This window comes from Haliotis rufescens, unplaced genomic scaffold (genome assembly GCF_023055435.1).
Source record: "Haliotis rufescens isolate VD_foot unplaced genomic scaffold, xgHalRufe1.0.p SCAF_71, whole genome shotgun sequence".
NCBI lineage: Eukaryota > Metazoa > Mollusca > Gastropoda > Lepetellida > Haliotidae > Haliotis > Haliotis rufescens.
In genome coordinates, this window is record NW_025964363.1 from 502570 (window position 1) to 614150 (window position 111581).

At 41.7% G+C, this 111581-nt stretch overlaps 5 protein-coding genes across 8 annotated transcripts in view; all 5 read right to left on the minus strand.

Annotated features, from left to right (window-relative positions):
- Positions 1–3138: 3138 nt before the first annotated feature.
- LOC124111544 (kelch-like protein 24) lies at positions 3139–27043 on the minus strand. Its single transcript, XM_046471289.2, has 2 exons — positions 26753–27043; positions 3139–7760 (listed from the first exon to the last, which is right to left on the minus strand). Exon 2 carries the CDS (start codon positions 7686–7688, stop codon positions 5940–5942), a length of 1749 nt encoding a protein of 582 aa, XP_046327245.2. The 5' UTR covers positions 7689–7760; positions 26753–27043; the 3' UTR covers positions 3139–5939.
- LOC125376719 (metacaspase-2-like) lies at positions 16622–19665 on the minus strand. The gene is made up of 2 exons (XM_048388441.1): positions 19588–19665; positions 16622–17882 (listed from the first exon to the last, which is right to left on the minus strand). The coding sequence occupies exons 1-2, from the start codon at positions 19663–19665 to the stop codon at positions 16770–16772; spliced, it is 1191 nt and encodes a 396-aa protein (XP_048244398.1). The 3' UTR covers positions 16622–16769.
- Positions 27044–32045: 5002 nt separating the features above from the next.
- LOC124111547 (universal stress protein YxiE-like) lies at positions 32046–73097 on the minus strand. 2 transcript variants are annotated; one of them, XM_046471291.2, is made up of 5 exons: positions 72748–73097; positions 66908–66994; positions 58401–58427; positions 34257–34348; positions 32046–33931 (listed from the first exon to the last, which is right to left on the minus strand). In XM_046471291.2, the coding sequence occupies exons 1-5, from the start codon at positions 72839–72841 to the stop codon at positions 33725–33727; spliced, it is 507 nt and encodes a 168-aa protein (XP_046327247.2). In that variant the 5' UTR covers positions 72842–73097; the 3' UTR covers positions 32046–33724. The 2 variants fall into 2 exon arrangements, with proteins under 2 accessions (XP_046327247.2, XP_046327248.2); XM_046471292.2 differs by lacking the exon at positions 58401–58427 and having other exon boundaries at positions 72748–73050.
- Positions 73098–77412: 4315 nt separating this feature from the next.
- LOC124111548 lies at positions 77413–106692 on the minus strand. Of its 2 annotated transcripts, XR_006857457.2 has the most exons (8): positions 106234–106692; positions 94850–94972; positions 91532–91692; positions 89874–90677; positions 86609–88117; positions 82649–82940; positions 79478–81429; positions 77413–79418 (listed from the first exon to the last, which is right to left on the minus strand). XR_006857457.2 is itself a non-coding variant. In XM_046471293.2 (7 exons), exons 1-7 carry the CDS (start codon positions 106523–106525, stop codon positions 80321–80323), a joined length of 4290 nt encoding a protein of 1429 aa, XP_046327249.2. In that variant the 5' UTR covers positions 106526–106692; the 3' UTR covers positions 77413–80320. The 2 variants fall into 2 exon arrangements, 1 of the variants encoding a protein (XP_046327249.2); XM_046471293.2 differs by having other exon boundaries at positions 77413–81429.
- A 4028-nt stretch (positions 106693–110720) lies between these two features.
- Positions 110721–111581, minus strand: part of LOC124111522 — a 5360-nt gene continuing 4499 nt past the window's right edge. For both annotated transcript variants that reach the window (XM_048388461.1, XM_046471258.2), the window contains exon 6: positions 110721–110885. In XM_048388461.1, the coding sequence (XP_048244418.1) occupies positions 110773–110885 (113 nt within the window). In that variant the 3' untranslated portion in view covers positions 110721–110772. The remainder of the gene's footprint in view (positions 110886–111581) is intronic.

Here is a 111581-nt window from a genome sequence, read left to right on the forward strand (position 1 = left end):
TGAACTTGTGCGCCATCACATTCTCGTGCTTGGGACTTATGATTTAAATTATTGATGTTATTACCGAATACCGTAGGTGCTTGGAACAAATTATGGTTACCACCGTTAATTAAAATCCTTCTTTGGACATTAATGATTAAAAATTACCTTCTCTGATACATTTGTCCGTTGTATATCATATATGGGATTAATTTTTAAAAATGTGAAGTTTTTAATTTGACTCAGTATATAAATTTGTCAATGAAAGAGAATGACCAGCCTAGATATTCTGCCTTTCTTATTCCACTTGGCGTAAAAGGCAAATAGCTGTGGAAATTACATGAATGGACCACTAAAATCAGGTATGACACCAGGTGTTCGCAAAAAGGGTAAGCATGTTCTGTCCGACCGGTAGCACCCGCCATTCACACAATTTGTATAATCAAGTAAATATTTAATGCCTGACGAGAGGCGGTCGGGTAGCCTCGTGGTTAAAGCGTTCGCTCGTCACGCCGAAGACCGGGTTCGATTCCCGACATGGGTACAATGTGTGAAAGCCATTTCTGGTGTCCCCCGCCGTGATTTTGCTGGACTATTGCTATAAGCGGCGTAAAACAATACTCACTCACTATTGCGTGACGCAGCACAGCAGAACTCCCGCCGCGCGACGTCAGCCTGTAAACAAACCAGACAAACACACGAATAAAACAGCAGCATCAACATCAAAATCAACACTAACATGAAGACAAATCAAGTTGCGAAAAATAAGTTTAAGATTCTTCGGAGGTAAAGTTGTATGAGGGTATTTGGGAACAGAATGGGACTGGGTTTTGCCCTCTTGGTGGAATCTTCTGCCACTTCATCTAAGAACAGCATCCTCTTAATCATGATCAGCTTTCAAATTAGCACTCGTAACTTCTCTCTTTCGCCATTCATAAAAACACTACCAGCCGCTCCATGCACGTAGACTGGTAGACGGGAGTAGGAGCTTCCAACATACCTAGGTGTGGAGATCAGCGCCTTATATATGTACATATTAAAACTTTGGAAATGTGAAAATTAGATTTATTTTCATATGCCTATCAATGATATGAGGCATTCTGCACGAGCTATAGAGCAAATACTGGTATAGAGACGGTCATGTCACCCGGGGTGTAAGAATCAGACCCGTATCTCACCCCCTGCCGGGCTCATATGGCTTATCAATGCATTTTGAATGGGCTCTTGATATTAGCCAGGGTGGTAAGAAATTAGAGTTACGTCCCTTAGTGCGTCGTCTGCTCGGCATGCATTCCCGTGAATTTGTAACACGCCCCACACATTGTACTATAGGCCTTTGGCCTCATAAGTACCATGAATAAAGATTGATTGATTGCATTCCCGTGACAATGTCATCCAAACAAGGTGAAAATGTTATGAGATAAGAAGTTTGTATGTCAAACCTCAACCTCCATACCAGCTACCCGGCCTTCGGCCTCCCCGCTGATATGGGGGTCTCGAGATGATATGGGGGTCCCTAGATGAAAACCTATGATTGTGGGTTCGAGCCCCGATTATATTTCTAGGTTTGTCAGCACCATACCCGTGCTCGTGAATTTCACCGAAGTGGTAAACGTCTGAGACCTGCGACCCTAAAAGAGCCAACCAGTCTAGATCGTTCACAAGTTTTAATACGCTGTAAGCATACCAATATAACATTGTGAGCACAAGGGCACTAGTGTTTGTGAAGTGGCCCAGTTAAGTATGAAATGAATTAAGTTAACTTGATTGTTTTCCTGAAAGGAAATTATTATTAAATCAAGGATTAAGAGTTAAATTAACAATTAACGTTCTGCCGGTCTACCTGTAGCTAGACTTGCTAAATATCCACAAACAATAACAATAATCCCATCTATTTTTCTTGATTTCAACCTTGGAGCAAGGCTACTTGCTGTGTAACTACTGCATTAAATTCTGATAAAAAAGTCCTAGGTTGTCAAGTTTGCAGCTTGAACTTTGATGGACGGCCCCGAGAAAGTTCTAAGAAGTGGTTTAGCTAATTAATATTCTGTGTTTCATATCTTGATCGCGGGTGAGTTTGATATCAGCTACTTATAAAGCCTCTCTCTGCCACTGGCATAGTTGCTGTGATATAGGCGAGCGTTCATCAAGTGGTAGGTGTGTTGTGTCTGTACTATGACGGATATATACATTTATCAATGAAAGGCTACAGTAAATATGTTGACACCGATAATCTCCAACAACGCCTGAGTCAATTGCACGTTTTGTACAAATCTAATTGCGACCGACTGTTGAAGCAAAGACAAAATAGCAAACACTGTAAGCCTTTTTGAACGAAACATTTAAAGAACATCAGATAGAAAATAATAAGGGTATTCGTGCATGCGTGTATGTGTGTGTGCATGCGTACGTGCGTAGTGTTAGCCCACTGAGATACCATGAATACCCCACTCAGTTTTAGCTAGCCTCTTAATGCCGAGCGCCAGGCACGGTAACAACAAGTACCAAATCGGACAGACGTTCTACCCCTAGACCACGGAGGCGGTCGTTTACAGAAATGACGTGGAATGACATGATCCCATATGTAACAACTCGTTATAAGTTGATACGTTCATGCATCTCTTAAATACACCAGCTATTTTTTAATTCTGCAATACCGTTTCATCCATGTATCTTGACCAACTGCTTCCTTGACCGTTTTATATGGACGACGTTATTGCTCTTTTTGTTATTTTACGCCGCACTCTGCAATATTCCAGCTATATGACAGTAGTCTGTAAATAATCGAGTCTGAACCAGACAATCCAGTGATTGACATATTGTGCATCGATCCATGCAATTGGAATACGACGACATGCATCAACCGAGTTAGCGAGCCTGCCCCCCAAATTTCCCCCCTTGTATTGAGTTGTCTGCATATTAATGTTTATACCTAGCTGCATCCATTGACTAAAATAGTCTGGCACAACCTTCGGGTGCTTTCTGTACATCTTTGATCCTTACTGTATTTTTAATCTGTATTTTTGTGCCAAGAAGAATGTTGCCTGCATAAAATGTTTGGGCAAAAAGTGAGACTTAAATAAACAACTCTCCCGCTCTCTCCCATAAAACATTGTAAGATCTGGTATAAATCAAGCAAAGCTAGAGGAAGAAGAAGAGGAGGAGGAAGAATGTCTTTATTCATAAGCGCGACGAGCACACTGTGGAAGATGCACTTTACAAGATCAATTATTATTAATAACACATATCATTCAAGTCTTACAACCGAGCACAATAATGAACATGTTTATTTGAACTAGGAAACATAGTAGAACCCCGGTCATACGGAACCTCAACTGTCGGAAACCTTCGCGATTACCATCTGGTTGCAGTGGGGGCTCGATGACCTGTATGACCTCCGCCTGAACAAGGCGGCCATCATTGAGTTCGTGAGTACGTCTCTTTTAGCAATTGTCCTGCCACACCTCGGTTGGAACGGAACCACAATAAATGGTTTGTCTTCGAACATTGCCGTTGTACAAAGCGATCTTAGCGCTAAGATGATCGTTACTCCCATACCTTAACATAGACTTATAGCAGTCGTACCGCTTTGGTCGTTCGTTTTGTACAACGGCACCCTGGTGGAGAGCGAAGTGTTCCAAGTGACAGTTTCCGGAAGATCAGGGTTCCACTTTACAGGGTAATCTTACAAATGCTGTATCTTCACATTATTTAAAAACAATTAAGGCATTTATTAAAAGTATCCAGAAAGCAACAACACGTCAATATCCCAAACTGACTAATCTATGTCTAATGAACGTAATGATTACAGAGCCTCTCTGGATATGAATAAACATTCACTGGTATATCACACCGAATTTCTCGTATATCAACAAGCATGCGTACATTTCCTCCTCCTTGTTTTGTTTTCAACGACTGAAACAATGTAAAATCGTAAATAAAGTAGACTCTGTCAAAAATACAAAACTGTAACACATTGTCCGCGTCATGTATGAATGTGTCGATCTGAGCATGCGTGAACACAACAGACAGTTCCGCCATACTGGACACAGAATGTAAAGATGGGTAGCTTCATGGAGGACTAAACCAATAAAACACCTTTCACTGCGTTTGTAAAAGGATATAGACCCGGTTTATCCACTCTTGTCAAACTTGTGAAGCGGTTTTGCGGATGTTACTTTGAACAGTATTTCAGTCACATCTATAAAGTCGTAACGACGTCACAAGATGTAGACAAGGTACAAGTAGTCAAAGGCGCAGCGATTTGTTACAAGTTGCGCCCCCTTACTCCCAGGATCTGCTAATCATGGGTTCGAATCTCATGTTCACTCCGATTGTGATCTTATCAGCGCTATAGGATTTGAACGAAGTGAGAAATGCGTTAACAATTTGCTTACTACTGAACTGCACCCCATCCCCCATCCACCCCTACAACTTTCTGACATCCTGTGACATAACTGAAATACTGTTTAAAGCGGCGTCAAACACACCCTGGTAGCGTCTCGTCCATTTGAATGGACACTCTTTAACCATATGAAAAGAAGTACAAGGTGCCGCATGGCATACATTAATGATGTATAACTGACAATAACGCTCGTGTCTGTTTTCTGGTTGGCTGCAATACAAGTCAAACGCTTAAAATATTATTGTTCATCCTGAGAAAGAGATATCCAGCGTTTGCCAGATATGATTTAACAACCTTAATTAGACCTTACACCTGCTTCATGTGAAAATGGACTTTCTTTCTGGCCCCAGGCAAAAAGGAATAAGAGACCCTTACAATCGACTGGGTATCATTGTAATCGCTCCATCCCTCATTCTAACCTCATTGTTGACAGCAAGGTACATCCTACATACAGGACACGGTGCAGTATGCGCTGTTAATTATATACAACCGATCCTCTTTAATCCAGACTTTGAAATGATATCTGAAATGTAATGCGTCTGAATTAAAGAGGTTCTGTTCTACACAATTTTACAAACACAGCAATAGGCATATGTGACCAACCATGAGTTAGTAAGTTAAAATTTAACGTCGCATCGGTATTATTGCAGCCATACAGCGACGAGAACAAGTTGATATACAGGTCAACCATGAGAAAAGGACCTTATGGATCAAAATCACATTTTAACTTTTCATTGTTTTTCAAAACAAACTACAGCATCTTCGGAACACAAAAGTGCAATGCACAAGCTTCTATTCGTATTTATTACAGATAAAACATGACATCACACATGGCGATCATCACGGAAGTAAGTTGACGTCAAAGGTCTTCATGACGTCATAGCACAATTGTATCCTAGTACCCATAAGGTCCCAATTTTCCTGGAGTTTCATATATAAGGTTCTGCTTGTTCAAAAGGATCCAAGTATTACGATGCAGTGCACGTACAAGCTGTGTAAATTGTTCTTTAACATTTAACACATGATTTGCAACGAACGAAAAAAAGTGGTGATTTTCTAATCTGTGCAAAGTATGATAATAACTAAGGCACAAATACACTTGAGTGTATATTTAGCAAGCACATGCTCTGTATTCTCGATTCTCCTGCCGACTGTTCCAATATTTTCCAACAGACGCGTTTGACGCCGTAATCTGTCAGACTACAATGTCTTGCATATTGCGAACACTCTCTAAACCTACAAGCATTAGCTTGGGCGTTATCTACTCTCGTTTGTGTCTACTGTCGGGATTGAAAAAAACACTCTTCATCACTCTTACGGGCATCACCCATTCCAATAAATTTCAGCTTTGATGTGGCATAATCAGCGTCTATGCAAGTTCATATGCATACAATTAGTATTTTCTTAAAGAAACACAACATATCACAAACGTTGATAATGCGTAGGACTTTCGTCAGTACCTGTAGAACGTACTGCAGACATATATGGATTCTCCATACTAAATAAACGTGAAAGTTTATAATTTAATGACACCAGGTCGTTGTGGAATCTTTTCTCAGCCATATGTAGCGTCTTCCTCCACCAAGAACCTTTTATCAATGGTTATTTTGGCACAGCTATCCAAAAGCCGAGCAGATGGAATTCTGTCGGACATGTTGAGAGAGGTCCTGTTCCTGATGTCAAACTTCATCATAGCGTCGCACAGGGGTCTGTTCGGGCCGTCATTAACCTCTTGACCTCCAAGTAGCACAAGCGACCCCTGGCGATGAATTAACCCGAAGTGCACACGTTCAAACGTCTTGATGACGCCTATGTTCTCGATGACGTTGTCGTCAAAGAAACGTATAACTTTCCCATCAAACAGAACCACATAGGCAATCCCATCACTCACCACAGCTCGGGACAATTTACACGCGATAGGGAGCTGAGCAACAATGGAGGTCTTTCTTGTCCGCGTGTCATAGCACTGAATACTCGCCGTATCCGACTTGTCGTTTTTCTCACCACCGAAGAGGAAGATCTTCTCCCCTAACACGGCAGCCGACACAGAGCTGACAGCTATCTGAAGCTCGCCAGCATCTTCCCAGTCCCCGCTGTCGATGTCGTACTCCTCCACCGTCTTCTGAACCCGCTCCCCCTCCCCAAGTTCACTGTTGTAGCCCCCCAGAACGTACAGCTTGTTCCCCACAGACACCATAGCGTGGCGCCTCCGTCCTCGATGGAGCTTGGCAGACAGGTGGGTCCACTTGTTTTTCTTGGAATGGTACCTCAGCAGGGCGCTCTGCCAGAGTCCTCCTCCTGTGACGAAGATGTCATTGTCGAAGACGCAGGATGCAAACTCAATACCAGGGTCGAATGGGAGAACTGCAAGATGGTACCACAGCCGGGAGCTGAAGCTGTAGGCCAGAACATTCGTTGAGCGGACGTAAGGCGGTCTGGGCGTCTCGCCCCCTGACAGCACCACCAGGACATCCTCCATGTCAGAGGGGTTCCGGTGGCACATGATAGACGAGCTGTAGTCATGGCGACGGGCAGGCAACAAGTGAAAGTTCTTGGCGCTATCTATGGCCTGGATGCATTGTTCGTTTCTCCGCACAAAGTCTGATTTCTTGATGTTGATAAGATACTCTGGCTGGGCTAGAGGCAGACGGAGGTATGTGAAAATGTCCCCGACAAAGTTTGCCCTCTTGGCCTCGTCATGTTCCACCCAGCGGAGCACGGCGTCACACAAAAACTCCTCACTTGGGCACTTCAGGTCATCGTCCTTCACAAGAGCCATAATCTCCTCTGGCTCCAGATTCTGGATTTCTTCATTAGATGTAAGCTCCTCGAAATGTTCAAGAATGAATGCCCAGGCAGCCTTCCGTAAGTTTTTACAATCGTGCGCGCTTGCTACTCTCCACCGTAACAAACAATTGTCAACTGAGATCTTCTTGCTGAGGAAATCCTCACATCGTTTCTGTAGTATCTCCATTTGAAGGATTGATGCGGCCTTCAACATATTTTCCGCGTTGCTTTCCTGTACGACGTCGTAGCCTTGGTAGATGTACATCAGGATGGAGGAGAAGACGTCCGACTCGATGCCCTCCATTTTGACAACACCGGAAACACTTTCGCGCATGCCCGAGGAAAACATGGCGTCGAAATAAGGCGACATGGCAATCAGAATGGCCTTGTGGCATTTGAAGGTCTTTTTGTCGATGATGACCTCGACGTCCGCGTGTTTCTCGTCCGAAAGCAGTCGACCTAGCCCCAGAGTGAGCGTGTCGAAATACTGCTGTCGCCATGACGTGGCTGCATGCATCACGAGAAGGCTTGTTACGTCATCCACTGTGACGTCATGTCATGAGTCATGGCCTTTTAGCACCTAGGTCCCCTGTAATGATAAAATTACAGATACTGAATTGTGAATACTGGGCAATAAAAAGGCTTTAACGCCTTATACTTCATTCGAGTGATAACGATAAAACATGTATTAGCTGCCTACTGAGTCAGAGAGTCGTGTTTTACGCGGCTCTGAGCAATATCCTAGCAAACGTAGGTCCGGGGATATCAGCAATGTGTCTTATACACTGTATCAATGTAGGCAATCCGACCCGGATTTTCTGATCCAGACTCGATTATTTACAGACCGCCGTCATATAGCTGGAATATTGCTGAGTGCGGCGTTAAGCAACAAACAAACAAAGGCAAAGACGTTGACCCATCACTGTACACGGACACCTTCAAGCCAGCGGCTGGCATATCTACAACGTGGTATACGAATACACACGCTCTATGAGCTGGACGAGTCTCCTAGCGACGCTGAAGCAACACACCCACTTGTACTTCCTTGTGTGACAAGTTACTTACGAAACGAAGCAGTCAGACCAACTAAACTCGGTTCAGTGCGTACACAGATTCAACAGAACACGACAGGTCACTCATTACAGACAACTTCATGTTCTGTTTATTGCAACAACTGTTTGGAGTAATCGAATCGAGATATCTTAGGTACTATATACAGTTTGTTTGTTTGTTTGTTTACTTGTTGTTTTACGCCGCAATCAGCAATATTCCCGCTATATGACGTCTGTAAATAATCGAGTCTGGAGCAGACAATCCAGTGATTGACATCGTGAGGATCGATCCACGCAATAGGGATCGATGACATGCATCAACCAAATCAGCGAGCCTGACCACCCAATCCCGTTAGTCGCCTCTTACGACAAACATAGTCGCCTTTTACGGCAAACATGGGTTGCTGAAGACTTATTCTACCCCGGATCTTCACGGGTCACTATATATCGAGTCACCAGATATTGACACAAGACAATCCATACTGGTAGGATGAAGTGTGGTAAATACAACCCCGAGCAGGAAATGATACAGAACTGACATACATGATCCAATGTGTCGGCGTCTGTCTACTACACACACTGCTAACACTGGCGACTGAGGATGTCAGTGACTTGACAAAACTGACAATGTCACGAATGGCGCAGCTAGATGTTCTATCTTATGTGTTGTCTCCCAATATCCTAGGGACAGTCGGAGGTACAAGAAAGGTACGGAGGAATTAGTCGTATCGGAAGTACTCAGATGAATCCCTTGAAATAGGCCAAATTACTAAGATGATATATAAGGGTCTCAAACGTTCTGCCACACTTCGGTCAGCTTAGATGTATGTGCGTGGACTTCCTTTTCGGTTACTCTTTCAAACTCTTCCCCCAAAGACATTTCTTTGTTCGTATAGAGATTACTGCCCAGGGCGATGACGATGACGTGCATCAACCAAGTCAGAGAGCCTGACCACTCGATCCCGTTAGTTGCCTCTTACGCCAAGCACAGTCGCCTTTTGCGGCAAGCGTGGGTTGTTGAAGACCTATTATACCCGGATCTTCACGGGTCCTGTTTTATGTATTGACATAAAAGCGGTACTTGAAGCCTGTAACACTAGCGCATACTGCTGATCACCATCAAACAGGCTAGCGACATTATCATATCACTTAAAGTACAGCATGGACCCTGCAATGAATACGCGCACCCTCAGTCTTCAGCCACTAGGCACACGTGACGTAATTCAACACCGCCAGGGTGAAGTCCACACCGAATTGCGAGGAAACATCGACGAGCTTGTCGTGGGTAATTCTCCTTTGTGTCGGAATATGTCAAGCCTTTCAAATTGCCCGATTGAACACGGACTTGAAACTCTGTACCAATGGAAGAGTTGGGTCCATGCGTGCTCGCGTGTGGAGATGTAAAGCTATTGTCCAGTTGTATCATTTAAAGACTGTGTAATATATCCCCATAATGAGCAATACAAGATTCCCTTTGTTCGTTTTATCACACGTTTAATACGTTTCACAAGGAACATTTTCCTGTAAGAAACCAATTCTCTTTATTCTTTATATCACATGTTACATGTTCAGTACGTTACACATGAGACAGTAAGAAAATTTCCCTTCGTTTGTTATACTGAATGGTCAATACGTTACACATCTTCCTGTTAGCAAACAATACTCTTTGTATTTTTTATCACATATCACATGTTTAATACGCTACAAAAGGGACATCTTCCTGTGTATTATTTTGGTGTAGAGTTTGTGTTACATTTGCCCATATCAAGTAAGGTCAAAGTCCTTCGCGAAAGGACTTGTGACGGGTTACACAAACTTCTGGATATCCTTCTTTCCTCTGTATGAACCGTTTGACTGACTGACTAACTCTGGATAAGGTTTGGACACATGCTTAACCAGAGTGCTGCTTGGATGGGGTTGCCCGCCAAGGCACGCTAAATACAATGTATGTTCCTAATACAGGATCTTTACCATCCCAAAACACACTCGCGTGACAACCTCAATGATCGTGAGCACTACAGTATCTGGGACGGACGACGGTCAATCGACCATGACACAAGTTTACTGACCCTTTGAAATAAATGCGACAAAACCTAACCACAAGCATGGGGAACATCGATATTATATTTATTTATAAATGCACTGTAAAGTACGACACACACACACACACACACACACACACACACACACACACACACACACACATATATACCTATAATAGCGGATCAAGTTCTCATTTCGAGAGCTGAAAGTATGCATAGCAACCCACCTAATTGAACTTCCCGTTCCCCAGACATGCACAGTCAGGTGTAGAAAGCGTGCCTATATATCACGCTACCAGCTCATTCAACAGACATCACCCCGCTTTACGATATCGAAGACCCTTACACTATTCAGGCAGAACTGCACTGTGCACAACACGAAGTAAACCAACACTTTGTGAGGTACTGGGCGCTACCCGACACGCCCGTAACCATATCATGAGGTCACAATGACCTCGGTGTGTTTTCTACCTGCTGACCTCGATCTATTCGACGTTGAGACTGCATTATCCGAGTGGCTTGACTATGACAAGGAGTTAGTTGGACGCCGCCTTAACGGCTGGATCGCGCGAGTGAGTTTACCTGAAGTATTTCAGTTTTTGTGGGACGAAAGCCGGAAGTGACACAGATTTTAGACGTTTACCATTTGAAAGAAACCTATGAGTATGTGTATTATTCTACAAACCAAGCATCGTAGTCAGGGCGAAGGTCGGATTCGAGCCCACGACCATCGGAACCCGGTTCTCCTAAGGGACGCAACTCTGAACGGCGAATGGAGTAGCCTAGGGGATAAAGTGTTCGCTCGTCACGCCTTAGGCCAGAGTTCGATTCCCTACATGGGTACAATGTGTGAAACCCATTTCTGGTGTCCCCCGCAGTGATATTGTTGGAATATTGCTGAAAGCGGCGCAGAACCATACTCACTCACGAGCTGGTCGAGTATACATATCAACGAAAAAGTCAACGTCCCAAGACCAAACATAACTGCCGAGCAGTATCTATCTGTGGGCTTTTAAAGTTCATCTGATTTCATCTCATTTTCGTCTTTCTATGTTTGTTCGTTTTGAAAGTGCCAGTTTCATTTACTGTTATCTGAAGGAATATTTTTAGGTGACAAAATGGGTAACGTAACATTCACAACACAAGGTGACTCAAACGTTTATACTACATCGCGAACTTTTGGTGAATACGATAACCACAAACACGATTACATCTTAGATTAGTCCTAAACATAATGTGAACATTTCCTTTCAAAAGTCAAACCTCGAACAATAGTTATTATAATAGTTGCAATGTGAACATCTTATACACTTCCTCATGAAAAGGACACATAGTAGGGTGTACTCTTTTCCTTATGACTTCAATACAAATTAAACCGATCATAAATTAACACCAACTAACGCTTGCTACACTTGCTTTTCGCTTCCCTAATAAATCTCATTAACGACAGCTATTGCCTGAGTGCCATGAGAAGTGCATGTATCAATTAGCCTGTGAAGCATTAATCAATGTCTAAAATGTAATTAACTGCATAATTCGTCAAGGGGTCATTGCACAGACAAGCGATGGTGACTTTAAATCAAAGAGAAGCGGGGATGCACACACGCAGACAGTCACCTCTGTCTTATCGGACATCACATCAAGACGTGTCCGCAAATGACAAGTTGCAGATCAGTTGCAGTTTCGGCAGATAACCAAGAATGACTATTCTCTGGCATTGCCGTTTTAACATATTTTTTTTTTCATTCTCGTTGTTTGTTTGTTGTTTAACGTCATACTCAGCGATATTCCAGCTATATGACGGAGGTCTGTAAATAATCGAGTCTGAACAAGACAATCCAGTGATTGACATTATGAGCATCGATCCACGCAATTGGAATACGGTGACGTGCATCCACCAAGTCAGCGAGCCTGACCACCCGATCCCGTTAGTCGCCTCTTACGATTAGCATAGTCGCCTTTTACGGCAAGCATGGGTTGCTGAAGACCTTTTCTAACCCGGATCTTCACGGGTGTGTTTTCGTTGAGTGCCATTGCAGTTGATATATACTACAAGTATATTAAACAAGGAATCTTGTGTCTAGCGAAACGGCGTGTGTTACTTTTTTCTAATATCAAATACATACATATAAAAAGAAATTGATTTCATTTTTAACTACAATTAATCACTGAAATACCAGTGTTAAATAAGACAGTCCTCAGGTCTACATGGCCACACATCACAAAATCAGTATGAAGATAACACAGTCCTCAGACCGACACGTCCACACATGACAACACCAGTATGAAGATAACACAATCCTCAGACCGACACGTCCACACATGACAACACCAGTATGAAGATAACACAGTCCTCAGACCGACACGTCCACACACGGCAACACCAGTATGAAGATAACACAGTCCTCAGACCGACACGTCCACACACGACAACACCAGTATGAAGATAACACAGTCCTCAGACCGACACGTCCACACATGACAACACCAGTATGAAGATAACACAGTCCTCAGACCGACACGTCCACACACGGCAACACCAGTATGAAGATAACACAGTCCTCAGACCGACACGTCCACACATGACAACACCAGCATGAAGAAAACACAGTCCTCAGACCGACACGTCCACACATGACAACACCAGTATGAAGATAACACAGTCCTCAGACCGACACGTCCACACATGACAACACCAGTATGAAGATAACACAGTCCTCAGACCGACACGTCCACACATGACAACACCAGTATGAAGATAACACAGTCCACACGTCCACACATGACAACACCAGTATGAAGATAACATGGTCCTCAGACCGACACGTCCACACATGACAACACCAGCATGAAGATAACACAGTCCTCAGACCGACACGTCCACACATGACATCATCAGTATGAAGATAACACAGTCCTCAGACCGACACGTCCACACATGACAACACCAGTATGAAGAAAACACAGTCCTCAGACCGACACGTCCACACATGACAACACCAGTATGAAGATAACACAGTCCACACGTCCACACATGACAACACCAGTATGAAGATAACATGGTCCTCAGACCGACACGTCCACACATGACAACACCAGTATGAAGATAACACAGTCCTCAGACCGACACGTCCACACATGACAACACCAGTATGAAGAAAACACAGTCCTCAGACCGACACGTCCACACATAACAACACCAGTATGAAGATAACACAGTCCTCAGACCGACACGTCCACACATAACAACACCAGTATGAAGATAACACAGTCCTCAGACCGACACGTCCACACATGACAACACCAGTATGAAGATAACACAGTCCTCAGACCGACACGTCCACACATGACAACACCAGCATGAAGATAACACAGTCCTCAGACCGACACGTCCACACATGACAACACCAGTATGAAGATAACACAGTCCTCAGACCGACACGTCCACACATGACAACACCAGCATGAAGATAACACAGTCCTCAGACCGACACGTCCACACATGACAACACCAGCATGAAGATAACACAGTCCTCAGACCGACACGTCCACACATAACAACACCAGTATGAAGATAACACAGTCCTCAGACCGACACGTCCACACATAACAACACCAGTATGAAGATAACACAGTCCTCAGACCGACACGTCCACACATGACAACACCAGTATGAAGATAACCCAGTCCTCAGACCGACACGTCCACACATGACAACACCAGTATGAAGATAACACAGTCCTCAGACCGACACGTCCACACATAACAACACCAGTATGAAGATAACACAGTCCTCAGACCGACACGTCCACACATCACAATACTAGTATTAACATAACATGGTCCTAAGGACGTCTGTGTTGTTGTGCATGCGAATGTGCAGCTCGCGGCAACACATAGCTTCGTATTCAGTATTCTGGTACAATGGTTTCAGTTGTCTCACTACAGTGATACAGTGACTGATACATATTGAGTGTAGTTGTCGACACGGGCCGGCGGGGTAGTCTAGTGCCGAAAGTGTCGTTCCTCTCAGGTCCAGTTAGTCTGTCTTACAGACCCTGATACAAATATATATCAAATACAGCCCATGCAAGTCTATAATGTTTGGCAAGTCTAGATCACTGCAGTATCAGAAAATCTGAAAATGAAGAGAGTCACTGGGCTCCTTTTTATTATATTTGTTTTAAGATAACTGAACAACTGTTTTTTTATGTACGATATGTTCATTTCAGAGACTAGATGTTAGTCTAAGGTCCAGTGTGATGACCTACATAGGTACAACGTGTGGAGCCGATCCTGATGCCATCCCCGCTTGATACAGCAAGAATAATGCTTAAGTCATTATAAGAAAGACAATTTGTGGATGTCAACTTCTTTATTATGAGGAACACAACGTTTCGGAGTATATACTTACTCCTTTATCAGGTAAATGATACATTCAAGAGATGAAGGAGTAAGCATATACTCCGAAACCTTGTGTTCCTCATAATAAAGAAGTTGACAGCCACAAATTCTTTTCCTTATGTTTATCACTTCTAAATGCCTTTCAAAGACTGAAGTCATCATACTTCACTAAATATAGAACATAATATCGGTATTCGCATATAATAATACGGAATTGATTATAAAATGAAAACTACTGAAAGAAAGTTGTCCGAAGTTGCAAGCATTTTCACATACTTCCGGGGGCTGATTGCTGATGATTTACATATCCTGTGATATTATCATAGGCGCAGTATTCATCTGGCGCGGAAACACATGAACCGTGCGTTTTAATGGCGTGACTACGGAATATGTTAGGTGCTGTCTATTGAATAACTTTGACATCAATATTCTAATATAATGTAACATTCAACATGGTGGCGAACTTGAAAACATTCATTGCCGTTTATCTGCATTGTGTAGTGATTGTTAGCAGACTGGGGAATACATGATTCAATCATGGGTCGGTGCACCGTGATAAATAATACTCTCCACTCTGTATCGATATTCAGACGACGAATAACACAATGTTTGTCCACGTATCATGATCTACAAAATGACACTGGTCAACCACTGGGTTTGTCAGTACGATGTACATGATTCAGTGTGACTATGTGGGTGTGTTGTGGCACAGCAGCATTTGGGTAGCCGAGTTGATCATGCCGGAGACTGGGTTCGATTCCCCACATGGGTACAACGCATGAAAACTGTTTAGCGGGCCCCGTCGTGGTACTGTAAGAATAGTGCTTTCCATTCAGTTTATTCCTATATAACTGTAAGGCTACAGGCCCATAGTACAGAATACATGACAATGTGGAAGCGGTTAGACATGTTACAAGGATTCATTTCTTAATAACATGGCATGGTATATACATAGAGATAGAGTTCGTATAGCCGTTTTGCTCACATGTGATATTAGGGAAATAAACTTGTATTTATTATTTGTATTCCTTAAATTATCATATTTACAACATACAAGTAAAAAAGCGCAATTCATCTTCGACCTCACTTAAAGAACATTGTCTGAATAATCTTAAACATTTTGGTATTTCTTTAGCCTGCCAACTTCAACCATTAACTTGTGTGAGCTGCATCTAAATTGTGTTATTAATATTCTGCATTTACTTAAAATTTTCTGAGCATATTTGCATTTTAAAATATCTATAATATTCGCATTTGCTAGAAACATTTACAGTAGATCTCCATGTGTGAAAGTACATGTCAAAAAGCGTCTGCCTTATTTTCGACATGAACATGGCATGATTCTCTAAGAAACATTGGTTGTCCCAAATGTAACCATACCAACATTTATACAGTAGACATTTAACATTGTATGCCCAATTTTGATCTCCATATTTTCATACAATAGTATAGTGCAGAAACGGCGACAAACATAACTCACTCACTCTTAAAATGGCATAGTTTTGGAAAAAACGTGTCTGTTACTTTCGCTATTATATCGAAACGAGAAGACACTGTCACCGGTTTCGCCTTTGGGAAACTTAATAAAATGTTTACGAAATTTCAAAATAAGGTCCGATGTGTATAATGACATATTTATCATTGTACTATTCAAAACTGTTTCCTATACCATCCAATCACGTGCAGGTGAACTAGTAATTGTGCTTTTCACAACTGAAGTTATTTCGGAAAGGTTGAAAATAAAATTGCAGAGTATATTTCCGAAACTCTAACCTATAGGATTTCCCTAACGAGTACGTCCTTGACGTGTAGCCAAGTTTCCAGAAGAAATATTAAATTGTTCATGGGTAATATTCCGGAAATATAGCATGACAGAGGGACGGAACCCGTTTCTGTTTCCCGTTACACTTCATTCTGGCGGGTGTCAACCAGAATACATCCACGTACGGCCAACTAACATCTCGTGATAAGCATTGTATGGCGATCCGTATCACGATACATATCGTACCGTGACAGTACTTTATTTCATCCATATTCCAAACAAGACGTAATCTTCTATGCGTATTATGCCTTACAGAGAATTGATCAACTATTTTTCCGCTACAGATAATGTAATCTAAGGTTACCACCACCAGCAAATTGAAAATTCGTAACCGAATTCATGAGCAGGCTTGTACAGCTAAAGGAACATGAAACGCTTGTACCAGTCACACTTGGGAATGTTTCCTCGTCCAAATCATTCTGCTCAGGCACACAGCGCCGCTTCGTGCTATTTTGTGTTATTTGTAATTTTGTGTTGCGTGTACTGTGTTGAAAAGTGTTGCGTGTACTGTGTTGTGAAGTGTTGTTTTGCATGTACTGTGTTGTGAAGTGTTGCGTGTACTGTGTTGTGAAGTGTTGCGTGTACTGTGTTGTGAAGTGTTGCGTGTACTGTGTTGAAAAGTGTTGCGTGTACAGCGTTGTGAAGTGTTGTTTCGCGTGTACTGTGTTGAAAAGTGTTGCGTGTACTGTGTTGTGAAGTGTTGCGTGTACTGTGTTGTGAAGTGTTGCGTGTACTGTGTTGAAAAGTGTTGCGTGTACTGTGTTGTGAAGTGTTGCGTGTACTGTGTTGAAAAGTGTTGCGTGTACTGTGTTGTGAAGTGTTGTTTTGCGTGTACTGTATTGAAAAGTGTTGCGTGTACTGTGTTGTGAAGTGTTGCGTGTACTGTGTTGTGAAGTGTTGCGTGTACTGTGTTGAAAAGTGTTGCGTGTACTTTGTTGTGAAGTGTTGCGTGTACTGTGTTGAAAAGTGTTGCGTGTACAGCGTTGTGAAGTGTTGTTTTGCGTGTACTGTGTTGAAAAGTGTTGCGTGTACTGTGTTGTGAAGTGTTGCGTGTACTGTGTTGTGAAGTGTTGCGTGTACTGTGTTGAAAAGTGTTGCGTGTACTGTGTTGTGAAGTGTTGCGTGTACTGTGTTGAAAAGTGTTGCGTGTACTGCGTTGTGAAGTGTTGCGTGTACTGCGTTGTGAAGTGTTGCGTGTACTGTGTTGAAAAGTGTTGCGTGTACTGCGTTGTGAAGTGTTGCGTGTAATGTATTGTGAAGTGTTGCGTGTACTGCGTTGTGAAGTGTTGCGTGTACTGTGTTGTGAAGTGTTGCGTGTACTGTGTTGAAAAGTGTTGCGTGTACTGCGTTGTGAAGTGTTGCGTGTACTGTGTTGTGAAGTGTCGCGTGTACTGTGTTGAAAAGTGTTGCGTGTACTGTGTTGTGAAGTGTTGCGTGTACTGTGTTGAAAAGTGTTGCGTGTACTGCGTTGTGAAGTGTTGCGTGTACTGTATTGTGAAGTGTTGCGTGTACTGTGTTGAAAAGTGTTGCGTGTACTGTGTTGTGTTGCGTGTAGTGTTGTGAGGCGTTATGCGTGTACTGTGTTGGAAAGTGTTGCTTTGCGTGTACTGTGGTGCGTGTACTGTGTTGTGTTGCGTGTAGTGTGTTGTGTTGTATGTACTGTGTTGTGTTGCGTGTAGTGTGTTGTGTTGTATGTACTGTGTTGTTATGCGTGTACTGTATTGTGTTGCGTGTACTGTGTTGTGTAGCGTGTACTGTGTTGTTATGCGTGTAGTGTGTCGTGTTGTGTGTACTGTGTTGTGTAGCGTGTACTGTGTTGTGTTGCGTGAACTGTGTTGTGTTGCGTGTAGTGTGTACTGTGTTGTTATGCGTGTACTGTGTTGTGTTGCGTGTAGTGTGTACTGTGTTGTTATGCGTGTACTGTGTTGTGTTGCGTGAACTGTGTTGTGTTGCGTGTAGTGTGTACTGTGTTGTTATGCGTGTACTGTGTTGTTATGCGTGTAGTGTGTCGTGTTGTGTGTACTGTGTTGTGTAGTGTGTACTGTGTTGTTATGCGTGTAGTGTGTTGTGTTGAGTGTAGTGTTGTGTTGCGTGTACTGTGTTGTTATGCGTGTAGTGTGTCGTGTTGCGTGTACTGTGTTGTGTAGCGTGTACTGTGTTGTGTAGCGTGTAGTGTGTTGTGTTGCGTGTACTGTGTTGTGTAGCGTGTAGTGTTGTTATGCGTGTAGTGTGTTGTGTTGAGTGTAGTGTTGTGTAGCGTGTACTGTGTTGTTATGCGTGTAGTGTGTTGTGTTGAGTGTAGTGTTGTGTTGTGTGTACTGTGTTGTGTTGCGTGTACTGTGTTGTGTAGCGTGTACTGTGTTGTTATGCGTGTAGTGTGTTGTGTTGCGTGTACTGTGTTGTGTAGCGTGTACTGTGTTGTTATGCGTGTAGTGTGTTGTGTTGCGTGTACTGTGTTGTGTAGCGTGTACTGTGGTGCGTGTAGTGTGTTGTGTTGAGTGTAGTGTTGTGTTGTGTGTACTGTGTTGTGTTGCGTGTACTGTGTTGTGTTGTGTTGCGTGTACTGTGTTGTGTTGAGTGTAGTGTTGTGTTGTGTGTACTGTGTTGTGTTGCGTGTACTGTGTTTTGTTGCGTGTACTGTGTTGTGTTGCGTGTACTGTGTTTTGTTGCGTGTACTGTGTTGTGTTGCGTGTACTGTGTTGTGTTGCGTGTACAGTGTTGTCACCACGTCTCCTAGTTTACTATCAGCAGAGCAACATGGCCGCGTTGTTATCTCGACCGGCCTCTACCCCACACCAAGGGAATACATGACATCTCGTGACAGAGTTGCGCCGCCCTCGTCAGGTGCCAGATACACCACGCACTGGCTGCATACACATGAACACGTGTGTTGTTTGTTTGTTGTTTAACGCCGCACTCAGCAATATTCCAGCTATATAACGGCGGTATTTAAATAATCGAGCCCGGATCAAAATTTCCAGTGAATGATATCATGAGCATCGATCTACGAGATTGGGATACGATGACATGCATCAACCAAGTCAGCGTGCCTGATCAGCCGATCCCGTAAGCAAGCATGGGTTGCTGAAGACCTACTCTAACCCTGATCTTCACGGGGAACATGTAATTAGTGTACGAGCTCGATACAGTTCCTCTGATAACATCTGTCACCATTTTGAGTTTGTTTTAACGAATCCATTTACCATTGACGTCATCTGCACGCCCCTAAACAGATAATGTCCTGTCTTCTTATCGACTTGTTGTTGAGTGTTTCTGATATTCCCTAGCCATGCCGTTGGCAAGCCTGGAGGTTACAGCCTTTCCTCGCGATGCTTGTTCTTGGTTTTATTACACACAGGGGTACAATATGTGAACCCGATTTTGGTGTCCTTTGGTAATATTTGAAAACACCCACGCTTAAACACACATACAGTACAAAACAAAACGCAGGACGCAATAAAATGTACCCCTCGCGATCCTGCTACAACGATTTTAACTTACAGATATATTTTAACCTGCTGTTGTGAAAGAATTAAAACAAATTCAAAATTGATAGAAAAAACTGAGCCGAGGTTAGCTATGCAACGTGACTTTCATTGACTCGGAAAAAAACGGACTAACGACGCGGAACAAGGAATTATCTGTCCCGTGTGAGATAACGTTAAAAGTCCCTCCTCAAAGATAGGAACATAAAAAGTTGAATTCACACTGAACAGACACTGCATAATTCTTCGTAGGATGTTTTCTAAATGAAACATTTATCCCTGTGGAGATTACAGACGAGAAGGTTAATCGTGTAAACTGTAGAGAGGGATTCGCAGTGAGTGAGTGGAAATTAACAATGCTTTTTCAACTACAAAGCGACTAACACATGCCCGTAATCATATGTTTGTTTGTTTTTTGTTTAACGCCACACCCAGAAATATTTAAGTTGTTTGACGACGGTCTGTAAATAATCGAGTCTGGACTAGACAGTCCAGTGATTGACATCATGAGCATCGATCCGCGCAATTGGGATACGATGACGTGCAGCGAGCCTGACCACCCGATCCCGTTTGTCGCCTCTTACGACAAGCATAGTCGCCTTTAAGGCAAGCATGGGTTGATCGGACGAGGTAGACATAGCCAGTCTTACAGAGAAGGATAGAGACGGATACGAGTTGGTCGCGTACAAGTGGCGTTGTGATCTATATTGGCGAGTCCCTACTGGGCATTTCAATTGAGTAATGGAGACGGGAAATTGATACTCGTAGGGGAAGCGAGTGATAAAACTACTCCATTATACTTCCTGGGTTAATATGCTTTGTCCATGTAATAATACCACTGGAAATGTCAAAGTACAGACAATTCATTGAAAGTGGTGTATTTGTACGACTGCTCAGATCGCCACGTTACAAATAACACACATATAATACATGGTGGTTCGGTGGAATAAGAGCGCTTTTGTGAACTAATGATTATCTGTCCTGACGGGGAGGTTTTCCTGGAACGTTAAAAGGGCATCAGCATGCTAAGTGGTTGGTGTTGCATATTCAGAATATGGACAGACACGAGCCTTGAACTAGACACGCTACCATGCTTGTAGATCAGAGCGGAACCAAATGGCATGCTTCCCATGCATTGATTATAACTTTCGTCCTAGCTCCCCAGTAGTGATGATACTAGATGTTCGCAAAAGGTTGGGCGTCGCCTGCGCTACCGGTGGCACAAAAGCGACAAAAACCCTTTCCATATTCACAAGAAATCTCGATTGTATGACTCCCGGCTAAAGCATGAGTATGTGATATGAATAGCGATCATACCAGGTGTTCGCGAGAAGGTGAGCGTATCCTGCCATGTCACAAACACATGCCAAGGCAAGTCAAGTTTTACCTAAAAAACACGGGAACATATGGTACAAGTCAAAATAGGGAATAACACCTTAGATCATTATTGCCATTGATGTGTCAAATGTGGAAATGTCCTCCAGTGTCTACCATAAAAGCTCTTGAAAGCTTCACTGAGGCCTTGAATGTTGTAACCTTGATCAAACAACTTCTGAGCAAAGCTCGTATGACGCTATTTGAAATCTTGGAAAAAAGAGCATGCGCGATTGTACTTCAAAAGCTGTGAAACGTAAACACCAAACACATTATAGGATAGATATAATAGGATAGATATAATAGGATAGATAGGCTTGTGTAGATCTCAGTGCATGTCTTTATATTCATGTCAACAATCACAGTACAAACATGGATTGATCCCTCGTCAGGTGGGTCTGTGCTTATATGTTTTACAGTTCAAACATGCACACAGTGCATATACTAGTATAAGGCAATTTCACAAAACATGTACTTTCAAGACAATTATTATTTCAAATCAAACAGTTTCTTAGTGAATTTAGAAATACATCTTTCAAATATTTTTTTAAAATAAATATTTGAATATAAAATACAACTAATATTATTGTACCGATCGGAAATACCGGGAACTTAAATCACCACAGTATCGAGAAAGTTCATATGATATTCTGTAAATTCGTTCTTGGCGTTGGCTGCCAGTCACAACCAAAGGCAATCGTAGCAGCATGCGGGAGATACCATTATATGTAACTTAGCACAGTTGTATCACAGTCAATACGCTTGCTCAGTCAACCACATACACAATATTCTAAGCGACCATTTTTTACTCAACGACATGATATTTGTAGCGACAGAAATTGGACCACTGGTGTAAGGAAATGTCTTTTCTTCATATGGGTTTTCATACGCATGGATAGTCCTGGGACGTGGGAAACGCAGCTGCATTTCTAAATATGTTTAGAAATAAATGTAAAGGTGTATGTTGATAAGATTGGTCAAATGATGACACTTTCAAATCTCTATGTACACACTCGACAGACAGAATTCCAGTCATGTACTAAGGAACTTGACCATCCATACATGTACGTAGATGCCTAACTAAGTTAGTTAAATATGATTGATCAGGGGGGAATGAACAGGACAGGGACATTGCACCAGACAAAATTAGATTTCAGAACACGCACCTGCTATTGTGAGGTTGACGTGTGTTATTCAGGTGCAACACAAGCCTTTGCATAACCCATGCTATGATTTCATATATAGGTGGGTAGGTAGTATGGTTAGTGTGTGTGTGTGTGTGTGTGTGTGTGTGTGTGTGTGTGTGTGTGTGTGTGTGTGTGTGTGTGTGTGTTGTTTTTGTTGTTGTTGTTTTTGTTTGTTTGTTTTTTTGGGGGGGAGTGAATGCAATTTTGATTGGGTTGGTAGGTTGGTGTGTGTGTGTTGGGGGGGGGGGGGGGGGGGGGTTAAGTGTGTGGGCAGCTAGGTGACAGACTGCATTTGTCTGTATGTCAATGTATGGACGACAAAATTAAATGGCGATTTTTGGTTATGTATGTTTGCTGGTGTCAGATCATGGTAGATAATATATTGGTCTAGACACCTCGATATATACAGAAATGTCATTTTATATTTTGATGATTCATGGTACTTCGCAGCAACACGCTCAGGATCTATCAGGTGAAGTCCCCTGTGGGCGGTGCATCCAGCCTGGTGCTGTCAGTGCCTCCACCACACAAACCTATGTAGGTGAAGTCTCTGTATGCATTCTCTTTCAAAGACACCACCATACACACACACAGGCATGCACGTTTGTACGGGACTGCGCGTATTTAAGCCACCTCGTTATTAGCATAAGGGTTTTAAAAACAGAAAAAATAAAATGCCTTTAAGCCTATGGGTTCCAATAAAATTGAAAATTGATTGATCTCCTATACCAGATATTCTTCAACCTGTAGTGTAGCACGCTTCTCTGTGGCAATTGTTCATCAATATTGCACCTTAAGGGCAGGTTTCCACATTCACAAGGCACGCTGGACCCTTAATGATGTGATATTCTGGACATTCAGTGTCACATTTAAACGTATATTGCAAACACGCATTGGTGTGTTACTTATTTGACAGGTATCAATTCAATTTTGAAAGTTTTCTTGACTCATAATGTATAGCGAGGTTTCACCTGCTGAACTGTGCATACACACTAACAGTGAGCAGCACGAATGTAAACACGGCACATATCTGTGCAACAACGGCGTACAGCTGGCCCATGCCCACACGTGGCTGTAAGTGAGTTCATACAACAAGAAGTTGGACGGCCAGTGCTAGATCCGCCTTCAGTACACTTTGTGCCCTAGATTAGGCGTCTTCTGTGTTATCACGTGACACTCCGTCCAGAGATGCATTACTATCCCCACATCCTCATAGGAAGTGAGTGCATTTGGTTTAACGACGACTTGAACATCATTTCAGTTACATCATAGTTTATTTATAACTATGAGTCTGAATTTGTGTTTAAGGAAAACGCCTGCAACAATGTCATGTTTGTGGAAGGCAATTTCTTTTTCTTTTTCAACAGTCTAAAGCATTTTCGGAACAATTTATTTTTTTCGATAAAATCCCTGGCTATGAAAATCCAACGGTCGGTCTCTAAGACGTTTACCACTTTGGTGAAACCTACCAGCACGGGTATGGTGCTGACAAACCTCATTTGTCAATAGTATCATTATATACATATATCATTGGGAGACTTGACGTGCATGATAGAACACCGAAATTGTTTTGTCTATGACAATAATTGATTAAATTGAGCAAACAGTAATCACTGAGGTAGATTTACAGATCATGTACAAGTACACAGCATTGTACATACGTACATTGATTAGGGATATAGGTAGAGTTGAAGTGAGACTACGCTCCATAGTTTAGTGCGGAAATCCAGTAATTAGTAATTAGTGCTAAGTCTGGCACTCACGGATATCTGTGTAATTTAGTGCAACTGCTAGATAACACATAATAAATATACTGATATACACCACAAAATCTGAGTTCGACATAAGTGGGTTTAGTATGATCTGAATCAAACTTACTCGGACTGTCCACAGGCCCTGACGTGAACACCCTTTACAAATCTCTCACTTCCGATTTAGCAATATCGCCTCAGAATTTTCAAATCGACCTCAAAAGATATCTGTGCGCGTTTAAATAAGTGTTTACGTGCCCGCGAAGGAGCATGCGAACTAAAATTAGTCAAACATGACTCATAATTATCGTATAGCAGCATATATCGTATACCGTATAGCAGCAAAGACAAACGCATTTGCAAATTTAATGACGTTATTTTCCGAGTGGCGTTCTGTATCACAAACCGTCGTTACAACGTATTGTTTTATCGATCCGACGATATGCAGTTACCCGTGAAGATCCGGGTTAGAACAGGTCTTCAACAACCAATGCTTGCTACAAATGGTGACTATGATTTTTGTAAGAGGCGACGAAAACGGGTGGTCAGACTCACTGACTTGGTTGATGCATGTAATCGAATCCCAATTACGTGGATCGATGCTCATATTGACAATCACAGGATGGTCTGGTCCAGACTCGATTATTTACAGACTGCCGTCAGATAGCTAGAACATTGCTGATTGCTGCGTTCAACAACAAACAAATGATATGCAGTTAATAATAAAACGTCAGGAAGCAATAAGCCATCAATAGATATAAATAACATCCCAATGAACATTTTTCAGTTTTCTTTCACGAGCTATCATATTCCCAGATTATATCCGTCAATATTTCATTCTAAAACTGACTTTAAGGGAAATAAATCATTTATCGGGTTTATTCCCGAAACTGCAAAACATATGACGTGACAAAACTGCAGGTGATACTTTCAGCACGGGCTATTTTCATCGAACAATTCCTGTCAAAATATAATCATCATCATAATACTGTCAGAAGTTAATTGAAAAAGAAATGGGATAAGAATGTGAAAAACACTATTGAATGGAAATCTTCCGGGCTTTACTTCCATGAGAAAACCAGTGAAATTGATTGATAAATTCGGATTTTAAAATGTTTATGAACATTAGGTGTTATTGAATATTTAATACATAGAACGCCGGAAACCCTATGATCGCGATCCCAGTTCGCCCCGATTATGTTTCCAGTTTTGTCAGCACCATACCCGTGCTCGTGGGCTTCACCAAAGTTGTAAACATCTGAGACCTGCACCACTTCCGACTTTACTTCTACATTAAACTGACACGCCGTGATCTAACTGGAATATTGTTACAAGTGGCTTAACTTCAGTAACCCATGCTTGCCGAAAAGGCGAACTATGCTTGTCGAAAGAGGCGACTAACGGAATCGGGTGGTCAGGCCCGCTGAGTTAGTTGATGCATGTCACCGTACCCCAACTGCGTGGATTGATGCTCCTGGTGTCAATCTGGACTGTCTGGTCCAGACTCGATTATTTACAAACTGCCGTCATATAGCTGGAAATGTGTTGTGTGTGGCGTTAAACAAACAAACAAACAAACAAATAAAAGCGGCGTTAAACTCACTCACTTATTATTTGACTAATTCTCAAGTTGCAAGTGTCATAGGTGTAGTCCAGAGGTTAATGCGCTCGCTTGTCACGTCGAAGTCAAGAGTTCGATTCCCTGGGTATAAAGTTTGAAATAATTCTTGGCGTGCCATCAGTGACACCTGTCACACAATTTTTTGCTAAAGGAGGCGTAAAACACGACTATTCACACATAATCGATCTCTACATCACTACATGTTAGAAAACTTCAATCATGCAACCTAATTAGTTGGGCAATGTATGATAAACTGCATGAATATCTAACAGTAGATAGCAGTTTACTGTTACACATGACCAACGGACTCAGCGCTCCTTTGTGAGTCGTTATTCAGCCAACTTCCGGGTTATGCCACTTTCGACACGCACACGTTTTCCTCCATAACGACACGCACGAGGACAGAATGTCTGCCTAACAATACACAAACTTGTGTAAACTATATCTTCCTCATAAGAAATCAGCCAAGCAGAACGCAATGTCGTCTGCTACCCTGATAAAGCCTTCGATTGGCGTTTCAAAATTGATACGTAGATATATAGTATCTATTGGCTTTCAAACACGACTGTCAGAGCTATGGTGATGAATAATGGCTTCATACGCAGACATTTATAGAATATTTATCAATCAGATTATAGATTGACGTATGCCACCACTCGGTTGTCACGCCTCGGGGGAAATATCTTAATCAGAAGCGAGCTTCAGTCAGCGAAGCTGTACAGTGTCGTGTCATGATGGGTTTTGAGGACGGTGCTCGCGTCTTGTCTGCTCACAAGGATGGCCTTACAGACATCCATACATTTACATTAAACACAACATGTGCCATGTAAGGGTAGTACTTACCTGGGCAGGCTATCTAAGCAGTTGTCTATAAACGGGGACACCTGTGTTTCATGTTGCCGCTCAGCTAATCATTCACCTGTCCGCTCCCCACGCTTGCTCTTGTTGACATGACACACTCGGTAGGTCACGTGATTGCCGGAGTTGGCCGAGTGCAACCGGTTGGCCAACTCGTCGGGCAGATGTATATATCACTGTTAGACGATGTACTGTCCGTTTAGGCTGACCGCTTCGCTGATCGTTAACTATTTTATGATACACATGCCAAATCGTAGTAATTCCAGTTTTGAAAAAAACCCTCGATAGCTCGATCCCGTTAATCTTGAAACTTGGAATAGCGGGGGATTGTATGCAGCCACCTTGGCGCTCACGCAGGGGTAGCCATTGAACGATGACGAAGGGGTATACCAGGAAATGGCGGTTAACACGTTCGCTCTTCTCGGCGTGTACATTGAATCGTTTGTCTCGTCCCCGACCGTGTTGGAGATGAACAAAAATAACAACAATTGCTAATATTCCATATTCCGGAAACTTTTTAATCTGGAATATCACCGTCCGGATTTATGTAATTTCGCTGTATTTTGTCTACTTGTAAAGGGCAATGCATTAGACATACAATATCGAAACAATGACATAAGTCCATATTTTATAGACGTTTTACTTTTACGTCATGTGTTGACGGTTGTAGCGCATTAATTTATACGAAATTAAAAACGATCTTATTTGATTTGTTCTTATTATGTTACCTTATGACCTATATATTAATATCATTTTCAGACAATGTATATGCCTTACTGAAAGTAAATTGTATTTTGGGATTTCCCCTGATTTCATGAACAATTTCGGTTTCCGCGTTACAACAATAATGCCTCGGCTTGGGCTGGGACTAAAACAACAGTGTATGATCAACACATCAACTGGGGCGATGGGGGAAAGACCATAAAAAAATACTCGCACTTAAAACTGTCACGAAGTTGCGTGATATATGGCCTCCCGTGTTTCCCCCTTGAGTGACATGCGCTCTACCTCTCACTCATACATGTAGAACATACTTTATCATGGTCACCGTAGTTCATATATGTTCTAGTTGTTTCTTTTACTGCTGCTACAACAACAACAACAACAACAACTACTACTACTACTACTCCTTAGCTGCTGCTGTCGCCGCTGCTGCTGCTTCTGCTACAACTTCAACTACTACTACTGCTGCTGCTGCTGCTGCAACAACAACAACAACTGCTACTACTACTACTACTGCTTCTGCTACAACTACAACTGTAACTACTACTACTACTACTACTACTACTACTACTACTACTACAACTATCACTGCTTCTGCTACAACTACCACTGCTACTACTACTACTACTACTACTACAACTATCACTGCTTCTGCTACAACTACCACTGTAACTACTACTACTACTACTACAACTATCACTGCTTCTGCTACTACTACTACTGCTACTACTACTACTACTGCTGCTGCTACAACTACTACTTCTGCTACTACTACTACTACTACTACTACTACTGCTACAACTGCTAATACTACTTCTGCTACTACTACTACTTTTGCTGCTACTACCACTGCTGCTATTACCACTACTACTACTGTTTCTCCTACAACTACCACTGCTACTACTACTACCACTACTACTGCTGCTACTACTACTACTACCACTACTACTGCTGCTACTGCTACTACTGCTACTACTACTACTGCTACTGCTACTACTATTACTGCTACTACAACTACTGCTACTACTATTACTACTATTACTGCTACTACTACTGCTACTACTACTTCTACTACAACTACCACTGTTTCTGCTACAATTAACACTGCTACTTCTACTACTGCTGCTACTACTACTACTACTTTTGCTGCTACTACCACTACTGCTATCATTGCTACTACTACTACTACTACTTCGACCACTGCTGCTGCTACTACTACTACTACTACTACTGCTTCTGCTACAACTACCACTGCTACTACTCGTACTACTGCTGCTACAACTGCTACTACTACTTTTGCTGCTACTACCACTACTGTTATCATCGCTACTACTACTACTGCTGCTGCTACTACTATATACTGACCGCCTCCGTGGTCTAGTGGTAGAGCGACCGCCCGGAGAACGGAAGGTCCGGGGTTCGATCCCCGGCCGCGTCATACCAAAAGACGTTAAAAGATGTTATCCTGTCTGGCGCTCGGCATTAAGGGGCTAAAACAAGGACTGGTCGGCTCGGAGTCAGTATACTGTGTCTGAGTGGGATATTCATGTTAAACTGCGGCATGGTATCTCAGTGAGCTAGCACTATAAATCGGCATCAGTCCGGACTAGTACAAGCAGTCACACAAACACACACACACACGATCTTGGACGCGACGTTAAACCCCATTTAACCTCACCTCACTTCTATTACTAGTACTAATACTACTACTACCATTACTACTACAGCTTTTTAACTTCTTTCTCAAACTCATTAAAATCAAACTGTTTCCTGCTAAACGGCACCTGGCAAGTCTGCATTACGATCTGAGGACCCCGCCATAGACCTACCATCAGCCAATCAGCTCCCAGACTTCTATATTCTCGGCACGAGTGAGTGAAGCATTCAGGCCAACATATCTAATTTCTATATCTCTAAAACGAACCAAAAATAATACCTTCCGAATGTAAATAACCATTCTGTTTTTGTGGATACATCATTTGTGAGATCAATCGAAAGTTTACTTTTTCAAAATCGAAATTCCGAATCGACATGAACCTACACATCCTTTTTTTAGATTGGGCGGTCAAAGGGTTCATTTGACGCGACATCTAATGTGTGTATAGCAGATTGGAGCACATACCACCTTAGACTGTCATACAGACCCTGAAACAAATATATCCAATAGAGTCCAAGCATGTCAATAATATCTAGCAAGTCTAGATTACTGTAGTTTAAATGAAGAAAGTCCTTTGGCTCCTTTTCATTCTATTTCATTATTGTAATTTGACAAGTGTTTTTTTTGTGTGTAAATTATGTTCATTTCAGAGACTAGATGTTAGTTTAATACCACCTTTTATTTTACAGTTAATCAGCGTTGCCGACGATTGTATACACGACTTGACAAATCAGACATTTGACGTCAGGGAATTGTGCGCTTGGATGTATACTGTAAACCATCTGTATCTGGCTTGAGCTCTGTTACATAAACTATGACTTGACTTTACTTGATTTGGTCAATGCTTCAACGACGCGCGTGAGTTGACGGATGAACTACTACTACTACTACTGCATGCCGCCTCTGTGGTCTTGTGGGAGAGCGGAAGGTCCGGGGTTCGATCCCCGGCCGCATCATACCAAAAGACGTTAAAAGATGGTACTTGTTGTTACCCTGTCTGGCGCTCGACATTAAGGGGCTAAAACAAGGACTGGTTGGCTCGGAGTCAGTATACTGTGTCTGAGTGGGGTATTCATGTTAAACTGCGGCATGGTATCTCAGTGAGCTAGCACTATAAATCGGCATCAGTCCGGACTAGTCACAAGCAGCCACACACACACACGTGCATGCACGTCGCTATATAAGTGCAATAATCTTGGACGCGACGTTAAACCCAATTTCACCTCACCTCACTACTACTGCATACGGTGGATACACGGGTCCTTCCTCAACATCCCAGCTCAGCTTGCTCCTCCGGGATGTTAGGTCTACAGTGTAACGCAAGGAATTGAAACCGAAACTGTATCTTGATAATACAATATTATGTAGTTAGCCAGGATATGAAAACGTTTTGACTTTCAAAGTATTCTTCGAAAACTGTTTTCGTCTCCTCAAAATTCAAACTGAAACTGTGGATCTGTAAGAGTGAATAGGATTAGCCATTCACATTAAAGATTAAAATGAAAAATGCAGCAAAGAGGGTTTGGGTGATCCTGGCACAGTCCGGCTGGTTAGGCTCATCATCAGCTCAGGGCCCTTGCCCCCTCTACACGCAGCCCAGACAGCGAATGGGACTCCTAGTCAAACCCACCCAGAACGTTTCGGAGAATGTGAAGACTCCCCAACACAGCAGCCTTCTGCAATACCCAGATTGCCAGAAGGGCTGTATTCCTGGCAGCAAACCCGGGTACTCTCCCGATGTCAGTCAACAGATTGGGAGGTACCAAACCTAAGGCACCGAGAACAATGTGGAGTCGGACAACTTGGTACTTGGGATGCAAGCTTGACATTTCTAAAGCGAGGTCTGCATATTTGCCATGTTTTTCCTCAATCTTGCCAATCACATTACTGTCAAAAGGAACAGAAAATTTAATGATATAAATGATTTTATTGGATTTATCAAAAAGGCCAAGATCAGGTTTGTTGGCCTGGATATGTCTGATGTAAACGGACCTATTCCATAGGATTTTGTATTTATCATTTTCCATGAGGCCCTCTACATATTCCGGGTCGTACCATGGATGGACCTCTGTGTCAAAACCATAAGCATGGCGAAGACGGTAATAAAATGATCTAGCTACACTATCATGTCGTTTAAGATACTGTGTTTGTGCCAAAGCTGGGCATCCACTGACAATGTGTTGGACAGTCTCATTAAATTCATTACATAATCTACATTTCATATTTACATTTTGATGCAAAATCACACATTAACGGTTTCGAGTTGGAAGTGACTGGTCCTTAGCAGCAAACAGAAAGCCTTCTGTTTCACTTTTCAGGCCAGCCGACTTCATCCAAGCAAAGGACTCTGCAGGATTGCTGATCTTCTCAACACACTGCACATAAACTCGATGCAGTGGTTGTTCAGATAGCCTCTCCTTTAAAAACTGAGTCTGGGCCGACTTGATATGGCACTTCGATTAGTTGACAGTCACGTCAGTACCGTCCAGCAGTACAGAACCATCAACAAAATCAACACCGACATTGAGATTATGTCCCACATTCGATTGGTTGACACTCATTATTATTATTATTATTATTATTATTATTATAATTATTATTATTATTAACGCGCCACACTATTGCACACCTGTCTGTGATGTATTACTTGAAGAGGGCTATAATATCGCATACCACTTCTTAGGAGCTGCAATGCGCTGTGATGAGTTGCCAGGATCTAATGATCCGGGGTTCGAATCCCACATTCGCCCTGATTATGATCCTTTGTCTGTCAGCACCACACCCATGCTCGTGGGGTAAAGGGGTAAAACACGTGGTGACATAACTGATACACCCGTCAAATCAGCGTTCAACCCAAATCACCAACGACCCAGCTGAATAAACAACAACAACAATACATCGCAGGGTATGAAGTTTTATACCTAGAACGTGACTAAATACAAAACAAATAGTTACACAGCTAGGTCAACACTTGATTCAGATAGACAGGTTTGTACACGAGGGAGCTGCCTTAAAGGGGGACTTCGCTCCAGGATTTTTCCCATGCCCAGTTTAAGTCTAGGCAATGTAAGACTACTATACTCGAGTGCAGCTGAGGCACTTTATGGGTCAATAACTGCGAGAATCACGTATCATATAATTTAGATAAACAATCAGCCAAATTGGGTTTTGATTGACATCAAACCTTTTGACGTGAAGTTCACTCGAGTCTCGTCCCCCTTTAAATGGAGCAGTGCGTTGCTGGACACACAGATTATCCCTAGTGATGTATATGGGGTTATTAAATACTATAGATAGCGGACAATGCAGAATCAAACACAGAAACTTATAAAACAAATATTCCTTAAAAGTAAATCAGGATTTTACTATCACACCGCTGAACATTGAGGTATAGTCAAACCTCGTTATCCCGGACATTTATTTTCTGTTGCGATCGTTAAATATGCTCAAGATACAATTCGTTAATGTGGATAATTTAAATAAAACCGTATCGTCCGGATTAACGGGGTTCCATTGTCTACAACCATTTATAAATTACAAATTGGCAAGGGCATGCATAGTAGATAACTTATCTTTTGACAGTGGTGTCATAGACTATATTTATCGACTGTTCATAAAATACATTACACAGAATTGCTCGGTTATATCATTGTGGTTTGTTTTCAGGCTTTCAAGTTAAACTTTAATCTGTATGTGTGTAGTGCGGTATTTCATACGATAATAGCAACATATGATATAATTTTTGAAAATATAATCTAGAACGTCGACAATAGGTTATTCTGTCAACAACACGCATAGCAACACGGCGGTAAATATTTTATGGGCGCTTCAAATATGATCCAAATTTAACCACCTTTGCAATTTTTTATACTTCGTGTATCCGAATCCACATTTCACACATACACTTTTATATTTCAGGTTTAAAAGTGTCATGTTGACAGTTGAGAATATTGATAATTTAAAAAAAATTCTCTTTCAATAATTGCACTTTACGAAATCAATCGTGATGTTTTTTTTCTGATCTATTCTTTAGAATATTGAAAGTTGGAATACAATTTCATGTACAACAAACAAAGGTAATTATCAGACATGATGAATGAGGGATGCTGACACAAGTATAGAAACAACAACCATATATAAAGCGACATATCCAACGTATGGCCGCATCCTTCAGCGGTATAGTGGGAGCATATCACAAAGAATAGCAATGTCCATCCTGTCTGTAGACGGTATGTGGGCTGAATTACGAGGTGATTGACGGCTAACTACCGGGTTCTAAAACTACGACGTTACATTAATTAATATGTATGGAAACTATTTTACAAGTTTTTTGTTTTGTGGAGGAGACAACGACGGTTGGCTGTTGCACTGAACAACTTGGTGTTGACGTCAACGACGTTCCGTGTCAGCGTGGACGACGTCGACGTCATCGACGACGTCCACAAATGTCATCACTTTCTTTGGGGTTCACAAATATGTCATTTATCCTTTCATCCGTAAAGGCTTAGTGTATATATATATGTCACCGTTATGGGCACAGAAATGTACAACCACGTGCCGCGTTGATTGACAGGTGTTCATGTACTCCTTTCATTCCGCCTGCAGATGATGACGGGGACGGGAGAGTGGTGGGCCACGTAGTCACTGACGCTGCCGAGGAATGTTCGCTTGAGTTTACTCAATCCCCGGGTCCCCGTGACGATCATGCTCGCCCCCTCCTCCGCAGCCGCTTGGATGATGGCTTCGCCCGGCTTGCCGTTCCCCTTCCGGATTTTACCGTGCATCTGAAACAAACACACCGTTTGACGTTTTGCTTGATATTGGTACACGGTATGGGATCGAATAGGTCTACCCCTATTCGTTCTTCTCCCTCCACCCTAACCCCGCTCATACCCCTATACCCCACCACGTGGCTGGCCCAACGGGTCGTAGTGTGTGCAGGCTAAGTAGACTTCACCAGATTCTGATATTCGCTCTACCGTTACATGGTCCATTTTCTGATGTCTGTCAATAATTTGCGCATGAAACTCTAGCTCCTTAACATAGTTAGGAAATGTACAGATTTATTGAAGAATTGTACATTTATATTATGAACCACGTGTTACAGACCCCCGCATTGGCCATCAGTGTTCCAAACTTCTCCTCTATACAGCGCAGTGCCTCAGTGTATTCCTTGAACATCTTGGCGGTTCGGCCTGGACCTAAAAAGTATAATAACCATTTAAATCACAGACCCCGTATGGCACAAACGCTGTTAAAAAACGTTTTACCACAATGCTTTCAGTTGTATCTGACACTGACCAAGTAACGAACAAAACAGAGTGACAGAAAAGGCTACGTTAATCATTTTAAGTGAAAAACACGAGTTTGTATTGTTTGTCTTATTGATTGACGTGTGCACTTATGATTCTCGTAGAAAGGATGTTTTTTCAGATGCTGAGTCTCCATCAATAACTTTTACATTAACACTCCGATGTATTTTCTTCGCAGTTAATGCAAAACTAACATTGCATGTATTTATTCAGTGTTGGAAAAGATGGGATATCATGAACGCTAATCACTTCGTGGCTTTAAGATCCCGAATAAATATCTCAGATAAGGAGCACACATCTCTGGTGTTGTTTGTCGTTTTCAATCTATTCTTGTTAATAGCATGGCGAGCAATAGGCACCGGGAGAGATTGGTCGGGGCTGTGAGAGGAAAGCAAATGGCGAAATGAACAACCTTGGATAAATCTCATGCATTTTAAGTCAATAGGAACATCAGAAATAATTTCGAGCAGAGATAAACAAGGAGTACTTCATCACTTTGTTGTGGCAACAAATCGGTTTCTGTTGACACCATAACGAGGCTCTGTCTACTTACACTGCCACTCGGCAGACCGAAGCGGATCAGGTTTGACGGTTATAATTAAAACATGAAACATTAATCACGGGCCTTATAGTTTTGAAGAACAGTTTTAACACACACGTTGTTATATGGACGGGTATGAGTTGGGATTCGTATTATTACAACTGAAAACATGGCTCCTTTGACTGTGGCCGTGGTCTATCTAACTGAATTGCTATTTAAACACCACTTGGCAGTGAAGTTATTTTTTTCCCTACAATTATCTTGATGATGCAACAATTTCATGAAAAATGTTTGTCGCCAGCGGGATTCGAACCCGCGAAATCCGCACGTAAGAACAACGAATGTAATCTTCTGCCACGGCGATATGTTGGAAATTGTAAGAAATTAACAACTAAATATTTTAGTGTCATCAGGACTATTGCTTATCCGTTTAAGAACTGTGAAATATGTTTTATAATAATTTTATACAGTATGTTACTCTATGCATATCTATACAGTCAGTACTTGTGATTTGGTAGCTTTTCCTTCAACGAAACGAACAGCTGGAAAAGAAATTACTATTATCTTGATCAGGGCTATGTTTGCTCATAATAGGACCATCAACATGGGCAGGTAATATTAGGTGATTGATAAATGTGCTCGAGTTGGTCCAAAATGAATGGTATACTTGCCTCAGGACATGCATTTCATAACCGAACTCGGCAAAGCGCGAGGTGCACGTGCAAAAGGAACATATTTCACGTGCTTCACGCGGGGCCGACTCACACCGTGTTCTCGCAGTTGAGCATAGAGTTACTGACTATCTTTCAAAATACGCTTAACAAGACAATTAATATTAAGCTTTTAGATGCCTTAAATGGTGGACATGGTTTAAGTATGGTAGACTACTGTATGATCGTTGAAATGGTTAATTAAACAACCCTGCGCTGCGTGCCTCGTGGTTTAATTAACCGTTTCAACAATTAGACACTGGGTCCTCGTGGTCTAACCTATACATATGTGATTTATGGGTATGTTTTCTCAGCTAATATATTCTATTTCCCTTTCTCTTCTTGTGGTAAATAACAATAAATGACCATAAATTCCCTATACAGGTACACGATCAATAAGGCAGATAGGGCACTTGTTAATCAACAACCAAACGGTTGGCAATAATTCACGTATAAACGACCGGGCGTTATCCTCCAAGGAAATTAAACAACCTCTCATTTTCACACATGAATTACAATAGGCTAAAATAGGTACACGGCGAATAGAATACATAGACAGAAAACTAGCAGCATTTAGTGAACGTTTCTTGGTTTCTGCAGTATTTTTGGGGAACGGGTGGCCCAGTCGGCTAAGGCGCCGCAATTCGCTGTGCAGAGTTGCGTCCCTTGGGCACGCCAGAAACCTATGGTTTGTTGGTTCGAATCCCGGTCCGCCCCGAATATGTTTCTAGGTTTGTCAGCACCATACCCGTATTCGTGGGTTTCACCGAAGTGGTAAACGTCCGTGACCTGCATCACTTCGGACTTTCCTCCCACATTAAGCTGACACGCCGTGATATAACTGGAATACTGTTAAAAGCGGCGTTAAACCCAACTCACTCACTCACTGCAGTATTTTAACACACTGATGGCGAATGTGTACGGCCCCATTCTCTCACTGACTCGTAGGCTAACATCAAGTCTCTGAAGGGAACATGTCTTCAGAAAGAAACTACCGTTGTTAAATTATCTTAAAATAAGAACATAATAAAAAAAGAGCCAAGATACTCTCTTCAGTAATCTAGACTTGCCCACTATTATAGACTTGCATGGGCTGTTTTGTGTGACACCTTGGGACCATCGCCACCATGTGGTGTTATCCGTTGAACCAAGGGAAGTGTCGATATTAGACCAGTGTGTCAGTGCGGATGCTTCGAGTTAATAGAGTTCGACCAATCAAGGTGTGTCAATATTGAAGCATTGTGTCAGTAGGATTCTGTTGGACCAGGAAGATAGTAAATCTTAAACTTTTCACCGAGTAGTTACATGCATAAGATTTATGATTCTCGTAACACAGATGGCACGGGTGACCCAGCCGTCTAATGCGCCGTAATTTACCCTGCAGAGTTGCGTTCCTTAAGTGTGCAAGGGTCCCCTGAAGTAGATTCGCACTGATATAAAATCTTGGTTTGTCAGCACCGAACCCAGGCTGGTTGATTTCAGCACATTGGTAAATGGCTAACACATACATTAGCTCAGGGTGCCCCAACCCCTATCCCCAACGACAAGCTGTCATGCAGTGATATAATTGAAAAAAAACCTGTTAAAAGCGCAGTAAAATCCAACCCACTCACCCGTCATAGTAGAGAAACTGCCAAAACACACGCTATAACCGACCTTCGAATGAGCATTCGGGTTAAAGCATAACATTGTATTGAATCAATAAACTGCTAAGAGCTCCACTTGTGAAGCAGTTTGTAGATGCCACAAAATAAAACCCCTTGAGTATATGATACACAACAGCTGGGTTACTTATATACCGCCATGTTAATGGCTACTGATCTGTGACTGACACAGTCTGTTGTTTATTTCCAGGCTCATTAAACCAATGTGAAATGCTGTGGCGCGCTATTTGGTTAATATTTGGCAAGGTACATTTTAGCTGCGGCTGTTGTTGCTGTTGTGCATTTGGCACACTGCCTATACCGATAGTACTCCAGACCACGATGCTAACCTTATCTATGTTCCAATGGTAGTCTATGCAGCCGTCTACAGGCACCAAGGGAGTTATAAGGAGTAAACTTTAAAAAAATAACAGCATTGGAACATGAATATTTCCTTGAATAATCTCTCCGATCTAGGAATATGAGGTAATCTGTGAGTTAAAGTCAGGTCACAGCAAGAGTAAATTGATTTTTGCCGTTCATTGAAACCCGAAAGAGTTCGTATCAGCTCTTGTGATCGCTCTCAGGAGTAGCTCTCGTGTCTGCATCGCAGTTCTTCGCATTCATTATCAGACATCGGCTCTGAGGAAAAACATTTTCTAAGTTTCTATTACATGTAATTGGGTATCGTCAGCGATCATGAAATACCATTCAAGACAACTTCAAAGAATATTAAAAAAATGCTACATGACTTCATAAAAGCGATAACTGCCATATCGTTTTCACAGCAGCTTCATCTCGGCAACGCTCACTGTTTTCTTTGGTATGTATATTCTTCGTAGGGAGTCGGGGTAGATAGGCCCTTAACAACCTATGCTTGTCAGAGTCGATACAATGTGTATTGGGTGGTTACAATGTATGTATTGAGTGTCATGACACCCCGATGGCGCGGATCGATACTCATGCCATCAACCCGTGGTTTGTCTGGTCCAAGCTATTAGCGAGTAGCCATGATATAGGTGGAGACAGGTGTATACACTATTACCTCACTCACTATATCATATACAGGCTCGACCCCGGACCAAGACAAACAATATATGGTTGTTTGTGTGATAATAAAAAATAGAACCGACCAAACCATTTCCATAAAAAAATATGAAGCCCACTCGGTGTCCATTGTACGAGTCCAGTCACATGCAGGTGTTTGTGACTCACTGTCAAACAGTGTGACACCGGGTGGTCCGTGTGATATGGTCACGTTCACATACTATCAACTAGGCCCGTTTCTCAAAGCGATAGTAGCACTGCGACTGTCGTAAGTCTATGTTAAACAGCGCGAGAAAGTCGCCGCGCTACTGTCATAAGTCTATGTTAAACAGCGCGAGAAAGTCGCCGCGCTACTGTCGCTTTGTGAAGGGGGCCCTGGTCAGTTTGAGAGCTCCTGTCCGACACAAATGTACACCGTCCATTGTGATCATCCAGTACCCGTTTTCGTCAGCATCTTACAAGGATACGGTAAATGCGATATACACATACAGACACGCATAGGTATCCAAACAGAAAGACATGGGATCCAGTCAGCAAAAGCGCCGCATTTCTCTGAAACGAGGCGTTGGTTCGAATGCCATATTGGCTCTGATTGTGTTTCTAGGTTTGTCAGCACCAAACCCGTCCTCGTTTGTTTCACAAAGTGGAAAACTTCTAATATCTGCATCACTTTCTTATTAAAATACAGATTCTCGTACTTTGGGGGGTTGAGTCCAGTCTTGGATTCGAACCCACACTGCCAGAGTGAGGCACTTAAAGCACCCAAAGTCAGCGATGTAACCCACTCAGCCACCGAGGCTTCCATAAAAAGAGAAAGTCCGACAAGTGGTAGTCTAGATCACGTACAGGGACTTTACTGAGAAAGTGTTATCCAAAATATATCATTTGTCATAAAATGGTAATGTGATGAGGGAAAATGCAATTACTTTCAGACCAGTATGCGTCAAGTAATATTCACTAGTTATTCGCATCAACAATCAATCAAGCACCACTGAGTGACGCCTTAACGAGGCGGTGCCGAGAGATCAGCGCCACCACGGCACAGCGACGCCAGGTTCACTGTAGTGCTGCAGTCTTGATATCGCTGTTTTCATTGCGGAAGTGGTGCTGTACCTCGCAGCATCAACGGCGGTGGTACCGTGTTGTATATAGATCAGGAGAAAGGTTGGAGGTCATACATGGATCACTGGTAAATACAACAGACAGACTGGACACTGTGGGGTCTACGATAAGACGTTAGCGATTTGATATCTTTCAGGGGTATATTCTTTAAATTCAAATTCAATCAAAACGTCAACGCCAGAGAATAATCAGTCTCGATTATCTGCCGAAACAGTGAGTGAGTATGGTTTTACGCCGCTTTTAGCAATATTCCAGCAATATCACAGCGGGGAACACGAGAAGCACCACTGAGCCTGTGCAAACACAACTGTAGATTACTACAGCAGTTAATTGTTTGTTTATTGTTTGACGCCGCAGTAAGCAATACCCAAAGTTAATTGTTAAATTAAACAGAAACACAGTCTCCCATTCACACATGGTACTGATATGCTGTCTAGACAAACAAATCGAGGGACGTTGCTCATAATATCAACCACTGGTTTATCTGGTAAAAACTCGATAAATTAAACACCTTTGTCAATATCGACCCAACTGAGGCCCCCCCCCCCCCCCCCCCCCCCCCCACACACTTCCACGCTCTTTATGCAAGCGCACCTGTGTCATTCGTTTGTATACAAAGCCTCCTATTACTTGCGTCGATACATTGTTGCCAGGTGTGTACACACATGTATTACAGTGTGTTTAATAACATGATGAAAGTCTAATAGCACCGAGAAAACTTCACTTGATGCAGATTACGTTGGTCTCGTGAGATTACCAAGTGGGTGTACCATGTGGTATCGCGCTCGTATTTATAGATTAGTCTCACGTGAACGATGTACTCACTCACCATTGTCAGGTCTCGGCTACAGAGGATGAATCAGAACACGGGGTATAGGCGTTAATACAGCTCCCGCAGAACAGGGTCCTTACACGTTAATACAGCTCCGGCAGAACAGGGGCTATATATGTTAATACAGCTCCGGCAGAACAGAGGCTATACACGTTAATACAGCTACGGCAGAACAGGGGCTATACACGTTAATACAGCTACGGCAGAACAGAGGCTATACACGTTAATACAGCTCCGGCAGAACAGAGGCTATACACGTTAATACAGCTCCGGCAGAACAGAGGCTATACACGTTAATACAGCTCCGGCAGAACAGAGGCTATACACGTTAATACAGCTACGGCAGAACAGGGGCTATACACGTTAATACAGCTACGGCAGAACAGAGGCTATACACAGCTACGACAGAACGACAAATGGATCGGGTGGTCAGACTCAGTCACGTGGTTCATGTATGTCATTGTTATCATGCCCCGACGGCTAGGATCGTTGCTCACAATATCAATCACTAGATTGTCTGCCCAAGACTCGATTATATACAGGCGTGTAACACACATATACACGCATTCACGCACGCACACTTTTTCAACGTCCTTAGTTTATACATGTTTACGATCTATACTCATTAAGGTAAACACTAACTTTAGATGTTTCTGTATCAATTGTAACTGTAATGTTTAAGCGAAGCCACAGTAAGTGATGTGGGTTTAACCTCATTTTCAACAGTCAGCTTAATGTGATAGGAAAGCCCGGAGAGGTGCAGGTTTGCGACAGTGTTACAACTCATAGAAAAGCCATTGGCCATTCGAACAAAGATCGCAGGATCCTGGCACGCCAAAGAGACGAAACTCTGCACAAAGAATTGCGAAGCTTTAGATGACTGACATGTCAATCAGTGCTCCCTGCTGTAAAAAGATACAGAGAGAACGTAAATGAACGAACCTGTACTAAAATGTATAGATGCATCTTCATATTTCCTTTGATACAAGACCTTTGTACAACAATTTTATGAATTTAAAGATGTGCCGAAGTTTGCTGCATCCAATATAGAATTAGAATCAGCTGCATATCCTTGCAAGTACACATTACGTTCTACTGCATAGCACTGACAATACAATAACCAGGGAGTCTTTAAAGACTTTGAAGTACAGTTGCTGTCGACATCTCTGGCCAAATTGGCTGAAAAGGTGTGTCACTAATTCAAACTTTCTCCTTTTTCTATATGTCACGCCGAAGGCCCCACATGGGTTCGATTCCCCACATGGGTACAATGTGTGAAGCCCGTATCTAGAGTCCTCCCGCCGTGATATTGCTGGAATGTGCTAAAAGCGGCGTAAAACCACACTCATTCACAGAAATGATGACCTTCCATTGCTGGTCGTAAGAGGGGACTTGGAGATTTTGAAAGAAGGAAGGGTGGGGACCAGGAAACGGTTTGTGGGGACCACAACAAATGCGGGATGTTGATCTCGGTGGCGCTATCGTTGTCTCTTGCTTGTCCCGACTCGAGTATTACGTACCGCGATGTAGCTGAACTATTGCTGAATGCGGCATTAACAAACATCCTAGTCTGTCTTACAGACCCTGATACAAATATATATAAAATACAGCCCATGCAAGTCTATAATGTTTGGCAAGTCTAGATTACTGCAGTATCTGAAAATGAAGTCACTGGGCTCCCTTTTATTATATTATTATTAAGATAACCGAACAACTGTTTTTTCTGTACGATATGTTCATTTCAGAGACTAGATGTTAGTCTACAAACACCCAGCAGCTATTTATTATTCGCTTCATGACATTTGTTTAGTCTTAGATTAGCCGAGGGAGCTACAGAAGACGCCACATGACCTCGCGCAGGAGGTGGGTATCAGGTTCCGCCATGAAGACGGGGCACATATAGCCTGGAGGGGGATCTGCGTTCAGGTATGCGGTGTGGGTGGAATCGATTACAAACACTCTGCCTCCTGTTGTTCTTGCTCAGTGCAAAGGTAAGATGTTTGGCAACTCACGTTATTGGGGTAACCTGCAAAGATCTTGAGGAAGATGGACTGGCTTTACGGGTTAGACGAGTCTGTACACACATACTAGCAACATCGTAACTTAATACTTAATAGCTACACCTGAAAACAAGCAAGCGGAAAACATGATTTTAACTAATACTTCTGGAAAACGTCAATCTTGACAGGTGATAACTCAAGTTGTCATAAGGTTTTTCCCCACTTTCGACAATAAACATCAACACTTTATTATATGAAAAGCAATCCTTTGTTTTTTCTTTTTACCATTAGGTGGAAACTGCGCACTTAGGATGGGATGAGAACGGGGATGCGGGGAGCCTTGTGTTCACAAATTAAATGGGTAGAGGCGAGAGTGACTCACCGAAAATGTTGTATCAACAATATTTCAGCTGTACCTGATAGAGGTCAGGTCGTCCTAACTGCTTTAGTGATCAACATGTAGCATTAAAACAACAAACTAACAAACACACACAAACAAACAAACAAATCTTGACATAGTTTTCTCTAAACTGTCTGTAGTCGAATACGACCACAAAACACTTGTGTCCTACGAGTGGGTGAGAATGGTTTTACGCCGCTTTTAGCAATGTTCCAGCAATATCACGGCGGGGGACACCAGAACTGGACTTCACACATTGTACCCATGTCGGGAATCGAACACGGGTCTTCGGCGTGACGAGCGAACGTTTTAACCACTAGGCCATAGTTTCCGCTGTTGGAAATACTGTACCTAGATGCGGTTGAGGTGAGGTGAGATTGGGTTTAACGTCGCGTCCAAGATTATTGCACTTATATAGCGACGTGCATGCACGTGTGTGTGTGTGTGGCTGCTTGTACTAGTCCGGACTGATGCCGATTTATAGTGCTAGCTCACTGAGATACCATGCCGCAGTTTAACATGAATACCCCACTCAGACACAGTATACTGACTCCAAGCCGACCAGTCCTTGTCTTAGCCCCCTAATGCCGAGCGCCAGACAGGGTAACAACAAGTACCATCTGTTAACGTCTTTTGGTATGACGCGGCCGGGGATCGAACCCCGGACCTTCCGCTCTCCGGGCGGACGCTCTACCGATAGACCACGGAGGCGACTCCTAGATGCGGTTGAGCAACTCATGGGGGTGGTTTAAGCTTGGTGTGTATTCATGTGCTTTCACTCTATTAGTGTTGATATGACACTTCTGATTTTTGTTCATTGAATTGCTGGTGCTGTAAATGTTTTGATATGTGTAGGTATGTTATATGTTATAATTCTTGTTCTGATATTGATTGACTTTTGTTGATATGATTCATGTTATTTGAATTTTTAGTGCTGAAAATAACCATAGGAGTAACAGTTTCGCGGACACCTGGTGTCATTACTGGTTTACAGTGGTCCATTTATATCATTTCCACAGCTATTTGCCCTTTACGCAAAGTGGTTGGTTTGGTTGGTTTGTTGTTTAACGCCGCACTCAGCAATATTCCAGCTATATGACGGCGGTCTGTAAATAATCGAGTCTGGACCAGACAATCCAGTGATTGATATCATGAGCATCGATCCAAGACATTGGGATCGGTGACATGCATCAACCAAGTCAGCGAGCCTGACCACCCGATCCCGTTAGTCGCCTTTTACGACAAGCAAAGTCACCTTTTACGGCAAGCATGGGTTGCTGAAGACCTATTCTACCCCGGAATCTTCACGGGTCTTACGCCAAGTGGAATCTGTTATGGCGGAGAGTCTAAGCTGGTTATTCTCTTGCACTGGCAGTTTATATTGACTTCTTACTGTCTGACTAATGGGTGAATATACACTCTTCAAAAAAGAAATGCACAGGTAGTATGTAGTTCATTGAACCTGACTACACAAGAAATCCGGTATATAAATTGAATTTACGAGGGGCGTTCAATAAGTTTTGCAACTTCAATATAAGACCAAGTCGCAGAATATCTTTTGCACTTTTTTTTCCAATATAATCTCAATTCACCTCAATACACTTATTCCATTTGTCCTTCAAGCTTTTAATACCACTTTTATAGAAATCGGCAGATTGGCTCTCTAACCACGCCTCTGTGGCAGCCTTTATGTCCTTGTCATCCTGGAAGCGTCTTCCACGTAGGGCAGATTTCATTTGCCAGAACAGGAAATAAACACTGGGTGCTAAGTCTGGTCTGTAGGGTGGGTGATTTAACTGTTCGAATCCACATTCACATATGGCGGCCTGTGCAATTCTCGACTTGTGAACCGGAGCGTTGTCATGCCAAAGTAGAATACTACGTGTTAACAAACCACGGCGTTTCTGGCGAATAGATTTTCGCAATTCTTTCATTATATTAGCACAATACTGTCCATTGTTTGTAGTTTTTGGTGGCATGTAAACAATCAGTAATATTCCTCTTGCATCCCAAAATATGGTGACCATTACCTTGCCAGCCGATGGTTGAGTGCGAAACTTCCTCGGAGGCGGAGAATTGGGGTGCTTCCATTGCATGGATTCCAATTTAGTGTCTGGGTCCCAGTGGTGGATCCATGTTTCATCACCTGTCACTAGACGAGAAAGAAATCCGGCTTCATCAGCAGTATAGAGATCCAGGAGGTCTCGACAACTTTCAGTCCTCTGATGGCGATCTTGAGCTCTGAGGATTCTAGGGACCCATCTTGCAGATACCTTAGACATACCAAGATGCTCATGAATAATGGTTCCAACAGTTCCAACTGATATTTGGAATTCCCTAGAAAGTTTCCTAGACAAGATTCTTCTTTCTTTAGCAGCAATGGTTTCCGGTTGGGTGGCATCTGAAGGCCTGCCTGACCTTGGGTAATCGCCTGTGGACTGTCTACCCCTTTTAAACTGTAGAGACCAACGGCAAACTGTGGAATAGTAAAGAGCATCGGAACATCGCCATAGGACGTATCCAAAGAGGGTAATCGCAGTCTTCTGTTGCACGCCACTTCGACGTCCACCACAGCACCATTTGCCGCCTTTGTGACCGATACACACAGTTCGATTAGACTGCAGACCGTCGGATAACCGGCCGACCAAGAGTAACAACCCCTGTACAGGATCGCTACATTCGTCTGTTCCACCTACGTCATCGCAGTGCCACAGCTACGGAGACTGCAGGACGTATCCCTGGTTTGAGGAGGATATCGGACCAGACTGCCAGGAAACATCTTCGCGAGGCTGGAATCCGACCAAGAAGACCAGTTATCGTCCCTGTTTTGCAACGGATACATCGACAGCGACGCTTGCGTTGGTGCCATACCTTTGAGCCTTGGAATTTGAGAAACTGGAGACGAGTTTGGTTTAGAGATGAATCACGATTTCTTCTTCACCGGCGAGATTGAAGACAACCTGTTTTATCGTCGTCGAAATGTGCATTTTGCTCAACATTGTGTACGTGAATTCGACAATTTCGGTGGCGGTAGTGTCATGGTGTGGGGGCAATATCCTACACCACGAGATCTGACTTGGTTGTGGTTCAGGGAAATTTGACAGCAAATCGCTACATGAATCAAATTCTTCAACCTCACCTTCTTCCAATCACTGACCGCCAGAGGGAGCTGTTTCAACAGTACAACACTCCACCGCACCCAGCTCGTGTCGCGGTAGACTACCTTCATAATGCCAACATCAACGACTTGCCCTGGCCGTCGAGATCTCCGGATCTCAACCCAATCGAACACCTCTGGGATGAACTCGATCGACGTGTATGTCAACGTCAGAACACGCCACAGACACTCCCACATCTGGCCAACGCGTTACAAGCGGAATGGCGCAGAATTCCGCAGGATATAATTCGTACACTTATCCAGTCAGTGCCAAGGAGATGCAGAGCCGTGATTGCTGCCCAGGGCGGTCACACGAGATACTGAGTTCAGCGCAACCTTTTGGCCTTATGTGACATGACAATGAACAGTTTTCAATGCCTTTGTACAACGACAACATGTGACTATCGAGCTCCAAAATTTCATATTTGTGTCTATGATATTAAATTAAATATATATACTTTATTAGGTACAATTAAGTTACAAACAATCTACCAGTGCGTTTCGTTTTTTGAGGAGTGTAGGTGAGTCCACTTAAACCTTAGGTAACAGGCCTAGGATATCTAATCCATCTTCCAGTACTAACACTGTCTTACAAATGGGATGTCTGGCAAATGGGAGGACGCCGAACGCTTTAACCACTAGTCTACCCCACTGCTCCGTTTCATAAGAAGACATGACCCTAGTGGGTCAGTCATTATTTTGTTTAAATCATAATTTCTAGAATATGTAAATACTAAAAACAAGTTGCTCCCTAAAAGAGACCAGAGTCCCTTGTACTCTCCACATATCCAGACTTGCCTATTAGGAGGAAAGAATTACCACACATTCCTAGACTTTTCTTTCAGTACAGCCTTGGAGCAAGGCTAGTAGTGGTTGTGTGTTGCAAAGTGGATGTTTGACAGTTTCAGTGCAACACAGATCAACAGACAATACAATCCTGTACATTTCCGTGTTATTGGATGTCAAACACTGGCTAATCAGCTGATCATGCCCCCCATCTGACCGACACGGCTTCTGCAGCCTCGGGGCACACTGAGGTTAAGGTACTGACGAATTCTGTATGTGCTGCATCATTGACGAAGATGCGCATGCGCAGTGATGAGTAGGTTCGCTGTAACCAGAAACATCAAAACGAGACGTTGGGTAAAGTTTTGACAGTCGCTTTTGTTTTACCGTGTGATAACACATTCTCACGTGAGATGTTTATCACCACAGACAGGGTATATTGTGTTACGACAACAGAAACGGGTAACCTTGAGATCTAATCTATTGTACGACTTGCCAGAAAATGTTTTATGATGGCGAGAAAGACGCATACTACATCAAACATACAATCCTGGCAAGGCACTTGAGAAATATCCAGATCAGTGAATGGTTGCTCTGCCCGTGCACAGATTTTCCACACCGTGACCCTAAACAAAAAGCGGGAATGTCCATAGATTCCTACATACAATACTAAGTGTCACTTCTTCATCTCAAGGCCACTTCTAATAAATGAGCGAATAGACAATACAGCTATGGACATATACACTCCCCGGTGACGCAATAACCGTAGTTCAGCGCCTCTTTGAACAGCATGTCAGTAAAGTCACGACGTGACAAAATAATGAGGAAACAAAAGTGACGCCATTTTGGTGAAACCAGTAAACAGAAAAAAAAACACGGAAGCTAATCAATATACAAACAATGGATGCTCCGTCTAATCTCGTACTAAATCTCTCACTGAATCTCTCTTTAAATCTCTCTCTCAATCCCTCTTTAAATCTCTCTCTCTCTCTCAATCTCTCTTTAAATCTATCTCTCAATCTATCTCTCTCAATCTCTCACACAATCTCTCTTAAATCTTTCTCCCAATCTCAATATATCTCTCTCAATCTATCTCTCAATAACTTTCTCAATCTCTCTGTGTGTCTCTCTCAAACTCTGTCTCTCTCAATCTCTCTCTCAATCACTCACTCAATCCATTTCTGTGTGTCTCTCAATCTCTGTGTCTCTCGATCTCTCTCACTCTCTCTCTCTCACTCTCTCTAAATCTCTCTCTGTCTAGATCTCTCTCTCTCTCTCTCTCTCTCTCTCTCTCTCTGTATAGTGTACATATTTTTTGACAGGTTCTGATTACGATCATGGTGAGGCATAAACAGTTAACAACCGCGTCCTTATCGGTAACGAATCAGGACATGTGTTCTTTCTGTTTACCTCACGGTGGCATGGCTTGCTGCCTGAAAGCTGCAGCGGAACAATGTGTCTTGTCTCAACGACTGTAGGAGGAGCATGTGGTATTATAAACAAATTAAGTGTAATAAGTGGACTATAATCACAGGAGTAGATAACATAAACTATTTTTGCATTATGTTTTTGTTTGAGCGACGTTCTGGAATGTAACCTTGACGAAGGTCAGGTGCATTTATCTTTGGTGAAACAATCCTGTTTATGTCAGTTAACTTTGTCAGTTACATGTGTGACGTGTGTTTCATATATGGATTTGTATAACTGTATATAGGTATAGCCCGTGAAAACTCTCCGAATTAACCAACTCTCCGGGATGAACACTCTCCGGATTAACCAACTCTCCGGATTACCAACTCTCCGTATTAACTAATTGTCCGGATTAACGAATCAGGGGTACATATAGACTAACGCTTTGTCTCTGAAAATATATTATACCAGAAACACACAACAACATTTAAATTGAAAGGGAGACCCAGTGAGATGGGAGATTCAGAACCTGTGGAAAATGTAGACCTGCTTCATTTAGGGCTGGGCGGAAGGGAAATAGCATGGTTCAGGGGCTGAGATACAGACTTGGGCACGTGGTAATTTGGCTTAAATACTGTAAAGACATAAATAACACCGGGATGATTACCGAGTGTATACATTATGGCCGACAAATGACGTGTAGGTTACGAGCATCTGTTACTTTAAGAATACACTGTGGATGTACATGTATGTGATCAATGCATTTGTCTGCCGGGTTGTTGTCATCCGCTGTCAACATCCATAACTGCTGCAGCCGATGGCAGTGCAAGTGATGCGGTGGGGCGGCTGGGACAAGGACACCCTGCAGGGTCACCGTGATCTTCCCAGGCGTCTTGCCCCGGGGGTGGGGAGGGGTGGTGCGTCAGACGGCTAGACATTGCTGCAGATCATATCGCCAGATCTTCTCTCCAGGGTTGTGTGTGTGTGTGTGTGTGTGTGTGTGTGTGTGTGTGTGTGTGTGTGTGTGTGTGTGTGTGCGTGCGTGCGTGCGTGCGCGCGCGCGTGTGTGTGTGTGTGTCTCAGAGTGTGTTCTACTAGGGAGTCCACACTGAACTTATCTTCGAATGTCTGTATAACCGATCTTCCACGAGGCGAGATGTATATATAGAGGAGTTGTAGTTCAAATTTGTCCTAACTTCATCTGTCATGATGGGACCCAATGCCATGTTGGAGTAGGAAATAGGACATTATAACACTGATTCCACCAAACATTGATTCGTGACACCAGAGGAGGATAACCACCGCACACCAAATTTGGAAACAGATCTTCTCCTGTTGAAAATAACAGCAATAATAACCAATACTAATCTGCCAGAGACAATGTTGATATGGAACAGAGACCCGAGGGAAGAGAGACCAGATCATCAGTAACTCAATATAATGTTCAATTGTATATCTACCGGGAGGCTTTACAACCTTGGTGGATTCCCAGAGGGGCCTCACGTCTATATGTAAAACTGGAGCACGTCTTCGCCAAACCAATACAACTGAAACTTCTGATAATGTTTGAATACAAATATTTCAATATTGAAGTATACATTCCAAATAAAATAAAATGAAATGGAGATAAACAGGGCAATATAAGCCGGCTGGTCCTGTTTCTGTTGTACCAACTGTTGAAGGTCTTTAAGTTCTGTTCTGTAACAGAAGACTGCACTGGAATGCATTTTATTGGGTTTATATTTACTGACGTTGCACACATCTAAACATCGCCGGTGCGAACACTGTTTATCTACTGTGGGACTTCTTTTGCAATAAATCAGTTACATTTGTATTGACAAGGATGGATACAAGGCTTTAGGAGCTGTGAAGTGGGTCTGAGGGGGTTGTACCCCCTTCTAATGCAGTTTCAAGCATGGGATCCGAAGAAACGAAGCGTATTTATTGTTTTAACATATACTGAACAACAAAATGTTTCTGTGACATTGAATAAGATTTAATGCAAAGTTATGTTTTTTTACTAAATCTGAAACAATTTCGGTTTGCAACAGATAAAAGACTCCTGTAAGTGTTCAAATGGTTTAATTTGCCATACTGACTTCAGAAAATGCGTGATTTCATAAAAAAAAAAAACATGAACATGCCAAAATGTCAATTTACAAATCAAAAGCGTGCGTGTCCACCTCTGGTTGCAATGCAAGCAACACGTCCTCGTCTTATGGAAGGGGGATATCTGTCCATATCTGCTGGAGCATGTTTCGAAGTTCCTGGAGTGTCTGTGGAACACGTGGTTGACGTCGAAGGCGCCGATACATCACATCCCACATGTGCTCGATTGGTGAGAGATCAGCGGAGCGAGACGACCAGGAGATGACATTCACGTTTTGTTGAAGGGAATCCTGAACAAGTCGAACAATATGAGGCCGGGCGTTGTCATGTTGAAAGGTAATGCCTGGGCCATGACGACGCAAAAACGGTAGAACAACAGGCCCGATGTTCTCGTCGCGGTACCGCTGTCCATTGAGATTTCCCTCTACCACTATCAAACCGGTCCTCTGTGTTGCTGTAATCCCACCCCATACAATAACGCTGCCGCCCCCAAACCGATCTTGTTCCATGACACAATGATTGACGTAACGTTCACCTCGACGTCGGTACATTCGAATCCGTCCATCGCTGTGGCTGAGGTGAAAACGAGACTCGTCAGTGAGTAGAACTTGTCCCCACTGCATGGCCGTCCAGTGTAGACGCTGTCTGCACCACTGTAGACATGCTTGACGGTGGTTTCCTGTCAAAATGGGACGTCTGGCGGGTCTTTTGGCGACAATCCCTGCACATCTGAGGCGACGACGTACGGTTTCAGAAGATATTCGTCGAAGGCCAGGGATGCTTCTTGCAGTCACTGTTGCTGGATGGAATCGATTTGGTAGGTGTGTTGTTCGAATCTAGTTGTCTTGTCGATTATTGGTTACGCGTGGCCTGCCACTCCGAGGATAGTCTCTGACTGTATTCGTCTGTTGCCAACGTTTCCATAAACACCAAATCGTGTTTCTGTGGACGTTAAATTGTCTTGCAACATCACGTTGACTTCGATCATGTTTCATGCATACCAATGGCTCGCAGACGCTCATTTTCGGACAGGCTTGGCGTTTCGTAATGTTGAATAATTGCTTATTCTTTTATTTATTTCTGAGTGGTTGTTGTCAGCACGATGCTAAACAATGCATATGGAATCCCGTTAACGCACATGTTTTTATACCCATTCTTGGGTAGTGAAATGCATGGGGCTTGCATAAAAGTCAACTTTTGCATGGAATGCTTGCTTTTCTGTAGCAGTTGCGTTTTTGTGACTTGATTCCATACATGTACTACCATATTGAAAACCAAACTTTACTTGTATGAAAAATACACTAAAATATTGGTGTCACAGGAACTTTTGTTGTTGAGTATTGTCATGTGTATTGTCATATGTTCATATGTTTTGTAATGTGTATGGTCATATGTATTGAGGGCGGTCGGGAAGCCCCCCCCCAAAAAAACAACAACAAACAACAAAAAACAAAAAAAACAAAAACAAAAACAAACCATAATATTGCTGGAATATTGCTAAAGCGGTGTCATATTATTGTCTTATGTATTGTCACCTTGCTGTATTAATGTATCATGGCCCGGAGGAAATAAATTGTCTGTCTGTCTGTAAAAAGTAGCGAGTCGTTACATCATTACATGGCGCGCGAGGAAATATGAAATAAGTAATGAAATATTTTAGTACAAATAACAATATTGAAATGGTTTAGATTTTTTAGTTGTTTGATTAGTATATCCCTATATATTTACAGATTAACGTAACAATGAAAGTATGTTCCCAATTCGTACTATATTCTACCAACAGGCTAAACCGCTTTCTTAAAATATATGTATGTTATTAGCTTTGTGTTATGAGAACTATACTCACACGCAAAAGAAACGCAAGTCGAGTATGCAGTATACATGACTTGTTATTTATTTTCAACAGTAAAGACAAGAAATACTAATAGGGCTAGATTGACAAAATTGGCTGAAGACAGTTTAGTGGATTAAAAGGCAGATGACATAAATGTTTTTTTCAAATGTTAAGGGCTTACACAGTTTCGGGTCAATACCCAAAATGTCAGTCAATACCTGGTGTGACCACCATTAGCATTGGTCACTGCCACACATCTCCTGTACATTGAGTGAGCGATCCTCTTGCACACATCCAGAGCAGCTGTGCGTAGTTCATCGGCAGTTGTAGGGACTGGGCGCACATTGTGCAGAGGCCTTTGAACCTCATCCCACAAGTGTTCGATGGGGTTCAGATCAGGGCTGAGGGCTGGCCACGGTGGAACACGGATGTTGTGTTGTTGCAGAAAGGCCATAGTAGCTCTGGCAACATGGGGACGAGCGTTGTCCTGCTGGAAAATAAGTTGTTGATGTTGTGCAATGGAACAACGTGGGGTCTGATCACTTGGTCGATATACCGCTGAGCAGTGACGCCGTGTCCCCGACCTTGACCAACATTCAGAAAGCACATGGGTCCAAGTCTCGCATTAAGTCCAATCCCTGCTCATATCATGACGCTAGGTCCACCCCATGGATCCCTTTCCACAACGTTTCTGTCAGCGAAACGATCACCTCGACGCCGCCAAATTCTGACTCTTCCGTCTGCATGGGAGACACAAAAGCGACTTTCATCAGAGAAGATGACACGCCTCCACTCACGATGACGCCAATTGCGATGACCCTGTGCCCGCTGAAGTCGTGCTTGTCGATGCCGTGGTTGGAGAACAGGATGACATGCTGGTCGGCGACATCTGAGGTTGTTGGAACGGAGACGTCGGATCAGAGTGTCCCGGCTAATGTGTCGATTCTGTGTTCTTATGGTCCGTCGAGCACTTTCACTTGCAGTTAGGAACGGATGTCGCTGGTGTTGACGGGTAATCTGCCGATCTTGTCGATGTCTGGTGACCCTAGGACGACCGCTCCGAGGAAGGTCATCTGTGGTCTGTGTAGCATTGTATCGATGCAGGAGACGGTAAATTGTGGTTATGTTAACGTTGAAATGATGGGCAACATCTTGGACAGACTGTCCAGCTTCCAACCGTCCGATAGCCTGGTTTCTCTAAATTTGAGTTAGGCGTGGCATTGCTGACCAAGGATTGGTAGGTCCAAGAATCGGCCACAGTTTTATACCCACTACAGTTCGTGACAGTTCGTGCATTTTCGATTTCGCGAGAAATGGGTGCATGATACCCACATATTCATTGAAATGGTGCGTTTTGGTGATTCGTTTTTCATGTTGCGTTTTTACTCGGGGCTTCCAAAATGCAACCAAAAATATTGATAACACCATCAGGCTTCACTACATGCTAAAACTGGTATCAATTTATGGTACCGTGTTTGTTACCCATTTGCTTAACACCACTTGCGTTTCTTTTGCGTGTGAGTATATGAAGTGAAATATATATTTAGAAAATACCTCTTTACCCTACTTAACAGGTGTGACCCACGGGGAAATGTGAAATAAACAACTAAGTGCAGTTTTAGCACAGAAAGCTGTTTGACATATTTATTACGGAAACTCATTTCCTTTGAAAACTGAGGTCTTGAGAACTTCAGAAATGTCTAGTGTATAACGGCGCTCAAAGACAGGCTGGAGATAGGAAAGAGGATATGGAACAAACACACGTCGTCTCACAGAAGCACTGTTCAGTGCGTTAATTATCATATTCCCGATGCCTCAGTAGGTACTGTAGCTCACACGGCTACCATACACACAGTATACGGTAGACTTGCACAAGTCTCTAAGGCAATAACTATTATTTCAAAACCTAATTTCTAGATTAAATAAATAAAAAGAACAAGTTGTCACCACAATAGGCTGGCGTCCGCATATCTAGACTTGCTTATTATAAGAAATGAGTTACTACACATCCATAGACTTATCTTTAGGTACAGCCCTGGAGCAAGGCTAAGTATACGCTATCAGTCATAGCAATCTCAAACATCTATCTTCTATCTTATAAGCTTTTTAACGAGGAAATTAATGTGCTGACGTTACGTCAAGCGTTTATAGAGCAATAACACTGTAGGACTTGAATACATCTCGAGTAAGATGAACTCTGGTTGGTGGTTTGGGAGTCGGTGATAGCGAGGTGTTAACACATGCTTATGGCATAGTTGGAATCGTACAATGGACTTTGTAGAAGATATTTCTCATGATTGTGGAAATGGTTTTGTCGTATTATTGATTGAAGGAAGCGAAGCATCTGCATGTTGTTGATGTGGACGCTGGACGAAAAAAGATGTTGTTCCCTATTGTGTTATACGGTTACTATGCTGGTATAGAACAAACTTGAATTCTGTGAGCTGAATATTAAACATTGAAAGGTTAGTATGGTGGATTAATGCGACAAAGAGGAACTTGATAAGTCTGATTGTATTTTGATGTTTAATGTTAAACTTCACAATATTCGCAGAAAAATGATTCTGCATATATACTCACTGCCAAAAGTAACGCGAATACCATAATATATGAAGTCTTACCCATATTCAAGAGATCTTAGATTGGTTCGATGCACAAACGAACATACTTGTATGTTGTGTGAACCGATGCTCATGAATGCATCACATGTGACGTCACAGATCCATGACTCCAGATGCACCATTTGTTTCGTGCAGGATTAGCGTGTAAAGTTTGAAAATCACGTGCAGCACATCGTGATAAGAATAAAGACACTCTGTGGAAACAGTTGACTGATTGTTAGTTTTATCACTAATTGGTACACATTGGAGACATCTCTCCTTAACGTACATACTTCGAATTCTCTAAATGTTTCTGTGTTTCGCGTTTCTTTTGGCGGTGAGTATAGATAACACAAGTACAATGTAGATGATGTAGCTTGTTGGAGGGGTGACGTTTATATGTTGTTTTACGCCGCATACAGCAATATTCCAGCTGTATCACCGTGTTTTGTAAAAACGTCAGGACCAGACAATCCAGTGAATGTCATACGATCAACCACCAACCATCTGATCAAATGTTTGTGTTCGTGCGTGCGTGCGTGCGTGCGTGCGTGTATGTGTATGTGTGTGTGTGCGTGTGTGTGTGTGTGTGTGTGTGTGTGTGTGTGTGTGTGTGCGTGCGTGCGTGTGTGTGTGTGTGTGCGTGCGTGCTTGCGTGCGTGCGTGCGTGTGCGTGTGTCAGTGTGTGCGTGGTTTCGGTTGTTTTGAGTAAAAAAAAAGACAACTTGTCCGCTGGACATCGTGAACGTATTGAAATGACCACAAATACCCTGTCTCTACTCACAGCGACAGTCTCAGGCCCCTCCCTCGCCCAAGAATATTAAAATGGTGGGTCACTGACCCTTACCAAGTACATCTGGTGTGACCTTCTGAACGCCCTTGCGCCACTGTGGGATTACACGAATTTTTCTTATGCATCCCATCACAGTGGCGTTGATTATATATCTTACATTAATATCATGAAGCTGAACGAAACACATTTCAACTAAAATAATGTGTAAAAGGGATATATTGTTATCCCTGGTTTACATATGTAATATTTCCACTATTTACATGCAAATTCATGACATTGTAAATCAATGACCCCGACAGACATTTAACCTCATCCTTGAAGGAACATAGTTATACAGAGTGCAGCATCCGCTGACGAAATTGTGTATTTCCCTTACACACGTGTCCCTCGTTGCCATTTCACATACTGCGACAACGTGCGAAAACCCACGTACCGCGAGTGTATTTAATACCTGCACGTACAATACTAGACAGAGATCAAGAAAGTGAATGTGCTTTTCTTTCCTATTTTCTCCATATACACAACTGTAGGTATACAGTATTGATAACGCGCCGACCACACTGTGTCAAGTTGGAAATAACTTGTAAAACGCGCAAGACACCTTCACAAATTACCCCGTGGTTTATCGCAACATCTATGTCCAAACATATCAGATTATGTATTAGCGGTGCAATTACCAGCAGCAGCTGTATCACTGATGAAGCAACAGCGCCGCCTGGAGACAGGCTCCACAGCAGCAGCCACACTTGATGCAATTTACACAATTATAGGTCATGTCATGTCAGGTGTGTTCGCACAAGTATGTGCGATACAATCATGCTAGAACTATCCCCAAGGACCAGTCACGGTTAATTAATGCTGAAGATCTTAGCATGACGTTGTTTCTGTTCCTACCACTTCCCTACAAAGACCAGGGTGCCGATGTACAAAGCGATCTTAGCGCTAAGATGATCGATAGACTTACGACAGTCGGTTGTTTTCAACAACGACACTCAGAAGAATACAAATAACCCACCCATGCCCACACATACCCACACCAAGAAATCGCCTACCTCCAGTAATAAAAGAACTTAAAACATCAACGCCTTGCAGAGAATTGTCAGTCTCTATTATCAGTCGAAACAGATTCCAATGGTTATTAAAGGCAAAATAGGGGTGACCATTATATGAATGGATAACTGAAAATCAGTGATAACTCCAGGTGTTCGCAATAAGGGTAAGCGTGTCCGGCTCTACCCATAACACACGTCACTCGTACATTTTGTATGTAAAAGTGTTTCTTGGTTGCCTAGCACCGCACAGCAGAACACGTGACAATCCAGTGACACCCAAGCCTATTAACGTGCAAGAACCCCCATCCCCTCTCTCTCTCACACACACTGCCACCCCACCCCCCCCCCCCCCCCACCCCACACCCACTGCCAACCACCCACCCCCACACTGCCACCCCCCACACCCACACAAACACTGCCACCACCCCCACAGACACACATACACACACACACACACCACCCCACAGACAATAAAAAATAAATCTCCAAAATAAATGAAAATAGTCTTTCATATCAGCAAGTCAATGGTAGTTGACGAGAATCAATACCAGGCGCGTTCAGACGAAGGGGAAATCGTTAAACGACAGATAAATCTGATTGTTGTCATAGCATTATGCTTCAGACATAAGAAAATATAAACAAAAGCGACAAAACCCTTTCCATATTCATCAGAAATATCTCCTCAAGGCAGAGTCGAATACACGATTCCGACTTTATCATGAGCATGTGTTTGTAGATCCCCATGAAATAGTGACGGTACCAGGTGTTGGTGAAAATGTGAGCGTATCCTGCCCCATGTAATAACACTTTACATACATACAGCCATCTATAAAAAACATAATTGCTAGGTAATTCTGTTTAGTGAACTATTAGGTGTTTAATCAGTATTATTATAAATAACTGCATATTCGCCATGCTTAAGAAACAGTACACTGCAATTTCGCAAGCTACAGTGTATAATATATCGCTGAAAAACAAAACATACATACCGTTTCGTGGCAATATAGCGTGTTAGTAATTAACGTTAACACCTGTTATATGATCAGTTCATAGAATATGATACAGTTATTGAGAACACACCAACATGATTACCCAGCATACACACTCAGCAACACAAGAAATAACATGTAGGTTTTTAGTTTAAACTCAAGCATTAAGATGAAGTTAGTGAAGTTGCTCAGACATATAAAAAACTCATGTGACAATATAATATAGTCTTAGCTGAATCAAACTCTAACTGGTAAAGATAATATTGTTAACATTTGTCCATAACCTTTTAATTACAATATATGTTCCTAAAAGTAATAGGATATTCGCAGGATCATTTCTGGTAAATTGAGCTCTTTTTCTGTATATATATGTTACATTATTACTCCATGTTTGTTTGTTTGTTTGTTTGTAGTTTAACGACACACTCAGCAATATTCCAGCCATATGACGTTTGTCTGTAAATAATCGAGTCTGGGCCAGACAACACAGTAATTGACATCATGACCATCGGTCCACGCAATAGGGATCGATTACATGCATCAACCAAGTCAGCGACCCTGACCACCCGATCCCTTTAGTCGCCTCTTACCACAAGCATAGTCACCTGTTACGGCAAGTATGGGTTGCTGAAGACCTGTTCTACCCCGGATCTTCACGGGTGCATATTACTCCACGTATAATGCTAGCTTGCTAGTTTGCATTAAACTATCAGTAACTTCGTAAAAACCTCGTAACGACCACATGTTTTAAGACACGGTTGATGAAGAAAGCATGCATTCGTTGTGACCAGCAGGATGCAAGGCCCTTTAGCAATAACACTTCCTTTATCACCATGCAATAATTGGATAAAGTTCACAGAGCGACCATGTTGCTTGGAGTATGATTGAACGTAACAAAGGCGCAACCAGGGCATACCCTTCTTTCCACTTGCATTCTTGGAACCTGAAGCAGAAAGTTATGTTTTGGACGAATCACCTGATCATCTTCATGAATAGATCACGAACTGATCATGATTATTCCTTGTGCAAAAGCAACACTCGTTTCTAGCCATTTAAGTCTCTTCTCGCCTTGTAACCCGGAATCGAACCCGGGGCTCCGGCGTGACGAGCGAACGCTTTAACCGCTGGGCTACTGCTTCTACCCCATCATAATCACAACATATATATATATACTACTACTACTGTTGTAACGAACTCAATGGGATTGCTTATTTTAGTTCGTTATAACCGAAGTTCATTATAAGCATATATACAGCTAATGACCGGGCACAAAAAAACCAGTTCGTTATGTCCCCCAGTTCGTTATAAGCGTGTTCGTTATAAACGTAGTTTACTGTACCTGGTTTTCACTTACAGTTTGTTATGGACGACAGTCCGTAATAACAAGCTAATACACGATATAAAAAACTTGCAAATGATTAATCTCGCCTGTGATACACATCTGAGTTACATAATGGCGAAATAAGTTTGAGCAGCATCCGCACCTGCTTCGATCAATATACATTAGAATTCGTAGAATTGTTTTGACCTGACACTGGGATTAATTCAATACGGTCTATATCTTCCCTTAGTTTTACCTACATGTTTAATCGCCACGGGCAACCACTTGGTGATTGCATATGAGGCGCATTATAATGACTTATTACTATAATGTTTATATTTCATGACTGATTTTATACACGCACGAGGATCTGGTAATATTAGCGCTACCAGTCGTGTGGACACACCCATCAAATCACATATGTCACATCAACTAATCAACTATCTTCTTTATGTATACAGTCACGACGGACAGGGACTATCAAGTACAAGTAGATCAGCAGGTAATATGTGGCCACTGAACCTGAAACGGCGATCCCAAGAAAACAAAGAAAGCATTAAGCCTCAGCATAAGCTAATTGAGTACACATGAAGCACCATCCCGCTTACCCTGCTAGCGCGCACCATATGTGCCCAGAGGCTTGTACTGATAGTATGGCAGAATGGAAATACATTGCATCAATCAATAAGAGTAAGAAACATTCAGTCATCCCAGGGCACCCACATTCAACCTCACCGTGACCCGCTGAATTATATATATAGTACACATGGCGCCTGGAAGGTAACATTTTAATCCAATTGGTCCTTGCCTCCCTGGTTTGATGGCGATGAGGCGGACCGTCCATCGTGATTATCCCACTTAAGTTATCATTAGGAATAAATGTTTCCCAATTGGCCAAATTATGTCCTATCTAGATTCTCATGTGAAAGATGATGGATCTGTTAAGGGATAGCACGCTTGTGATGTGAAGAAAGGAAGGTTTTGTTTGGTCAATATTTTGTGTTAATTGATTTGTGGAGACGGAATTGATAGAAACTAGAGTGGGTTGGATTAGCGCCGGTTTGGATAGTATTTCAATTATATCTCGGCGTGTCCGCATTATGTTTGAGGTAAATCCCAATTCGTGCCTTTTCACATTTTCACTTTTGGGAAACCATCGTGCGAATCTATCGTGTGGACAAACCTAAGACTATAGCACCAGAAGGTTCTTAATTCATTGTGTTTATTCCCATCGTGAATGGAAAGAGAAGGGTTAATAAATCATTCTTTGTCTATAGTCTGTGCAACTAATGAAGTAAATTATGAACTGAACAGACACATTGGTATACATGTTTATGAATACTCTGTTGAGGGATAAAAGGGCATTAGCGTAATTGGCTGTGAACAATCCACGACTCATCCCCCTCAGACAAGGACATGCAAACAGACAAATCTGTTATAAATGGTCCGTGTGTATGAAGACGCACGTATACTAAAGGACAAGGTCCTTATTATCAGCAGATAGGCAGATGGAAGGTTACAAGGCAACACCCAGTATTGCAAGACCTCCTTCTTAGTCTACAGACGGGCACCTGACTCCTCCTTCCGCAACATAGCAACTCACCTTACCATGCACCATCAAAGACATCAAAGTGTCGGTGAAGGACCAGAGTTGGAGGTAGGGGGTGGGGTGAGGGGGTTGGGGGTTTGAGAGTGGGGGTGGTTCTCTCACACGTGTATTTGATGGCAAAGGAGATGATGCGATGCATAAGATAGAAGGAAGAATTTGGTTATGTATCAATAACCTTTACTTGTGTTTATACAACAAAAGCTTACAGTGAGAGGCGGCACAAGCACACGTTGACGTTAACGCAAGGGGTGAATACTTCACACCACGATATGGGCTGAATACGAGCATTCCGTAGAAGTATAGGGGGAACTTTGTGTGACAGCCGTCGGGTGGCAGGGGCACTCCAATGTTAAGGAACGTCAGTGTCTGAGGGGTCTTCAGTTTATGAATATACGATATGTAATCTCTATTTGACATGGTGGTCAAATTATATTTTGCAGCTCCAAACGGGCTTTACTTAGTGTGAGGAACATTCATCTTCAGCTTCCACAGTAAAACAGAACATTATACCATTATAAAAGCTGTAAAGCTGACATTAATTGCAAGTATAAAGGATTATAATCTGCCAGATTAAATGGCGTGAGTGAGTGAGTGAGTGAGTGAGTGAATGGTGGGTCAATGAGCGAATGAGTGAGTATGGTTGTACGCCCCATTTATCAATAGTCCAGCAATATCAGGGCGAGGGAACCAGAAATGGGCTTCATATTTTACACGTTGGGGGAAATCGAACCCGGGCCTTCGATGAGACGCGCGAACGCTTTAACCACTAAGCTACCACACTGCCCCGCGTTCGTGTGCATTGTGATGTAATATATTTTACTAATACCAGTTGGGCATGGTTACATCTCACTAACTATATTTTCTGGTTTAATACATCTGTGTAAATCACTATAAAAGGAACGCGTCCGTGGTCTAGTGGCGAGTGGAGAGAGCGTCCGCCCGGAGAAGGTCCGGGGTTCGATCCCCGGCCGCGTCATACCAAAAGACGTTTAAAGATGTTACTTGTTGTTACCCTGTCTGGCGCTCTGCATTAAGGGGCTAAAACAAGGTCTGGTTGGCTCGGAGTCTATGTGCTGTGTCTGAGTGGGGTATTCATGTTAAACTGTGGCATGGTATCTCACTGTGTTAGCACTATAAACTCGACATCAGTCCGGATTAGTACAATTAGCCACACGACGTTAAACCCCATTTCACCTAACCTAACATCTATATAATAGCAACGCTAACAACAACAACAATAACAATGACAACAACAACAATGATAATTGTGAGCACGCATACTATCCCATCTCCCTTGGAAGTATACAATGAAAGCTGCCCGATAAGGGTTGCAAGGTTCAAATCGTGACATGTACATATATACCGTAAACAATAACACGCTGAAACCAGTATCATGCAGACAGGACCATATTGCGTGTAGAAATAAAAGCCACACCAAACGCATGATTCCACACAACCTCCCTGAACAGACCACTTCTCCCAGCAGCCAGGGCCATGCGTATCACATATGTTACAGGTGCTTGCGAACTGGCAAAGTCGAAGTGCGTTTTGGCAGAGCACGTACAATACTCGCTGACATAGACAGAGAACATGGACCTGCGGGAATGCCTGCGGGAATGCCTGCGGAAACACTTCAACCACGTGACCTGATGTGCTGCCAATTCATTCAAGAGAGACGAAACAGGCATAAACTCGGTGAGGTTAATAAATCTAAGCACAAACACAATATAATTATCTGTCTCCTTTACTGTACGCCACTAGAGAAGTTACCGTTATAGTTTACCGTTATGTTAATTAGATGAATATATATTTTGTGTTCATGTTATACTGTTGCCGCATGTACATAAAGAACGGTGATAATCAGACTTTTATGTGAAGCTTTCAAGCATGTCAAGATATTTAAACCAGAAACTACCAATGATAGGCATTATCCCCCTAAATCAATCCAGAAAATGGACCATCATCTCTTAACGGTAAATAAGGAAAAACACAGTGTGTGGCTAAATATAACCACCCCGCAATGATAACAGTTACGTTCTTGTTTGGTCGTCAATGTTTCACCACATCTTCAGTTTAGTAGCTGTTTTTATTACCCTGTATAATGTTAACAGATGAGGAGGTGTGCTGATGAAGTGCGTCTCCACAGTGCCGTGTTATATCCAGGAACAAACACCCCTACCGTTCAGCATACCAAGATGACGTCCCTCCAGCCATACCACTTGGCAACAAGTGACTTACTGAATGAAGTATGTGTATCGCAGCAATGTTGGCAAGTTTAACAGTACCAGGTGACAATACTTATGAAGTAATGAATCAACAAAGTTTACAAGCGATAACAAAACAAATCATCCTCAATGCCTACATCTTGATACCGTTAGTTTACTAGTTAATGTGGTGTTACACTGCTGGACCGTTAGTTTACTAGTTAATGTGGTGTTACACTGCTGGACCGTTGGTTTACTAGTTAATGTGGTGTTACACTGCTGGACCGTTAGTTTACTAGTTAATGTGGTGTTACACTGCTGGACCGTTAGTTTACTAGTTAATGTGGTGTTACACTGCTGGACCGTTGGTTTACTAGTTAATGTGGTGTTACACTGCTGGACCGTTGGTTTACTAGTTAATGTGGTGTTACACTGCTGGACCGTTGGTTTACTAGTTAATGTGGTGTTACACTGCTGGACCGTTGGTTTACTTGTTAATGTGGTGTTACACTGCTGGACCGTTAGTTTACTAGTTAATGTGGTGTTACACTGCTGGACCGTTGGTTTACTAGTTAATGTGGTGTTACACTGCTGGACCGTTGGTTTACTAGTTAATGTGGTGTTACACTGCTGGACCGTTGGTTTACTAGTTAATGTGGTGTTACACTGCTGGACCGTTGGTTTACTTGTTAATGTGGTGTTACACTGCTGGACCGTTAGTTTACTAGTTAATGTGGTGTTACACTGCTGGACCGTTAGTTTACTAGTTAATGTGGTGTTACACTGCTGGACCGTTAGTTTACTAGTTAATGTGGTGTTACACTGCTGGACCGTTAGTTTACTAGTTAATGTGGTGTTACACTGCTGGACCGTTGGTTTACTAGTTAATGTGGTGTTTCACTGCTGGACCGTTGGTTTACTTGTTAATGTGGTGTTACACTGCTGGACCGTTAGTTTACTAGTTAATGTGGTGTTACACTGCTGGACCGTTGGTTTACTAGTTAATGTGGTGTTACACTGCTGGACCGTTAGTTTACTAGTTAATGTGGTGTTACACTGCTGGACCGTTAGTTTACTAGTTAATGTGGTGTTACACTGCTGGACCGTTGGTTTACTAGTTAATGTGGTGTTACACTGCTGGACCGTTAGTTTCCTAGTTAATGTGGTGTTACACTGCTGGACCGTTAGTTGACTAGTTAATGTGGTGTTACACTGCTGGACCGTTAGTTTACTAGTTAATGTGGTGTTACACTGCTGGACCGTTAGTTTACTAGTTAATGTGGTGTTACACTGCTGGACCGTTAGTTTACTAGTTAATGTGGTGTTACACTGCTGGACCGTTGGTTTACTAGTTAATGTGGTGTTACACTGCTGGACCGTTAGTTTCCTAGTTAATGTGGTGTTACACTGCTGGACCGTTAGTTTACTAGTTAATGTGGTGTTACACTGCTGGACCGTTGGTTTACTAGTTAATGTGGTGTTACACTGCTGGACCGTTAGTTTACTAGTTAATGTGGTGTTACACTGCTGGACCGTTAGTTTACTAGTTAATGTGGTGTTACACTGCTGGACCGTTGGTTTACTAGTTAATGTGGTGTTACACTGCTGGACCGTTAGTTTACTAGTTAATGTGGTGTTACACTGCTGGACCGTTAGTTTACTAGTTAATGTGGTGTTACACTGCTGGACCGTTAGTTTACTAGTTAATGTGGTGTTACACTGCTGGACCGTTAGTTTACTAGTTAATGTGGTGTTACACTGCTGGACCGTTAGTTTACTAGTTAATGTGGTGTTACACTGCTGGACCGTTAGTTTACTAGTTAATGTGGTGTTACACTGCTGGACCGTTAGTTTACTAGTTAATGTGGTGTTACACTGCTGGACCGTTAGTTTACTAGTAAATGTGGTGTTACACTGCTAGACCGTTAGTTTACTAGTTAATGTGGTGTTACACTGCTGGACCGTTAGTTTACTAGTTAATGTGGTGTTACACTGTTGGACCGTTAGTTTACTAGTTAATGTGGTGTTACACTGCTGGACCCTTAGTTTACTAGTAAATGTGGTGTTACACTGTTGGACCGTTAGTTTACTAGTTAATGTGGTGTTACACTGCTGGACCGTTAGTTTACTAGTTAATGTGGTGTTACACTGCTGGACCGTTAGTTTACTAGTAAATGTGGTGTTACACTGCTGGACCATTAGTTTACTAGTTAATGGTGTGTTACACTGCTGGATCTCCCGTGTCACATAACCTCGTTTTACCGACGGTAAGAGGTGGGGCAACCTAAACAACGCTTCTAAAACACCGTTAAAATCATTTATGTAATCACATGTTAACTGAGTGTATTTAATAAGTATATGATCTGCATATATTTCAATTAGATGTCCACAGAGTGAACATCAGTATGCAATACAGTCATGACCTCTAGCGTAGTTTTATCAATGCCACACTAAGCAATATTACAGCTATATGACATCTGCTTGTAAATAGTCGAGTCTGGGCCAGACAATGCAGTGATTGATATTGTGAGCATCGATCCACGCAGTCTGGGTACGATGATTCGCAATCAATCCTGACCATACCATTCATTTGGACGCCTCCTACGACGCCTCGGGGACGCCTGATGGACGCCTGGGGGACGCCAATACTACGGGTGTCTAGCGTAATTAAGTCTCCTTAATACTTAAACGCAGACCAAGCGTTTGAGAACAGTAACACTATTCCGTGTTCAGTACTGACAAACACAGATTTGGTGAGCGTCATATAGCAGATATAGCTGAGAATGAAGTGAGAGCGTCTATAGCTGAGAATGAAGTGAGTAAGTAGGGTTTTACGCCGCTTGAACAGTATTTCAGCGCTATCACGGCGTGTAAGCTTGGGGTGGGAGGAAAGCCACCGTGGTACAAGTCCAACCCCTTGGTGAAACCAACGGGAACGGATATGGCGCTAACCAACCAAACACCGTACTAAGGTCGAATCATATGGTTCTGGCACGTCTAAGGGACGCAACTCTGCACAGCGTATTGCGGCACCTCAGACGACGTGTTCCCTCACTCGAAAATGAACACGCGAGTTAATGCTTTCTTACTTCAGTTACAGTGAACTGAAACGCCAATCTTAGTAAAGTATCACATACTCTAGGTATCGAGTAAATCTGTGATGTTTTACAGCTGAACCTCGTTATTTCTTAAAATACAGATGTCTGCGGTTAAAACACTACTTTACACACAACCATATGCAACACATGCAAAGAAAAGAAAGAAATGGGTATTTTCGACAGGCTGTGTAAAACACTGTCTGAACGAGTGTTTGTGTATCTGGCCAAATAGTTCCTGTGACGAGATCATATGGCTGCAGGAACCAGGATTCCATAACAACACATGACTATATCTCCGAGTCAGAGAATGTGTGACTGGGGGGTCGGCAGGTGCTTGTTGTGTTGGATCTGTTCCACAGTGGCTGTCATGACAACGCAGATGTTTTAACACGTACATGTAGCCCATGCTTGTACTAATAGAAGTTGTAGTATATTGGACCATAACCCTGTATTGTGTTAGAAAATCAACTATGACAAAAATGAATAAATATGATTCTACCTACAAGTACAGCTGGTGTACAACAACGTACATGCTCTATACTTGGGTTATGTGGATTTAAGACAAAACAACATTGTAACTCAGCAACTGTTTCCTTCGTCAGGAAGAGAATTTATGGATGTCAACTTCTTTATTATGAGGAAACGCTTCTAAATGCCTTTCAAAGACCTGATGCAACAAGCAAAAGTGTTAAGTACAACCAGCGTTTCTTCATTATAAAGAAGTTGACATCCATAAATTCTCTTCCTTATATGTATCACTTCTTATTAAACGTATTTTATTGTCCAGAAAGACAAAGGGATTGGGCACTTGTGCACCTCTTATTACAATTAAACATACCATTGCATAATGGAAATAAACAATTTACAATTGTGGCATGACATTGTGGAAACACTTTTAAATGCCATTCAAAGATTTGTTTCCTTCGTCATGTTCTTCTTGAGCTAAATTGTCTCTTGGCCCAACTGTGATACGTATTAATATATTTCATTCTTTGGTACAAGTGGAAATAGTCAAGCATACAATTAAATATTTGGTAGTATTTCCGTAAAGGAATACCAATGCTTTAACACATGAAACACTTGTCAAAGATAGCTATATAAACGTCAATAATCGAAAATGTACAATATATGTAAAAGGCAGTGGAAGTTGATTTGAGAGTTGAGTGACACGTGTATCTGTTTATCACCTACTTGCATCACGAAAGTCCTCCGCCTGATGGTCGGTGCAGTGCAGAATGATGACAAAGTTCTCAGGTCGGTGAATGTAATCCTTGTACCCTGTAAATAGAACGACATTGTCCAGAATGGTTTGTTCGAAGTCAGACAGTGAATGAGCATTGTTTTACGCCGCTTTTAGCAATATTCCAGCAATATCACAGCGGGGGACACCAGACATGGGCTTCACACATTGTACCCATGTCGGGAATCGAACCCAGGTTTTCGGCGTGAAGAGCGAACGCTTTAACCGCTAGGCTACCCGACCGCCTTTCGAAGACCTATGGTTGAAAAGAAGTATAAAAATCATTTCATTTCATTTCCACTATAGATCTTGTACAAAAGTTTCAATAGTTTTAACAGCGTGTGCTCTAAAATATGTTGCACCGCTCACAAACACAAACAACGGCAGGTCAATTGTTAACCTGAACAAACACAGGGACAGATGGTACAAGTCAAAATAAGGAATTGCATCGGACATATATTTTGTCACCGATGCGTTAAACATTGTATTGTCTTCAACGTGTCTACCATAGATCTTATTGAAAGGTTTACTGATCTGAGCCTTGCATTTTGAAACCCTTATCTTTTGGGTAAGAGTTGTATGACGTAAATAAAGCGACAAAGCCCTTTCCATATCCAATAGAAATCTCTGCATAAAGCAGAGTCGATTGTACAATTCCGACTATATCATGAGCATGTGTGTATGAATCACTATCAAATAGTAATGATACCAGGTGTTAGCGAAAAGGTGAGCATATCCTGCCCCACCGGTGGCGCCTGTCACAAATACATGCAAAGGCAAGTCAATTGCTCACCTGAAAAAACATGGGAACACATGGTACAAGTCAAAATAGGGAATTGCATCGGACATCGTTTTTGTCACTGATGCGACAAGTTTGGAATTGTCCTCCCAATGTCTACCATAAACCATAAACTTTTGAAAGCTTTACCGAGGTATGACGTTGATGGCAATGCTTGTTTCGAGTATATATTGATTGTACAGAGATTGGATGTAATAAAATTAAATCCCAAACAGTGAAAGTAATACCTTTGCCTTGTTGTGGTTTGTTTTGTTATATTTGAATCGATTACACGTACCGCGGGCAGGTAGGTCTGAACACTATCGTACTGCAGGAATAAAATAAGTTCAATTCTGTCAATTCAGTCACTACACAATGGGTTATAATGCTACAACTTAAGAAGAACATTCTTTGCCCATCCGACACACAGACACTACAGACGGGACATCTGGAACATAGATACTAAACATATCTACTGCACACATTTCACTATCCCAGGAGCGCTAATTGCCCGATACACACGTAGTGTTAGAGCTCGCGATCTATTGCGGAATATATCACTATTAACATCCTCAGTCGTGATGTTTCAGTCTTATGGAAGCACCCCGCATATAACCTTTAACACATTTCCCGAACATCAACACACGTGATTGGCTTTACCTTCCGGAAATGTCTGTTTCTATAACTAATGATGGTTATATGATGTACTTAAAGACTAGATGGTGATGAGGCCTCGGATCAGGTCAATGTGACACTGGCATCGGAAGCTACAGAAGTGGGCTTCATCGTCACCATGAGTTGTTGATGTTTGTGTAACAGAAATATATATCTGTTATTCGCTTCATATTAACCTACTTTGTATTGTTTTTGTAAAACCAACAACTGATGGACCTTTTGTTCATTGGCAGAGTAGAAATGTAAAATATGTTTAAAATGGCAAATATATATATATATATATATATATATATATATATATATATATATATATTATACGACATACATACTTTACGCTTGCCAAACAAACCCTTATTTAACCATTCATTACCAACTAATAGCTAAAAAGCGTCCCTAGATCTAGATTTGTGCGTTTCAAGGTTTTATTACCTTCATACGGGAGTAAGTTCTGTCAAGGGTTATTGTTGAACATAACTATGGTCAGCGGGGTAATTGGGAAGATAAATATAATGTACATACATATCCAGTAAACATTCGCTCTGTTCAACTCTGCAAACATTCCCTTTTCAAATCCAGTAATCACAAGACTGGACATGTAGAGTCCAGTTTAATACACTGACCTACAGGTCCACACAGTAAGCGTTCACACAATCTCTGAACATCCCATCCTATAGCAGGCGCCTTGAATCATAACAACGGTGCTATATCGGTGCAGTGTGCAATGTACACCTAACCACTGCCAGTTTTATCGACCGCCACCGGCGAGTGGAAGGTCGGCGGTTCACGTCATACCAAAAATACGTCAAAAGAAGGTACTTGTTGTTACCCTTCCTAGATCTTGGCATTAAAAGGCTAAAGGACTGGTCAGCTCGGAGTCAGAATACTGTGTGTGTGGGGGGGGGTATTCATGTTAACCTGCGGCATGGTATCTCTGGGCTAGCACTATAAAAACGGAATTAGTACTTACTAGTATAAGCACACGCCCCCACGCATACACAAACACAAGGACGCACGGACTCACGCACGTACTCACGTTCGTCGCTAGAAAGTGCAATAATCTTTAATACTAAGCTAAACCCCATTTCTCCTTACCTTACCTCAAGTACTCCTCAGGCAACAAGTACATTCTGAAACCCCCTGAAGTCTATCGGAATATTTACTTTCTTGTACAAAATATAAACACCGCGCCTTCCTTGTCTATAATGTGTTAAACTGGCGCTCGGTTCTGGGAGTGTGTGAATCGTCCCCGCTTGTACCACAGGCCTAAACTGAAGGCACGCAAGATGTCAGGTAAATAAATCAACACCTGATGACTGGCATTTCTTCTGGAAAAACATGATCAATGCCCTCGGCGTTTGGCTGGATTGATTTTTTGAAAACAGTCTGGTAAAGAGTTTTCATAGATGAAGTAATGTATATGGGTTTATCAGAACTTGGTCAGGTTTCCGATATGTGTAGAAACATTTACGTTCTTAAGAAGTTCAAAGTTATTTTGCATTAAAAATAAATCGTTTTTGTATGTCTTTTGTCAGATTTTCTTTAAACGCTTTATAACAAGGTTATATGAAGCTATAATATAATATGGATTGTACTTGATCATAACTGTAAAGGTTTAAGTAAAACAAAACTACATCTGCGTCTGAAACGAAATATTACTGAAATATAAAATATAAAACAAACAATGAATAATGAATTTGTAATTAAAACTAGGCATATGTAACTATTAGTTATTACTCGTTCTTGTATTTTCCCACAAGATCACTAATGACATATTGACCTCAATCCGAATAATAATTGTAATAATATTACATCAACTGAATGTTTATATGAAATAGTTTTAAAAATATTTTCTTTCAAATTCCGTTCTGCCCCGTGTAACAATCAAGCATATTCCTGATGTAAATGCAATGCACTCTCTATCGCACGCACAGGAACGCACTTAACGAACTTGTTTTAGATATTAAGATGGGAATCACCCCATCACTGAAGTGGAGGTTATGTGTGAGGATGCGTGTAACGTAACACATATATTATCTACACAATAAACACGGGAGTAACGCAGTAGCAGTGATAGCGTAACTGCACCGCGCTGACAGCGTCTCTGTTATTCCACAGAAGAGTGAAGAGTAGTGCCACGTAACGCCATCTGTGGCACATCTGTACAGGTGTCCTGAGAGCTAAAAGGTTCACGTGTTCTCGTATACAGAAATATGGAAACACTGCAGTCACAGAAGTGATACTGGCACGGACATAATTAGTTTTTGTTCTGTTCCGTTCCAATGATACACCTTACTTTTATTACTACGAGACTGTGTACGACCCAATATGAAGTATACACGACTGTGTTTCAGCCTAAGAAACATACATGTCATGTGAGTTATTGACTGGCATTAAGGTAGAGGATGAGGGGTAAGCATATACTCCGAGACGTTGTGTTCCACATGATAAAGGAGTTGACATCCATAAATTCTCTTCCCTAACATGTCGGGGGCACGGGTGACCTAGTCGTCCAAGGCGCCGCGATTCGTCCCTTGGGCACGCCAGAAACCTATGATTCTGGGTTCGAATCCCGGTCCGCCCCTATTATGTTTCTAGGTTTGTCAGCACCATACCCGTGCTCGTGGGTTTCACCGAAGTGGTAAACGTTTGAGACCTGCATCCCTTTGGGCTTTCCTCCCAAATTAAGCTGACATGCCGTGATATAACTGGAATACTGTTAAAAGCGGCGTTAAACTCACTCACTCACTACTTATATGTCCTTTGTTTTTGAGATATAAAGTGTGGTGAAAACCCGTTAGTTCATGGTCTGTTAGTTTAGAAATCTGCCTTCGGGACAGATACTGTTGGGAAAGTTTAAGAATGAGTGGGTTTAACGCCGCATTGAACGGTATTTCAGTTGTATCGCGGCATGCCAGTTTTAATCAATAGGGGGCGGATGAAGGTTTTATGTCAATAGAGAGAGGATGCAGGTTTTATGTCAATAGAGAGAGGATGCAGGTTTTATGTCAATAGAGAGAGGATGCAGGTTTTATGTCAATAGAGAGAGGATGCAGGTTTTATGTCAATAGAGAGAGGATGCAGGTTTTATGTCAATAGGGAGTGGATGCAGGTTTTATGTCAATAGGGAGTGGATGCAGGTTTTATGTCAATAGGGAGTGGATGCAGGTTTTATGTCAATAGAGAGAGGATGCAGGTTTTATGTCAATAGAGAGTGGATGCAGGTTTTATGTCAATAGAGAGAGGATGCAGGTTTTATGTCAATAGGGAGAGGATGCAGGTTTTATGTCAATAGGGAGTGGATGCAGGTTTTATGTCAATAGAGAGAGGATGCAGGTTTTATGTCAATAGAGAGAGGATGCAGGTTTTATGTCAATAGGGAGTGGATGCAGGTTTTATGTCAATAGGGAGAGGATGCAGGTTTTATGTCAATAGGGAGTGGATGCAGGTTTTATGTCAATAGAGAGAGGATGCAGGTTTTATGTCAATAGGGAGTGGATGCAGGTTTTATGTCAATAGGGAGTGGATGCAGGTTTTATGTCAATAGGGAGAGGATGCAGGTTTTATGTCAATAGAGAGTGGATGCAGGTTTTATGCCAATAGGGAGTGGATGCAGGTTTTATGTCAATAGGGAGAGGATGCAGGTTTTATGTCAATAGGGAGTGGATGCAGGTTTTTTGTCAATAGGGAGTGGATGCAGGTTTTATGTCAATAGGGAGTGGATGCAGGTTTTATGTCAATAGGGAGAGGATGCAGGTTTTATGTCAATAGAGAGTGGATGCAGGTTTTATGTCAATAGAGAGTGGATGCAGGTTTTATGTCAATAGGGAGTGGATGCAGGTTTTATGTCAATAGGGAGAGGATGCAGGTTTTATGTCAATAGGGAGTGGATGCAGGTTTTATGTCAATAGGGAGAGGATGCAGGTTTTATGTCAATAGGGAGAGGATGCAGGTTGTAAGCCTTTAATCGTTTAAAACACACCAGTACGGGTTTGGTGCTGGCACACATAATCAGGAATTCGAACTCACGATAAAATAGGTGTTTGGCACGCACGCAACTAAACAGAGAATCGCAGCGCCTTAGACGACTCAGGCCAACATTACTCGAAATTGGCATAATTACGTTCCTGTATACCTAACCTCGTTAAAATGAAAACCTGTTAATCTGGACAGGGAACGATGGCGTCGGTAATAATAGTATTTCACTGCGCTGCATAGCGAAACGTTCATATACGTTTATACTACACCGGTGACATTACATATAGCTCACAGCTCCTGAAATAGTAGTATCCTGGCTCCCTGATTAGGTTACATGTAATACTGTGTATGGTGGGTACTTACAGTTAAACGCATACTCGGAGAACTCCGTGTTATCCGCTGCAAGGAGGACAATATGGTGAAAGGAGGACATGTCATGTCGCTTGTCCCCAGCCATAGTTCGCGGTCCTCGGGTTGGTCACTACAATCACTGAAACCACCAATCTCCTACAGCAGGTGGTGCTGGTATTCCAATGCGCGCCTAGCAGACAGGAGTATTTTGGGATCGCCTGACGAAATATGAAGGAAGCGTTTGTCTTCGCGCAGCTTCAGCCGGCTATGACTCCCACAGCATCGCTCGTTCCTTTTACGTTGTACTGAGCTGCGAGAAGGGCAAGGGGGGTCGGTGACGTAAAGGGGCGGTTTGGGGTTTCAGAATAGACTCGACATCACCGCGTGACGTCAGCGGGTTCTGACGGTGGTGCTGGAACAGGCTGTGAGATGTGGTGATGCAAGGATGGGATGGCTTGCATCTCCCACGTGCAGCAAGGACATCTGTTGCTGGTGCAACACTGAGTGGAGTGACACGCGTTTCGTGCTTCACACACTGTAACAAGGGCGTTGCATCATTTCAAGGGGGAATGAAACATATTGGGACATTCGAAAATACCTTGATTGCTAAATGGCATCCATGTGAAGATTCTGGTGAAACAACTATGCGGCTAATTACAACTCTCATGTAATTTCGCGGAAAATGTACGTAGAATAATATACAATTACAGTATAATACAATTGTACAAAATGGCAGCATTTAAGAAGTGCAATGAAAATAGGATATATAGTTACTACTGAATTGTACCCACTGTATTTTACATATGATTAAGGAATTTAAACAGACCTTTTAGATCTCATACACTGATTTTGGTCATAAGTTTCTTAAATTTGAACTGGATTTTGGAGGTCTACTACTGCTTCTGCTGCTGCTACTACTACTGCTACTACTACTACTACTACTACTACTACTACTACTACTACCACTACCACTACTGCTACCACTACTACAAGAACAATAGCTAAGTATAACAACAAAATTAATGACACTAGTGACGATAACAATAATGACAATAATAACATCAACAACAACAACAACAACAACAACAACAACAATAATAATAATAATAATAATAATAAAAGCATTTTTTATAACGAAATATGTCATTCGAACGACATAAATGTATTTGTATCGATATCCATAAAGGGGATTCGTAGAAATGTATTTACTAATTATTGTATAACATTTTCTTGGAATTGTTAAAAGTATGGTACTGAACGCTTGTCACCTGTGGTGTTCACAAGGGTTGCATTGATCGTCGGGTGAGTGAGTGAGTTAAAATTTACCGTCGCATCGACATTATTTCAGACATATAGCGACGATCGACGGGTGAAGGGCATTGGCTTTCTCCGTTGATTTACTTGTGTGGCGGCCTTATCTATTGATTAAATTCCGTAACATAAGTCTGACACTGAGGCAGGAACTACGTGTTGTACGTCAGCCAAAGTAGTAATAATTCTGAAGTCACAACCTTGTTAATCCGGAAACCTCGCGTTTCTGGAAATTACTTTTAGGAACGTTACGCCGCTAAGCCGGGCAATTTCATTCGGAGGTTTACCTGTACATGTGACAGTGTGTCAGAGAGAGTATTTGCCGAGGATGACGACGGGTTGTGTGGATGTTTCTTTCCGACAGGACGTGTACATACATGTGTATATCTTTCTCCACTGTGTTACAGTGAGTGAGTTTGGCTTCACGGCTTGAACAATATTTTAGTGACACTTCAGCGTATCGACTTGATGTGGGAAATAGCCCGAAACGATGCAGGTGTTTGACGTTCGGGTATGATCACGGTATGATTCTGACAAACATAGAAACATTATCAGGGCGAACCTGGGATTCGAACCAACGATCAAAAGTTTCTTACACGCCTAAGCTACGTACTTCCGTTCTTCGAATTGTAGCGACTTGGACGCCTGGGTATGGACCCCTGCCATGTACTTGGCTGTGTGGCATTCAGCGATCCATCTCTGCCACCTCTGTATCAACATGTGATCTAAACAGATGGACAGAGGAATGTGTACCTAGTTTCTTTTTCGTGCAATTGAAAACTGTTGTTTACTTTGAATATGTCTATTTAACCATCATTCATTCCTGCAACTGTATGTAAAAAGTAATTTGTGGCTGGTTAATTTTGTTTAAAAATAAATTGGTTCAATGGAGACTGGGGTAAGAAATAAATTTGCAACAAGATGACCCCTACCATGGTTAAAATGTAAATTTGTGCCGATAAAAAACAACAAATTTGTGGATTTTCGAAGTTTAAGATACCCGCCAGCGGTTGTGTCTTATGCGAATGTGTTTTAATGTTTTAAAGTTTTTATTCAAATAATATATATTAAAAAATAAATCCATGTACTTTTTGTTTTGTTTGCGCCAGTACAGTTTATTTTAGATTTATTTATTATTATATCGCTAACTTAAGACATGTTCAAATGAAAATCAAACATGATAAAATCAACTAAAAGGGACAGTTTCTTATGCTCCACAATTTATATCATTAGGACTTATTTATTGAACATTCCATGACATCGCATGATACCAATGGCGTCATTGACATTAAAATCATGACGTAATTGATATCCCTGGCAACACAGGCTTGTCGTGGGAGAAGATTAAATGGATCGTATGTGCAGGCTTGATGACTTTGTTGCGCGTCATGGTACACCCACGGTCTGGATCGTTCTCTGGACCAGGCTCGACTACTTACAGCCCGTCGTGGTGTAACTGGAATAAATCATAAACAACAAACAAAACACACGTTACTGTAGAAATCAGGATCATTCATAAACAAAATTCTTCATTCAGACTACTTTAAGAACTTAAGCGTATTTTATGAGAGCTTCCAAGATTCTAACTCTCCATTGGAACTCCGAACCCTTATAAAACCATCACAAGATGTGTGGGTTTAACTTCACTCTCAGCATTATTGCGCTGTTGTGCGTTTGTGTGCGGCTGCGTGTACTAGTCCGGACTTACGTCGGTGTTGTAGTGCTTGTCCACTGAGATGCCATGCCACAGTTTAACATGGATACCTCACTCGGACACATACTGAAGAGCTGAAAATGGAGACGCTACTTCCCAGAGGGTTCAGGGAATTTAGCGAAGCAAATGGATATATATTACCCGGATAGTCGAGACTGTGACATCCTACAGACATAAGGATAAGTTCAACAAAAGCAGTCACTTGTTTATAAATGTAATTCCAAGTCCGACCGACCGTCACACTTGTGTCAAACCTTGGGTGGAGGTAGTGTTGATGTCTCACGAAAAAGAGAAATAAGAGTAATCCAATTGTAGTACAGTTATTTGTCATATGTATCTTCTTGATGATGTCATGTTTATGTATATAATCAGTCATACCTAGTATTCACTTCAAGATGGGATATCTTCAACGTACATGCTGATGCCATACTTATGTACATAATCCGTCATACCTAGTATTCACTTCGAGATGTGATATCTTCGATGTACATGCTAATGCCATACGTATGTACTTGATTACGACATACCTAGTATTCACTTCAAGATGTGTTATTTTTAAAGTACATGCCGATGCCATACTTATCATATACATGAATACGTCATACTAACTTTATGATGTCCCACACACAACAAATTGTACTTCACCACACACAACACTTTGTACTTCACCACACACAACACTTTGTACTTCACCACACACAACACTTTGTACTTCACCACACACAACACTTTGTACTTCACCACACACAACACTTTGTACTTCACCACACACAACACTTTGTACTTCACCACACACAACACTTTGTACTTCACCACACACAACACTTTGTACTTCACCACACACAACACTTTGTACTTCACCACACACAACACTTTGTACTTCACCACACACAACACTTTGTACTTCACCACACACAACACTCTGTACTTCACCACACACAGCACATTGTACTTTATCACTTCATTGTGTTTTCAATGACACACTTGCTGTATTTGTGTCGTCTGTTACGATTCTAAATATGTTCCTGGAGCCTATTCAAACTTCGAATCCATCAAATCATTGTTTGGTTATGGTAAACTGCTCCAGGCACCTGTTCAAGCCTTAATACCACCAGGGTGCGGTTCTGGTAAACTGTTCCAGGCAGCTGTTCTAGCCATAATGCCACCAGGGTGCGGTTCTCGTAAACTGTTCTAGGCAGTTGTTATGACCTTAATACCACCAGGGTGCGGTTCTGGTAAACTGTTCTAGGCAGCTGTTCTAGCCTTAATGCCACCAGGGTGCGGTTCTGGTAAAATGTTCTAGGCAGTTTGTTCTAGCCTTAATACCACCAGGGTGCTGTTCTGGTAAAATAGTGTAGGCAGTTGTTCTGGCCTTAATACCACCAGGGTGCTGTTCTGGTAAACTGTTCTAGGCAGCTGTTCTAGCCTTAATTCCACAGAGTTGTGGTTCTGGTAAAATGTTCTAGGCAGCTGTTCTAGCCTTAATGCCACCATGATGTGGTTATTGTAACGGTTGAGCGAGCTACTCTGGTTTGACCTGCAGTTGTTGTTTCGGAACACGAACTTCTCCCGGTGAGAGTTCACCACTTCATATGTTTCTCGATCTCATGGTTACAGTCAAACATTCATAATGGAACAATCAACACGTGATGCTCAATATAATATAAGAATTTTATTCAACACGGTGACATTTGAAAATATCTTAAATCTCCATACAAAACCTCTGAGCTCTGGAATGTATTATGTCTATTTATACATCTGCGAACGTGTAGTACATTTGGTGTTCATTGACAGAGTCATTTGTGTCAACATGTGTGATATGCCGGTATATTCACGAACACAATATGACATATAAATTTACGAACACAATGTCAGATATTCCCATAGTGTGACGTGTAGTCGATAGTTGATATGGTCACATATGCACCGTCACAATGTCACATAGTTTGACGTGTACTGTCTACGTGACGTCACTCGCAACATGTTTGATATGGTCACATATGCACCGTCCCATATTCCCATAGTGTGACGTGTAGTCCTGGTGACGTCACTCAACATGTTTGATATGGTCACATATGCACCGTCACAATGTCACATACTAGTAGTTTGACGTGTACTGTCTACATGACGTCACTCGCAACATGTTTGATATGGTCACATATGCACCGTCACAATGTCACATAGTTTGACGTGTACTGTCTACGTGACGTCACTCGCAACATGTTTGATATGGTCACATAGGCACCGTCACATATTCCCATAGTGTGACGTGTAGTCCTCGTGACGTCACTCAACATGTTTGATATGGTCACATATGCACCGTCACAATGTCACATAGTTTGACGTGTACTGTCTACGTGGCGTCACTCGCAACATGTTTGATATGGTCACATATGCACCGTCACATATTCCCATAGTGTGACGTGTAGTCCTCGTGACGTCACTCAACATGTTTGATATGGTCACATATGCACCGTCACAATGTCACATAGTTTGACGTGTGCTGTCGACGTGACGTCACTCGCAACATGTTTGATATGGTCACATAAGACACTGTGGCGAGTATTGTCATGGTCATGCTTCTTGTATCGGTGTGGTCGTGTCCCTCACCAACAAACACATGGACCTGCAAGGGAGCAGCACACGTACTGAAATACCGTATTCGACGTAATAAGCGCCCCACTCTAATAAGCGCCCACAGCGATATTTGCTAATATATTGGCTAGTGAACAATCCTAATTAGCACCCATTCCGGTTGATTAATGTACACAATACGTATTTATTCGCGTATAATACGTACTCGTGTGTTATGTTCTTCCTTAATTATGGACAATTAAATTCTGGAAAAATATATGTGTCGTGTATAATACGCATAGACTTTTCTTTTGTATCATTTCAGGCTGTCAGCATATACCACAAAATTGACGATCTTTCAACTTTTTTTTACAAAACATTATATTCTAATAAGAGCCCTCTATTTCTAATGGTCGCCTATTAGGTCGAATACGGTATATAACATTAAGTGTCATTATATATTACCTCGTCGACAGGGTGTTGCTATACAGATAGCTAAATAATTCCCCTTTGAAGATACCGTATTTAATACTAGTGTTTTTCAAACCTGAATACGTTAACGTTACGCTGATCACGCTATACGAGGGGCACACGATGGTGTTGGACAGATCGTATGTTAGTTATACAATGGGCACTCGTCAACGTCAGACTGGACGTATTTTATACAATATGTAGATGGCAATTCCACATTGTTCATTTTTTATAGGCACACGTAAATACAAGGCTGGTCATAAGTCACATATATGTCAGATTAGTGATAAGATATACAATGTACACATGTCAATCAACAAATCAATATTCGTATTTGGCATAATTCATGAGCTAATCCGATGGCCGTCGAACAAAGGCCAGAGTTATGCGAGATCCACACCTGAACACTGTATACAGGGAAACAATCTTCCATGTCATTTTCCAGAGTAAATAGGTCTTAACGGATTATTTTGTCATGGTGCCGTCTTTTATTATGCAAGGGAAGTATGAACCAACATACCTAATAGTGATGTGATGACGTCTCAACACACCTAAAAGGGATGTGATGATGTCACAACACACCTAATAGTGATGTGATGATGTAACAACACACCTAATAGTGATGTGATGATGTCACAATACATCAAATAGAGATGTGATGTCACAACACACCTAATAGTGATGTGATGATGTCACAACACACCTAATAGTGATGTGATGATGTCACAATACATCAAATAGAGATGTGATGTCACAACACACCTAATAGTGATACAATGATGACACAACATAGATCAAAGGGAAGTTATGATGACACAGCATACCTAACAGGTGATGTACCGATGTACTATTGCTTCATGTGAATGTTATGAATTCCCACACCCTTGAGCTTCTTGCTGTCGCGTTCCTCTGCTCAGACATTGAACCGACTCTCCAACACACGCATGAAGAATTAATAAACAATAAACAGTAAACAAAAACAAACAGAAACAATTGCTTGAGTATAAGTATGACATGGAAGTAAACGCTATATAAAATATAGATAACAGAAAAAATATCACAACATAGGATTAGATAAAACACATAAACCTCACGAGTCAGATTCCAGCGCAGTACTGCGGGCATGGAGCCTTTAGCTATGCCTACCATATATCATGATGCAAAGAAAAAATAAAGCACTTATAAAACTATTTGCAATGTACAATATTTGTTTGACGCGGCGAGTTCGGAATGTCAATATGGAGGATGACGACAATGCTGTGGTTTCTTAAATACACTATACCTCGTCGGATGATGTCACTTGTCGTCACGTCAGACTCAATGATGAGTATTAAGAGCATCTTACGGCATAAGCCGTTGAGTTAAATGAGCTGTCATCACACGGTAAGATGAAGCCGTCAATATTCTTAGGAAGTATGTCGCGGTAATTTCAGGGTTATATTTCTATACACAATGCATTCACAACTAGATCCGCTAATCTTCCGAGAACAGATCCTTTTTACAGTATTTGACCAGTCAGACTCGGGATATTCTCGAGTCATGTGCAAGCGGTTGCATGTGGATGTTCTTGCCATCAGGGCTGTATGTTGGCGAGACTTGGTGGCGAGATCGTCCGCTGGATCTCAGGGAGTCTATGCTGCCGTGATGCGATGACACCCTGCTGGAGAGTGGGGCCATGTGTTGGGGGTTGGTTCTCGGCCTGGGTCTGTCCATGGGAAGCTCATCCTGACTGGGATATGGGGGGTCTCGCAGGGGTGACAGATGAGGCCGTGTCTCGGTGGCTGACAGCGGGATGTAGGGGTTGGAGGGATGCTGAGCACTTTGTTGCTGAAGGAGGTGTAGTCTCTGCACTTCAAGAGCGGTGAGCGCTGCCTGCTGTTCAAGAACAGCCTGCTGGCTGGCAAGAGTTTGCAACATGGATGGGTTGGCAGCCATTGCAGGCGAGCTGTGATGACTGAGCACCCCCTGGGAAACGGGCGAGTCAGTCACTGGAGACACCGAGGACAGAGGCGAGCCCATGTAGGTTTCAGGCAAATGGTGTAAGTCTGGACGATTCAGAACTGGACTCATACTGTGTGCAAGCAAATTCGACGTATGTCCATTATCAGTCATCCCTTGAATATCAGTAAATCTGGGATTCTGATGAAAATGCAAAGTTGAAGGTCTTTGTTGGAATCCCGGTGATGTGACACCTCCATTCGGGACATGTCCGTTAGCAGGCACTTCCGGTAGTATCCCGCCTGGCAGGGCTCTGTTTGGGATGTCGGTCATGACCACCTGTCCGGAGTGAGATGGGGACAGCGAGGTGCTCCTCCCACGTGGATCTGGGGCTTCAGTCTGCCGTGACTGGGTCGAGGTGTTCGTGGCGCTAGCGCTAGCGGTGGTTCCTCCGCTAACATTCCGCTGGGATAACGTGTCGTCAGTTCGGAAAGCTTGATTCACGTGACCTGCAGCTTCGTTTAAACTGTCATGGCTGCCATTGACGAAGTAGATGTGGTTGGGGGTTGTTGGGGTGCGGCGTTGTGGACTTGTGGGCGGGTTCTGGTACACTCTCCTCTCGGACACCGTCTGGTATATGTGTTCGTTGTTGCCTGCAGCGTATCTCTGTATATCCTTGCTCAGGCCTGACAACATAGACGTACATGTACAGATCTCATGGGACAGGACACTCACTACATAGAACACCTGAGACAAGACACACACTGTACAGATCACATGACACAAGACACACGCACTATGTAGAACACATGAGATAAGACAAGACACACTATGTAGAACACATCAGACAAGACACATTATGTAGAACACATCAGACAAGACACATTATGTAGAACACATCAGACAAGACACATTATGTAGAACACATCAGACAAGACACACTATGTAGAACACATCAGACAAGATACATTATGTAGAACACATCAGACAAGACACATTATGTAGAACACATCAGACAAGACACATTATGTAGAACACATCAGACAAGACACATTATGTAGAACACATCAGACAAGACACATTATGTAGAACACATCAGACAAGACACATTATGTAGAACACATCAGACAAGACACATTATGTAGAACACATCAGACAAGACACATTATGTAGAACACACGAAACAAGACACTCGCTATATGAAACACATGAGACAAGGCACGTACAGTACAGATCACATGAGACAAGACACCGACTATGTAGAACACACGAGACAAGACACACTATATAGAACACATGAGACAAGACACGCACAATGTAGAACACATCAGACAAGAAACACACTAAATAGAACACTGAGACAAGACACATACTTTATAGAACACACGAGTCAAGACAGACACCATATAAAATACTTCAGTAAAGACACATCGGGCTTCCCTGACACATCCAGCTGACACACCACGATATTACTGAAATACTGTCGTAGTCCAACTCGGCGTTGAACTTTTTCAATCAAGACACAAAGTACATATAACACACGAGTCAAGACACACATTATATAAACTTAAGAAGTGAGTAAATAAAAACGACAAAACCCTTTCAATATTCATACATTGTACAATTCCGACTGTATCGAGAGCATGTGTTTATGAATCACTATCAAATCGTGATGACACCAGGTGTTCGCAAAAAGATGAAGACATCCTTCCCAAACGGTGGCATCCGATAAACATACATGCAAAGGCAAGTCAATTGTTCACCTGAAACAGGGAACATGGTACAAGTCAAAACAAGGAATTGCATCGGTCTTCATTGTTTGTCACTGATGTGTAAAATTTGTCATAAAGCTCACTCACTCATTCAGACCGAGGTACCTGTGTGACACTTGTAGGCAATGCTTACCGTTGACCTTGATCCTGAGATACCTGTAAGCAATCAGCAGGGCTATCAGAAAGAGGATCAGAAACAAGGCACAAATGGTGATGATGATTATGTCCGCCACCCTAAAACTGACGTCCGGACCAGTTGGTGATGACGTCACCAGCGTTGGCGCGGAAGTAGTTTGTCGCACACACGCTGAGCACCTACTCCCAGTCCCGCATTTGGCGCTGACCTCCGTCGGGTAACCCAGGTGGTCATAGAACGTGATCTTTTCTTTGTCCAGTTGCAGCCCACTCGCTCCATAGGTACCGACCTGTGAAGTATACAAATATTATAGCATACGACTTTCATAGAGCCGGCTTGTGAAGTATACACACATTATACCATACGACTTACTTAGAGCCGACATGTGAAGTATACACACATTATAACATACGACTTTCATAGAGGCGGCGTGTCAAGTACACACACATTATAACATACAACTTTCATAGAGCCGACATGTGAAGTTTTCACACATTATACCATACGACTTACTTAGAGCCGACATGTGAAGTATACACACATTATAACATACAACTTTCATAGAGCCGACATGTGAAGTTTTCACACATTATACCATACGACTTTCATAGAGCCAGCTTGTGAAGTATACACACATTGTAACATACGACTTTCATAGAGCCGGCTTGTGAAGTATACACACATTATAACATACGACTTTAACAGAGCCAGCAAGTGAAGTACACACACATTATAGCATACGACTTTCATAGAGCCAGCTTGTGAAGTATACACACATTATAACATATGACTTTCATAGAGCCAGCAAGTGAAGTATACACACATTATAACATTCGACTTTAACAGAGCCAGCAAGTGAAGTATACACACATTATAACATACGACTTTAACAGAGCCAGCAAGTGAAGTATACACACATTATAACATACGACTTTCATAGAGCCAGCTTGTGAAGTATACACACATTATAACATTCGACTTTAACAGAGCCAGCAAGTGAAGTATACACACATTATAACATACGACTTTCATAGAGCCAGCAAGTGAAGTATACACACATTATAACATACGACTTTCATAGAGCCAGCTTGTGAAGTATACACACATTATAACATACGACTTTCATAGAGCCAGCTTGTGAAGTATACACACATTATAACATACGACTTTCATAGAGCCAGCTTGTGAAGTATACACACATTATAACATACGACTTTCATAGAGCCAGCAAGTGAAGTATACACACATTATAACATACGACTTTCATAGAGCCAGCTTGTGAAGTATACACACATTATAACATACGACTTTCATAGAGCCAGCAAGTGAAGTATACACACATTATAACATACGACTTTCATAGAGCCAGCAAGTGAAGTATACACACATTATAACATACGACTTTAACAGAGCCAGCTTGTGAAGTATACACACATTATAACATACGACTTTCATAGAGCCAGCTTGTGAAGTATACACACATTATAACATACGACTTTCAAAGAGCCAGCAAGTGAAGTATACACACATTATAACATACGACTTTAACAGAGCCAGCAAGTGAAGTACACACACATTATAACATATGACTTTCATAGAGCCAGCAAGTGAAGTATACACACATTATAACATTCGACTTTAACAGAACCAGCAAGTGAAGTATACACACATTATAACATACGACTTTAACAGAGCCAGCATGTGAAGTATACACACATTATAACATACGACTTTCATAGAGCCAGCAAGTGAAGTATACACACATTATAACATACGACTTTCATAGAGCCAGCAAGTGAAGTATACACACATTATAACATACGACTTTCATAGAGCCAGCAAGTGAAGTATACACACATTATAACATACGACTTTCATAGAGCCAACATGTGAAGTATACACACATTATAACATACGACTTTCATAGAGCCGACATGTGAAGTATACACACATTATAACATACGACTTTCATAGAGCCAGCTTGTGAAGTATACACACATTATAACATACGACTTTCATAGAGCCAGCTTGTGAAGTATACACACATTATAACATACGACTTTAATAGAGTCAGCTTGTGAAGTACAAACACATTATACCATACGACTTTCATAGAGCCAGCTTGTGAAGTATACACACATTATAACATACGACTTTCATAGAGCCAACATGTGAAGTATACACACATTATAACATACGACTTTCATAGAGCCAGCTTGTGAAGTACACACACATTATAACATACGACTTTCATAGAGCCAGCTTGTGAAGTATACACACATTATAACATACGACTTTCATAGAGCCAGCAAGTGAAGTATACACACATTATGACATACGATTTTCATAGAGCCAGCTTGTGAAGTATACACACATTATAACATACGATTTTCATAGAGCCAGCTTGTGAAGTATACACACATTATAACATACGACTTTCATAGAGCCAGCAAGTGAAGTATACACACATTATAACAGAAGACTTTCATAGAGCCAACATGTGAAGTATACACACATTATAACAGAAGACTTTCATAGTATACACATATAAACATTGTACTTTTCTACTTTTATTGAGCTGGATGTTTCCTTTCATACTAACTTCCAAAACAGAGTTGTGTCCTTTTGAACACTATATCTCGTCAAGCTTACACCTCTCTGTTTTTGCTATGAACACACTTGCTATACAACATTTGTCGTAAAAGGCGGCTATGCTTGTCGTAAGAGGCGACTGACGGGGTCGGGTGGTCAGGCTCGCTGACTTGCTTGATGCATGTCATCGTATCTCAATTGCGTGGATCGACACTCATGATGTCAATCACTGGATTATCTGGTCCAGACTCGATTATTTACAGATCTCAGTGATATAGCTGGAATATTGCTGAGTGTGGCGTTAAAAGAAACAAATAAAACAACCTATGTCTGTCCACTGTCAACACCGTACAACATAAAGCTACCTCGACATATGTATGTCCACTGTCTGTCTGTCCACTCTCAACACCGTACAACATAAAGCTACCTCGACATATGTATGTCCACTGTCTGTCTGTCCACTCTCAACACCGTACAACATATATAGCTACCTCGACATATGTATGTCCACTGTCTGTCTGTCCACTCTCAACACCGTACAACATATAGCTACCTCGACATATGTATGTCCACTGTCTGTCTGTCCACTCTCAACACCGTACAACATATAGCTACCTCGACATATGTATGTCCACTGTCTGTCTGTCCACTCTCAACACCGTACAACATATATAGCTACCTCGACATATGTATGTCCACTGTCTGTCTGTCCACTGTCAACACCGTACAACATATAGCTACCTCGACATATGTATGTCCACTGTCTGTCTGTCCACTCTCAACACCGTACAACATATATAGCTACCTCGACATATGTATGTCCACTGTCTGTCTGTCCACTGTCAACACCGTACAACATATAGCTACCTCGACATATGTATGTCCACTGTCTGTCTGTCCACTCTCAACACCGTACAACATATAGCTACCTCGACATATGTATGTCCACTGTCTGTCTGTCCACTGTCAACACCGTACAACATATAGCTACCTCGACATATGTATGTCCACTGTCTGTCTGTCCACTCTCAACACCGTACAACATATATAGCTACCTCGACATATGTATGTCCACTGTCTGTCTGTCCACTCTCAACAACGTACAACATATAGCTACCTCGACATATGTATGTCCACTGTCTGTCTGTCCACTGTCAACACCGTACAACATATAGCTACCTCGACATATGTATGTCCGCTGTCTGTCTGTCCACTGTCAACACCGTACAACATATAGCTACCTCGACATATGTATGTCCGCTGTCTGTCTGTCCACTCTCAACACCGTACAACATATAGCTACCTCGACATATGTATGTCCACTGTCTGTCTGTCCACTCTCAACACCGTACAACATATAGCTACCTCGACATATGTATGCCCGCTGCCTGTCTGTCCACTGGAATCAACTTGTACGTTGTAGATCGTGAAGCCGATGGCGCCGTTCCCATCTTCGTCAAACAACGGCTGCAAAGGTGACTGTGGATTTGTTACTTCTCTGATCGTCTCCCAAACACTGCTGCTGTATTGCGAGTCGTAGTAGAAGCGACATGGAAACACATCCCCATAGTCCATGCACAGCTTGCCCTTGACCTCGCTCACACCCTTCCCCGCCGCATAGGTGGCATACTGCACGTGCTTCACGCGCTGGTTGTTGAGGTGATTTTTCATATTTTCACTTGTCAGACTCAGACTTTCGGAACACTCATCTTGGTTGATGTTGTTGAAGCCACCGCGGATGTTGCAGCTGAACTTGCTCTGCCAAAACTCCGGGAACCAGGGGTTGATGAGGTTGTTCCCGGGGGTTTTGGACAGCAGAGACGCGGAGAAGCCAGGAAAAGGGGGTTCAAGCATCTGCTCAATCTTCAGCGTGATCGCTCCGCGCGTGGCCCTCTCGCCACTTGCCAGAATACTTTGTTTGTTTCCCCAGTCTTCGCTGGCAACGACAACAAATTTTCCGTATTGTTCTCTGTCATTGACCGCCTTCATGAAGTCTTTGAAACGAGTGTCAATACCAAAGAACACAACAACCTTGGCATTTTCTAATAAGAGTTCATCTAACACGTCCAAAAGTTCCCGATCCACCCCGCTGCTAGAACTCTCACTGATATTCTTCGGTTGAGAGACGCATATCCCCGCCGCGAGGGCGTAATTTTGGAAAGCTTGCATTCCCTTTGTGCCGTAGTTGTTGCTGACGTACAGCAAGCTGACATACTCCCAGCCCATGTCCGTGATGACCTGGACCATGGCCTTTGCCTGCTGGACATCACTAGGGACCGTCCGCAGGAAGCTGGGGAAGTTGACTCTGTCATCCAGATCAGGGCTGGAGGCTGCATAGGACAGGACAGGGATGTTGAGGCCATTGAAGAATCTAGCCAGAGGTATGGTGGAGTCACTGGACAGGGAGCCAATCACTGCCACCGTCTTGTTGAGAGGGACCAGGTGCCCAAAGATCTTTGACGGTCTTTCAATGGAGGAGAAATACTCGGATATAATGCTGGTCAGTCGGACGGAACTGTAGCAGTCGTCAAAGGCAACGGCACCAAAGTTAAGCCCTGTTTGTTTGCCCATCTCTTTAACAGAATACAGAAACGCTTCAAGAGCAATGGTATCACTGGAGACACCCCGGAATTGGTTGCACTCGAAGGGGTTAACAGGGTCTGAAGAGTGAATGGAAAATATTCCCACCAAATAGATGTCTCCCTTGACAAAGACCATTGGTATGTTGCCAAACTCCACACATTCCTTGCAGTAACCCTTGCAGGTGGATCTCGGCAGAGAGGTGCCTGTCATAACACTATCTCCGTCTTTCATTACAATAGATGTGACGTTAAATTCCAAACCGCTGGAAGAATAGTGTCCGACGCTTGCAAACTGAAAAATACAATCACGAAGCTATTGTTACGCCATATCACAATGACATATGTAGCCATTATTACGTCATATCACTACGCCGGCATTATTACATGACGTAATACTAACTGTATATGGCTTTGTGGAATGACGTTATATAGCTGTATATGTCATCGTGATATGGCGTAATAGTAGTTTCATATGGCATTATGAAATGACGTAATAATAGCTGTTTATGGCATTGTGACATGACGTAATTATAGCTGTATATGACATTGTGATATGACGTAATAATAGATGTATATGACATTGTGATATGACGTAATAATAGCTGTATATGACATTGTGATATGATGTAATACTAGCTTCATATTGCATTGTGACATGACCAAATAATAACTGCATATGCATATGCAACTATTACTACGTCATATCGCAATGCCACATGCAACTATTATTACGTGATATCACAATGCCATATAAAGGTATTATTACGTCATATCACGATGCCCTATACAGTTAGTATTACGTTATGTCACAATGCCATATACAGCTATTACTACGTCATATCACAATGCCATATGCAGTTATTTTTCTACATCCTATCACAATGCCATATGCGGCTATTATTACGTCATATTACAGCGTTAATATGCAGCTATTATTACGTCATATCACCATGCCATATACATACAGCTTTTGTCACGCCATTTACCTGTATCATATGCAACTATTATTACAATGTATCACAAAGCAAAATGAAAATGTTGCTGCTTCATCACAACGCTATTGATTTCATTTCGTTGCATGAGTGTACATTAAGTGATGGTTCGTGAGGTTATTCTACATACAGAGGCTACAATCTTGATACATGCGTGTACATTAAGTGATGGTTCGTGAGGTTATTCTACATACAGGGCTACAAACTTGATACACGCGTGTACATTAAGTGATGGTTCATCAGGTTATTCTACATACAGAGGCTACAATCTTGATACATGCGTGTACATTAAGTGATGGTTCATCAGGTTATTCTACATACAGAGGCTACAATCTTGATACATGCATGTACATTAAGTGGTGGTTCGTGAAGTTATTCTACATACAGAGGCTACAATCTTGATACATGCGTGTACATTAAGTGATGGTTCGTCAGGTTATTCTACATACAGAGGCTACAATCTTGATACATGCATGTACATTAAGTGGTGGTTCGTGAAGTTATTCTACATACAGAGGCTACAATCTTGATACATGCGTGTACATTAAGTGATGGTTCATCAGGTTATTCTACATACAGAGGCTACAATCTTGATACATGCGTGTACATTAAGTGATGGTTCATCAGGTTATTCTACATACAGAGGCTACAATCTTGATACATGCGTGTACATTAAGTGACGGTTCATCAGGTTATTCTACATACAGAGGCTACAATCTTGATACATGCGTGTACATTAAGTGATGGTTCATCAGGTTATTCTACATACAGAGGCAACAATCTTGATACATGCGTGTACATTAAGTGATGGTTCATCAGGTTATTCTACATACAGGGCTACAAACTTGATACATGCATGTACATTAAGTGGTGGTTCGTGAGGTTATTCTACATACAGTGGTTACAATCTTGATACATGCATGTACAATAAGTGATGGTTCGTGAGGTTATTCCAAATAGAGATATTGAATACATCATGTTACTGTGATACATTATTAAGTACGTGAGTCACAGCCTTGATACATAACGTTATTGAGTATGAATGGACCATGTTACCTGATTGCCCGCTGTTACAGCATTGACGTAATACAGAACAGTCTCGGGCCCGCGGACGACGTCGCCTGAGTCGTTTTTGAAAGAGAAGTGACGTCGCTGGGCCACATACTCGGGCGGGACAAACGAGTCCCCCAAGGCTGTGAAGTTGACATTAACGTTCTTCACGTAGCGTGCAAGCTGATTGTCCCTGAGTTTTTGTACACACAGATGCTCAGCGGGGCTGACACACAGATCGGATATGGCGTTCTTCAAAGCAACGGCATATGCGTATGTAGCGTCAACAGTGGGCGCCACGTAGTCGGACTGGGTCGCAAATAACTCGTCACTGTTGGCTTGGCGCCCGTACTCCATGAACAAGGGAGTGGAATCTTTAATACTGGACCAGAAGACGTTTAACTCTTCAAACGCAACTGGCGATGGCGACAGGGTTAACGTTCCTATCGCCACTCTATCACTGCCCTTGAAAATATCATACACTCTTCCTACAGAGTCAGACATCAGCCAGTAGAAACCTGTCAACGTGGAGTCTGCGTAGTACTTCATGATATCCTTAGCCACGTCTCGCGAGCCGAAGTACACCACTGCCAGATGCTTGTCCTCTGTTGCCTCCTTCACTTCCCGCAACTCGGTGAACAGATCCGACCGGTCCACAATGCTAGGAACCTCCACAGACTTCGTGAAACAAATCCCATTCTTTCTTCCCTCAACCTTCAGCATGGCGGCCGCTGCACGGCCATAGATGTCGCCACTATGGACCACCACTACGTACGTCCAGTCCAACCTCTTCAGAATGTCCAACATGGGCTGAGAACAACACAAGAACATACAATCAATGAGGATCAAATCAATCAAGAACAGAACCAAAGCACAAAACCTCAACATCAAAACAAGCCATTTCGGACCATATCAGCAACTGTCCCAATCACAACATCAACTGGGAAAACGTCCCAACATCCATGACTTCACTAAAATAATATTAACAGAAGTAGTCCACATTCGCCGCCACAAGCCATCAAGCAACAGAGATCAAGGCTATTTCATCCCTTCCGCCTACTATGAACTCATTAAGCAATAATCACCACACCTATGCCAACTTATCCTGTTTAATTGGCTTCATGTCTCATTGACTTCCACCTATGTGCTCTCTGTCTGATGTGACAGTATTATCCTTCTGTTGTCATTACTAACACATGTTATCCCACTCATGTATGCAATTGTTGTTACTGTTAATCCTCTACTGTTAAACCTCCACCTGCTATATTTATTCCGTACAATGTTCCTCATTCAGGCTTGCTTGACAACGGTATATGGATCTATACCGAAACGTCGCCTTTACAGTATTAAAGAAGTTGGTATCCATAAATTGTGTCTACTTTGCCATCCGTCAACTTCTAAGTAATATCTATCAGAGGACATACACGTCCCACGCATATTATATGGAGGAGTGTGTTCTCTGATCTGCAGGTAGTGTGTGTATCAATCTCATACAATCTCGTACAATCTCGTACAATCTTATACAATCTCGTACAGTCTCATACAATCTCATACAATCTCGTACAATCTCATACAATCTCGTACAATCTCATACAATCTCGTACAATCTCATACAATCTCGTACAATCTCGTACAAATCTGCCCTGTCTTTGGTGTGTACTCACTCTGATTTGCACTGTGTCCGGTAGTGCTGTGCGGTAGAAGTTGGTGTAGTTGAGACTGAGATCAGCTGCTGTTGCGGACGGACTGATCATTGGTATCCCGGAGTCACTCAGAATCTTCGCTGCCTCTAGCGCCGTCGCACTTCTGGAGGGACCAATGATTCCTGCCAAAGCAATGTTTATCTTAAGCTGCACATGCTGTAGAGTGATATAAGTTCGGGCAAGTTGGATTATGGGGCGTCTTCAATCACAACTTGCCTACAATCATCACTTGTCTACAATCACAACTTCTCTACAATCACCACTTGTCTACAATCACCACTTGTCTACAATCACCACTTCTCTACAATAACCTCTTCTCTACAATCGCCATTTGTCTACAATCATCACTTGTCTACAATCACCACTTGTCTACAATCACAACTTCTCTACAATAACCTCTTCTCTACAATCGCCATTTGTCTACAATCATCACTTGTCTACAATCATCACCTGTCTACAATCACCACTTCTCTACAATCGCCATTTGTCTACAATCATCACTTGTCTACAATCACCACTTGTCTACAATCACCACTTCTCTACAATCACCACTTGTCTACAATCACCACTTCTCTACAATCACAACTTCTCTACAATAACCTCTTCTCTACAATCGCCATTTGTCTACAATCATCACTTGTCTACAATCATCACCTGTCTACAATCACCACTTCTCTACAATCGCCATTTGTCTACAATCATCACTTGTCTACAATCACCACTTGTCTACAATCACCACTTCTCTACAATCACCACTTGTCTACAATCACCACTTGTCTACAATCACAACTTCTCTACAATAACCTCTTCTCTACAATCGCCATTTGTCTACAATCATCACTTGTCTACAATCTTCACTTGTCTACAATCACCACTTCTCTACAATCACCACCTGTGTACCATCATCATTTGTCTACAACCATTACTTGTCTACAATCACCACTTCTCTACAATCATCACTTGTCTACAATCTTCACTTGTCTACAATCACCACTTCTCTACAATCACCACCTGTGTACCATCATCATTTGTCTACAACCATTACTTGTCTACAATCACCACTTCTCTACAATCATCACTTGTCTACAATCTTCACTTGTCTACAATCATCACCTGTCTACAATCACCACTTCTCTACAATCACCACCTGTGTACAATCATCACTTGTCTACAATCTTCACTTGTCTACAATCATCACCTGTCTACAATCACCACTTCTCTACAATCACCACCTGTGTACAATCATCATTTGTCTACAATCATTACTTGTCTACAATCATCTCCTGTCTACAATCATTACTTGTCTACAATCATCACTTCTCTACAACAATCACTTGTCTACAATCACCACTTGTCTACAGTCATCACTTGTCCACAATCATCATCTGTCAACAATCATTACGTGTCTACAATCACCATTTGTTTACAATCACCACTTCTCTATAATCACCATTTGTCTACAATCATTACTTGTCTACAATCACCACTTGTCTACAATCATCACTTGTCTACAATCTTCACTTGTCTACAATCATCACCTGTCTACAATCACCACTTCTCTACAATCACCACCTGTGTACAATCATCACTTGTCTACAATCTTCACTTGTCTACAATCATCACCTGTCTACAATCACCACTTCTCTACAATCACCACCTGTGTACAATCATCATTTGTCTACAATCATTACTTGTCTACAATCATCTCCTGTCTACAATCATTACTTGTCTACAATCATCACTTCTCTACAACAATCACTTGTCTACAATCACCACTTGTCTACAGTCATCACTTGTCCACAATCATCATCTGTCAACAATCATTACGTGTCTACAATCACCATTTGTTTACAATCACCACTTCTCTATAATCACCATTTGTCTACAATCATTACTTGTCTACAATCATCACTTGTCTACAATCATCACTTGTCTACAATCATCACTTGTCTACAATCATCACCTGTCTACAATCACCACTTCTCTACAATCACCACCTGTGTACAATTATCACTTGTCTACAATCTTCACTTGTCTACAATCATCACCTGTCTACAATCACCACTTCTCTACAATCACCACCTGTGTACAATCATCACTTGTCTACAATCTTCACTTGTCTACAATCATCACCTGTCTACAATCACCACTCCTCTGTACTCACTGGCCCTTCTCTTGTGAGACTTTTGTGAGTGGCGCCCGCTGTCGCAGGTGCTAGACCAGAAGATGCTTACCAGTCCTGATTATCATTGAATTTTCATCACAAATTTTCCTTAACGCACTGTGTAATATGATTCGACCCACATCCGTGCAACTGAGAATTATTTGACAGTAAATCTTTATATTTGTAATGATATGAGAGCAGTCAGTGAAGTGAGAGGTCTGCGTGAGATATGACAGGACAGTGAGAGATATTTGAGATATGAGAGGGCTGTGAGAGATATGTGAGATATGAGAGGACTGTGAGAGATATGGGAGATATGAGAGGAGTGTGAGAGATATGATAGATATGAGAGGGCTGTGAGAGATATGTGAGATATGAAAGGGCTGTGAGAGATATGTGAGATATGAGAGGACTGTGAGAGATATGGGAGATATGAGAGAACTGTGAGAGATATGTGAGATATGAGAGGGCTGTGAGAGATATGGGAGATATGAGAGAACTGTGAGAGATATGGGAGATATGAGAGGACTGTGAGAGATATGGGTGATATGAGAGGGCTGTGAGAGATATGGGAGATATGAGAGGACTGTGAGAGATATGGGTGATATGAGAGGGCTGTGAGAGATATGTGAGATATGAGAGGACTGTGAGAGATATGGGAGATATGAGAGAACTGTGAGAGATATGGGAGATATGAGAGAACTGTGAGAGATATGGGAGATATGAGAGGGCTGTGAGAGATATGGGAGATATGAGAGGACTGTGAGAGATATGGGTGATATGAGAGAACTGTGAGAGATATGGGAGATATGAGAGAACTGTGAGAGATATGGGAGATATGAGAGGACTGTGAGAGATATGAGAGAACTGTGAGAGATATGGGAGATATGAGAGAACTGTGAGAGATATGGGAGATATGAGAGAACTGTGAGAGATATGGGAGATATGAGAGGACAGTAAGAGATATGGGAGATATGAGAGGGCTGTGAGAGATATGGGAGATATGAGAGGACTGTGAGAGATATGGGTGATATGAGAGGACTGTGAGAGATATGTCAGATATGAGAGGGCTGTGAGAGATATGAGAAGACAGTGAGAGACACTGCAGGACTTACCGAGGTGGATGGAAGAATCGTTCTGGGTACAGTTAGTGATTCCTGTGAGGGACGGACTGAGCACATCAAGAGCGTTCCTGACCACATACAACGGGTTCTGACAGTCGTCGTACAACTTCACGTCTGGAAAAGACGAAATGACAGTTACAGTGAAATCATTCACCAGTTATGTCGAGACCAACCTTTTGAAATAATAGTGAACATGCTATATGCGATCGATTGTAATTATTAATGTCCGCACTTGTAACCTGTGTGGGTCTATGTACCCAGGAAGCCAGTAGGAGTATATTTTGTTACACGTCCATGTAAATAAAACAATGTGTGAACATTTGAACTGTAGGCCACATAGCCACAAGCATATATATTTTGTGTTTCGGTCTGCGTCATATAAGATTGTGTTTTGGTCTGCGTCATATAAGATTGTGTTTCGGTCTGCGTCATATAAGATTGTGTTTCGGTCTGCGTCATATAAGATTGTGTTTCGGTCTGCGTCATATAAGGTTGTGTTTCGGTCTGCGTCATATAAGGTTGTGTTTCGGTCTGCGTCATATAAGATTGTGTTTCGGTCTGCGTCATATAAGATTGTGTTTCGGTCTGCGTCATATAAGATTGTGTTTCGGTCTGCGTCATATAAGATTGTGTTTCGGTCTGCGTCATATAAGATTGTGTTTCGGTCTGTGTCATATAAGATTGTGTTTCGGTCTGTGTCATATAAGATTGTGTTTCGGTCTGCGTCATATAAGATTGTGTTTCGGTCTGTGTCATATAAGGTTGTGTTTCGGTCTGCGTCATATAAGATTGTGTTTCGGTCTGCGTCATATAAGATTGTGTTTCGGTCTGTGTCATATAAGATTGTGTTTCGGTCTGCGTCATATAAGATTGTGTTTCGGTCTGTGTCATATAAGATTGTGTTTCGGTCTGTGTCATATAAGATTGTGTTTCGGTCTGTGTCATATAAGATTGTGTTTCGGTCTGTGTCATATAAGATTGTGTTTCGGTCTGTGTCATATAAGATTGTGTTTCGGTCTGTTTCATGTAAGATTGTGTTTCGGTCTGTGTCATATAAGATTGTGTTTCGGTCTGTTTCATGTAAGATTGTGTTTCGGTCTGTTTCATATAAGATTGTGTTTCGGTCTGTGTCATATAAGATTGTGTTTCGGTCTGTGTCATATAAGATTGTGTTTCGGTCTGTGTCATATAAGATTGTGTTTCGGTCTGTGTCATATAAGATTGTGTTTCGGTCTGTGTCATATAAGATTGTGTTTCGGTCTGTGTCATATAAGATTGTGTTTCGGTCTGTGTCATATAAGATTGTGTTTCGGTCTGTTTCATGTAAGATTGTGTTTCGGTCTGTGTCATATAAGATTGTGTTTCGGTCTGTTTCATGTAAGATTGTGTTTCGGTCTGTGTCATATAAGATTGTGTTTCGGTCTGTTTCATGTAAGATTGTGTTTCGGTCTGTTTCATATCAGATTGTGTTTCGGTCTGTTTCATATAAGATTGTGTTTTGGTCTGCGTCATATAAGATTGTGTTTCGGTCTGTTTCATGTAAGATTGTGTTTCGGTCTGTTTTATGTAAGATTGTGTTTCGGTCTGTGTCATATAAGATTGTGTTTCGGTCTGCGTCGTATAAGTTTGTGTTTTGGTCTGTGTCGTATAAGATTGTGTTTCGGTCTGTGTCGTATAAGATTGTGTTTCGGTCTGCGTCGTATAAGATTGTGTTTCGGTCTGTGTCATATAAGATTGTGTTTCGGTCTGCGTCGTATAAGTTTGTGTTTCGGTCTGTGTCATATAAGATTGTGTTTCGATCTGTGTATACTCGTAAGGCATATGAAATTCTTATGTGCCCTATATGATTTACATTTGCTAGAGGATGAGTTTTATGATTGATCGAGTTTATAATAGTCTTAGAGAACAGTATCTCCCTGTAAAGCATATCGCACAATGTTCTTTACAGTCGTTCGTAAATCTTATGTCTCCACAAAAGAAGTCTATTATTGAAAACTTACAATCATTTGTCCATAAAGCCCTGCATGTGACGCACCAACACCTGTCGAAAGGATTATGAATGTCCCATGTACCAACCTGATCTCACTGCATTCCAGCGAAATGTTTGTATGAATAATAACAAACACAAGTAGAAACCGAAAGGATATTTATAAAAATCCCCTCGAGATTTTCCGAAAATGAACCGCTTAAAAATATGACAATGTGTTGAGACATTATTTGCATAATCCAATTTATTTTATATCAGCGAATAACTCGAGATGAATGTGCACATGCCTCCGCGTACGATATGTTTGTTTGGAATATGTAACACATGCTACACAAGGTTGAGGGCTGGTGTCACGTCCATAAGAGCAGTCTGTTTGAGACATCAAAGATCCTGACACATGTGTACACATGCAACCGGTCGCTTTGTGAAACAGGGCCCTGTGTACCAGAAAATGTTACATGTATATCATGAAATACACAACATGTTGAATGTCGGATAGTTGTACACTGCAATGCTTATACCATGTTGTTTGTGTGAAGTGGTGTATATAATGAGTTATACATGTTGAATGTGTGATACCTGTATATAATGATGTATACATGTTGAATGTGTGATACCTGTATATAATGATGTATACATGTTAAATGTGTGATACCCGTTGAGCATGATGTTTACATGTTGAATGTGTGATACCTGTTTTTAATGATGTATACATGTTGAATGTGCGACACCTGTATATAATGATGTATACATGTTGAATGTGTGATACATGTATATAATGATGTATACATGTTGAATGTGTGATACCTGTATATAATGATGTATACATGTTGAATGTGTGATACCTGTATATAATGATGTATACATGTTAAATGTGTGATACCTATAGATAATGATGTATACATGTTAAATGTGTGATACCCGTTGAGCATGATGTATACATGTTGAATGTGTGATACCTGTATTTAATGATGTATACATGTTGAATGTGTGATACCCGCTGAGCATGATGTATTCATGTTGAATGTGTGATACCTGTATATAATGATGTATTCATGTTGAATGTGTGATACCTGTATATAATGATGTATTCATGTTGAATGTGTGACACCTGTATATAATGATGTATTCATGTTGAATGTGTGACACCTGTATATAATGATGTATTTGTTACAGCTGCTGAAGGACGCCAAGGAGAGTCATGCCTTGCTGTCGGGTAGTGATCCATATGATCACACGTGGTGACTCACAAAAACTGAAGATAATAATCCTGCTGCCACGTAACGTGTTGTTGCCTGTTATGTGCCTGTGCTCTGCTGGGATCTGTTATGCTGTGCTCAGCTGGTTAGATTTGTGCACGGGGACTATCTTAGTTTTGAAGTTAACCAATGAGAAGTTCAGAATTAGGGTCAGGTGATAAACAAGTTTCCTCCTGGTACCAGAATGAGACAATACTCGATGATCCAGCTTTATTCTTTACCATATCTATTACTACATAACCTGTCAGATGAATGAAATTCATATGAAAAAAGACAAATCTAACCAAATACCAATATAATTGACATAGCTTAAAACCCCAAATCTTTGAATGCTGCCACCAACCTTCATTATTTTTACTAACCTTTCTATGAATTATATATTACTTTTATTCTTACTTTACTAATAAACAATTATATATAAAACCATTTTACATCCAGTAATTGCGAAATAGTTACATTCAAACAAACCAAACTATTATATAACCATGTGCGAAACACGCATGTCGCAAAGCGCACGTAAAATCTTCAAATCATCCCCATCATAGTGTTCTCATCAAAGTGCATGTACAGGTTCTTTCGGAAACTAGCCTCAAATTCCATTTCGAAAATCTGAGGGAGTACATGGTGTCAGCAACGTTATACCTTGAATATCGGCACAGTCACGCGTATGGGTTGTTTATATTTCATTATACCCAGTAAATTCATTTAACATTTGTTATATTTACACTATAATTAATACTTCTAATGGCCATTTGATGTTACAACAACAATAAGTGCTCTCTCGTTCAGTATTCAGTAGACGGTCACGCCCATACTAACCTGGTTTTGATTACAGTGTTGACTAATTGTTTCATGAACCAGGCGGCAAACATGTACATATGTTTTTCACAAAACTTTTCTTTTTAATAATCTCTTTAAGAATGTTATATTGATACTAGAGAGAATAATTCCTCTAACATCCATGAATGAAATAGATTTTCAGGGTATAGGGTCTAAAAAGCTTGTTGTTAAATCTGGGAATATGTATAACACCAGAAAAAATTAGGGATTATGTATATTCCCTTCGTGAACGATTCCCTCAAATTTTCAGGGATTATACACATTTATTGATTTGACATATTCCCTGTAACATATATATGTTGTATGTGTGATACATGTATACCATGATGTAAATATGTTGAAAGTGTGATACATGTATACCATGATGTAAATATGTTGAATGTGTGATACATGTACACCATGATGTAAATATGTTGAATGTGTGATACATGTATACCATGGTGTAAATATGCTGAATGTGTGATACATGTATACCATGATGTAAATATGCTGAATGTGTGATACATGTATACCAATATGTAAATATGTTGAATGTGTGATACATGTGTACCATGATGTAAATATGTTGAATGTGTGATACATGTATACCATGATGTAAATATGCTGAATGTGTGATACATGTATACCATGATGTAAATATGTTGAATGTGTGATACGTGTATACCATCATGTAAAGATGTTGAATGTGTGATACATGTATACCATGATGTTAATATGCTGAATGTGTGATACATGTGTACCATGATGTAAATATGTTGAATGTGTGATACATGTATACCATGATGTAAATATGTTGAATGTGTGATACATGTGTACCATGATGTAAATATGTTGAATGTGTGATACATGTATACCATGATGTAAATATGTTGAAATTGTGATGCATGTATACATGATGTAAATATGTTGAATGTGTGATACGTGTATACCATGACGTAAATATGTTGAATGTGTGATACATGTATACCATGATGTAAATATGCTGAATGTGTGATACATGTATACCATGATGTAAATATGCTTAATGTGTGATACATGTATACATGATGTAAATATGCCATATGTGTGATACATGTGTACCATGATGTAAATATGTTGAATGTGTGATGCATGTATACCATGATGTAAATATGTTGAATTTGTGATGCAATGTGATCATGTTTTCTGTTTGATACCTGTATACAATGTGAACAGGATGTTGACTGTTTGATACCTGTATACAATGTGAACATCTATTTGACTTTCTGATACCTGTAAACGATGTGAACAGCATGTTGACTGTTTGATACCTGTAAACAATGTGAACAGCATGTTGACTGTTTGATACCTGTAAACAATGTGAACAGCATGTTGACTGTTTGATACCTGTAAACAATGTGAACAGCATGTTGACTCTTTGATACATGTATACAATTTGAACATCATGTTGACTGTTTGAACCATGTATTCAATGTGAACATCATGTTGACTGTTTGATTCTTGTATACAATGTGAAAAGCATGTTGACTGTTTGATTCATGTATTCAATGTGAACAGCATGTTGACTGATTCATGTAAACAATGTGAACATCATGTTGACTGTTTGATTCTTGTATACAATGTGAAAAGCATGTTGACTGTTTGATACCTGTATACAATGTGTACAACATGTTGACTGTGCGAGTCAGGTATATGATGTGTACATGTTGAATGTGTGATACATGTATACATGATGTAAATATGCTGAATGTTTGATGCATGTATACCATGATGTAATTTATGTTGAATGTGTGATGCATGTATACCATGATGGAAATATGTTGAATGTGTGATACATGTATACCATGATGTAAATATGTTGAATGTGTGATACATGTATACCATGATGTAAATATGTCGAATGTGTGATACATGTATACCATGATGTAAATATGCTAAATGTGTGATGCATGTATACCATGATGTAAATATGCTGAATGTGTGATACATGTATACCATCATGTAAATATGTTGAGTATGTGATACATGTATACCATCATGTAAATATGCTAAATGTGTGATACATGTATACATGATGTAAATATGCTGAATGTGTGAAACATGTATACCATGATGTAATTTATGTTGAATGTGTGATGCATGTATACATGATGTAAATACGTTGAATGTGTGATACATGTATACCATGATTTAAATATGCTGAATGTGTGATACATGTGTACCATGATGTAAATATGTTGAATGTGTGATACATGTTTACATGATGTAAATATGCTGAATGTGTGATACATGTATACCATGATGTAAATATGTTGAATTCGTGATACATGTTTACATGATGTAAATATGCTGAATGTGTGATACATGTGTACCATGATGCAAATATGTTGAATGTGTGATACATGTATACCATGATGTAAATATGTTGAATGTGTGATACGTGTATACCATGATGTAAATATGCTGAATATGTGATACATGTATACCATGATGTAATTTATGTTGAATGTGTGACGCATGTATACATGATGTAAATATGTTGAATGTGTGATGCATTTATACATGATGTAAATATGTTTAATGTGTGATACATGTATACCCCGATGTAAATATGTTGAATTTGTGATGCAATGTGATCATGTTTTCTGTTTGATGCCTGTATACGATGTGAACAGCATGTTGACTGTTTTATCCCTGTATACGATGTGAACAGCATGTTGTCTGTTTGATACCTGTATACAATGTGAACATCATGTTGACTGTTTGATCCCTGTATACAATGTGAACATCATGTTGACTGTTTGATTCATGTATTCAATGTGAAGATCATTTTGTCTGTTTGATACCTGTATACAATGTGAACATTATGTTGACTGTTTGATACCTGTATACAATGTGAACATAATGTTGACTGTTTGATACCTGTATACAATGTGAACAGCACGTTGTCTGTTTGATTCATGTATTCAATGTGAACATCATGTTGACTGTTTGATACCTGTATTTTATGTGAACAGTATGTTGACTGATTCATGTAAACAATGTGAACAGCATTTTGGATGTTTGACACCTGAATACAATGTGAACATCACGTTGATTGTTTGATACCTGTATACAATATGTACAACATGTTGACTATGCGAGTCAGGTATATGATGTGTACAACATGTTGAATGTGTGATACATGTATACATGATGTAAATATGCTCAATCTGTGATACATGTATACCATGATGTAAAAATGTTGAATGTGTGATACATGTATACCATGATGTAAATATGTTGAATGTGTGATACATGTATACCATGATGTAAATATGCTGAATATGTGATACATGTGTACCATGATGTAAATATGCTGAATGTGTGACGCAATGTGATCATGTTTTCTGTTTGATACCTATATACGATGTGAAAATAATGTTTACTGTTTGATACCTGTATACAATGTGAACATCATGTTGAATGTTTGATACCTGTATACGATATGTACAACATGTTGAATGACTGGTGCCTGTATACCACCATGTGTACATGTTGAATGACTGGTGCCTGTATACCATTATGTGTACATGTTGAGTGTCTGGTGCCTGTATATCACCACTATGTGTACATGTTGAGTGCCTGGTGTCTGTCTACTACTATGTGTACATGTTGAGTTCCTGGTGTCTGTATACCACCATGTATACATGTTGAATGCCTGGTGCCTGTATACCACTATGTGTACATGTTGAATGCCTGGTGTCTGTATACCACCACTATGTGTACATGTTGAATGCCTGGTGTCTGTATACCACCACTATGTGTACATATTGAATGCCTGGTGCCTGTATACCACTATGTGTACATGTTGAATGCCTGGTGTCTGTATACCACCACCATGTGTACATGTTGAATGCCTGGTGCCTGTATACCACTATGTGTACATGTTGAGTGACTGGTGTCTGTATACCACCACTATGTGTACATGTTGAATGCCTGGTGCCTGTATACCACCATGTGTACATGTTGAATGTGTGATCCCTGTATACGATATGTACAAAATGTTGAATGCCTGGTGCCTGTATACCACTATGTGTACATGTTGAGTGCCCGGTGTTTGTATACCACCACCATATGAAAATGTTGAATGTGTGATCCCTGTATACGATATGTACAACATGATGAATGCCTGGTGCCTGTATACCACCATGTGTACATGTTGAGTGCCTGGTGCCTGTATACCACTATGTGTACGTGTTGAGTGCCTGGTGCCTGTATACCACTATGTGTACCACTATGTGTACATGTTGAATGCCTGGTGCCTGTATACCACTATGTGTACATGTTGAGTGCCTGGTGCCTGTATACCACCACTATGTGTACATGTTGAATGTGTGATCCCTGTATACGATATGTACAACATGTTGAATGCCTGGTGCCTGTATACCACCATGTGTACATGTTGAATGCCTGGTGCCTGTATACCACTATGTGTACATGTTGAGTGCCCGGTGTCTGTATACCACCACCATATGAAAATGTTGAATGTGTGATCCCTGTATACGATATGTACAACATGTTGAATGCCTGGTGCCTGTATACCACCATGTGTACATGTTGAATGCCTGGTGCCTGTATACCACTATGTGTACATGTTGAGTGCCTGGTGCCTGTATACCACCATGTGTACATGTTGAGTGTCTGGTGCCTGTATACCACTATGTGTACATGTTGAGTGCCTGGTGTCTGTATACCACCACCATATGAAAATGTTGAATGTGTGATCCCTGTATACGATATGTACAACATGTTGAATGCCTGGTGCCTGTATACCACCATGTGTACATGTTGAGTGTCTGGTGCCTGTATACCACTATGTGTACATGTTGAGTGACTGGTGCCTGTATACCACTATATGTACATGTTGAATGCCTGGTGCCTGTATACCACTATATGTACATGTTGAATGCCTGGTGCCTGTTTACCACCATGTGTACATGTTGAGTGCCTGGTGCCTGTATACCACCATGTGTACATGTTGAGTGCCTGGTGCCTGTATACCACCATGTGTACATGTTGAGTGCCTGGTGCCTGTATACCACTATATGTACATGTTGAGTGCCTGGTGCCTGTATACCACTATGTGTACATGTTGAGTGACTGGTGCCTGTATACCACTATGTGTACATGTTGAATGCCTGGTGTCTGTATACCACCACTATGTGTACATGTTGAATGCCTGGTGCCTGTATACCACCATGTGTACATGTTGAGTGCCTGGTGCCTGTATACCACTATGTGTACATGTTGAGTGACTGGTGCCTGTATACCACTATGTGTACATGTTGAATGCCTGGTGTCTGTATACCACCACTATGTGTACATGTTGAATGCCTGGTGTCTGTATACCACCACTATGTGTACATGTTGAATGCCTGGTGCCTGTATACCACTATATGTACATGTTGAGTGCCTGGTGCCTGTATACCACTATGTGTACATGTTGAGTGACTGGTGCCTGTATACCACTATGTGTACATGTTGAATGCCTGGTGTCTGTATACCACCACTATGTGTACATGTTGAATGCCTGGTGTCTGTATACCACCACTATGTGTACATGTTGAATGCCTGGTGCCTGTATACCACCATGTGTACATGTTGAGTGCCTGGTGCCTGTATACCACTATGTGTACATGTTGAGTGCCTGGTGCCTGTATACCACTATGTGTACATGTTGAGTGCCTGGTGCCTGTATACCACTATATGTACATGTTGAGTGACTGGTGCCTGTATACCACTATGTGTACCACTATGTGTACCACTATGTGTACCACTATGTGTACATGTTGAATGCCTGGTGCCTGTATACCACTATGTGTACATGTTGAGTGCCTGGTGCCTGTATACCACCATGTGTACATGTTGAGTGCCTGGTGCCTGTATACCACCATGTGTACATGTTGAGTGCCTGGTGCCTGTATACCACCATGTGTACATGTTGAGTGCCTGGTGCCTGTATACCACCATGTGTACATGTTGAGTGACTGGTGCCTGTATACCACTATGTGTACATGTTGAGTGCCTGGTGCCTGTATACCACCATGTGTACATGTTGAGTGACTGGTGCCTGTATACCACCATGTGTACATGTTGAGTGCCTGGTGCCTGGTGCCTGCATACCACTATGTGTACATGTTGAGTGCCTGGTGTCTGTATACCACCACTATGTGTACATGTTGAATGTGTGATCCCTGTATACGATATGTACAACATGTTGAATGCCTGGTGCCTGTATACCACCATGTGTACATGTTGAGTGCCTGGTGCCTGTATACCACCATGTGTACATGTTGAGTGACTGGTGCCTGTATACCACCATGTGTACATGTTGAGTGACTGGTGCCTGTATACCACTATGTGTACATGTTGAGTGCCTGGTGCCTGTATACCACTATGTGTACATGTTGAGTGCCTGGTGCCTGCATACCACTATGTGTACATGTTGAATGCCTGGTGCCTGTATACCACCATGTGTACATGCTGAGTGACTGGTGCCTGTATACCACCATGTGTACATGTTGAATGCCTGGTGCTTGTATACCACTATGTGTACATGTTGAATGCCTGGTGTCTGTATACCACCACTATGTGTACATGTTGAATGCCTGATCCCTGTATACGATATGTACAACATGTTGAGTGACTGGTGCCTGTATACCACAATGTGTACATGTTGAATGACTGGTGCCTGTATACCACAATGTGTACATGTTGAATGTGTTATATATGTATACGAATGGTGCAGAATGGGTTATCGATGCGACATGGGGCATGATAACTGACATACAGCCTACTACGACAATGACGGATATATCGATCTCATGGTCTCTTTGTGTCAGTGGCGCTGAGTCAACTTGACCGTGAATAGTTTGCGAGTTGTAGTATTCTGTCTCGCGGGATCTGAACAAACAGAAACAACGCCCAGTTGTCCTGTAAAGAGGCAAGGTATTCAGGAGCTGTCTGCTACTTGTCTTAGCTTCTCCCCCTTGGAAACAGACACGCGATGACAGAGTGATGTCAGCAGTGGGGGTTGGGGGGGGCAACACGATACGCAGTCCGTTGTTGGGAAGCCTGTCTTGTCCCTGTGTGACACGCTTGACTGCACACTAGACTTCTTCGTTATGACGGGAACACTCTGCCCCCCTTACACGTCAATATATGTACACTACTGGCCAGTCAATATATGTTATTAATTACATGTATCCTGTTAAGCCTTGTTAAAATATTAACGGGTGGTTACAAGTAAGGATGGCAGCCATGCTTACCAAACTGGATGCCAGGAATAAATCCCTTGTTCAGTTTGTCGATGACCCAGCCGACTGCCACGTACATCTGGAGAGCCCCCCGTGATATGGCGCCACACCCACCCTCATGGCGCTCCCTCAGGCTGGTGAAGAGGGACAGTCTCACCCGGGATGTGTTGGATGTCGATGATGGAGCTGTTCTAGGTGTCCATGACGGAGCTTGTACATAACAGTAGTCCGCGCCATAAGTCCGCGACATAAACATCAAAACACACAGCACCCCACCCGCCACACCCTCAACCATCCCTTTCATTTTGGCCACACTGTGTAAAATCACCAACTCAAGGTGGTGTAGATGGAAACACTCCTTTCACAACTAAAACATCCATTTTGTAAATTCCGCATCCGTGAGGGTATTGCGTGTCCCATGTACACAGGTAAACATCTACCTGCGCTGACCTAGATAAAGAGCCCCCTAGCGGCCAGGTATGGCAACAGCGCATAAGCAGTTTGACAGTGAAATCAGTGGAGCGCGTCGCGGCTCTGCGTTCAGATATCAACACAGGTTTTCGTGACAAATCTCAGCATGTCACCGGGTCGGGTAGGAGCTGGGGTAGCTGGTCCACGGACACAGGGAACCGTCCCGAACAGGAAGTACTTCTCAGCAGGCTTCGCTTATGAGTCACGAAACTACTTTTGTGGACCTAAAACGAGAAGATTGATTACTCATTTATAGACATGGAGTATAGCTTGAGACTGGCGTCGTGAGCTGGTGCGCCATGCACATTCCACACATGCACATTCCACACGTACATATTCTACAACATGTCCAGCAATTTAGCATGAAATTGAATTTTCTTCTGAATAAAGGTTCTTTGGATGTTTTCTTCATTCTGCTTTGACTGGACCACTGTGACTGGACCATTGTGACTGGATCACTGTGACTGGACCACTGTGACTGGATCACTGTGACTGGACCATTGTGACTTGAACACTGTGACTGGACCACTGTGACTGGACCACTGTGACTTGACCACTGTGACTTGACCACTGTGACTGGATCACTGTGACTGGACCACTGTGACTGGACCATTGTGACTGGACCACTGTGGCTGGATCATTGTGACTGGACCACTGTGACTGGGTCACTGTGATTGGACCACTGTGACTGGACCACTGTGACTGGACCACTGTGACTTGACCACTGTGACTGGATCACTGTGACTGGACCACTGTGACTTGACCACTGGTTATTCCGGGCTGTTGTACTGCAGATTCATGCGGATCATTACGCTGCATCAGTATTTTCAATTAGTGATGTGTGTGACGCTGCACGTGGTGTGTGTGACGATACATGTGGTGTGTATGACGTTACATGTGGTGTGTGTGACGATACATGTAGTGTGTAATTTCACCATTGTATCACGCACGGAATCCTGTCATCTTCCTGTCATGGCGAGCTTATATACTTCTGTGCAGACTAAACCCGTGCAAGCTCATGGTAATAAGAAGGCTTCCAAATTCGTTTGGGTCAATGATAAAGCTGACCAATTTATGTATAACTTGTTGAGCAGTGAATGCTACTCTTTATTAGAAAAGGCTGTTGACGAAGTGTTACACAATATAGACGAAAGTGTTAGATACATGTCAGAGGCCTTGTTCACGGCAGCAAGCGACATGAAAAGAGTGTGTACTTCTAACACATCTAGTCAACAGTGGTTTGACCGTGAATGTGAGCTACTCAAAAAGGAAAGATGTAAATATTTAAACAATTTTAGGAGAAAAAAAGGATAATAACTCATTATATGAGTATAATTATATTAGAAATAAATATAATAGTGTATGCAAAGAAAAGAAAACGAATTTTTTCAAAGAGAAACAGGAAAAACTTGAACATTGTATACGCGATTCTAAACAATTTTGGGCCACTCTTAAAGGGCTAAATACTAATCGTTATACACAAAACAATATTCCAATTGATGATTGGTTTAACTATTTCAGGGATCTGTTTTCAACTTCTACAGAGAACGAGGAAAGATGTTTTGATATCGACGAATGGAATGTATTTGATAACTCTTTTTGTCAGTTAACTTCAGATATTCTTGATTCACCTATAACAAGAAATGAAATTTCAGAAAGCATCGCAAACTTAAAAAGCAATAAAGCAGCTGGTGAAGATAATTTGATTCCTGAATTTTTTAAATATTCGTCCGATATTCTCCTCCCCTACCTTGAAATTCTTTTTAACGTTATGCTTGAAAAGACTTATTTTCCAGAACAGTGGACTCTGGGGATAATAATTCCTTTGCACAAACAGGGATCAACTAATGTCACCAATAACTATAGGGGTATAACTCTTTTGAGTGTTTTCAGTAAGATTTTTACCAGTATTATACACAAACGTTTAGTATTTTGGACAGATTCCTTTAATAAGATAGATGAAGCACAAGCCGGTTTCAGGCATGGATACTCTACAATTGATAATGTATTTGTATTGCAGACACTTGTACAGAGATATTTAGCACGAAAAGGAGAAAAAATGTTTGCTATATTTGTTGATTTTGCTAAGGCGTTTGACTCAATTAACAGAAACATGTTGTGGTCCCTTTGCAAATCTCAAGGTATCAGTACTAAAATTGGTAAATTACTATGTTGTATATATCACAACGTGAAGGTCTGTGTTCGAAACAATAACACCTTATCTGATTCCTTCTACTGTAATATTGGGGTTAGACAAGGATGTATTCTAAGTCCATTCCTGTTTTCATTTTTCATAAATGAACTTTCGATACAAATATCTGAAAATTGTAACGAGGGTATCCAACTCCATCCAGAAACTATTAAACTTTTCCTACTCCTTTTTGCTGATGATATAGTTATGTTCTCGAGCACAGTACCTGGACTTCAAAAGTTAATAAATGAACTTGAGTATTATTGTAACAAATGGAAATTGAAGGTCAATATCGATAAGACAAAGATTGTAGTTTTCAAAAATGGAGGGAAATTATCAAAACGAGAAAAATGGCTATATAAAGGTGAAAAACTTGAGGTTGTAAGAAGTTACAAATATTTGGGGGTACATTTTACAAATCGACTTACTTGGTCACTGCATTGCAACAAAGCCGCACTACAAGCCAAAAAGATTTTAATTGGCATTTTACAAAACCTAAAACCCCTTGGAAATATTAGCTTTGAAACATTCTCTAAGATTTTCGACACTAAGATCAGTCCTATTTTACTCTATGGTGCTGAAGTCTGGGGCCCTTCAGAACTATGATACAATAGAGAAGGTACATCTATTTGCGTATAAAAGATTTCTAGGAGTAAATTCCATCACTCCAAATGTTACAGTTTACGGGGAATCTGGGAGATACCCAATGTATATATTCAGTTACATAAAAGTAATAAAATATTGGATAAAATTGCTTAAAATGCCAAATACCAGATTCCCAAAGAAATGCTATAACATGATGATTCTTTACGATAGCAGAGGTAAAAATAACTGGGCCTCGGGTGTCAAAAAGATACTCCAATCTTGCGGGTATGAGTACATTTGGAGAGAGCAACATGTAACAGTACCAGATCGTTTTATATATAATTTAAGACAAAGGCTAAACGATATGTATTTTCAAAAGTGGTACTCTTCACTAAACTTACATAATAAGTTAAAGCATTACACCTGTTTTAAATCATTCATTCTGACCGAAAAATATCTTTTGGATATAAATGTTAAGAAATTCCGAACAGCACTATCCCGTTTCAGATGTAGTTCTCATGACCTTCTAATAGAAAAAGGTAGACATTTAGCGATACCAAAAGAAAACAGATTGTGTAAATATTGTACTTGCCAAGAGATAGAAGATGAATACCATTATTTGCTAGTCTGTCCATTGTATGCAAATATCAGAAAAGATTACATGCATAAATATTTTTATCTGAATCCTAGAATAGACAAATTTTATATCCTCATGTCATCCCAAAATGAAACAGTCACAAAATATCTTTCAATGTATATATATCATGCAATGAACATCAGATCCTCTGCACTATAGATGTGATATTTTGTTACGATATATGTAATTCCTATTGCACCCATTGCTACTGTATGTATATATGTACTATAGGCCTATGGCCTTTTCAGTACTTGAAATAAAGATTGATTGATTGACGATACATGTGATGTGTGTGACGTTGCACGTGGTGTGTGTGACGATACATGTGATGTGTGTGACGTTGCACGTGGTGTGTGTGGCGATACATGTGGTGTGTGTGACGATACACGTGGTGTGTGGGACGATACACGTGGTGTGTGTGACGTTACACGTGGTGTGCGTGTGACGATACACGCGGTGTGTGGGACGTTACACGAGGTGTGTGTGACGATACACGTCGTGTGTGGGACGTTACACTTGGTGTGTGTGACGTTACACGTGGTGTGTGTAATAAGTCGAAGCAGCAGACAATCAGTTTTAGGGCGTGTGTAATATTCTTTTAAGGAGAAAGCAGTATTGTCAGCGTATGCAGTAATTCTTTATTTCAACATTGTACATCAGCTCTACTTCACACAATAGGGTTGCTGGGTAGGTGTAGGACGCCGTCCAGGACGTAGATGACGCCGTTGGTGGCGTGAATCACGTTCAGGATGCTGGCTTTGTTGAACCGCTGCACGTGACCTGCAATGTATTCAAAACAGAATGGTTTTCTAGTCTGCACAACAGCAAATGGTTTGAAGTGCCAGGAAGAGACAGCTTTTAATTATGCTTAGTCGTGCAGCTTACAGTGTGAGTGAGTTAAGATTTAACATCACATCGGCAGTATGTTTACAAGTTTGTACTCTAGGATTGACCAGGAACAGACCGACCACGGTATGGGGTCTTTCAGACAGTGAATAAGGCTGACAACAAGATCTTCCACGTGTCTTCAATGTGTACTGGCCTTGTGTTCTCCATGTGTGCTGGCCTTGTGTCTTCCATGTGTGCTGGCCTTGTGTCGTCAATGTGTGCTGGCTTTGTGTCGTCAATGTGTGCTGGCCTTGTGTCGTCAATGTGTGCTGGCCTTGTGTCTACCATGTGTGCTGGCCTTGTGTCGTCAATGTGTGCTGGCTTTGTGTCGTCAATGTGTGCTGGCCTTGTGTCGTTAATGTGTACAGGCCTTGTGTCGTCAATGTGTACTGGACTTATGTCTTCTAGGTGTACTGGTCTTGTGTCGTCAATGTGTACAGGCCTTGTGTCTACCATGTGTACCGGCTTGTCTCTTCAATGTGTACTAGCCTTGTGTCTACCATGTGTACTGGCCTTGTGTCTTCAATGTGTACTGGCCTTGTGTCTACCATGTGTGCTGGCCTTGTGTCTTCAATGTGTACTGGCTTG

Coding starts and splice junctions, on each gene's coding strand:
- LOC124111544 (XM_046471289.2), bottom strand. CDS start 7,688: ATGCATGCAGCCACGTCATGGCGACAGCAGTATTTCGACACGCTCACT.
- LOC125376719 (XM_048388441.1), bottom strand. CDS start 19,665: ATGGTGACAGATGTTATCAGAGGAACTGTATCGAGCTCGTACACTAAT. Junction 17,883..19,587: donor CCGTGAAGATCAGGGTTAGA/GTAGGTCTTCAG, acceptor TTTTCAACACAG/TACACGCGACACTTCACAAC.
- LOC124111547 (XM_046471291.2), bottom strand. CDS start 72,841: ATGGCTGGGGACAAGCGACATGACATGTCCTCCTTTCACCATATTGTC. Junction 66,995..72,747: donor CTCCGAGTATGCGTTTAACT/GTAAGTACCCAC, acceptor TTCTATTTACAG/GGTACAAGGATTACATTCAC. Junction 33,932..34,256: donor CACTGATGGCCAATGCGGGG/GTCTGTAACACG, acceptor TGTTTGTTTCAG/ATGCACGGTAAAATCCGGAA.
- LOC124111548 (XM_046471293.2), bottom strand. CDS start 106,525: ATGAAAGGGATGGTTGAGGGTGTGGCGGGTGGGGTGCTGTGTGTTTTG. Junction 94,973..106,233: donor TATTCCTGGCATCCAGTTTG/GTAAGCATGGCT, acceptor CGTCTTTTCCAG/ACGTGAAGTTGTACGACGAC. Junction 91,693..94,849: donor CGATTCTTCCATCCACCTCG/GTAAGTCCTGCA, acceptor TTGCTTTGGCAG/GAATCATTGGTCCCTCCAGA.